The 123760-nt window shown below is 37.2% G+C and overlaps 1 protein-coding gene and 2 pseudogenes across 15 annotated transcripts; 2 read left to right on the top strand and 1 right to left on the bottom strand.

The window, feature by feature from the left end:
• Window positions 1–2601: 2601 nt before the first annotated feature.
• Window positions 2602–84962, bottom strand: ALG13 (ALG13 UDP-N-acetylglucosaminyltransferase subunit). Of its 15 annotated transcripts, none has more exons than XM_077988036.1 (27): window positions 84706–84962; window positions 83842–84004; window positions 81071–81209; window positions 58008–58374; window positions 57363–57446; window positions 54645–54695; window positions 53837–53883; window positions 53083–53155; window positions 45611–45692; window positions 45264–45426; window positions 43986–44061; window positions 42924–43032; window positions 41755–41819; window positions 40715–40815; window positions 39564–39691; window positions 37878–38124; window positions 37488–37601; window positions 37166–37322; window positions 36639–36759; window positions 34461–34493; window positions 34308–34363; window positions 29745–29816; window positions 28032–28197; window positions 19676–19909; window positions 10279–10319; window positions 5354–5528; window positions 2602–3517 (listed from the first exon to the last, which is right to left on the bottom strand). In XM_077988036.1, the coding sequence occupies exons 3-27, from the start codon at window positions 81139–81141 to the stop codon at window positions 3252–3254; spliced, it is 3099 nt and encodes a 1032-aa protein (XP_077844162.1). In that variant the 5' UTR covers window positions 81142–81209; window positions 83842–84004; window positions 84706–84962; the 3' UTR covers window positions 2602–3251. The 15 variants fall into 15 exon arrangements, with proteins under 15 accessions (XP_077844162.1, XP_077844165.1, XP_077844164.1 ...); XM_077988039.1 differs by having other exon boundaries at window positions 29745–29777; XM_077988038.1 differs by having other exon boundaries at window positions 83842–83900.
• Window positions 46171–47586, top strand: LOC706958 (protein DEK pseudogene; annotated as a pseudogene).
• Window positions 84963–95601: 10639 nt separating the features above from the next.
• Window positions 95602–95721, top strand: LOC114675288 (5S ribosomal RNA; annotated as a pseudogene).
• Window positions 95722–123760: the final 28039 nt, after the last annotated feature.

The following is a 123760-nucleotide window of genomic DNA, read 5'->3' as shown; positions in this document are numbered from 1 at the left end:
GCTGTTTTAAATTCGTAAGTCTTACATTTCAACAGTAAAACCAACTCAATGTTTTCATCTGCTCTTAATCAAGGCAGAAAGCCACAATCAGTTTTGAGAATATATACAGCATACAAATGAATTTAATTATTTTTCCTGGCTATGAGAAATTATCCAGCTATTTACCTTTAGCGTAACCAGATTCATGTCAAGAAGGGGCTGTAAGTAAAGGGTTCCAAACAAACCACAGTGCCTTTATATTTCCTTCCCTAAACAATTCTAAATGGATGAAATTTGGTTAAAAGCAGAGAAAAGACAGGATACCTTTTGCAACAAGAGCAACTTAAGAGGTAATCTGTAAAAAGGAGAAGTCTACCACTATGTTTATCCTATATGGTGATTAAGTGTTAGGGTTTTGTTTTGGTTTTCATCACAAAAACCACTTCCTTTTTACCTGGCAGCTGCCTCCAAGAAAGACTGCAGACTTCTGCAGCAGTACAGGTTACCCTCACCTCTACCCCAACAATAGGAAGGCCAGGACTCACTCCTTGATTATTTCTTAGAGAAGACTGATTGTAATACATAAACAAAGAGAACTTGTATGATTTAAGCAGGCCATAAACACTGACCTCAATTGATAGTTAGTTCACAATCTAGTACACACATTGCTTCCAGGTTACGTTAATACCAATCATGATTAAATTTCATTAATTGGTAATAGAGCACAAGGCAAGGCAGCATATACAAGTTTGAAATAAAAACAAATCTACTGGAAATCTAAGGCAGATGCGCTTGTCTCAAAATCCGCCAAATTCCAAACCGGTATTCTCAAGACTACAATCTTCTAAAACACCCCTTAGAAGCTAGTGAACCACTGACAGCTGAAGACAGAGGACAATCACTTTCTGTGATATGTATACTTCAGAAATGTTTGCACATTCAAAAAATGTTGGGAAGGGGCTATTCCATGTTATAAGCTTGAGTAAAATAAACCTTCATGCAAAACACAATTTGCAGGCTGCATAAATTGAGAACCCAGGAGGTTAGCAGAGAAGTTAAAACACTAATACACACAGTTGGTTGTTATAAAACATTAGTGCACTGCTATCCACCTTAAGTTGTCAGATGCTAACTTGTAGTGCAAGGCCTTCTTAAAATCAAGGATACAAAAACAAATCCGATCAGTACTATTATGAAGCAGAACCCTTTACCACACTGGCTTATTTAGAACTCATCAATATCAATCATCTTGAGAACAGTACATTGAAGATACATCTTCTTTGCAATGTTCCACTCCAGTACCTTCAACTGTTCAAGTACTTCAAGCCCTGATGTCTCAAATTGTTCTTTTTGGCCAGGGTGTAGCCACAGGGGGAAAGGAGAGACTGATTCACAAACATAAATAACCTTTTAAGAAAGTGATATAAATAGGTTTTGTGGCAACCAAAGAACACTTTTTAAATAGCTGTTTGTCAGGTGAGACAGAGCAAAGCATTCAGGATTATTTTCCCCTCAGAGAAGAACTGATCAATACAGGACATCTTGTGGTCTTCAGATAGATGAAAGGGAGAAGGCAAAAAAGGATGATGAAATGTATCTCACAGCAAGCCAAAGACAAGCCAGGCCTTCAGAGATACAAGATTAAGTCTAAAAACAAAAACGGTAAGATATGACAATGTCTGGACTCAGAAAACAATAACCCCGAATGAAGGCCTCAGTAGCAAGTTTTTCTCTGACCTTCTCCTGCCCTCCTGTCTCTCAGTCTCCTTCTTCCTCAAAGCTAGCCATAGAAACTAGAGTCCCTCTTCCCCAAGGTGGGTCATAGAAACCAGAACCCCTTTTTCCTGAAAGCCAGCCACAAAACCTAAAAATATTACTCGAACTTTTCTAAAACCTAAAAATATTACTACACCTTTCTGTGTAAAAACTGGCCATAAAACATTTATCTGATCTACCTGGTTTGACTGTCATCATAAGACCCCCTATTCCAGAGAGGATCCTGCCCCATACCCAGAAGGAAGGAATGTGTGCTCAGAGAGGCCAAGAACACGAATAAGCCTTGTTGGGTTTCCCCTACTCAAGTCCATTAGCAGATCATACCCTTTTTGTCCAATTATATTTCCACATGGCTGTCCATACTTCGTTGAACCTAAGCATAAAAATGGACAATTTCCCCTGTATTTTTGGGTCTTCATTCTGAAGGTTCCCGTGTACACATTAAAATTTGTATGCCCTTTCTCCTCTTTACCTGCCTTTCGTGAGCTTTCGGTGAACCTTTAGAGGGTGAAGGAGTTTTCCCTTGGCTCCGTATAACTATTGAAAGTATAGGACAATGAGAAGTCTAAAGTTCTATAAGAGGGTTATAGATGCTTTAAAAAACATGCACACACACAAAAGAAACATTTTCCAGAGAAAAGGCATAGATATGGTAGTATGTGCTGCAATGACTCTAGATTAAATAACATTTCAAGTGGCTCTGCAACTACTCCCCACCAGTTTATGCTAAAAATTTACATTCTTTGACAACCAAAATGCCAGAGCCAGAGAAAAAACATGTTGAAACAATCAAACGTCCGGTACTCTTTGCTGACATGAAAACGCAAAAAGAAAAAATCCCACTTGTTTTGGCAATTTTAAATGCTATTTTTTATTTACTGCTAACTGTGCAAAAGACACCAATTCAATACAGTGCAGTAAAACACTTACATACATCCAGTATTAAACAATAGCGTATGGGATAAATCTAAAGCAGAGAACCATGTGCCTTCAAAACTGATATCACAGAATGCAACTGGCTTCAGACAATTCTCAAGAAACCTGAAGAGCTCTTTAATTTAATATTAAGTGAGTTACCCAGAAGCAAAGGCTCTTGGTTTTACTTTCTAGAAAAAAGTTCAAGTTATTCCAATTCTGCATGGTTTAATATGATGTGTGATCTCTGAACCAATGAAATACTTTATATTCATTTTATCAATTGGTACCATCAGCTAATATAAAGCTGACAAATGGCTGACAGGAAAATAGCTGAATACAATGAAGTATGCTCAATATGGGGCTAGTTGTACATCCATCTCAATTTCCTTAGTCACAGCCCAAAATAATATCCCTTTATTTTAAAGTACTATTTTAAATCAAAAGGTAAAATAATTTTAAAGACAAATACAATAGTAAACACTAATCACCTAAATCATTTAACCACTAACATAAAAAACTTTCTAAAAACAAAAACAGCAAGAAAATGGCAGTGCAAGAATACTTCATACTGCTGGATCTTACATACCCTGAGGTACATAGTGAGAAGCTGGGGGAGATGGAGCAAGATAGCCAATTGGCCCAGGATTTATAGCACCATGAATTTGAGAAGAACCACCATATGCTGTACCAACTGGATGCCAGGGGGGAACACAGGAATAATCTGGCACAACTGGGAGGCAGGAGTCAAAACCTGGCAAAGGTGGCTGCCCATAGGGATCTGACATTACTGGATAATAGACTGCTCCATGAGGGACAGATGAAGGATCAGCATTCGGAAAAGTATCTGAAAGAAAGAATGTATACAGTCTACTTTACATAAAAAAATTCACCAAAACAAAACCCCATGCAACATAAGTGGATGTTCTTATGTGTGAAAATAAAATTTATTAACTATAAGAAAGATCACAGCAATTGCAGGAGGAGTACTTTAAATACAAATAATGACTAAATATGAAAATTTCCAAATTAAAAAACTGTGAAATACATGTGTCAAATCTATTCAACGTACAGACAGCTATCTTTCTGGGATGATTTAGGTATTAACAAGCTAAATACATAAATATTCTCTAGAGTCCTTCTAGTTAAATTCTTATAAGAGGTGGTCACAATTGAGTTATCCAATAGTTTTACAAGAGACATCATTCAAATAACCATTTAGCAATGAAAAACTCAGGTGTCTGGACAGTCTGGTCTATACCTGAAAGTATAATTCTGAAGAGCACCCTAAAAGTGTCATCTCTTGAATGTCATTAAGATCAAATTTTAATTTCATAGCACTTTTGCCACGAGTCAGTTCCAGTGGAAATAAATGCTGTTTTGATCTTGCTATAATGAGCATACACATTAGACAAAAAAAAAAAAAAAAAAAAAATTCATTACTTGGGCTTAGATTAACTCTGTGAAATTAAGACTGCCACTGCCTCATAGTTAATTACAATTAAAAATAGCTCTATAGAAGGTATATTGCACAAAATTAAAAAAAAAAAAAAGACTGACAATGTAATATGCTTTAAAAAAGGAAAGGAAGAGAGAAAGTAGTATTCCTAATATGCACCAGGTAATAGCATACTTATACATAAGGTCCCAATTAGTTCTGTAACAACCCTGGCAAGTCAGGTACGAACTCCTGAACTCAGGTGATCCACCTGCCGCAGCCTCCCAAAGTGCTGGGATTACAGGCGTGAACCACCAGTATTTTAATACCTAGCCTTTCAGGTAATTGTAGATATTCTTTGATGCTACACCCAAACTACATAAGTGGTAGTTCCTCAAAGGTAAAACTCCTCCTTCACTGAGTTATGCAGAGCTTCCAAATGTTGACACATTTCCTCATACAATTTAAGAAACTACATTCAGCTCTACTTATTACAGGAGTTTCAGTTGGTGGGAAGGTGTCAAGCTCGTGGTGGAAAATAAATGTTTTCCTAAATTCTAATTTTTATTTGAAAGCTAAAATTGTATCTTTGAAAACAAATATTACTAGTTATTTATCCTAAAGTGACAGGCTCACTTTGTTCATTTAAGAAAATGCTGACCAGATCAACTAAGTATGAATAATGATAATTTATCCCTCTTTCAAGTCAGCAAGTACAACTCATAACTTAATAGCACAAGTCTTTTTCCTTAAGTTAATCATTATACTTCATTTAGTATGCAGAAGTGTTTTATAAGTAGTTCCATTTTTGTCACAAAGAAAAATACAACTATTCAAGGATAAAAATTTAGTAAAAATGTCTTTGATTAAACAAAAAAAAAATAAGATTGGCATTTTTGTACCATGGGTGTATTGCAGTGAGATAAACACTGATTACTAGCAGAGTCTGGGGCCACTACCAATTTGTGCTTAGGTGCCAGCAGTTTTACCCATCACTGGTTTCTATACCCTCAATGAAAATACAAGCCAGTGAAAGGGGCAAATAAAATCTTAGTATTATTATGAACACTTCTGACCTCATGACTCCCTTGAAAGAGTCTTAGGGACCACAAGAGGTCCACATATCATGCTTTGAGAATCACTGGTGTAGTATATGGACCTCATGAAACATATGAAAGTTATTACTGAATTACACACAATAAAATCCAACTGTCTTTCTTGCTGGCAATCTCATTACATACTCACCATTTGCTGATGCTTCCGCCTGTGTGCCATCTTCTCTCCTCACCTCACTGTAAAATTGAGGAATGGTTGGATCTACCAGAGGTGGCTCAGTATAGACTGGATAATTCTCTACATGAAGCTGCTGCTGCATCTGTGGCACATAGACCATGGAGTGCCAGTAGTTGTGGTAATAGCACTTGAGCAAGAAAGGGCAGCAAAAAAACAAGAAACTTTACTTTTCTCTATTCTTAATGTAATACAGTTCCCCACAGACCAAAAAAAAAAAAAAAAAAAGTAAGAATTAGGACATGATTTTCAGGTGAGGTAGCAATGACTTTTTTGACCTAAAAACTTGACACTTTAGTCTGTTCTCTATAAGAACTTCAGGATCTTTTGCAGAATTTGTATCTCATATTTAAACCTAAAAATTCTTTCAGGGAATCGTCTAGAAGACCTGTATACAAAGGTGTCTTTTATAGTATTTTTAAAAGCAAAACACATCGCACATAGTATTTAACAACAGGGAACTGGATAAATTATATACCCGCAATGAAATACTATACAGGCAACGAAAATCATGCTGTAAACTATTTAAAGAAAAAATGCCTGTATTATTAAAAGATTAAAAAATTATACAGCATAATCCATAGTTTGTAAAATACAAAAGTTGTAAGAAAATATATGAAAGTATACAGTGATCATAGAGGTGATTTTAGTTTTCTTTATACCATAGTTTCAAAATGTACTACAATAGACACTATGATTTCTAATAAGAAAAATATTGAAATATCTACTCAGCATCTCCTGGTATTCCATGATGTAAAAGGCAGGAAAATATTTTTAAATGCCTCAGTGAAATAGATTACAAAGTTTCCACATGTGACTATAATAAACTAACATAACAGAAGGGGCAAGCGGTTTATCAATTCTTGAAACTGAATTTAGGAAAAATAGTCTCAAAGAACAAAAACCCACCCCATTACTCTTAATTTATAGATGTGTACTATTTGGGAAGACAGTTTTCTTGGCACTGACATGTCTAAAGCTTTAGGGAAATCAGTGTCAGGGAATATGAACTAATCTGAGCATTCATCCAGGACAGCATAGAGTTTATCATCATCTGAGAGATCTTAAGATGCATTATTCCTTTCAGTAAATATGCCATGTTGTTACATTTTAAGTCAAGTGTATTTCAGAGGGAAAGTGATCCCTGAAAGACTAAAATAAAAGAGCTCTCACCTCAAATCAGAGACACCTTTCACTGATGAAGACATTTGTCAGTACCCACCTGCCTCTACAACTCAGGGGAGTGGTGAAAAACCAGTGTTGAGCAAGCATCTTTGAACACATGAGTGCTTTAAAAATGCAGCTCTTTATTTTTATTTTTATATTTAATTTATTATAAGTTCTGGGATACATGTGCAGAACACGCAGGTTTGTTACATGGGTATACATGTGCCATGGTGGTTTGCTACACCCATCAATCCATTATCTACATTAGGTATTTGTCCTAATGCTCTCCCTCCCCTTGCCCCCAATCCCCCAACAGGCCCCGATGTGTGATGTTCACCTCCCTGTGCCCATAGGTTCTCATTGTTCAACTCTCACTTATGAGTGAGAACATGCGGTGTTTGGTTTTCTTTTTCTGTGTTAGTTTGTGGAGAATGGTTGCCAGCTTCATCCATGTCCCTGCAAAGGACACAAACTCAGTCTTTTTTTATGGCTGCATAGTATTCCACAGTGTATGTGTGCCACATTTTCTTTATGCAGTCTATCATTGATGGGCATGTGAGTTGGTTCAAGTCTTTGGTATTGTGAATAGTACTGCAATAAACATACGTGTGCATGGGTCTTTATAGAATGATTTATAATCCTTTGGGTATATACCCAGTAATGGGATGGTTGGATCAGATTGTATTTCTCATTCTAGATCCCTGAGGAATCGCCACACTGTCTTCCACAATGGTTGAACTAATTTACAATCCAGCCAACAGTGTAAAAGCGTTCCTATTTCTCCGCATCCTCTCCAGCATCTGTTGTTTCCTGACTTTTTAATGATTGCCATTCTAACTGGTATCTCATTATGGTTTTGATTTGCATTTCTCTAATGACCAGTGATGATGAGTTTTTCATGTTTGTTGGTCACATAAATGTCTTTTGAAAAGTGTCTGTTCATATTCTTTGCCCACTTTTTGATTATTTCTTGTAAATTTGTTTAAGTTCCTTGTAGATTCTGGATATTCGCCCTTTGTCAGATGGATGGCAAAAACTTTCTCCCATTCTGTAGGTTGCCTGTTCACACTGAGTTTCTTTTGCTGTGCAGAAGCTCTTTAGTTTAATTAGATCCCACTTGTCAATTTTAGTTTTGCTTTTGTTGCCATTGCTTTTGGTGTTCTAGTCATGAAGTTTTTGCCCATGCCTACGTCCTGAATGGTATTGCCTAGGTCGTCTTCTAGGGTTTTTATGGTTTTAGGTCGTATGTCTAAGTCTTTAATCCATCTTGAGTTAATTTTTGTATAAGGTGTAAGGAATGGGTCCAGTTTCAGTTTTCTGCATATAGTTAGCCAGTTTTCCCAACACCATTTATTAAATAGGGAATCCTTTCCCCATTGCTTGTTTTTGTCAGGTTTGCCAAAGGTCAGATGGTTGTAGATCTGTGGCATTATTTCTGAGGCCTCTCTTCTGTTCTGTTGGTCTATATACCTGTTTTGGTACCAGTACCATGCTGTTTTGGTTACTGTGGCCTTGTAAAATAGTTTGAAGTCAGATAGCATGATGCCTCCAGCTTTGTTCTTTTTTGCTTAGGATTGTCTTGGCTATACAGACTCGTTTTTGGTTTTGTATGAAATTTGAAGTTTTTTCTAATTGAAGAAAGTCAATGGTAGTTTAATGGGAATAGCACTGAATCTATAAATTACTTTTGGCAGTATAGTCATTTTCATGATACTGATTTTTCCTATCCATAAGCATGGAATGTTTTTCCCTTTGTTTGTGTCCTCTCTTATTTCGTTGAACAGTGATTTGTAGTTCTCCTTGAAGAGGTCCTTCACATTCCTTGTTAGTTGGATTCCTAGGTATTTTATTCTCTTTGTAGCAATTGTGAATGCGAATTCACTCATGATTTGGCTATTATTGGTATATAGAAATGCTTGTGATTTTTGCACACTGATTTTGTGTTGCACACAAGTTCAGACTTTGCTGAAGTTGCTTATCAGCTTAAGGAGTTTTTGGGATGAGACAATGGGGTTTTTAAAATATACAATCATGTCATCTGCAAACAAAGACAATGTGACTTCCTGTTTTCCTATTCATATACCCTTTCTTTCTTTCTCTTGCCTGACTGCCCTGGCCAGAACTTCCAATACTATGTTGAATAGGAATGGTGAGAGAGGACATCCTTGTCTTGTGCTGGTTTTTCAAAGGGAATGCTTCCAGCTTTTGCCCATTTAGTATGATATTGGCTGTGGGATTGTCCTAAATAGTTTTTATTATTTTGAGACACGTTCCATCAATACCTAATTTATAGTGAGTTTTTAGCATGAAGGGGTGTTGAATTTTATAGAAGGCCTTTTCTGCATCTATTGAGATAGTCATGTGGTTTTTGTCATCGGTTCTGTTTATGTGATGGATTACATTTATTGATTTGCTTATGTTGAACCACCCTTGCATCCACTTGATTGTGGTGGATAAGCTTTTTAATGTGCTGCTGGATTCAGTTTGCCAGTATTTTACTGAGGATTTTCACATTAATGTTCATCAGGGATATTGACCTGAAATTTTCTTTTTTTGTGTCTCTGCCAGGTTTTGGTATCAGGATGATGTTGGCTTCATAAAATGAGTTAGGAAGGAGTCCCTCTCTTTCTATTGATTGGAACAGTTTCAGAAAGCATGGTACCAGCTCCTCTCTGTACCTCTGGTAGAATTCGGCTGTGAATCCATCCGGTCCTGGACTTTTTTTGGTTGGTAGGCTATTAATTACTTCCTCAATTTCAGAACTTGTTTTTGGTCTACTCAGGGATTCGACTTCTTCCTGCTTTAGTCTTGGGAGCGTGTGTGTGTCCAGGAATTTATCTATTTCTTCTAGATTTTCTAGTTTATTTGCATAGAGGTGTTTATAGTATTCTCTGACAGTAGTTCGTGTTCTGTGGTATCATTTTTTATTATGTCTATTTGATCTTCTCTCTTTTCTTCTTTATTCACCTGGCTAATGGTGTATCTATTTTGTTAATTTTTTAAAAAAAACAAAAAACAAAAAAAAAAACAGCTCCTAGATTCAGATTTTTTGAAGGGTTTTTCGTGTCTCTCTCTCTTTCAGTTCTGCTCTGATCTTAGTTATTTCTTGTCTGTTGCTAGCTTTTGAATTTGTTTGCTTTTGCTTCTCTAGTTCTTTTAATTGTGATGTTAGGGTGTTGATTTTAGATACTTCCCGGTTTCTCATGTGGGTATTTAGTGCTATAAATTTCTCTCTAAACACTGCTTTAGCTGTGTCTCAGAGATTCTGGTACATTGTGTCTTTGTTCTCATTGGTTTCAAAGAACAAAACACAGTGCCTTAAGTATCTTTGAATCTGTCTAATTTTCACATAAAATGGAAAGATAGTCATAAAAATATTTTAGGATAATTCATTTATTTTGAGACAGACCACCACAGTGAAAAGTTAGTATGTAATGTTAAATATGATGGCTAATCTAATATATGCTGAGGTTGTGCTGCTTACAGCCCAGTACCCCTCTCTTCAGTTTAATGAGTATTTTGTAAGAGAAACTAAAGAACTGGGAGGCTAAAGCAGACAACTGAACTACATCATCTTGAGAGATCTCTCAGACAGAAATAAAATTTTTAGTCCCCTTAGTGCTTTTGGTTTTTGAAGTTCAAGGGTCTGATTATCAAAACAGTTTATACTTTGAAAATAGGGCTTATCAAAGAAATTTTAACATGGCACTTACCTGTAATCCTAGATTGAAATAGTACTGCAAAACTTTTGTATCTAAAATTAAAAACCAAAAAAAATAGTGACTTGACTGACATAAGCAATTAGAATTATCTTTTAAAAGCTCTTCTGGCTGGGCGTGGTTGCTCATGCTTGTAACCCCAGCACTTTGGGAGGCCTAGGTGGGCAGATTACTTGAGGTCAGGAGTTCAAGACCATCCTGGCCAACATGGTGAAACCCCGTCTCTACTAAAACTATAAAAATTAGCTGGACGTAGTGGCAGATGCCTGTAATTCCAGCTACTCAGGAGGCTGAGGCATAAGAATCACTTGAATCTGGGAGGTGGAGGTTGCATTGAGCTGAGATCATGCCACTGCACTCCAGCCTGGGTGACAGAGTGAGACTCTATCTCAAAAAAGAAAAAAAAAAGAGCTTTTCTGTTTCAGCATTATTAAGATATCAATGTAATCTTGCCACATTAATACCATTCTCAATTTTACCTTATAGTAAATGACTACTTACCTACCAATATAGGTAAAATTATTTTCTCATCTAAGGTTTAGTTACCAAATAAAATTTTTATTTCTAATCTTAATTTTAGGCAGATGTTAAAAGAGTGTCACTTGGGTAATATTTAGGAAGAATCCAATAAAGGCATTTTCTTGTTTGTTTCAAAATGGAATTTTTACTTTAATACACTTCTAGAACATAAGCAATTATTTTGGTCCTCAGTTACTAGCACTTACATACAATACAGACTAATACTCTACTGACAGAGATTAGTGATGCCTGCTGAGACAATTAGAACAATATGAAACAATTCATCCTGTTTTTATTTGCCATGACTGACATACCACCATCAGAACTCCAAAGAGAAGGGCAATGAGCAAGGTAATTTTTCTTGACATTATGAAACTGAACTATTTCATAAATGAACAAAAACTGCTTTTAGCATTCCAATTGCACCTCTAAATGTATTTTTATTGCTTGACCTGAGATCCACACATATTTTTATTTACAAAGTAATATAATCTGAGTTCCACTAACAGATGAACTTTCAGAAAACCCCTCTTTAAGTTGGAGACTCCCTACACATACAAATACATTTATTGCCATTTTTTAAAAAATCAGCTTGTTGGGCAAGGACTTCATGTCTAAAACACCAAAAGCAACAGCAACAAAAGCCAAAATTGACAAATGGGATCTAATTAAACTAAAGAGCTTCTGTACAGCAAAAGAAACTACCATCAGAGTGAACAGGCAACCTACAGAATGCGAGAAAATTTTTGCAACCTACTCATCTGACAAAGGGCTAATATCCAGAACCTATAAAGAACTCAATCAAATTTACAAGAAAGAAACAAACAACCCCATCAAAAAGTGGGCAAAGGATATGAACAGACACTTGTCAAAAGAAGACATTCATACAGCCAACAGACACATGAAAAAATGCTCATCATCACTGGCCATCAGAGAAATGCAAATCAAAACCACAATGAGATACCATCTCACACCAGTTAGAACGGCAATCACTAAAAAATCAGGAAACAACAGGTGCTGGAGAGGATATGGAGAAATAGGAACACTTTCACACTGTTGGTGGGACTGTAAACTAGTTCAACCATTGTGGAAAACAGTGTGGTGATTTCTCAAGGATCTAGAACTAGAAATACCATTTGACTCAACCATCTCATTACTGGGGATACACCCAAAGGATTATAAGTCATGCTGCTATAAAGACACATGCACACGTATGTTTATTGCAGCACTATTCACAATAGCAAAGACTTGGAATCAATCCAAATGTCCATCAGTGACAGACTGGATGAAGAAAATGTGGCACATATACACCATGGAATACTATGCAGCCATAAAAAAGGATGAGTTCGTGTCCTTTGTAGGGACATGGATGCAGCTGGAAACTATCATCCTCAGCAAACTATCGCAAGAACAGAAAACCAAACACCGCATGTTCTCACTCATAGGTGGGAACTGAACAATGAGATCACTTGGACACAGGAAGAGGAACATCACACACCGGGTCCTATTGTGGGGAGGGGGGAGGGTGAGCGATAGCATCAGGAGATATACCTAATGTAAATGATGAGTTAATGGGTGCAGCACACCAACATGGCACATGTATACATATGTAACAAACCTGCACGTTGTGCACATGTACCCTAGAACTTAAAGTATAATTAAAAAAAAAAAAAAAAAGGCAACCTATGGGAGAAAGACTATAGGTGTTTTTTTCTTTTTTTTTCTGAGATGGAGTCTTACTCTGTCGCCAGGCTGGAGTACAGCAGTGTGATCTCGGGTCACTGAAACCTCTGCCTCCTGGGTTCAAACGACTCTCCTGCCTCAGCCTCCCGAATAGATGGGACTACAGGCACACACCACCATGCTCAGCTAACTTTTGTATTTTCAGTAGAGACGGGTTTCACCATGTTAGTCAGGATGGTCTCAATCTCTTGACCTCGTGATCCACCCACCTTGGTCTCCCAAAGTGCTGGGATTACAGGCGTGAGCCACTGCACCCGGCTGTTTTAATTTAATACTTTTGTGCATTTTCAAACTTTTCTATAATGAGCTTTAAAAAGTATAAGCAAAAATGAAAAACAAAGTGAAACCACAAAAAAAAAAAATCAGCTTGTATTTTGACTATTATATAGGAGCATAGCAAAAAGCCCAGTGCTCTAGCTACAGAATATTTTTTAAAAATAGCAGGAAATAAATTCATGAGTGGCATGAGATTCTACTCCTTGATACATATATGTATCAAATAACTTGTATACACAAATGCACATAGCAATATTAATAGCCAAAAAAGTGAAAGCAACCCAAATGTTCCTCAACTAATAGATAAAATATGATACAGACATACTTTGGAGATATCATGGGTTTGGTTCCAGAAAATAGTAAAGTCAATATTGCAAGGAAGTGAGTCACACCAATTTTTTGGTTTCCCAGTGCATATAAAAGTTATGCTTATGGCTGGGTATGGTGGCTCAGGCCCGTAATCCCAGCACTTTGGGAGGCTGAGGTGGGTGGATCGTGAGGTTGGGAGATCGAGACCATTCTGGCCAACATGGTGAAACCCCATCTCTACTGAAAATACAAAAATTAGCCAGGTGTGGTGGCACGTGCCTGTAATCCCAGGTACTCGGGAGGCTGAGGCAGGAGAATCGCTTGAACCTGGGAGGTGGAGGTTTCCGAGAGCGGAGATCATGCCACTGCACTCCAGCCTGGCAACAGAGCAAGACTCCGTTGCAAAAAAAAGAAAAAAAAAAAAAGTTATGCTTATACACTATACTGTAGACTTTTAAGAGTGTAATAGTGTTAGGTCTAAGAAAACAATGTACATACCTTAATTTTAAAATTCGTTATTGCTGGCCGGGCACAGTGGCTCACAGCTGTAATCCCAGCACTCTGGGAGGCCAAGGCGGGCGAACCACTTGAGGTCAGGAGTTCAAGACCAGCCTGGCCAACATGGAGAAACTCCATTTCTACTAAAAATACAAAAAATTAGCCGGGCATGGTGGTGGCGCCTGTAACACCAGCTACTCGGGAGGCTGAGGCAGGAGAATCGCTTGAGCTCAGGAGGCAGAGGTTGTAGTGAGCCAAGATTGCACCACTGCACTCCAGCCTGGGCGACAGAGACTCCATCTCAAAAATAAATAAATAAATATACAATACAATACTGCTAAAAAAAAAAAAATGCTGACAGAAATGAAAGGAGAAAAGGGAGAACACGCTGTTGGAAAAATGATGCCAATAGATTTGCTTGACACAAGGTTCTCATAAATCTTCAATTTGTAAAAAAATAAAAATCACAGTATCTGTAAACCACAATAAAGCAAAGTGCAACAAAATGGAGTATGCCAATACATCCATACAATGGATTTTTTTTGGCCATAAAAAAGAATAAAGTACTGATACATGCGACAACATGAACCTTGAAAATAGTATGCTTAGAGAAAAAAGTTAGTTGCAAAAGCCCACATATTGTATGATTCCATTTACATGAAATGTCCAGAATAGGCAAATCCATGGCCAAACTAGAGGAGTGATTGTTAAGGCCAGGAAGAATGGGGAGCACCTACTAATGAATACATGATATACTCTCGGGGTTAATAGAACTTAGATGGGAGAGTGAATGGGGAAAGAATTTGAGTTGAATCACCATGCCAGCAAAGCCTTAGGAGAAGAAAACCTGCTACATAGAGTTCACACAGGAGTAGAAAGAGATAAGGTTGGAAGACAGACTAGATTGTGGAAAGTCATAAATGCCATACTTAGTCTGTTGAACTTTAATCTACAGAAACCAAAGAATCACTGAAGAGTTCTGAGCTAGGAACACACACAAAGTGGAATAGTACCAGAGCAGCGAGACCAATGGAGACGCTACTCTAACTGTTCAGGGACAAGGTTATAAAGGCATGACCCAGGAAAGAGGCAGTGGGTATTTTTTAAAGACACTCTGTGAAACACTGATTTTTAATAAATCAGCCAAGGTTAACATGCAAAAATCAATTTTATTTTTATGTACAGGACAAAATAGGAAAATAAAAGTTTTAAAATTCTACTTACTACAGCTCCAAAAACCCAAATACATAGGAACACATTTAACAGAAGATGTAGAAGACTGCTACACCAAAAACAAAAACAAACAAACAAACAAAAAAAAACAAAACAAAACAAAAAAACATTGAGAAACCAAACGCAACCTAAATAAATTAGCAGGTATACTATGTTACCATATTCATGAATTCAAAGAGACCATACTGGTGAGCACTAGCATTCTCCCCAAATTAAGCTATAGATTATAAACACAATTCCTAATTTCCAGAAGGTTTTTTTTTTTTTTTTGGTAAAATTTGATAGTGTAAGAGACATGCAAATGACCCTACCTTACTTCAAACCTTACTAAAAAGACAGTACAGTACTGATGTAAGGATTAAAAAATTGATCAACGCAACAGAAGAGGGCACGAAAATAGACGTGCACTTAAAACAGTCATTTGATTTTTGACTAAAACACCAAAGTGATCCAACGAGGAAAGGAAAATCTTTTGCAAAAATGGTACTGCTGGAATACTGGAGATCCATAAAGAAAAAAAAAAATCACCTCCACTATCCACAAAAATGAATTTGAAATGGATAGTGGACTTAAACATAAAACTAAATGCATTAAGCTTTTAAAGGAAAACACAGGAAACAATCATAATGACTTTGGAGAAAGGCAAATAAGGCAAAGGGTTTTTGTTGTTTTTTTGTTTTTTTTTAATTTAAGTCAGAGTTTCACTCTACTGCCCAGGCCGGAGTGCAGTTGCATGATCTCAGCTCAGTACAACCTCCACCTCCTGGGTTCAAATGATTCTCCTGCCTCAGCCTCCCAAGTAGCTAGCATTACAGGCACGCACCACCTCTCCCAGCTAACTTTTGTATTTTTAGTAGAGACAGGGTTTCACCATGTTGGCCAGGCTGGACTCGAACTCCTGACCTCAAGTGATCCACCTGCCTCGGCCTCCGAAAGTGTTAGGATTACAGGTGTGAGCCACCACGCCCGGCCAGTTTCTTAGATTACAAAAGCAATATATACCAAACAATGATCAATTAGATTTTAATGGGGAGAATTAAAATCCTCTACCCATCAAAAGGCACCATGAAGAAAATAGATAAGCCACAGAATAGGAGCAGATACTCATAAAACATACCTGACAAAAGACTAGCATAGAGAATATGTAGAGAACTTCCACAACTCAATAACAAGCACCCAATAAAAAACAGAGTAGTCAAAATATGTGCACACTTTACAAAAAATATGCAAATGGCCAATAAGCACATGAAAAAAGTACTCAAACAACTGGATATCCACATGCAAAAATATGAATCTACACATACTTGACATACAAAAAAGTAACTAAAAATGGATCGCAGACCTAAAAGTAAAATGCAAAACATAAAAATCCTAGACGATAACACAGGAGAAAATCTAGATGACCCTGAGTCTGGCAATTACTTTTTAGATATAACACCACAGGCATGATCCATAAAAGAAATAATTTATATATTGGAGTTCTTTAAAAGTAAACACACCTGCTTTGCAAAAGACACTTAAAAGCCACAGGCTTGGAAAAAATATTTGCAAAAGATATACCTGATATAATGGACTGTTACCCAAAATATACAAAGAATTCTTAGAACTCAGTAAGAAAACAACCTGAATTAAAAATGGGCCAAACACCTTAACAGATGTTTCACCAAAGATATATAGATGGCAAATAAGCACATGAAAAGATGTTCCACGTCGGATTTCATAAGGGAAATGCAAATTAAAACAATGAGATATCATTACACACCTATTAGAATGGCCAAAATCCAGAACACTGACAATACCAAATACTGGTATGAATGTGGAACTATAGGAACACTCAATTCGTTGCTGGTGGGAATGCAAAATGATATAGCCACTCTGGAAGACAGTTTGACAGTTTCTTACAAAATAATACATATTCTAATTCAATAGAGCAATTGTAATCCTTGGTGTTTACCCAAAGAAGTTAAAAATATATTTCCAAAGGGTGCGGTGGCTGATGCCTGTAGTCCCAGCACTTCGGGAGGCCCAGGTGGGTGGATCATGAGGTCAGGAGTTCAAGACCAGCCTGGCCAACATGGTGAAACCCCATCTCTACTAAAAATACAAAAATTAGCCAGGTGTGGTGGTGGGTGCCTATAATCCCAGCTGCTCAGGAGGCTGAGGCAGGAGAATCGCTTGAGTCCGGGAGGCGAAGGTTGCAGTGAGCCAAGACCGCACCATTGCATTCCAGCTTGGGTGATAGAGCAAGACTCCATCTCTCTATATATATTTCCACAAAAAGACTTGCATGCGAATGTTTAGGGCAACTGTAACCAAAAGTGGAAGCAACCAAGATGTTATTCAGTAGGTGAATGGATCTATAAACTGTGGTACATTCGGATAATGATTTGGTGAGAAAACAAATACATACTGCTAAGAGCCACTCTGAAAAGGCTATATATTGCATGACTGCAACTATATGCCATTCTGGAAAAGTCAAAACTACGGAGACAGTAAAAAATAAGAGATTGCCAGGAGTTGGGGGATGAATACTAACAGGCAGAGCACAGATTTCTGGGGTAGAGATGCTCCATTATAGCATCCATGTGATGCTATAATTAAGGATACATGTCATCATTCATTTGTCCAAACTCATGAAAGCGCAAGAGCAAGAATGAACACTAATATAAACTATGGCTCCTGGATGATAATGATGTGCCAAGGTAGGTTCATCATTGTATTAAATATACCACTCTGGTATGGTGGGGGACACTGATAATATGGGAGGCTATGGACATGTGGGGGCTGGTGGAAAAGAGCAAATCCCTATGCCTCCCTCTCAATTTGGCAAGGAACAGAAAACCGCTCTATAAAATAGATTTTTCGGATAAAGTTAAAGAGAGTGGCGACAATAAATGTTGGTGAGCAAGACAAACTACTGGAATTCTCATATACTGCTGGTGGAAGTGTAACACGGTACAACTTTGGAAAAAATGTTTGGCAGTTACTTATAAAAGTAAACACATATCTCTCTATGACCCAGCAATTCCACTGTTAGGTATCTGCACAAGGGAAATAAAAACGCATGTTTACAAAGACTTTTACAAGAATGTTCATAGTAGCTTTTTTCATAACAGCCCCAAACTGGAAATAGTCCAGCTATCTATCACCAACAGGAGAATGGACAAACTGTGGAACAGTCATACAATGAAATGCTACTTGGCAATGAAAACAAATGGACTACTGACACATGCAACAACAGACAAATCTCAAAATTATGCCAAGTTTAAGAAGCTTTCTATAAAGATTATATACTATATGATTATATTTCTATAAAATTCTAAAACAGGTAAAACTAATCTATGGTAGAAAAAAGTCCAAACAGTGGTTACCTCTAGGGGGAGCATGGAAAAAACTGGGAAGGAGCATGAGGGAAATTTGTGGGACAATGTTAATACTTTATACCTTGATAGGGATTTGGGTTACACAAGTGCATGCATGCATATGTTAAAACCAAGCTAATGTGCATTTAAGTTTTGTACATTACATGTAAACTGTACATCAAAAGGAAAAAACTATTTAATGATATCTATCCTGAAGTTTTTATGGGGAAGTGTACAAATGTCTACAATTTACTTCTAAATGTATCAAAAAGAAGATGGATTAATAGAGATGAATAGAGGGAAAGATGGACAGATATGTGATAAAGTATAAACGTTAATGATAGAATCTAAGTGATAGATATGACTTCATTTTAAAATTCAACTTGGATGAATATTTGAATATTGTCATAGTAAAATAATGGAAAAATACAAAATCAGCATTATGTGGTGACTAAGTACATCTCGGGCATATGTAGGTAAGGGAAGGGAGAGTAGTAAAGAAATCAGGGTTTAGATATTGGGCAAATTAGGTGGAAATGATACCACTATTAACAAAATAAAAAACCAAGGAGAAAAGCCAACGTTTTGTGTGGCCTGGGGAAAAGATAAATATGAGGAATTTCATTGTTGAAATGAAAACTAAAAAGCTAAGTGAAAATGTCTAGCAAGTATCTGGAGACAAGTAACTAAAACTTCTGATGCCAAGGCTAGCTAGATTTAGGAATAAACTACGTAGAAGTAACAGTGAAGTTTAAAGGTAGGGAAAAAACGGAAGGAAGTTAAAGAAAATCTTGGTGATTAGTGGTTGGAAAAAAAAATCAAAAATAGAGAAGCAGCTAGGAAAACCAAGAAAATGTTATAGCAAGAAGGTATAAGCTACAAACAATTCTCAACTATAATTCTCTTGAGAAATATGCCAAACTGAGGAGTAATAAAGAACCTCCAATGAAAAACTACTCCTTAGATGTTTAAGAAAACACAGCTGAAATTCAAGGCAGATAAGACTCCTAATCCCCACTCCCCCAAATCTTTAAAATTCAATTGAAATTCTAAATATAAAAGACTGCAATAATTCATGCACTTGTGGAAAGAATTTAAGAAATAAAGAAAAATTTGATACCAAGTCCTGTTTTGCAAGAAAAACAGTTAAGAAAAGCAGACATCCATTTGAGAATCTTCTTCAGGGTAGGCATGTAGCTACAAACAAAACAAAACAAAACAAAACAAAATAGCAGCACACGTCAACTCAACCATCCACTTGTTGGTTATGTAGAAGATATTCTCAGTTTTCTGCTTTTAATTGCTCCTTTCCTTAGTCACTTCCAGCATTGTGTTCTCAAGTCAATTTTCATTTGGTTCCCCATTCCCCAATAGGTCAACCAAAGACAGATATGCTCTAACAATATTTTTTAAGTCTCAGACCCCTCACCTAAATCTCAAAATCTACTTACCTTGAGGCAAATCACTGCCACTTGGATCACAGGAATAAGGTGGAGGTGGTAGTGGTGGTGGTGGTTGTAAGTTTGAAGCCTCTCCCACATCAAGAGGAGGAGGAGGAGGAGGAGGAGGAGGAGGAGGTGGTGGTGGTGGTGGTGGCGGTGGTGGTGGTGGTGGTGGTGGTGGTAGAGAGGCACCAGCATGAGGAATAGGAGCAGAATGGCATGGATAGGATGGTGAGGCAATCACTAACAAAGAAACAAAACATAAAGTAGCAATACACAACTATAACACCTTATGAACAGCAGGCTCATTTACTTTTCTTGTCTCCAGTATGGTCAAAGAACTCTTAATTCTCATGATTTGGCTTTAAAAAAAAAAACTTGGACAGTGAATTGTCTACATTCTCTTAGACATACCAATGGAGAGCTTGTTCATAACAAGTCATTTTGATTTAAGAAAAGTATTGGAAATTAAAAGGGAAAAAACTGGAAGAGGCAGAGCTTTGACTATCAGACTTTGAACATTTAGCTAACAGGTACATAAGTAAAACATAATTAAAGCAAAATTTTTACTTAGTTTAATACCCAATGCAAATTTAAGAATGTTTTCAGCAATCTGTCACTCTCAGTCAAATCACAAAATGCAGAAGCTAATAAGAGATGGACTAAGTGCACAGACTACAGATTTTAGCAATCCTTGAAAGTTTCTACTGGTAGCATCTCAGGAATATAGGGAATTTTAAATCATGAACGTTCCATTTCTAAGAAGGTACAGAATCTAAAAACAGGATAGATACAATATCTTATCCCTTTAGCTTTCTATACCTGTTACTATAGCTTAGAAATAATCAATATTTAAAAGTTTGTTTTTGACATAAGAAATTCAGATGTAATTATATTTAAATATTAATCCTCTGTGACGATAAAGGAAACAATGTGGTTACAACCTAGTAAAAACACATACCTGCATATATACATAACATGTAAATTTGTTAATTTTTTTTACAAAAGATGAATAATACAAACCCTTCAAGTTTAAACTGAATCATTTTAGCCAGCTGAAACCCAAGTACAAAATTTCATCATTTTGTTATCTGCATTATCATCTTAACCCTAAGAAACATAGAAAGTTTAGTCTTATCATTCTATAAATATTTAAAGTCAGAGTTTCAGCACACTGAGTTTAGCATAGGAACAATTCACACAACCTGAATTTGTTACTCTGATATTTTAGCAAGACATAATCCACATTGTTTCCATTTAGTGACCAGTACTAACAATATACTCATCTATATCTTTCGTACATTTACAGGCTAACAGTAATAGATCTGTGTCTTCAGGTGATCTAAAATTTGATAAACAACTGTTTAGGAGTGATGCAATTATCTCTTGATTGTGGTGGTGGTTACACAACTCTATGCATTTGTCAAAGCTCACAGAACTGGGCACCAAAAAAATGAATTATTCTGTATCTAAATTAAACAGTAAATTTTTAAAGCTTGCTCAACTAGCTGTTTTGGAGTTTTGTCATATATTTAGAAATCTCTACTTTTACAGTTTTGGGAGAGGAATTTAATTTTCAGAATATCCCCAAACGTTCTAGACATACATTTTTTTAAAATAAAATGGCTCCCCCAACAAAGCCCTGCTCTTACTCCTTTTAAACTAGCACTGAAAATGTATCATACCATTTAAAAAAAAAAAAAGCAAATGGAGAAAGGCAATTAGCTGAAGACAGTAGCATGTGATTATGATCACTAGATAAAAACCAACTACTAGACATAGAAGTGGCTAAATACATTCTCATGTGCCTGAAAGAATCAAGAGTAGACACAATTTGGAGGTTACTTTGTCTGAATTCACCTTCCTTATAAATGCACAGTATTACAATAAACCCTCTAAGTAAAAGCTTTTACAATTTCAAGTTTCTAAAGAGATGCATGAGCATCTCATCCTCAGACTTAAGAAGAGCTCCACAGGCTTAACAGATACACTTCAAGGAATGGCTCAAGAATTACAGAAACGTCTTCTAAAATATTAGTAGAAATCAATGTAATGCATTCAGAATGCTTATTTCCCCTGTCCATGTAACTGTAGTCTGCTTCAGGACACTTCAGAAGAGAACATAACTATAATAAGATACTGCTGCTTCTCTAGAAATCACAGAGCAGGGCCAAGGCCAAGGTGTGGTGAGATGCTCCAGTGCAAAATTTAAGGGACTACCAAAACTAATACAAAGAAAACTATTATGAATACAACATCAAAATTTTCAATAAAGACAGGATCTAACCCTGTACTTACATGACCCCAAGAGTATATGCCTTACTCAACTCACCTTAAACCTGATCCACAGATCCTGTCTTTATTTAAAATTGATACTTTGTTCTCAAATTTTTTTATAATCATCTTTATTTTTAAAAACGATGAATTAAAGTGTTATTATCTTGATTACTGTATTTTTTTTTTTTGGCATTCCATTAAATTTTGCATTCAGGGACAGTCACTGATCCCAGCCCTGGCAAAAGACTTGGGATCATTTACTGAAATCCAGAGTTTGAAGTTGACAGGATTTAATGCCTAAAAGGAGACTCATACTTAAAGGCAATCATCATATCTTGTTACCTTGCAGATTAGAAGTCACTTAAGGATGGAAGGGGCCTGCCAGAGAGACGTATGAAGAACAAAGTGGGAAAAATCAGTTGTTTCATCAATAGGATTGACAAGAATGACAAAGAGCAACTAAAAAGCAGCCAGATCTAGTAAAGATCTATAGTTGAGGTTCATTAAGTGACTGAGAGAACAAAAAGTAAATAAATGAAGGCAGTATGCATTTTTAGAAAAATCTGGCATTTAAATGGTAATCTTTCAATGATTCCACATAAATAAAACATTACAATGCTTGCTTCATCTGTCACTTGAATTTAAGCTCAGACAGCTGCTAAAAGCAGACAGCAAACACTTTCCCTTACAACTAGCATAAAGTAGTAAAAGTAGGGTCTACATTAACATTTCCAGTGAAAAATTTATATCATCATCAACATTTATTGTCTGTTTTTGTTCCAGGCACTGTGCTAGGCACTTTTGTGTTTTTTTGAGAAAAAGTCTCACTTTTGCCTAAGCTGGAGTGTAATGACATCATCTCAGCTCACTGCAACCTCCAACTCTCGAGTTCAAGTGATTCTCCTGCCTCAGCCTCCAGAGTAGCTGGGATTATAGGCATGTGCCACCATGCCTGGCTAATGTTTGTATTTTTAGTAGAGATGGGGTTTCCCCATGTTGGCCAGGCTGGTCTCGAACTTCTAACCTTAGGTGACCCACCCACCTCGGTCTTCCAAAGTGCTGGGATTACAGGCATGAGCCACCACGCCCTGCCCAATTTTTTTTTTTTTTTTTGAGACGGAGTCTCGCTCTGTCGCCCAGGCTGGAGTGCAGTGGCGCAATCTCCACTCACTGCAAGCTCCGCCCCCCGGGTTCACGCCATTCTCCTGCCTCAGCCTCCCATGTAGCTGGGGCTACAGGTGCCTGCCACTGCGCCCGGCTAATTTTTTGTATTTTTTAGTAGAGACAGGGTTTCACAGTGTTAGCCAGGATGGTCTCGATCTCCTGACCTTGTGATCTGCCCGTCTAGGCCTCCCAAAGTGCTAGGATTACAGGCGTGAGCCACCACGCCCGGCCCACTTTATCTTTTTATGAATAAAACAGATATAGCAAACAAATCAAATACGTTGCTTAATGAGTTATTTTAATGTGGATACTACCCACGTCTAGAAATACTTTTCCCTCCTACCATAACCAACCGTTGTTTTGACTTTAATAGTAATCACTTCCTTGGGGTCTTTTCAGAGTTTTGTCACTCAAATGTGCATCCTTGAACAGTTTTTTAGTTTTATCCATTAAAAAAATTGGATATTTCTTGACTGTATTAATCTATTGGTCCTTCCTCCATCCATTTCCTGACAAGTTCTGCTTTAAAGAACCTGGGCCCTTTGATCTGACAAGCTTCCCATAGTCTGGATTTTGCAGATTACATACTCATGCTGCAATCCAACATGTTATTCTGTATTTCCTGTCAATAGGCAGCTAGATCAAGGAAACTGAATCAGATTCAGGACTGATTCTTCTGGGACATCTATAGCTAAAGTTTGACTGACTTTGCAATCTTAGTAGCTACTGATGTTTAATGTTCATCCATTTAATAGGGACTGCAAAATTATTGTCACTTTTTAATTGATTAGTTAGAATACTATTACAAAAAGATACTTACCCTCATCTATTTGTTTATTCAGTGGTATAGTTCATATAAGGAAGGCAGAATAAATGCTTGATTATTTCATGTTCCAGTTTTCAAGAAAATTTATTGATTTCCTATCATCCTCTTAAAGTAAGCAATTTTTAAAATATCACTAAGAACTTTTATATTCAACATACTTGGTATATTCCAATCTATTGCAATGATCATTGAGGCTCAAATTGTTCCATCTTTGGCCAGTGGGAATCTCTCTTTGTGATGGTTTCTGAGTCCTTTTGACATGATGCCTATACTCTGATAATGTTCCTTGCTATCTGGTATGACAGGATGTTCCAGGATCATCTTGAACATTTCCTGCCCAGACCTGGAGTCAGCCATTTCTCCACAGAGCCCAGTTTATTTTAAAAGTAATAAATGTTATTTTAAGACCACAAACTAGGTGCTAGGAATACTTATTGTTTTCAGGCCTTTCAGTGGACAGAGCGAGGAAACATTTACATATATTAAAAGATAAAATATCTCAAGTTCATACTGATACTTCTAATTCAAATTCCAGACCATAAAAGCTTTTAATTAGCCTCTATAACATCTGCATTACCTTTTTTCCCACACTAAGAATCCTGGTTCATTAGGACACAGGGGATAAAATTTGAATATCCCATAATTACTCATTTGCTTTAGCCCACATTACACAGTCTCAGAATAGCTTTCTGAGTATTAAAGAATCTGATGTGACTGACAGCATGCAAAAAGGCTTTGCCCATAGTCTCTCAATTCTATCATCTAAAAAAATAACTACATCTATACCCTCCAAACATAAGGCTATTACATAGTACAGTCTCAACTTCTCAGCCCTCACATGTCTTACTTCTATGGGTAACTATGTATTTAATACTTATCATCACGTCTTATGTCTCTAATGTCTTTAATTGTTCTGCCCCTAATTGTTCTGCTACAGAATAACAGAACAATGTCTCTAATTGTTCTGGTAGCCTAAAACTCTGGTAACCTAAAACTCAAAGTTCATTCTCTAGTACACTGTTGTGCAATACAACTTTTTGTGATGGCAAAAATATTCTATATCTCTGTTGTCCAATATAGTAGCTACTAGCCACATGTGGCTTTTAGCGCTTGGTATGTGGCTGATCCAACTACAGATTTACTTAACTGTAATTAACTTAGTTTCCACACATGGCTAGTGATTACCCTGCTTGACAGCACAGCTCTCACAGATTCATCAGGAAGGGTTCATGGGAATAATATTCTTGGGTTCTCACATGTTGTCCTTTGTGCTTGAAATCAGTTTGAATGGATACAAAATTGTTGGTTCACATATTCCTTCCTTGGGTATCTTAAATGTTATTCCACTTTCTTCCAGCATAAAACAATGCTGTCAAAGTTTGATGATTATCATTGTATTTCTCTTATATGCCATAAACTCTTAGATACTCAGGACTTTTTAAGTCTGACAATTTTATTAGAATATTCTGCTGTCCATCACTCTGGGTCAATATTCTCAGGTATTCAGGGTGCTGTTTCAAGTACGTACTTTTAAAACTTTTTAAACTTATGCTTTGACTCTGTGTCCCCACTCAAATTTCATCTTGAATTGTAAACTGAGCTGTAATCCCCAGGTGTTAAGGGAGAGGCCTGGTGGGAGGTGACTGGATCATGGGAGCGGTTTCCCCTATGCTGTTCTTGTGATAGTGAGTAAATTCTCATGAGATCTGATAGTTTTGTAAATGGCAGTTTCTCCTGCTCTCTCTCTCTCTCTCCTGGCGCCTTGTGAAGAAGGTGTCTGCTTTCCCTTTGCTTTCCGCCATGATGACAAGTTTCCTGAGGCCTCCTCAGCCATGCAGAACTGTGAATCAATTAAACCTCTTTCCTTTATATGTTACCCAGTCTTAGGCATTTCTTTATAGCAGTGTGAAAACAACCTAATACAAAACTTCAGCAAAGTTTTCTAAATTATAGCTTTTAGTATTATTTTGTTCCTTTACTTTGGTTTTCTTTTTCAGGGACTTCTATCCGTGTTTGATCTTGTTTGCCTAACTTCAAATATGTCGCTTTTAAATCTTTATCTTCATTTTCTTTCAATTTTAGATTTCCCTCTTCTTACATATTTAAAAAAAAAAAAAAAAAAGGTTTACAGCCGGGTGTGGTGGCTCATGCCTATAATCCCAGCACTTTGGGAGGTTGAGGTGAGTGGATCACTTAAGCCTAGGAGTTCAAGACCAGCTTGGGCAACATGGCAAGACCCCGTCTCTACAAAAACACAGTAATTAGCCAAGTTTGGTGGAGTGTGCCTATAGTCCTAGGTACTAGGAGGCTGAGGCAGCAGGATTGCTTGAACCCTGAAGATCCAGGCTGCAGTGAGCCATGATCATGCCACTGCACTCTACCCTTGGTGACAGAGCAATACCCCGTCTCGAAAAAAAAAAAAATTAAAGCCTACAGCACTCATTTCTCTTAAAGCATTATCTGCTGTACATACAGTGTGGGTATCCCTAATTTGAAAATCTGAAATTCAAACTGCTCCAAATTCCAAAACTTTTTGAGTGCCTACATAGTACTCAAAGGAAATGCTCATTGGAGAATTTTGGAAATTCAGATTAGGGATGCTCAACAAGTATATTGCAAATATTTTCAAATCTAAAAGAATCCTAAGTCCAAAACACTTCTAGTCCCAAGCATTTTGAATAAAGAATACTCAACCTGAATTTGCTCAAGCTCATTATAGTTTAGTTTCCATTACTAAAACGACCTTCTCCCATTTATAATTCTTTCCTGAGTTCTATTACCTCGGGTAAGTTTTTCTAATTCTGATTTATGTTATTCCTTAATGTTTTGTATTATTAAAATCTGTAGCTCATTTTGAACTAGTTTGTCACAGTTTTAGTTTGTTTAGTTCTGTTTAGTGTTTCACTTCTAACATGTTTTCATTGTCTGTAGGGACATTCTGCTTTTTATTCCTTAAGATATATTCGTGTAGCATTTGACCTGAATCTTTTTCTTTTGTTCTTTTCCCTGACCTGCTCTTTTCTCTATCCTGATCGATTCAGATTCCATTCTTTAGCAGTTTCTTCCCAGTGAGGAATACTATCCTAAAAGGGAGCTCTGGCAGGTCAATTTTGAAGAGTTAGAGGTTAAATTGTTTTAAGCCCTTTAAGTCCTTCTACTATGTGCCACATGCACTCATCCAGTATTAGAGAAACCAAATCCCTTCCCAGTTTTGGCTGCTGCTTCCAAATTGTCGGCCCCACTTTCCAGTAACTTCTTATTCACTGGAATTCTCAGGTACATAAGACAACATCCTCAATGCTTCTATGTAAGAAGAGGTCTGCTCCCTCACAGACCCTGATAGCACGCAGGTCTTGTGACTGGTGGTTTGTCCCTACCTGCTTAAATCCTGGGGTTCATGGGGATACCTCGTCACCTAGTTTTTTGTAGGTGTCATGGGTTTTGACTTCACTATTTCCATTTTTATTCTGAGACTCAGAAAAGCTAATGCTGTTGTTGCCACCACCTTCCTAAAAGTCTGCTGATAACTTAAAATTTTATTAACTCACTGAAAATCCACAACCACTTCATAAATTGGTACTATCAGTACCCCCAAGTCACAGATAAAAAGCTTCAACAATTTGTACAAAATTGTACAATAAGTTGTAAAACCACAATTCTAACCCAGATCTTTTAAATTCCAGAGCCTGTATCTTTTATTATGATATTTACAGGACAATTATTCATTACAAAGGAATGTATTTTATAGAATTCCTGAAAAGTTTGCTATAAGGTGAGAAACATCATTATCTTAACTCTTATACGATAAAACTTAACTCAAGGTTTGAGAAACTAGTACAAGTCCCCTAATTCAGCAGGTAGCAAAATGAAAGGTATAAAATCTTACCTGCACGAAATTTGCAATAAACTTGAATCCCTGACTCTCAAATCTCATGGATTTGAGATTATGTTCAATGGCAGAACATAATTTATTAAGTAGGTTAAATAAATTTAATTCTGGAAATTAAAGTAATGGTATCTGATAACCAGAATAGCTGGATGTGCATGTTCATGAATAGGAAAAGAGGCTTCCAAAGTAAGCATCCGCTAATAACCTACCTGGCCTGCCGTGTGTAGGTGGAGATACAAATAGAGGCTGTATAGCATTCTGTGAGGAAACTGAAGTAGTACTAACAGCTTGATTAGCTGCTGCACCATTAGATAAGACTGGAGCTGGAACATTATTGGCACAGGAAGCTGCAACTGCTGCAATATTTCCCATCACCTGTAAATGTGGAAGAAAGTTCAAAACTCTAAGTTTGGTTTCTCAAACAGTAGATTATCTGAACCTAAACTTCAGAAAACAGTAATTAGACAACTAAAACACTGAAAATCAATCTTTATGTAAACCTTATATAGGAAGGTTATTTCTTTCAGAAGATCTTAGGTCACTTGAGAGCTTTGATTTTTTAATTCATTTATTCCTTAAAAGGTAATACACTAATATGATTTGAAAATCAAGTATTAAATCGTATACAACGGAAAGTTTTCCTCCAAGCCCTGTCCTCCGTCTGCCTAGTTGCCTGCTCCCCAGTTAACCTCTGGGCTTCCTGCATATTATTCCAAAGATTTGTAACATATATATATTTTTTGAGACAGTGTCTCACTCCCATCGCCCAGGCTGGAGTGCAGTGGCATGATTTAATTCACTGTAGCCTCAACTTTCCAGGCTCAAGTGATTCTCCCACCTCAGCCTCCCGAGTAGCTTAGGACTACAGTCACGCACCACCACACGCAGCTAATTTTTTATATTTTTAGTAGAGATGGTTTTGTCATGTTGCTAAGGCTGGCGTTTAACCCCTGGGCTCCAACAATCTGCCTGCCTTAGCATCCCAAAGTGCTGGGATTACAGGCATGAGCCACTGCATCTGGCCTACACTTTTTTCTTTTTTAAAGAGAAAAGGTGCCTTGCATTTTTTATAACATTGTAAGACTGTATTTTTTTTTCTGCTTAGGCCACAGCTCCTTAACAGAATAAACTATTTTTCCACAGCACCCAGTACAGGGCTGTGCACAGAAAGATATTCAATAAATGGTAACAGAAGCCTCTTGAACATACTGTCCTCACTGGGAGTCTCCATTTTCTTACCATCCAACCACAGTGTGGCTGCTACCCACACTGGTTCTCTGAAACTGTATTCAAAGTCACTAGTGGTTTCTATGGCAACAGATCTTAATAGACTTTTGTTAAGCCTTATGTTGCTTGACCTCTTGGCAGCAACTGACACCTGGCTGCTCCTTGAAACATTCTCTTCCTAGGGCTTCCATAATATTCCTCTCTCCTGCTTTTCCTCCCTCCTTGGATGTTCCTTCTCTGCCCATTTTCTAAAATTTGATAATTCATGGGCTCTGTTCCAGATACTCTTCTCAACCTCTTCCTTTGCCCAGGATGATCTTGTTTACTCCTATGGTTTCAGCTACCTTTTTATAATGCTGACTCTCGATTCTACAGGAAAGCTTTAAAATTAAGTTTCAGTTAATGAGACAGAATTGACAGGTAATTTAGATTAACTCACTCTTTATATAAAAGAGGTTCACAGTAAACTATGAGTAATCTAAAGCCAGCACATAGAACAGTGTCTGGAACACAGTAGATGCTCAATAATTTGTTGAATTAATTTACTAATCACTGTGTCAGACACCAGAAGGTACAATAATACCTAAAGGAACGAAAGCAGTTGCTTTGAAGTATGAGGAAGGTAAATGAAAAGAGAAAATTCATTTTTCTCTGTTCAGGCCATTGTAACTGCTTAATAACACTATGAAGATTACCTTCTGGGGGTAGTTGTACGAGGTAACTGTGTCCTGAGGAGACATAGAACATGATTTTCTGTCCTGAAGAGACTTTAATGAATACAAAAATATAGTTACATAAAAAAAAACCACATCAATAACTTTGTTTCAACTATATGAAAGTGTTCAGTACTGAAATAATTCAAATTTGGAAGTGACTCCTAAGACAAAGCTCTAAAAGTTGTCACTCTAAAACGTGATGTAGGTGACTAAATTTGTTACGTATCTACAGAAATCCTCAGCACATCTAACTCAAGTCCTGATGTAGATACTAAAATGTAACTGATGATTGAAATCTAAACACCTTTTCAGTGATCTTTACCTTAAAAGCTTCAAGTACCATAGGACCAACAATAGTTTTGCTTAAAAAAAAAAAAAAAAAAGGCATTCTATCTGAATATGTAGCTTGGTACAAGGGTAAACTGGTTATTCAGCTGCATTTTATCTAAGTGGGATTTAACAGATACTGTAAGATTCAAATATCATTCTCCTCTGGCTTAAGACCCTGTCTTTCTAAAAGTAAAAATGATTTTGAATGGCTTGGACACATGAATGATAGACTGTCATGGCAGCAAGAACTCTAGCAGCAGAGATTGGTTACATTAGTAAGAGCACAGACAGAACAGGGAAAGGAAATCACAGGAAACAATGAGAAGTACCTTACTGTGAAAAGGTGAGCCCCACTTAACACGGACAATTCCAAAGTCTGTGTTCAAGTATAGCCAAAGCCCCTGCCAAAAAGCAAACATTTGCCCTGGCTCAGAAGTTCCCAAGTGAATACCAAATGCTTCTACAGAAACATTTATTTGAGTGTTAGACATGGAAATAAGAAGTATAAATAAATGTTCATGAGTTCTTAGAAGGCTGTGCCTGGAAATCTTTATTCAAAGAGCCCTGCGTTGGACAAAAACAAAGATAAATAGATGGGACTTAATTAAGCAAAAAAGCTTCTGCACAGCAAAAAGAAATAACCAGCAGAGTAAACAGACAGACAACCCACAGAGTGGCAGAAAATCTTCGCAATCTAGCAATCTACACATTCGACAAAGGACTAATATCAAGAATCTACAAGAAACTCAAATCAGCAAGAAAAACACAATCCCATCAAAAAGTGAGCTAAGGACATAAATAGACAATTCTCAAAAGATACATAAATGGTCAACAAACATATGAAAAAGTGTTCAACATCACTAATTATCAGGAAAATGCAAATAAGAACCATTATGTGATACCGCCTCACTCCTGCAAGAATGGCCATAATAAAAAATATCAAAAAATAGATGTTGGCATGGATGTGGTGAAAAGGGAACGTTTTTATACTGTTGGTGGGCATGTAAACTAGCACAACCGTGTACACTATTTTCCACTATGGAAAACAGTGTAGAGATTCCTTAAAGAACTAAAAGCAGAACTACCATTTGATCCAGCAATCCCACTCCTGGGTATGTACCCAGAGGAAAATAAGTCATTACACAAAAAAGATACTAGTACATATATGTTTATAGCAGCACAATTTGCAATTGCAAGAATATGGAACCAGCCCAAATGTCCATCAACCAACAAGTGAATAACGAAAATGTGGTGTATATATACCACGGAATACTACTCAGCCATACAAAGAAACAAAATAATGGCATTTGAACCAACTAAATGGAATTAAAGACCATTATTCTAAGTGAAGTAACTCAGGAATGGAAAACCAAACACTATATGTTCTCACTCATAAATGGAAGGTAAGCTATGAGGACACAAAGGCATAAGAATGATACAATGGACTTTGGGGACTTGGGGGAAATGGTGGGAAGTGGGTGAGGGATAAAAGACTATACATTGGGTACAGTGGTACACTGCTCAAGTGATGGGTGCGCTGAAATCTCAGAATTCACCACTAAAGAATTTAGTCATTGTAACCAACCACCACCTGTTCTCCAAAAAACCTATTGAAATCAAAAATTAAAAACGAGGTTTTTTTTTAAATGTATGCTGATAATTCTGAAGACATTTATCCTTTATTTTAGCAACAACAGAAATTTGCTATGGATTTGGTGATGGGGGCAGGGGGCTTGGAACATATGAAGAAATTGAAAGCTACTGGAGTTGTTTAAATTCAGAACAAAAAGGAACATGTGACAAGTGAAATTGAAGGAACAGAAAAAAAAGTATTATCATCCCTCATGGTAAGATTCTTACTTGCCTTTTCACTTGGATGGCTACTTCAAAAGGCGATATCAAAAGCACACGATATGAGAATAGTAATGGTGGCAGGAAATGGGGAAAAAAACTTTCTCTGGAAGGAGCAAAGTAAAGGAAGGAGAAAAAACAGAAAGAGAATTATGTATCAGAGTTTTCTTCTCCTTCCTAAGGTATATTGTCTAAACAGTAAAAACAAAAAATTAGTACACGAAGCTGCCACAGTTAAAATTAGTCATAATTAGAGAATTTAAGGTAGTTATTCAAGTTCTTCATAAATATTCCAGTTCTCCTGAATAGACGGTAGGATTGCCCTTCCCAGCTCCATCCAAAGTCAAGAATGACCATGTTACTTGGTCAATAAAATATGAACAGAACCGTTAGGAGTCAGTGTTCAATTTCTGTATCTTTTGCCCTGCTGCGATGATCATGATGGCATGTGCCCATCAGCCTGGGTCCCTGAGTGACTATGAAGAACAGTCACAGTCTGGCAGCCTGCTGCCAACTCGCATTGAACTATATAACATTAGCATGAACAACTTTTCCTGAGTTAAGTCACTGAGACTTTGGGGGTTGTTACTGCAGCATAACCTAGCTTGACTAAAACAGAAATTGGTAACTAGAAGTAGGGTACAGCTATAACAAAATCCTAATTAAGAAGGAGATTATGAACATGCAGCTCTCAGGGTAAGCAATTTAGAAGACTGGATGTTAGTATTGTGCTTTGATTACTGTTGGCATGGTTTAAAGCAAGTTATTTTAAGACAGGTGTGTGTAGGACAGAATTAGTAGTTTGCAGGCAGGAATGAAAGGGAATAGATTCCTTGAATACAGGGACTCACAGGGTTGAAGGAATAACTGTTTCAACCCTAAACTATAAAATGTAGTATTGACGAATGGTTTCAATGACGACAAACAGTGAAAACTTGACCTCACAGCAAGAATCAACTCTTTGGTTAAAACCTGAGTGCATTAAGATGTCTCAAAGTTGAGTTCAACTAAGGATGTAACACCTAGTAAGTCCTTGCACTTCAACAAAATGGCTTGTAGAAAAATGTCCAAAAGGCATGGCTCTTCCATCAATGCCTGATGAACTCAAGCCACTTGCAATCAAATAGACAGAAATAAGGATAAAACCACAAAGAATTATAGCAAATCTTAGTAGTATATCTATAGAAAAAATTGTAGTATGGCTATTGGTACATGAAACCAAAAGAAATCAAACAGAAGCAGAATAAATTAATCTTACAGTCAAAGAAATCACGAGTCAGAACTAAAACCATTCAACTGAGATAAAACCACCCTTGCGCCTCCAATCTTCTATAAGTAGCAAGCTTAGAAAGTTGCTCTGTTGCCAAGGAAAGATTATTCTCCAATGCCTACTCCAAATATTGGCAGGAAGGATGGGCCTTGGGAGTAACCAAGAGCCCCAGAAAATAAACGAGAGATCCTCCAGGGAAGAGTCTCATGAGTACGTTGGGTGCCCTTACAACGTCTGCCCATGAAGTTCTCAGAATTGCTGCAGGCCAGTAACTGTTTTTTTATTCCCCATTTTCTCCCTTTCTGAATAGAAATTTCAGTCCCTGCTTCAGCACTGTAAACTGGGGAGGGAGGGGGGAAAAATAAAAAACCTCCATATTTTTGGTTTTAGGTCTCAAGATCACAAGAAGCTACATCTGGACCCAATATAACAAGTACTACACATAGCTCAGAAACTCTAGGCTTTGAGTTTGATTACACTGAATGGGACCTTTTAGGATGCCTCCTTTGACATAGAAACAAGTATTCTGCCTATGAGAGGGAAGGCAAGTTGAATGATACAGTTCTTAGTGCTGCTAAAATGTTTCTTTTTGCCTTCCAGGCACAAAGAAGTTAGACTCTTCAGTGGGACCTGCTCTGGCCAGCGAAATGGAAAAGAAGGTGACATGTATCACCTCTGGTGGAAGTTGTAAGAGCCAGTGCACCAGTTACCAAATTTTATTTCCTGCCTTGGTAATCGTGGATGAATTTCCATCAGCCTGAGTACCTGAGCAAGCCCTTCTATAGACCTCTACTAGACATGTAGCATAAAGGAGAAGCAAACTTTTGTTATATATGATCCATTATAATAAAAAAACATAAAACCTTCTAAAAGATCATTACTGCCTATGTTAGAATATCTCTAGAATATCTCTAAATATATTAGTTCCAGAAAACGAGTTAATTTCTGTCTCAATTTCTTCATCTTCAAAATGAGAATGATACTAAGCCTCACAGGGTTGTTCTGATTTAAATACATTTATATGTATAGCTCTTAACAGTGCCCCAGTACATAGTAGGCGCTATAACTCTTTGCTATTATTAAATACCTACCAAGTTTGCTGTAGATGCAGTTGTGCTATAAACACCTGAAGTTTCATAGTCTGGCTCTAGAGAATATAGCCAAAGTAAAAAATGAGCATTATTTTATAGCTTGAAATTCTATAAACAATGATGAATGCCAAATCACTTCTAGATCTTACTGACCTGCACGATAAAGATATTCTTCATGATATCCCCCTGGGGAAAAAAGACAAGACAGAAGAAATGTGTTTATATAGGCCTTTTTAGCTCAGCAGAGCCAAATGGCCAGCACTTGCTTTTTCCACCAGTTTTATGGTTATATGTTCAAAACTAAAATGCATACATCCTGGAAAGTGATATGAGCTTTCACACTAGTCAACAGATATTGAAGCCAGAGATTAGCTGTACGCTGTACAAATTTCTCCTCCGAAAATCCACTTAGCTCTTAGAGGTCAGGCAGAGGTGAAAACTCAGTTGTGTCCAATTTTTCCAGTGAGGCTACAGTGTGGTGATTAAGCACATAGGCTCTGAAGTGAGGACTGCCTAGATTTGAATTCTGATTAACTACACTACTTTAGGTAACTTACTTAATCTCTGTGCCTCAATTCTTCACTGTAAAATGGAGTAACAGTACCTAGCTCATAGGCCTTTTGAGGATGGTTAATGGAAGTAAAAGTAACTTAGCATAGTGCTTTACATATACTAAATACTCAATGGTGACTATAAAGTATGAGTATAATCTACTGTTTCCTTAGGTGGACATTAAGGGAATATGTTATGCCTCATCTGTTTTTCAATCTGTTTCATGTAAGTAATACATGTAAAATCAGTGTGTCCTCAAAGGATGGCTCAGTAGACTGAACTACTTTTAAGATTTCTGTACCATCGAAATGCAGAGAAAGTCAATATTCAACCAGATGGTTTTCCACCAAATATAATCTGGCAGTTCTAAACTAAATTTGATTATTAAACACACCACTTATCAAACACACATGCATGAAACTCCTCCAGATTTAAGGTGGGAGCAAAGATTTGGTTATTTCAAATATGCCACACCACCCATAGAGCTAAAAGACAAAAGGGTCATCTAAATAAGAGAGCAGACAGTAAATGTCCTTAAGCACACGCATGCACACATGTACAAAGTTTTCACAGATCATTCTTGTACTAGATTTTTTCACTCATTAAATTCCTAAAAATATCTATTTTTTTTCTATACTAGCAGAAAAAAAAAGTACCACAAGAAAATAAGAAACTTATTCATAAGTTAAGTCATTGGGAATGCCTGACACCTCCTTAAGCCATTCAATGCTCCAAAATTGTTTCAATAGGCATTTACAGTATCTTTTAAAAGGAACAAGGTAAAAACAAACACATTCCATGGTAGGAGTCAATATAAAAACTGTTAAGGGTATGTGTGTATATATGATTCCAATTATATAAAATGTCCAGCAGAGGCAAATCCATAGACAGAAAACAGACTGACGGTTGCCAAGAGCTGGGGGTTGGGGCAAATCGGGAATGGCTCCTAATGGGCACAGGATTTCACTACTGTGGTGATAAAAATGTCCTAATATTAATTGTGCTGATGGTATGCAACTCTAAATAAAAAACCCACTGAATTGTATTCTTTAAATAGCTTCATTGTATGATATGTAAATTATATCTCAATAAAACAGTTATAAAAAATTATATCTCTGCCATTTACCAAGGATATGACTGTGGCCATGTCATTTACCCTCTGAATCTCAATTTCCTCATATGTAAAATAGGGACAGCACATTCCTCAGAAGAACACATGAAGGACTATATTATGAATATAATGACTTAGTAGAGTGGATATCACACAGGGTTCAATAAAGAGTAATGTTTATAGATCAAATAGACTTATTTGGGCAAAGAAGTTACTTCATAGCAGTCTTAAAAAATAACAGCCAGTTACACGAAAAGCCTAACATATACAAATGATGAGGACAACTATATAGTTGTGTATTTGTATAGTTGTATATTGTAGTTGTATAGTTGTATATTGTATAGTATAGTAATAGTGCCTTACTAATAACGAACAGATGTTTTCCATACTGGTATCTGACACCAAGTCAAAAACTCACTAAAGACCTATGCAGAGAGCTGAAAACAAGTTATAACAATGTAGCAGCCTACTGAAATAGAAGTCTATTCTTCTGAGAAATACCAGGACATATTCAAAAACCCAGCAAGCATTAAGAACTTATATAAATCTTTCAAAACTAAGCTAGTGGAACAGAGAGAGACCCCAAAACCAAATTGGTCTACTTCACCGTCCTGATGTGCCAATGCCACAAGAATCTTTTAAAAAATATTTAACTGTAATTGACTCACCATTTTCACTCTGGCCATTGCCCTCCTCTAAATTCAAAGTCTGTTTGCCTGAGCTATGTCCCCGCCTTCCAACACAGTATCCTGAAGTAGCAGGAACCATTGTAGAGGGACCTCCATGATTCTGTATCAAAGAGACACATATACTGCAATTCTCACTATATAGTCAGGAAAAAAAAGCTACAGGGACGTTTTAAAAGGCAGTTTAAAAACTAGCCTAACAATGTGAACTTCTGTTGTAAGAGAATTCTGTAATTGTTTTCCATGCAGTTTAGAATACAAAAAATATGAAGTCACAATCAAGAAAACAGAAAATATTAACACATACTCTATAGGCAAGATTAAGTCTACCTCTATTCCCTTTTCTAGGAACAGCTGGGAGAAAATGTCTCTTTTCTCATTTTCAATTTTCAGAAAAGGCTTTGTTTGGTTATTTGTACAAAATCTAAAATGTATCCACATTGCCTTTACTTCAAAAAAATAAATGAAAAAAGTAAACAGCTTTTTGAGTAAAGCACTGATCCACTCACAGGTAAAGCTGGATAAGCAGTCTCATCCCCTTCTTCAACTTCATAAAAAGTAATAGTTTCTTCTAAGCCCCTGGGCATCTGTCCATTCCCTGGGGCAAATCCATACTGGGACTCCTTGTTCATACAACTCATCTGGCGGTGACTACGTCTAAATGAACTTAAGTGGTTCAAAGAATAAAAAAGTAAAAATGATGAAATATAACTTGTTCCTAACTTCTAAATAACAGTTCAAATATCTCAAAGTTGACACTTTTTAAAACACTAATGTTCAGCAATGAACTCAGACTTACCCATTTTCTCTGACTTTCAACACAATACTCACCGAGATCTGTAAGAGAAGTTATCATAGCTCTGGCAGCACCTTTTACCTGGGCCTGGGTAAAAATCAACTTTAGGGCCCGGCATGTTGTGCCTGTTTATAAACCGAGATGAATTCCTAAGAATAAAGAGAAAGAAAAATAAAACTCTCTATTCACCAATATCTAAGTAGTCAGTCTCTGTAGTTAAATAGAACTAATCTGTCTTTCTAAAAACATTCAACTAGAAAGAGCTCTGCTCTCTGCAATATTGGCATTAGGCCTATCTATTATTAATGAAATACAGTCTGTATGTCACACAGACCCTCATCTTGATGGCATTCTATCTTCTTGGATCTCTTCAACTGCTTCATATTTCCCTAGACCATGAAAATACAAATCTGTCAATGTCTTACCTGGGCATCCCATATCCCCGACCTTGTCTCGGAGATGGATGTTGAGGATGAAAATGTTCATTAGACATAACATTGCCAGCTGTCTGTGAGTAGTGCATTGGAGGATCATGCCCATAATGCATACTGTGTTGTAGCCTGGGTGGGAGGAGGGGTTCTCCCTTGCCATAAGCCATAGTCATGTAAACTTCTTTTCCTCGAATTTTCTTGAACATCTTCTTCTGTTGCTTTATGTCCATCTCTGATATAACTTTCAGGCAAACAAAGAAGTAGCAAATAAGCTCATAATCAAAGCAAAAGGCCCAGTGTACTGTCACCACCACACTGCCTTAAACTTTCCAATGCTTCCCCTAGGAACAAACCAAATAAACATAGGGAGGGAATTTTTGTGTTTTTGAAGGATATACTAAATCTTTTATTTGGAAGGACAAAACCAGCAGGTAATTTCTGTATCAACAGGTATATCTCGGCACTATCCCTAGTATGGGCAGGTTGGTATAGGTCATCAAAACACTGAGTCATCCATGGCCAGGCACGGTGGCTCACGCCTGTAATCCCAGCACTTTGGAAAGCTGAGGTGGGTGGATCACCTGAGGTCAGGAGTTCAAGGACAGCCTAGTCAACATGGTGAAACCCCGTCTCTACTGAAAATGCAAAAATTAGCCAGGCGTGGTAGTGTGTGCCTGTAATCGCAGCTACTCAGAAGTCTGAGGCAGGAGAATTGCTTGAGCCCGGAAGGTGGAGATTGCAATGAGCCAAGATTGCGCAACTGCACTCCAGCCTGGGCGACAGAGTGAGATTGTCTCAAGAAAAACAAAACAAACAAACAAAAAGCCCCCAAAACACTGAGTCATCCAATCACATACATTACCATTCTCTAATAAATTATGCCTGTTAATATCCCCGGCTGCTTCTATGAGGTGTTTTCCTAGTTCTCTAAGAAATATTTTTCCCCCTCAGGTTAAGATCCATGTCAGCTTAAGTTTTTAAAATTAATTTTTATAGGTGTAGAACAGTATGTATTTATGGGGTACATGCAGTATTTTGATACAAGCATACAATGTATAATGATTAAATCAAGGTAACTGGAATATCTATCACCTCAAACATTTACCATTTCTTTATGTTGGGAACATTCCAAATCCAGTCCTCTAGTTGTTTTGAAATATGCAATTTGTTAACTATAGTCACCCTATAATGCTACCAAATACTACATCTTGATCCTACTACCTAGTTTTGTACCCATTAACTAATCCCTCTTTATCCCCCACCCCCACTACCCTTCTGAGCCTCTGGTAACCATCATTCTACTCCTCATCTCCACAATATCATTTTTTTCTTTTTAGCCCTCAAATATGAGTGCTCAAGTTTATACAAAGTCCCTTAAGAACCATGGTTCTCAACCAGGGACAATTTTGCCTCTCCCTCCTCTAGGAAATATTTGGCAATGTCTGAAAACATTTTTGTTTCTAGTGGATAGAAGCCAGGGATGCTATGAAGCACCCTACAATGCACAGGACAGCCTCCCGACAATGAAGTAGTATCCATTCCATTATCAGTAGTGCTAAAGTTGAGAAACCCTACCCTACAACAAGACATATGACATATCTTTAAAAAATAGTACAATGTAGGTAAGTAAAAGCAGGTACATGAAGGGGAAAATAAAATAACAACCTTTAGCATACAAACCTATTTCTGGGACATATCCCCCAGGCATTTTCTGATAACCTCTTCCTTTCCGACTGGGCATAGCATTCCAGGCAGGAACAGGCATCACTTGGGTAACTGGTTTTAAGTTAGCCAGTGGAACAACATGCCTTAACAGTTAAAGGTATCACCATGAAGATACTGCAACACAGACTTAACTCTCATTCAATACACGTAGCCCACCCCTTATATTTCAAGTGTATTCTATTAAAACCTGGTTGACACCAGTTTCCTTGTTTGTTATTTAGAAAACCTAAGAGTAGTTTGTGCAATTTCACTGCTGTTTCTAGTACCGATCACATTTCAGAAGAAAGACTGGTAGACCATATTAATTCACAAATATTTGCTGCACCTCCTTGGAGGATTAAATCTCCCCACCCCATTAACATGAGGCTTGGGAATGTAAACCACTCTGCTTAATAAAGTATGAGACATTTTAAGATTCAGACAAGTGGTTTGTTCTCATTTTATTCCCCATAATCATGGATGCACGTGTTAAAACAGGATCTCTGTTGAACCAGATCCCATTTGCTGACTCACTACGGACATGCTAAATGAAGGAGAAAGGACCTTACTGTTTTAAGCTGCTGAAATGTTTTGGTTGTCAGGGCAGCATAGCCTCATTTAATGGTTCTCAAAGTGGACCAGCAGCATTACCATCACCTGGAAACTTGTTCAAAATTAAAATTCTTGGGCCCCACCTCAGACTTACTGAATCAGAAACTTTAATGACTGGGCTCACTAATCTTGTGTTTTCACAAGCCCTCCAGGTAATTCTGGTGCATGGTAAAGTTTGAGAAAGACTAGATTAGTTTATCTTCATACTGGCAGAGGCTCAGTAATCCAACTTTGCAATTACTGTGAACAGTTTTGTATTAGAATTCCGTTGTACTTAATATTTCTAATAACTAGGTTAGTGTCTAAGATTTGAAAACTTTTATACATATCTAATACCTATATTGAGATTTCATACTTCAGCACATGCTTTTATAATTCAAGGTAAGTCATCCTAGGCCAACACTAGATACAATTCTGGTTCTCTTACTAGCATCCTGGTAATTCTCAATTTAATATTACAAAATGGAACCAAGAACCAAAGATTTCAGTAATTCAACAAATTATCATATTCCTACTTTTCTGCCAATTCTTCAATGAAGACTGTTACTGAATTGTTCTCATTTCCAACTTCCTGGATATGAGCATTATAATATCTTCCATCTGATTCCAAGCAAACCTGAAAAGAGAATACATCTAGTCTCAAAACTAGTGACAGACACGGCTACCGCCAAACAAAATACCACTTTTCCCCAAATGGAGTTCAGTGTCTACTTTTTAAAGTAATTCACATCAACACTGCGAGTCTGGATCAAAGGAGGCAGCACATACTGAAAGAACCTTACATCTAATCACTAAATTTGTAATTAAAATTTAACACAGACATTAAATAAACTTTTTTTTTTTTGGCTGGGTGTGGTGGCTCATGCCTGTAATCCCAACATTGAGAGGCCAAGGTGGGAGGATTGCTTGAGGCCAGGAATGAGACCAGCCTGGGCAACACAGTAAGACCCTCTTTCTATAAAAGAAAATAAAAATAGGCCAGGTACGGTGGCTCATGCCTGTAATCCCAGCCCTTTGGGAGGCCAAGATGGGTGGATCACGAGGTCAGGAGAACAAGACCATCCTGGCTAACATGGTGGAACCCCATCTCTACTAAAAATACAAAAAATTTGTCAGGCATGATGGCAGGCGCCTGTAGTCCCAGCTACTTGGGAGGCTGAGGCGTGAATCCGGGAGGCGGAGCTTGCAGTGAGCCAAGATCATGCCACTGCATTCCAGAGCCTGGGAGACAGAGCAAGACTCCGTCTCAAAAAAAAAAAAAAAAAAAAAGAAAAGAAAAATTAAAAAACTTACCCAGGCATGGTGGTATGTGCCTGTAGTCCCAGCCACTAGAGAGGCTGAGAAAGGAGGATCACTTGAGCCCAGGAGTTCGAGGCTGCAGTGAGCCATGATCATACCATTACACTCCAGCCTAGGCAACAGAGCTAGACCCGATCTCTTTAAAAATAAAAATAAAAAAAGTTTCTAGTACTTTGTAAATAAGTCTTGCTCAACTCATATTATGACTACAAGCACATTCTTAAACAAACTACTGATTCTTGAAGAAGGAACTAACCTGACACTTGTCTCCCAAATAGTACTGTCTCCCAGCATACTCCATGTAATCAGATTTTTGAAGTTCTATTAAAAGAAAATGAAGATTCAAGCTCAACTAAACTGGTTCCTTTCCTATATCATTTAATTTCCTCATTTACTTTTACCATGTTACTGTAGTGCCGTTGACAATGCTACCACTATAAGTGAAAATAGGGGTAAAGTGCCAAAGGGCCATCCTATCATTCTGGATGACTTATTTCTGCAGTTAATTTAAAGAGATCTGCCAGAATAATTTTGTGCTTTAAAAAACAAATACGTGGAAATTGGGAGTTTCTAATCAGAGATAGTCAAACACTAATGAGGTACAATTTGAAAGCAACACTATTCAGCTTCTTCAAATCAACCTATATATTTTTTAACAACTTACTGTGTTTCCCAAGGTCTTAACCTCATTCTAGATTGTTAACTACAGCTAAGTTTACCAGGGTTCAAGCAGTTGAATGTGAAATACTAAAGGCTTATCTTGAAGGCAAAACTTTAAGGCCTAGGTTGATCACTTTAGTTATAAGGAGAGAAACAATGACCTGTTTTCAAAGGTTGGTAAACTTTTTCTGTAAAGAGCCAGATAATAAGTATTTTCAGTTTCTTGGGCCATACATTCTGAGAGTCTTGAGTAGACTCTCAGAACTACTCAAACTCTGCTGTAAAATGTTATGAATGCTGAAATTTGAATTATATAATTTTCATGTGTCACAACATATTATTCTTTTAACTTTTTCTGCCAGTTAAGAATGAAAGACCATTCTTAGCTCATAGACCACATAAAAACTGCTGGTGTGTCAGATTTGACCCACAGGCCTAACCTACTCATTTATCAAGGAAGGTGGTCTTAACACCTGGAATTTAAGATGAGCTTGTTTTCAGTCACTAAGTTTCTTAAAGCTATCTAAAAATTATCTCCACACAGTCTTTGCAAAGTTGAAGTCCCAGGCAAACATCAGACTCTAAAAAATCCCTCCCACATCTGAAGCTATGTTCCCTCCTGTGGATTTAAATCATATATAAAGATAAAAAGCATCAGGCTGTTTTTTATAACAGTATTTCTGATAAGAGGTGTTCACCATAATTTGCAAAATTATACTCCTGAAGTTGTCAGGATTCAAAAGTATTCTGTTGATATTTCATTACCTTTTCTGCTGTCCAACCAAACATCAAACTCTACATTACGATAGATTTCCGGATCCAGGGCTTTGAGCACCTTATAGGGGAAGGGCATCTTTGATGGATTTTCTGGAGACTAAAACAAAAATAATCATGCTAGAAACTCACAATCCTTAGTCTTCCTTCTATGAAGAAGGAAAAATTAAGTTGCTTCCTTCTTAAAAAAAGTTGTTCTTTATTAAAACAAGAAATAAATCGCACAATAAACTTTGCCATATATTTTAAAAATCAGGAGACTAAAGTAGCAAAATGCAAGTAATCTAAAAGGTTTTAGATGGCAGAAGGGAAATAATGTCTAAATGAGGCAATGACTCAGGACACATCCCATATAAACCAATGCAACACAAACAAGGATTAAAAATTCAGAGCTATTCAGGAAGTGTTATGATATAGACATGGAGGTGCAAGTATTTCTGTACTCTACAATACCTGGAAATATCTGAAGCTTACTTCATTTTGGTCAAATCCTGTTAAAATTTCCAAAGGAACTACCATTTTTCTTCTGCTTTCCTAGAATTTCACTATATTCAATACTATTCCAAAATTACAAGCACCTCAGGTACACACAGAGATTGCTATAATAGTATTTGACTTATTTAGCTAGCCTCAACTGAAGGCCTATTTGATTTTAGTCCTATATGGATGGTGAAATGTCTCCTGTTTCTCTAACTTTAAACCATGATTATCACCTAGTTTGAAGAAAATAAAGATAGGCATTGTATTCCTTAATGGAAAAAACCTTAGTGTCACAAGACTGATTACAAACTAAATATTGGGTTTGTAATATTTAACTTAAAAGCATATTGCTCCGGGAATTTCTGAAGTGTTGTTTGTTCTGAAAAATCTAAAATTCTGTAAAAATAAGAATTCAAAGAACATTAAGCATGCATTTTAAGTTTAAAGATAGGTAAGACTTTCACAAAGGAAAATGACCAACTCCTCCCTCAACCCATATAACTAGAATATACTATCTGACTTTAACTAGTTTGTCATGAGTATGAAAATTCTTTGCCTTAGAAAATATCAAACCTTTGTTTCTTCTGTTCCTTTATTGTAGCTCTCTGGTATATTTTCAGCATTGTAGCAGGCACCCCACTCTTCCATCCTATTTCAAAATATTTAGAGCAAAGAGCTTTTTATAAATGCAGAATTTACTTATCTTAAGCCTAACGACTACACCACCACCTAGTGGTAAATTAGCTCAGTTCTAAAACTAAGGCAAATGCTTTTTCATTCCAACATTTGCATTTACGCTTCCTTTTTATAAGTATGTGCTACAATATACTTAGCAGATTACCTCCTGTATTTTACAACTCCTGTGAGAACACACTCTTAGGGTGATCCCTATGATCCCTGCCTCATTCATTTTACTGGTCTCTCTCTCTCTCCTCTGCCGCCTATAAGGAAGCAAGCAGCCATGTTCACCACCACAATGTAGCAGAGGTGAGGTAATTACTTCCGGCCAACTGACAGCAAAAACTTGAAGCTCTCAGTCCTATAGTTCAAAGGAACTGAATGCTGCCAAGAACCATGAGTGGGGAAGTGGATCTTTCTCCAGTCAAAGCTCCAGCTAAGAACTCAGTCCTGACCAACAACCTCATTATAGTCTTATGAGACACTCAGCAGAAGATCCAGCTAAGCCATGCCCAGATTCCTAATCCACATAAATTGTGAGAAAAGTATGCTGTTTTAAGCTGCCAACTTTATAGTAACAGTGTTACACAGCAAAACATAACTAATACACCTTGCCTTCCGACTACTGTAGTTTCCGTAAGCCTAAAGTCCTTAAGACAAGTGATCAGTGACGAATGAAGCAACCTTTACCCTAATACATGGTTGCCACTCCTGGCAGTCCCAAATGAGCTTGGTGCTACTTTAGAATAAGTATTTTCTCAAAGTATGATCCACAGCCTACCTACATCAGAATGCTTAGGCACACTTGTTTAAAAAACAGATTCGTGGTCCCATCCTGACCTCAAATTTTGTGACAGTAGGCGCAGGAACCTACCTTTCTAACAAGCACTGTAATTCTTATACAACTAAAGTTTGAGAACCATGTAATTAGATAGTTCTGAACTTTCTTCTAGCAATACAAAACGAACCTGAACAAAACCCCCAAAGTCTGGGCATCTCACAATACATCTCTTTGGTAAAACTCTCCCCCCATTAAAAATATATATCCTAACATATGTGTATGTGTGAATATGTAACCTAACTCATAAGCTTGCCAGGCCCCTTCCACTTTCAAATGACTATGCACATAAGTATGAAACATAATTATTATAATATCCCCTTTCCCTTTATTACCTATTCTGATTTGAACTCTTGTAATCAGTATGGGCATCCTCGCTTCCAGTCACAGCATTATTTCTGTTCTTCTTAGAACCACTTCGAAACAATTTAATCGCAGTTTTCAACTCTTCTTCATCCACAACAAACACATCTTTATAGAGAATTTCATACAATACAGCTGAAGAAAAAATGGCCGAAATTCCAATTGTCAAAATAAGATTTATATTAACTACGTGAAAATAGTCATAAACCTGCGTGTGAATAGGTACCAACAAGGTTTTAAAGGCGCTATTCATGGTAGGTCCCTGAGTGAAAACAAGTCATCTGAAATCACACCCAAAATTTATAAAGCCTTCACATACCCTGACAAACAGCTGCACTTGACTGAAATTGTTTTGAGTACACAGAATCGTAGTGACCACTATTTGAATAGCAGAGTAGAATCTAAAGAAAAACACACAGAACAATTAAGTGAATGTTACACATCTTAAAACCATGAAATTAAGATGATAATTAACTTGAAATTGAGTCAGTAGTCAGTAACTGATAACTATTTGAATTTCTTTTTTTTAAAAGTGATTTTTAAAATCTAAATATAAGGAAACGCAACCTGTACCTCATAAAGATTTTCTTGGCAGTGACTTTTAAATGCCAAGATTAAAATTACTACTAAGGTTACACTGTGAGCCTTAATCACATTAATATGCCAAACAAGTCCTGATTTACAAATTTGCTTTAAAAAAAAAAAAAAAAAAGGAACATTTAGAAATTGAGTTATTGAACATAACAGAAAGCCTAACAGATGCCAAAAGACCCAGCTAACTTCTAAGAATGACTGGAAAAATTAGGTCAAATACCCAAATACTCCAAACTCAGACTAAGGGAGGAAAGGGATTTTATTCAATTATTTAAAAAGTTATCAATTTTGAAAATCTTGTTGATTCTGGGGAGCCGAGCGCATGGCACGAGCGTCACGCCAAACAGCCCGCTCGCCTTCTCCTCGGTGTCGGCCGCCGCCACCTCCCAGAACCTCCTCGTGCCCTCGTGTGCCAGGCCCACGGTGGCCGAGATCCACAGTTCACAGCATGTCCGCCTTGGCCCCTGCTGCGGAGGGAGAGGGAACCCCCACCCAGCCCGCATCCGAGAAAGAACTCGAAATGCCCGGTCCCAGAGAGGAGAGCGAGGAGGAAGAGGACGAGGACAACCAGGAGGAGGAGGAAAAAGAAAAGAGTCTCATCGTGGAAGGCAAGAGGGAAAGAAGAAAGTAGAGAGGTTGACAATGCAAGTCTCTTCCTTACAGAGAGAGCCATTTACAATTGCACAAGGAAAGGGGCAGAAACTTTGTGAAATTGAGAGGATACATTTTTTTCTATGTAAGAAGAAAACCGATGAAGTTAGAAATCTACACAAACTGCTTTACAACAGGCCAGGCACTGTGTCCTCATTAAAGAAGAATGTGGGTCAGTTCAGTGGCTTTCCGTTTGAAAAAGGAAGTGTCCAATATAAAAACAAGGAAGAAATGTTGAAAAAATTTAGAAATGCCATGCTAAAGAACATCTGTGAGGTTCTTGATTTGGAGAGATCAGGTGTAAATAGTGAACTAGTGAAGAGGATCTTGAATTTCTTAATGCATCCAAAGCGTTCTGGCAAACCATAGCCAAAATCTAAAAAAAACTTCTAGCAAAGGCAGTAAAAAGGAACGGAACAGTTCTGGAATGGCAAGGAAGGCTAAGCGAACCAAACGTCCTGAAATTCTGTCAGATGAATCTAATAGTGATGAAGATGAAAAGAAAAACAAGGAAGAGTCTTCAGATGATGAAGATAAAGAAAGTGAAGAGGAGCCACCAAAAAAGATAGCCAAGAGAAAAACCTAAACAGAAAGCTACTTCTAAAAGTAAAAAATCTGTGAAAAGTGCCAATGTTAAGAAAGCAGATAGCAGCACCACCAAGAAGAATCAAAACAGTTCCAAAAAAGAAAGCGAGTCTGAGGATAGTTCAGATGATGAACCTTTAATTAAAAAGTTGAAGAAACCCCCTACAGATGAAGAATTAAAGGAAACAATAAAGAAATTACCGGCCAGTGCTAACTTGGAAGAAGTCACAATGAAACAGATTTGCAAAAAGGTCTATGAAAATTATCCTATTTATGATTTAAGTGAAAGAAAATATTTCATAAAAACAACTGTGAAAGAGCTAATTTCTTGAGATAGAGGACAGAGAAGATGACTCGTTCCCATAGATTTGAAGATCTGACTTATACCATTATACCAGCAAAGAGAATGTATTTCCTTTTCTAAATCCTTGTTAAGCAACGTTAGAACTTACTGCTGACCTTTTTATCTTGAGTGTTATGTGAATTTGAGTTTGCTATTTTAAATTGCATTTCTATGCCATTTTTAGTTTAAAATCTTACATGGCATTAACTGTTCCTTGCTTTTATAGTTGTATTTTATACATTTTGGGTTTCTTTATATAAGGTCATAGATTCTTGAACTGTTCTGGTTTTTAGTGCACTTAATAGTAGCTTGCTTAGGGCACACTTTTAATGAAGTAGAACAAAAACTATTATGACTGGGATTTATACACACAGAGATTGCAGTATTTAGTATATGAAATATTTTGAATACACATCTCTGTCAGTGTGAAAATTCAGTGGCAGTGTGTCCATCATATTAAAAATATACAAGCTACAGTTGTCCAGATGACTGAATTGGAACTTTTCTCCTGCATGTGTATATATGTCAGATTGTCAGCATGACAAAAGTGACAGATGTTATTTTTGTATTTTTAAAAAACAATTTGTTGTATACAAAGTTTTTAAATTTCTTTTGTGCAGACCACTTTTTAAACTCACATAGGTAGGTATCTTTACAGGTGTAGACTATGGAATGTCAGTGTTCAGCCAGACAGTATGATGGAGCAGTGAAAGTCAATTCAGTGATGGAACATGAAGGAACAGACAGTTATCCTGCTTTGTCTCGAAAGTGTCATCAATTTGTAATTTTAGTATTAACTCTGTAAAAGTGTCTGTAAGTACGTTTTATATTAAGGACAGACCAAAAATCAACATATCAAAGCTTCAAAAACTCTGGGAAAGGGTGGGATTAAGTACAAGCACATTTGGCTTATAGTAAATGAACCGATTTTTATTAACTGCTTTTGTCCATATAAAATGCTGATATTTACCGGAAACCTAGCCACCTTCATGATTACGATTAAAGTACCAGATTATAATGCCAGAATATAATGTGCAAGCAATCGTGGATATCTCTGACAAAGTGTATCTCAAAAATAATATACTTTTACATTAAAGAAATTTGATGTTTCTCTGGAGTTGGGGCTCTGGCTTTTAAAGTTCGGCTAATCAGTGTTGATTCTAGATGATCAACATAATGGACCACTCCTGAATGAGACTAATTTTGTCTTTCAAATTTACTGTCTTAAATCAGTTTATTAAATCTAAATTTTAAAACATGCTGCTTATGACAGAATGACACATTTGATGTACCAATTAAGGGTTGAAAAATATCTTTGCATCATGGAACAGAAATATATATGTTGAATGTTAACAGGTATTTTCACAGGTTTGACTTGTTTGATAGTTACTCAGACACTAGGGAAAGGTAAATAGAAGTGAACAAAATAAACAACTAAATAAGACCTAATAATTCGTCTTCGATTTTAAATATTTAATTCATTCTTATAAACCTTGTCAATAAAATTAATCTAAATTTTAAAAAAAGTTATCCATTTAACTGAATAGCAATATATCAATACACTATATAGCACCAATACTGCTAGAGAGACTTCCTCAATGAATTAAGGCACATCTCAGGCGACAAAAATGACAGTTTAACGTCTGAGCTGATTCCTTGAATCCCTAGAGGTTTTTTTTTTCCCCAAAACAATTCAAAGGCCATGCTTGTTAAGCAAAATTTTGTCAGTCAAAATGTTGCATGTGATGAAATTTGTTTACATAACTGTTCCAAAACATTTCTGAATTTTTGTTAAAAAAATCTGTCTTTGCCAGGTGGGGTGGTGTGTGCCTCTAGTCTCAGCTACTACGGCAGGAGGTCACTTGAGCCCAGGGGTTTGAAGCTGTAGTGTGCTATGATCTCACCTGTGAATAGCCACTGCACTCCAGCCTAGGCAACATAGTGAGATCCCCATCTCTTAAAAAAAAATCTGTCTTATATAAGGGATATAATCCCTAGTGATTAAGGTTCTTCCATTTTGAAGGTATCAGCAACCTGAGTTACTCAAAATGATTCTGCAATCTATAGAAAGATGTTGCCACCAAGCCTCCTTGGCAGAAAAAAAAATTATCCTAAGCATTCTTTTTTTCTATCTTCCTACTCTTCCCTGGGCTAACTTCTCCCAATAATCCAGTTATTTGATCCCAGGTCTATTATTCTTCACTCATCTTTTTGGAAATCACAATTCTATTTCAGTAATAATCCATTTCAAAGTACTGAAGTCAAATGTCAAGCTAAAGTAACTCACAGTAAAGTTTAAGTTATAAGTTTCTCCTACCACAAGGGGTATCTGCATTTAAGAGTTTATTAACCCATAAGAACAGTGAGCAGATTGTGAGCAGAGAAACCCTTTGTACTTTGGGCTACAAGAACTGGGAACTCTAAAAAGTATTAATAACTAGAGGTAGCTGTTAAGGAATAAAGGAATTCAGTTAACCAGACTGATGAACAAGCAGTTCTTATAGAAAGAAGACAGACAACTATATAATTTCTCTATTAAAGTAGCAAGAATTTCCATTTTGACTGGAAGAGGCAAAACAAGGCATGATGGCTTTTATGTTTCTCATGGTATCCCAACATGAAATAATAATTCATACATACTTGTGGGTGATTTGTTTGGGAGTGGGCAGATGGGATGTAATTAATGGCAGTAAACTAGTGAAAAAATGGGGTAGACCTATATTACTAAGAAGGATATTTAAAAAGAACAAGTAACAATGTTAAATATGAGCCCATTTACATTTAAAAGACAAATACAAAGAAAATGATACAGAAAGATACTCACCAATACTTAATAGTTTGTTACTTTGAAGTACATGAGAACCAATACTTGTTACTTCGAAGTGCGTAAGATTGAAGAGGATGAGTGGGGACTTTCTTACTCTACGTTTCCAGACTTAATTTTATTTTGTTTTTAATATAAGTACGTACTTCTATTTAGATAGAGCAAATGAGCTGAGTGAAGATGGCTCGATTTCAGCTGAATACACTTAAGAAACTGAAGATAACTGTGTAGAATGCAGAATTAAGTCAACACAGAAGGTGAAAGATACCGAAGTGAATATTAGACATTTCTATGAAAGTTTGTTCTAAAATATTTTTAGAAGGTTCGTTAATAATGGTCACGCCTATAATAAAGTCATTTTTATTTATTTATTTTTGAGATGGAGTCTTGCTCTGTCGCCCAGGCTGGAGTGCAGTGGTGAAATCTCGGCTCACACAACCTCCGCCTCCTGGGCTCAAGCGATTCTTCTACCTTAGCCTCCCGAGTAGCTGGAATTACAGGCATGCACCACCACACCCAGCTAATTTGGGTATTTTTAGTAGATACGGGGTTTCACCATATTGGCCGGGCTGGTCTCAAACTCCTGACCTCAAGTGATCCACCTGCCTCGACCTCCCAAAGTGCTGGGATTACAGGCATGAGCCACCACACCCGGCCTCATTTTTAAAAACTCGGTCCTGATGCCAATCTTAGGAGGGTGAACTGAGATAAAGCAACAAAGTTTTAGGGAAAGTAAAGCATCACAGAATAAAAGCACCTGGCTTTTCAATATAAACACACACCCCCACTCTATAAATTCCCAAATCAGACATATATATGCACTATCCTGTACATGCAAATACCCAAGTGCTGGTAAGCATTAGCTCTGTATACATGTATGGATATTTGTAGGTTGTACACACTCAAAAGGTCTGACATTTTTGTATTCTCATGGTTCCCAATGGGTAATGTTCCCCCTAAATTAGCTAAATAATCTCTCTGTAAGATACACAAGACATTTAAAATGGAACTGTACAACTGCAGGAACTAAGTGGTGGGTACATGAATGTTTACTACATGAGTCTTCAAACTTCTCTCTGTATGAAAAATTTCAGAATACAATGTTGGGGAAAAACTGAACTGGAAGTTTAAAGATCCCTGGTAAAGATCCAAATTTCATCTCAAGCAATGCTATGTACAACTGCTTAGATACAAAAGCTAACACTCCTCTTCCTCAAACAATTCAGATTATGTCACACCTTTGCCTAAAAACTTTCCATTAGTGTTTCGGGTCAGGTGTGCTGGTGTCTGAAATTTACTTTAAAATACATCAAAAAAGAAAGATGGACAGATGAATGGATCGAGGAATAGATATGTTATAAGAATACTAAGATGTTAACAGCAGATTCTAGGTGGTGGGTAAGTATATGGATGCTCACTGTAAAATTCTGTTAACTTTTCTGTATGTTTGAACATCATAATAAAAAGTTGGGAAAAAGTTTCAAATGACTATTCTGTACAATGAAAAGACAAATTATTTGGCATGGCTTGCTCTACCTCTTACTATGTAACTGTAGCCTATCTTTCCAGCATCACCCTCCTCACATCCAACTACTTAAGTGCCAAAGGGTCTCTTGCTTCTATGCCTCTGTATATAGTGTTTCCTCTGAATACACTGCTCTTCATATTTGACGGACTCTTTTATATTCCACTTAAATGTCACTACCACCATGAAGCTTTCTAAACTCCCTCAAGCAGAAAGAAGGGGTTTTTCCTTTGTGCTTTTAGCACAGTTTTTATTATTATAAAACTTACCACTTTGCTGTAATTAACCCTTTGCAGTTCTGTCTTCATTGCCCCTTAAGCTCTTGGAGGGCAAGGATTTCACTGTATTCATTTTGGTGTCCCCAAAGCTCAGAAAAGAGATAATGTACCTCATTCGTACTTATCTTCTAAGTTATCTCCTACTCAGTCTTCTCTATTCCTAATGCTACTTCTCCTTAGTTGAGATATTCCCCCTCAATTACCATAACAGCATCCTAACAGTTCTCCTGGTCTCTAGTCTTGTCTTGCCATCATTAAAATTTTGTCTAAATTGTGTTCCATGTTGTGAAATAAGACATATAAAACTCAAACACTATGTAGTCTATATTTCACTAATAAAATAATCAGGATAAAGGTTTTTCTTTTATAAACTTTTTGGAGGAGAAACTGTATGCTGAAAAACAATTTATCTGCTGAGTATTCTCAACTAACAATCAAGTACTTTACCAGGCAGTAGTAGACACTATCACTTCCCTCAAGAAACTTTCAGATAATGAAAGAAATACATATGAAGACAAACACAATATAATAAATACTACAATTACTTGGGAGCTGCTAGGGGAGAACAAAGTGAGAAAATGACTCCAGGGGCATTGGGAAAGTTTCAAACACAAAGACACAAAGTATGAAAGGCAGAATACCTGGAAGCATGGCATAATAAGGATGGAAGAAAATAAAGCTGCTTTGGGACCTTTCAGGATGCTGAATGCCTAGCTTCAAAGTTTGAACCTTATCCTTTTTAGTCACTGAGAAGCCATTTAGTGTTTGGGGTGGCTTTTTTCCTATCACAGAGAAATGACAATCAGATCTGTTTAGAGGGCTAACAACACTGAGATTAACTGACTAGAGAGGAAAATGCTAGTAACAGAGAAACCCGTCATTCAGACTATGCTTTTCGTTAATTAGGTTAAAAAAATGATTTAATATCCAGGCAAGCCAGAAGCATCATTCAACTTCTTTTATATAAGTCAACATTCACTCATCTTCTTACCTTGTCTTCATAGCCATTATCTGTGACATAAGTTGGAGGTTTTCCAGGAAAGCGATAAAGAATGAAATCCCGACTACATGGGGAAAACAAAGGTTAAGTGGGAAGACATAATTTGGCATATGTAAGAGATGGTTATAGGAACAACTATTTCTGCTTTTAAATTGCCTACCTTATTCATATAAAGCAATATAAATATCCGGTTTAATGTTTGGCTTTAAAATAATCCAAAAGGGCTAAATGACGTTAATTCAAAGTAGATGGCTAATTGCCCCTAAAGTCCTATGGATTTTTTTTTTTTAATGTATCTTAATTTGGGAGGAGAAGGGGTAAAGACAATGAATTTTTAATTGTATGTATGGCTGTGAGTTGGGGGGTGGTGCTCTCCTTTATTTTTTGGCAAAAGGCTAGAAAATAGGCATTTCAGCTTTTGCAGACTATATGGTTTATTCAACTTTGCTTTGGTAGCATGAAAGCAGCACAGACAATGCATAAGTGAATGAGCATGACTGTGTTCCAACAAAGCTTTATAGACACTGAAATCTGAATTTTATATAATTTTTCCATCCCATGAAACATTCTTCTTTTGACTTTTCAACCATTTAAAATATTTTAACACTCTCTCTTAGCTTTCTTCATTCTAGATATCAACACATCAAATCTCAAATTTCCCCAATCCCGAAGAGACCGTTAATTGAGATCTTATACACACATGCATGCAAACACCCACTCTCAAAGAAAAGAGGATATAACTTACTTATAAATTAGAGAAAGAGCTCTTATTTCCAGCTGGCCAGCACTTTCCTAAACATAAATAGTGTATAGAGTTTTAAAAAAACATTCTGTAGCTAGGAGGTAGTTTTTTCAAGTTCAACAAATTTTTAGCTGCTTAGCACTATTTTAGATGAAGAATTTGTAGAACACACTATAACCTGTTTTAAGGCTTGGAATACTGTGATAGCTACTTATTAACATAAACTTATCCTGAAAAAAGGATCTAAAGCCCTACTTAGCCGTTAAGTAATAAGGACAGTTAATAAGAGAGATTTTAAAAACACAATAAAGATGGAACTAGTATAACAAAAAGGCAGTAGGGATTTAGTAAATGTGTTTTTTAAGTCCAGAACCATGGAATTAACTTTATCATATAAAAATTATTTCTAAATAAAGTATGAATTTATGAATTTTACTCCCACATAAAAGGAAGAAAACTACAAATCAGGGGAATTGTTTAATAACAAAATAATGACCTCTTGGTAAAATTCATTACCACCCTCCTCCTCCATTAAAGTGAAAAGGCTTAAGCTTCTCCTGTTTCCAAGTAGTATATACTCTTTTGCTAGTCTATGGTTGATGGGATTCTTAACACACAATTATCAATATTCGACACAAACCAATAGGTCAATTTTCAGCCTCTAAACTTATGCACGAACTATTGGATTCAACACAGTTGACTACTAAATAAAATAGTTGGGGTCTGGCTAAAATAATACAGCTGAATGAATAAATTTACATTACTATTCCAAATAACTCTGAAAAGATTAAACCCCCATATTTGATCTTACCTTGGGATCTCCCAACCGTTCCAGGTATTTCTCAAAAGATCCCTCCACATACTTCAAAAATAAAACAAACTCGACTTAACCAAATACACAGCATTACTGAAATCTGATTATATTCTACAATATTATCCTGCAATGGGTTTTTTGCTCAGCTCAACAATTATGGTAGTAAGTTTCTACTTTGCACAGCACCTCAAGAAGATTTGCACATACACAAAAGTCATGAGTGGAGAAAAACTGGAGTATAAAAATATCTTAGGAATTGGTCCTGGCATATCCACATACCAGTGCATTTCATCAAATGGTATGCTTTTGAGTTTCATTTGAAACGCCGATTTAAGTAATGACAATTTTCATAAATCAAGCAAGACCAGTATTTCTAAGGATTTCAAATTTCACAAGACATGCATTTACAAAATTAAACTGAGGAACTTTAAAGAGAATTTCATTCGTTTCTAAAAAGACCATGGGACAAGGGAACTTTTTAGGGGTGATGGAAACATTCTATATCTTGACTGTAGTGGCAGTTCCATGATTGCATATTATCGCCAAAACTAAAAATGGTAAACTTAAAATGATGAGTTTTATTGTATGTAAAATATGCCTCAATAAAAATGAAATTAAACTCAGGACTGTAATAGATTTATTTCTAGTTCCATGGATACATATCATTAGACTTTTAAAAAATCATTTAAATTTTCCTTTTAAAAAGTTTTGAGATATAAATGACACACAGGCCGGGTACGGTGGCTCACGCCCGTAATTCCAGCACTTTGGTAGGCCAAAGTGGGCAGATCATGAGGTCAGGAGATCAAGACCATCCTGGCTAATACGGTGAAACCCCATCTCTACTAAAAACACAAAAAAAATTAGCCGGGCATGGTGGCGGGCACCTGTAGTCCCAGCTACTTGGGAGGCTGAGGCAGGAGAATGGCATGAACCCAGGAGGCAGAGCTTACAGTGAGCCAAAATCATGCCACTGCACTCCAGCCTGGGCGACAGAGCAAGACTCCGTCTCAAATAAATAAGTAAATAAATAAATAAATAAATGACATACAATAAACTGCCCAACTTAAATAGTACAAATTTTGACTTATGTATACACCCATGAAATCATCATCACAATTGAGATAGTGAATATATCACTTCCATAAGTATCCTTGTGCCCCTCTATAACTCATATATAACCACTGATCTGCTTTCTGTCACTATAGATTGGCTTGTATTTTTTCTAGAGTTTTATATAAGGGAAATCAAACAGTATAAACTTTGCAGGGGATTTGGTTTCTATCACTCAGTATTGAATTGAAATTCATTTATGTAGTTTTAAAATTTTACACACATCTTTGTTATTCAAAATGTTGTCCACAAACCAATAGCAAACATTACTTCAGAGTTTGTTAAAAATGCAGAAATCTCCACTGAGCGCAGTGGCTCACACCTGTAGTCTCAGCACTTTGGGAGGCCAAGACGGGCAGATCACTTGAGCCCAGGAGTCTGAGACCAGTCTGGGCAACATGGCAAAAACCCCATCGCTACTAAAAACACAAAAAACTTAGCCCAGTGAGGTGGTGTGTGCCTGTAGTCCCAAGTTACTTTGGAGGCTGAGGTGGGAGGATTGCTTCAGCCTGGTAGAGGACGCAGCAAGCCGTGATCCTGCCACTGCACTCCAGCCTGGGCAACAGAGTAAGACCCTGTCTCAAGGTAAGAAAAAAAAGAAATCTCGGGCCACAACTCAGACCTACTGAATCAAAACCTGTATTTTAACAAGATCTCCAGGTGATTTGTATGCACAGAAACACTTGAGATGCACTGCTTTACACTGTGGTCTTGCATTTGAAGTAATGTCACGAATAATCCTTTCTCCAGGTGTAGAGAAGACTACAATCAACTTCAAGGTAACAAGCTTTTAAGTCAAGAAGTCTTCACATAGTTTTAAAATTCACTGAAACCAGTTGAGAAAATTAAGAGTAAAACTCGAACAGCAGGCAAATACCCACAATAAATAGAAGAAACAAATAGCACTGGAAGGGCCAGAAGTGTTTTAAAACACACACACACACACACACACACACACACACACAAGGAAGCCTCCAATTTCATTAACAAGAATTCAAATACATGAAGGTGTACAAATGTCTTCTGTAAGTTGTTTTACCTAAAGTTAATCATTAGTGGCAGAGCTCTAATTACACAATTTGTCACATGGAAAGACTAGATACTTAAGACTCATTTGTTCCCCTACAACTAAGTTTTACAAGATTCCTCAAATTGACTGGCTGAAGATTACTGTCCACAGGATTAAGCAAGAAAATAGAGGGGGTTCCCATTTGTACATATTTTAAAATATGCACTGCAAAACATTAACAGAGCCAAACCTTTCATGAATTATTATTAATTGTTCAATAAAACTGTATGGATAATATAAAACAGCAATCAAAATGTAACTTTTTAGGGTCTGGAGTTCTTGGTGTAGGACGAGGTAAGTAGTGGGAAAATTTAGATTATTCTTGATTTTTAATTAACCTTGATTTTTAAACAACCTAATTCTAGCAGAGGGTCCAGAAGCACGTTAGCTACTGGGAAGGGAACCAGTTGGGAATTAAATATTTGCTATTGAGGAGACTGCATGATATAGTTTAATTTTGGTAGGTGTTCACAATTACTTTCCCACCTGCTACATAGTCTACCAGCACTCCCCTGGGTATGTATTCTACTTACAGACTCAAAAGTTTGTTGATTTTCCCTCATATATGAGACACAAGCCTTCCTGATTTCCAAATGATGGACCTGGCTGCAAAACAACTAAAAAGAAGAGAAAGACCAGCCCACTGTCAGTAGTCATTTAAAACAGGCACTTCTAAATCAAGACTATGAACTGGACACTTAAGCCTTCCTTATTCAGAACATATGTAGAAAATTCGGAAATTAAATCATCTTACTCTAAGTTTTTCTTAATATCATCTTCAACGAAATTGGGGAAGGATGACTGTCATGCCCCATCCCCTTTTCTACTCCTTATGTGCACAGCCTATAATTTTTTTCTTAGGTATTAGAGGAAGCAGGGGATGCTTACAAAGGATCAAGATATATTTCAAAGTTGTCTTTAGCCTCATCTTACCCCTCCTACATTAAAAACTAGCATTTAAAAAACAGAAAAGATAGCAAAGGTACAGCAATATAGACTATTCAGCAAAGGCATGCGCCAAGCTAATAAGAGCAAGCAGCTTCTCTCTAGGACCTGATAGGCCTGATGTTTTCACTAGAAAGCAGGGGAATTTTTTTGTTTCTTTTGGCAAACTACAGGACCATCCCATGTCTCAAACTCTGAAAACTCAGTACAGGGAAGATATGTTTTCCTTTTACCTGCTCCGAAATAGCCCGAAAGAGGCAAGAGGCATCCTTGGCAGTCAGCTTTCGAAACAGCCCTAAGCTGCCTAAATATTCATCCATTGATGCCTCATTCAAAGACTTCTGGCTGCAGTAGTTTTTCCATCCTTTATGCATTTTGTACAGGGTCGGGGTGAGAGGGAGAGGAAAAAAAGTGTGGCAAGAGGGAAAAAGCAGGGTGCAGGTAGGATGGGTAGCAGTAACAAGGGCTTGCTTATGCAGGTATCCGGAAAGCAGCCCAAAGTCTAGGCCTGAGAAGGCAGTTGAAGTCAGCGCTGCAGAATCTTGGCACTTCCCAGGAGCAGAAGCAATGGACTTGGCTTGCCCAGGACAAGTCAGGACCCTGTGAAAAGAAGAGGAAGAGCCAATCCTCCTAGGAATAGGGAACTCAGACTGAGGAGGAGACGTGGGAGGGAGGGAGAAAGTGCTTAGAGTTACCTCCTTGGGAAAGAGTGGGATTAACCCAATCAGACCAAGGTTGAGAAAAGTATGCATAAGCAGCTGAGCTTTGGGACTAGAAGGAAACTGACTTTGCAGCTTAACTCAGGGCAACTGCTGCACGAGGCTGAAAAGGGACTACAATAAGGCTCAGGTGTGTAGGTTGCAGCCTGGTCAACATTACATTGCTTTAAGATCTCTAGCTGAATATTCAACTAGTCTCTCCCCGAAATTCCCTGCTCCTTTCATAGTTTCAGGGAAACATGGAGGGAGGGAATCTTGATGAACCTAGTTAACCTGTGAGTATTTGCATTAGTATCTTTTTAATACACACAAAAAAGGAGAAGGAACTTCCCTTAATCTATAGTGGCAGAGGGCACAGTTCAAGCTAAGTACCAAAGCTATTACCTGGATATTCCAGATATAGGGTTGAAGTAATCTTCTAATTCTAGATAATAATCTCTGCCAGGATCACAGAAACTAAATCTTATTGGCCATGCTAGGGAAACCTTATACAATTCTTGACTAAGGCCTCCAAAGTATTATATGTCACCAATAAAAAAGAAAAATGCAAAAAAAAAAAAAAAAGTGTGTTTCTTTAACAATGGAAATAAAAATTTAAATGGAAGCAGCATGAAAATATCCATAAACTTTCTAATAGACTACATTTGAAATGGTATGGTACAGTATGAGATGAGGTAGACAATGAGAGATGTGTTTCAATGTTTTACTAGCATACTTTTCCAGAAACATAACTCTGGATTCTGAGAAAAAACACAGAAAATAGTAAGTGCCAAAGGCAGGCCCAATTGCTTGTATTATTTGTTCCTATTATCTATCCTATCTAGCGTCTTTTATTTTTATTTAAACGCAAAAATCCAATTCCTTTCTTACATTTTTTAAGTATTAAAAAAATAAATAGGTCAAAAGTTGGCTTTAGAGAAGGCACAACATTAAGCTGCTTTCAAAATTGTTTTTTCTTTTTTTTCTTTTTCTTTTTTTTTTTTTTTTGTATCTGTGGATCCAGTAGTAATCATGACTGCTCCCTCTAGGAAAAGGAGCAATATTTTATAATTTAGGAATGAAATAATATTTGACATGGTAAAAAAGTATAAATCTTGACTTCCTTAGCATGCCAATTTGAAATTACCTTAATTTCTTTTTTTTTTTTTTTTTAATGGTCTCACTCTGTCACTCAGGCTGAAGTGCAAATGCAGTGAGTGGTGTGAATACAGCTGACTGCAGCCTCAACCTCCTGGGCTCAAACAATCCTCCTACCTCAGCCTCCCAAGTAGCTAAGACCACAGGTGCATACCACCACAACCAGCTAATTTTTGTATTTTCTGTAGAGTTGGGGTCTTGCCACATTGCCCAGCTGGTCTCAAACTCCTGGGTTAAAGCTATCCTCCCACCTCAGCTTCACAATGTGCTGGAATTACAGCCATTGAGCCACCATGTCCAGCCACTAATTTCTTTTGTAAAGAAACTGTCACACTGGAGAAGTGATGCCTTTTGCAAAAGTTCTGAAACACACTGATTGGGAAGACAGATTGCCATCTTTCGACAAGGTCACTAATTCACTGAGAAAAATTAATTAAGGGTTATAATTTGGCCAGGTGTGATGGCTCACACCTGTGATCCCAGCCCTTTGGGAGGGCGAGGAGGGCAGATCATGAGGTCAGGAGATTCGAGACTATCCTGGCTAACATGGTGAAACCCCATCTCTACTAAAAATACAAAAAATTAGTTGGGTGTGGTGGGCACCTATAGTCCCAGCTACTCCGGAGGCTGAGGCAGGAGAATGGTGTGAGCCGAGATCGCGCCACTGCACTCCAGCCTGGGCAACAGAGAGAGACTCCATCTCAAAAAAAAGGATAATTTAAAAGTTAATTTGTTTCCAGCATATTGTACTTGTAGAGAAAAACACAAATGCTTCACACATCTGCTTTTTAAACTAAAAATAAGTATGATATATAAAACAATGCAATCTAAATGCTTCATTTTGAGGAAGGGAATGGGAGAAGGGAAAATGGGAGAGGGAGGGAATCAGAAAATAGAAAACTGAAAAAAAGAAAAACATAAGTAGGGACAGGAAGACAAAAGGAGACAGAGCAAAAGAAAAAACACACAGGGAAGCACACAGAAGTAGATCCACACAAATATGGTCCATCGATTTTTGATAAAGGTGCAAAATCAGTTCAATAGCAAAAAGATAGCATTTTCATCAAGTGGTGCCAGAACAATTGACCATCCACATGCAAAAAAAGGATCCTCAACCTATATCTCACATCTTGTACTATAAGTAACTCAAAGTGGCATAAATGTAAAATAAAACTTCAAAATTTTGAAAAATAAAATATAGGAGAAAATCTTTAAGATCCTGAATTAGGTAGTGAGTTCTCAGATACATAACAGGGAAAAAAAAATTAACTCGATTTTATCAAAATTTAAAACTTTTGCTCTGCAAATGACATTGTTAGAATGAAAACACAAGCCAAAACGGGGAGAAAATATTTTTACATCACATATCTAACCAGAAAAACTTTGTACTAAAATATGTAAAGAACTCTGAAAAGTCAACAATAAAAAAAATCCAATTTCTTAAATAGACAAAAGATTTGAATACACATTTCACCAAAGATACAAGAATGGCTAATGAGCACATAAAAAGATATTTGAAATCATCGATCGTTAGGAAAACGGAAATTAGAATCACAGTAAGACATCATTACATACCCACCAGGATAGCTATAATAAATAATACAAACAATAGCATTAACAAGGATTGGAGAAACTGGTCCTAAGAAGATGGAAGCAAAAACTGTATGATTCCAAAAGGAATATGATTCCATTTATAAGAAATATGCCAAAAGGGTAAATCTAGAGACAGAAAGCAGATGAAGTAGTTGCCCGGGGATGGAGTGAAAATAGGCACTGACTACAAATAAGCACAAATAATCTTTCTGGAATAACAAAAATCTACTAAAACTATTTTGTGGTGATATGTGTACAATTCTGTATATTCACTAAAAATTAAATTGTACTCTTAAAACTGGTAAATTTAACGGCTTTCAGGTATGTCACATACCATATAATTCACTCACCTAAAGCATACAATTCGATGGTTTGTTGTATAGAGTTGTGCATCCATCACCATAATCAACTTTAGAGCATTGTCTTTATCCCAAAATGAAACTCTGCATCCTGTAGCTGTCAACCTCTAATCCCTCTATCCCCACCAACCCCAGACAACCACTAATCTACTTCCTGAATCTATAGATTTCCCTATTCTGAACATTTCAAATAAATGGGATCATAAAATATGTGGTCTTATGTGACTCGCTTCTTTTACTTAGCATAAGGTTTTCAAAGTCCACCCATGTTGTAGCATGGTGCATCACTACATAGTTCAATCCACTGTATAAAACAAAATTTGTTCATCCATTCATTAGCTGATAGAAATTTGGGTTGTTTCCACTTTTGGGCTATTATGAATAGTATTTCCATAAATATTCACATGCAAGTTTTTGTTTTGACTTATGTTTTCAATTATTTTAGGTATAATACCTATGAGTGGAGTTACTGGATCATATGGTAACTCTATTTAACCTAATGTTAGGAACTGTCAAACTTTTTCAGAGCAACTGCACCATTTTACATTCTTACCAATAGTGTATGAGGGTTCAATTTTTCTCTAGATCCTTATCAACACTTGTTATTTTCCATCTTTTGATTATAGTCAACCTGGTGGGTGTGAAGTAGTATCTCACTGTGGTTTTGATTTGCATTTCCCCAGTGGCTAATGATATTGAGCATCTTTTCATCTGCTTATTGACCATTTGTATATCTTTAATGAGATACCACTACATACATCTTAGAATAACTAAAATAATCTTTTTAACTGACAATACCAAGTGTTGAAAAGGATATAGAACAACTGGAACTCTCTCATATGTTGCTAGTGGGAATGTAAAATAGTACAACCACTGTGGAAAACAGTTTAGCAGTTTCTTATAAAATTGAACAGAGTTACCATATGATCAAGCAATCCCACTTCTAGGTATCTACATAAGAGAAATGGTAACACAAAAACCTCTATGTGAATGTTCATAGTAGCTTTATCCATAATCATGAACTCTCAAAACTGGAAACAATCTAAACATTTCTCAGCTGGTGAATGGACAAAAACTGTGGTACATTCAAACAAAAGAATACTTCCTAGGAATAGAAAATAATGAAATGATGATACATAAAAGAACATGTATCTCAAATGTAACATGTGAACCGAAAAAAGACAAGATTCAAAAGGCTACACACTGTATGCCTGCATTTATATGACATATTGAAAAAGGCCAAAGGATAGGAAGGGAAAACAGATTAGTTTTTGTCAGTAGTTGGGGTTGAAGAGCTGATTACAAAGAGAAAGGATAAATGGGGGCACTGGAATTGTTCTGCATCTCGACTGTGGCAGTGGTTACATGATTATGCCTTTGTCAAAATTATAGAACTATATAACAGGCTAATTTTACTGTATTTAAATTTAACAGTTAAGTAAAACAAAAAAGCAGAAGAAATAGAGTTGAGGAGCTCACAGAATAGTCAACAATATTGGAAAGAAAAAAACAAGAAAATTAGATTATCAATCTAGGAAAGCCAACATCTAACCAACAGGAAGCCCAAAATGAGATGAAGCAGAGGGAAAGAAATGATAATGATGATGATGATAATATAAAAAAATTCTAGCACTGTAGAACATGAGTATCCATATTGAAATTGAAAGGGCTCATGAAGTAGTCACAACAATGAAAGCAAAAAAGATCATCATCCCTGGACATAATAATAAAGTTTCTGAAGTCAGGGGAAAAAGAGAAGATCCTAAAGCTTTCAGAGAAGAAAAACAGTTTATACACAAAAGAACACAAATAAGAACACAATATACTTCTCAAAAAACTGGGATTCGGAAAACAATGAAGCTCCAGATTACAGAGGAAGTTATTTCCAACCTTTATTTCTATAGCAAACTATCAGATGAAAGAGTAAAACAAGGTGTTTTCAGAAAAAAAAAAAAAGATTTAAAAATGTTGCCACCCTTTCTCAGAAAGCTACTGAAGATATGTGAAACCAAAATAAAGAATTTTCTTTTAAAGTCTGGGGGTGTCAGGGAGCAATCTTGGAGACAGGAGATTCAACACAAGAGAAAAGCAAAGAGAAATTACAGGATAAGGATGAAGGGGAAATCACAGGAAGACAGACACTCAGTAGGACTAGAAAATAAGTATTTCCAAAAACAGGATGGAGAACTCCAGTGTGGATATCTCGAAAAAGATAATAAAGGTTTAGATAACTCGATGTGTTTGAATATAACGAGAGATGTACACTTCTGTTGGAAAGTTTGGAGATGTTACTATTAAAAACTGAGAAAATGAGAAAATAACAAAATGAGATAAAATGAAGTTTTACAGGAAAGGAAACAAATCATTGAACACTACATGGCTCAGATGTGAATAATACTGTAGTTAAGCAGTCATGGCAATATCAACATTGAAAATGAATCTCACAGAACTGATAAAACTAAATTAGGAGGATGGGAAGGAAAATGGGGAAGAGAAAAAAGAACAAGTCTGCTCTTTGGGACCTCATGACCCCTTTTTCAACAATGGACAGATAACCTAGACAGAAAATCAATAAGGAAACATCAGACTTGAATTATACTTTACACCAGATGGACCTAACAGACATATACAGAATATTCAATGCAACAGCAACAGAATACATATTCTTGCTATGCAGACATGGACCATTCTCCAGGAGAGATCATACTGTTAGGCTAAAAAACAAGTCTTAACAAATTTAAGAGAACTGAAATCATATCAAGTACCTTTTCAGATCACAATGGCATGAAACTAGAAATCAGTAACAGAAAGAATCTTGAAAAATACACAAATATGTGGGAATTAGACAAAATGCTTCTGAACAAGTCAATGTGTCACAGAATAAATCAAAAAGGAAATTTTAAAAAAACCCTTGAGACAAATGAAAATGGAAACAATAAACAAAAACTTACAGGATGCAGCAAAAACAGTTCTAAGAGGGAAATTTATAGTGGTAAATGCCTACACTAAAAAGGAAGAAAGATCTCAAATAATCTAATTATACTTCAAGGAACTAGAAAAAGAAGAACAGCCTAAAGTTAGCAGAAAGAAGGAAACAAAGATCAGAGCATAAATAAATGAAAGAGACTAGAAAAACAATAGAAAAATAATAAACGAAACTAGAAGTTAGTTTCTTGAAAAGATAAACAAAATTGACCTACCCTTAGCTAGACTAGGAGAAAAAGACTCAAATCAGAAATGAAATAGGAGACATTACAACTGATATCAAAGAAATACAAACGATCACAAGAAACTACTATAAACAATTATATGCCAACAAATTGGATAGTCTAGAAGAAATGGATGAGTTCCTAGACACATACAACCTGCCGAGATTAAATCATGAAGAAATAGAAAATCTGAACAGACCAATAATGAGGAAGGAGATTGAATCAGTAATAAAAGTCTCCCACCAAAGTCCAAGACCTGATGGCTTCACTGCTGAATTCTACCAAACATTTAAAGAACCAGTACCAATCCTTCTTAAGCTCTTTCAAAAAACTGAAAAAGGAGGAATATTTCTAAACTCATTTTACAAGACCAGCATTACCCTGATACCAAAGCCAGACAAGGACACCACAAAAATAGAAATTTACAGACCAATATCCCTGATGAACATAAACGCAAAAGTCCTCAACAAAACCCTAGCAAGCTAAATTCAACAACACACTAAAAGACTCATTCCCCATGATCAAGTGGGATTTATCCCTGGGCTGCAAGGAAGGTTCAATATATACAAATCAATAAATGTGATACACCACATTAACAGAATGAATAAAAATCATGATCGTTTAAATAGATGCAGAGAAAGCATCTGACAAGATTCAACACCCCTTCATAATGAAAAAACAAACAAAAAACTCTTGGCCGGGCACGGTGGTTCACACCTGTAATCCTAGCACTTTGGGAGGCCAAGGTGGGTGGATCACAAGGTCAGGAGTTTGAGACCAGCCTGGCCAATATGGTGAAATCGCATCTCTACTAAAAAAAAAAAAAAAAAAAATACAAAAATGAGCTGGGCATGGTGGCGGGCGCCTGTAATCCCAGCTACTCAGGAGGCTGAGGCAGGTTAATCGTTTGAACTTGAGAGGCGGAGAATGCAGTGAGCTGGTATCGTGCCATTGCACTCCAGCCTGGGTGACAGGACGAGACTCCGTCTCAAACAAACAAAAACCCTGTCAACAGATTAGGTATACAGGAAATGTATCTCAGTACAATAAACACCACATATGATAAACCCATAGCTATGACCATTTTCAAGGGTGAAAAATCGAAAGCTTTTCCTCTGAGACCAGCGACAAGACAAGGATGCCCCCTCTCACCACTTTTATTCAACAAATTGTAGCCAGAGCAATTAGGCAAGAGAAAGAAAACACATCCTACTAGAAAAGGAAGAACTGAAATTATCTTTATTTGCTGATAACATGCTCTTGTATATAGAAAAACCTAAAGACTACACAAAAAAAAAAATGGTTAGAACTGATAAAAAAAAAAAAAAAAGAGTAAAGTTGAAGGATACAAAATCAACATACAAAAAATCAGTAGTGTTTCTATGTTATCCAAAGAGAAAATTAAGACAACAATCCCATTTACAATAGCAACAAATACGTAGGTATAAATGTAACCAATGAGGTAAAAGACTGATATAACACTGAAAACTATAAAACACTCATGAAAAAAACTGAAAAAAAAAAAAAAACAAAAACCCACAAATAAATGGAACAATATCCCATGTTTATGGATTGGAAGAATATTGTGAAAATGTCCACACTACCAAAGTGATCCACAGATTCAATGCAATCTCTATCAAAATTCCAATGACATTTTTGCAGAAATAGAAGAAACAATCCTTAAATTTATATAGAACCACAGAAGATCCCAAATGGACAAAATAATCTTCAGTAAAAAGAACAAAGCTGGCAGCATCTCACTCCCTGGCTTCAAATCATATATAAAGTGAGTATAATCAAAACAGCATCATGCTGGTATAAAAACAGACACATCAAAAAAAGGAACAGGATAGAAAGCCCAGAAAGAAATCTACACATTTATGGTCAATTTTCAACAAACGTATTAAGAATAATGCACAATGGGGAAAGGACAGTCTTGTCAATAAATGGTATTAGCAAAACTGACTATCCACGTGCAGAAGAATGAAGTTGGATCCTTTACATCATATTAAAAAATCAACTCAAAATGGATTGAAAACTTAAATATAAAACCTGAACCTGCAAAACTACTAGAAGAAAACATAGGGGAAAAGCTCCACAGTTCTTCGGGCAATGATTCTTTGAATATGACCCTGTAAGCACAGGTAACAAAAGCAAAAATAGACAAATGGTATGGCACCAAACTAAAAAGCTGCTGCACAGCAAAGGAAACTATTAACAAAGTGATGAGACAACCCACAGAAATTGAGAAAATACCTGCAGACTATACATATAATAACGGGTTAACATCCAAAATATGTAAAGAAATCAAATAACTCAAAAAAAAAAAAAAAGAAACCTGTAAGGAAATCAAACAACTCAACAAGGCAAGAAAACAAGTAACCCAATTTAAAAATGGGCAAAGGAACTAAATGAACATTTCTCAAAAGACAATATAAAAATGGCAAACAAGTACATGAAAAAATGCTCAGCATCACTAATCATTAGAGAAACGCAAATCAAAACAATGAGATTATCACCTCACAACTGTTAGAATGGCTTTTATTTAAAATGATGAAAGATAAGTGTTGGCAAGGATGCAGAGAAAAGGAAACTGTTGTACATTGTTGGTGGGAATGTAAATTAGTACAGCCATTATAGAAAACAGTATGGAAGTTCCTCAAAACATTAAATAGAACTACCATATGATCTAGTAATTCTACTTCTGGATATATATCCCAAGGAAATAAAATCAGTATGTCAGGGGATACCTGCACTCCCATGTTCACTGCAGAATTATTCATGGTATCCAAGATAAGGAAACAACCTAAGTGTCCATCAGTGGATGAATGGATAAAGAAAATGTGGTACATATACAAAATGGAATGCTATTCAGTGTTTACAAAAAGGAAATTCTGTCATTTGTGACAACACAGATGAACCTAGAGGACATTATATGCTAAGTGAATAAGCCAGTCACAGAAAGACAAAGAGGGCAAGATTTACATACAGAATCTAAATAAGTTGAACTCATAGAAGTAGAGAGTTAGAATGATGATTACCAGAAGCTGCGGGGTGAGTGGGAAAAGAGAAAAGGGGAGTTGTTGATCAAAGGGTACAAACTTCAGATAGAAGACAAGTTCTGGGATCTTTTGTACAGCAGAGTTGCCACGGTCAATAATAATATATTGTGTACTTCAAAATAAGAATTTCAAATGTCTCACCATAAAAAATGATAGGTAAGTGAGGTGGATATGTTAATTAGCTTGACATAATCATTCCACATTGTACACAAATAGCATAACATTACATTGTACCCTATAAATGTATATACAATCGTGACTTGTAAATTAAAAACATTAATTTTTGAAAGTCTCCTCTTCCATATAGGAAGCCTAAACTGATATTCAAATTTAAAAATCAAAACAAAGCCAGTTTAAGCATATTATTTATAAAACATAAAGTAATATGGTCACCTGTAAGAAGCAAGTAAAAGAGATGGAAAGGAGTAAGACATACAACTGCTGTTCCTTGTTGTAAGCCTTGCAGAATTAACATTTTTAACTATTCACATGTATTACCTTAATTTTAAAAAGTAAATTTAAACATTTTATCATTAGTGAGCAAGAAACGATAGCATCATAAACTGGGAAAACAAGTAATTGGAATTTTACAGCTCCAAAGGACCTCTTATTTTACAGATGAAGAAACAGGTCTGAAATAGTTTTAAGACCTAAGTTTTCACATCCAATCAGCAACAGTACTGAAACTAAAACTATATAAAATCTCCTGATGTTTGCACAATTGCCATAAAGAGGAATTACATACCAAGGCAGAAAATACATGAACAAAGGCCCAGAAGTGGTAAAGCAGAGGTTCCATTCTGCAGATTAGTAGAATAGAATATTTTAAAGAGACCTGTGGGTCGATGCTAGACTTTGTCTCGCATATAATAAAAAGCCACTTCAAGGTGCTTAATACTGCCCTTTGAAATATCGCACTTGAAATCCCAATTGGCTTTCTCCACAGCAAACTACTTTAGTCCTGTAAACCTCCAGAACAGTGGTTCTCAAGTGGAGGGCTTGTTAAAAGACTGCCTCTTGCCCAAGGGATTCTGAGGCAGGTCTGAGATGAATCACAAGAATTTGCATTTCTAACAAGTTCCCAGGTGATGATGATGATGCTGGTCCAGGGAATACACTTTGAAAACCACTGCTCTAGAACAATGTATTCCTAAAAAGAGAATTTCAAGGCCAAAATTTCAGCAAACTTTGCATATTATAATCCTATCCTTGAGATTCACAGTGCCCATTAGCAACATTAAAGGTTCTAAGGAATGCTTACAGTAAATGCTTCACATTTTTGACCTAGCCTTTACCAAACACCTTTTTCCCTCCATAGATCACCTATCAATGTTTCAAAGTTTGAGAAACACTGCTCTAGAAATTTTTGTGACTTAAACCTAAGGTTGTTAGAATAATACATAAGATACCGTATATTCAGTGTTTAGCACATTCGTGCTTAAATATGGATTGCTGTTAGCTGCTACCTGACAAAACATTCACCAAATAATCATTCTTTGGTACAAGAAAAAAAAAAAAAAAAAGGTAAGAACCAGAGCAATTTCACTGAAATTCTACTGGAAATGAAAGTTCTAACATGTGTCCATATCCTGTTTCTCCATCCCTAATGAAATTATTCCCTTTGACATCTAAGTATAATGGAAAGAAAATGATTGTCTTAAAAAGGACGTTTTAAGCACTGTACCTCTGGGCACAAATTAAAATAAATTGAAAAAATATTAAAGTAACTTTAAATAACATAGTTTACCTGTCATGAAATTGATGGGCTTTAATTTTATGACTACTTTTTATACTGAAATTTAGCTAGAATATATAATTTGTCCTTTTAATTGCTATATTTATTTCACCACTGATCAAAAGAGGAAACTGTAGTGTGACATATAAATACTAATGATTTTAATTCTAAAATAACACTTCACATTTCAACCAATTAAATGAGCTATATGTCTGGAATTATTTTTTAAAGCATACATTACCTGTGACACACAAGGTATAGTTGTAAATGTATATGACAAAATGCTATGAGTTATTAGTTTCTGAGAGGCAATATGGTATCATGAAAAGAATATTATGAACTTGGCTGTACCACTTTACTCTAAGTCTCAGTTTCCTCATCTGTAAAATAAAGTAGATGGGCTATATAATCTCTAGCACTCTTCCAAATGTAGGGAATTACTCTGTGATTCAACAGTGGATAACAGACTTTAGGTGGTAAAATTTGTAATCAATATTAAAATATTGATAACACCTTCCTTTAAGTGGTCAAATTTGTGATAATATTAAAAATAGCTTTTGGGTTATTAGCCTATTATCTTGGCAAAAAGTGGGGATGACTGGCCCACATAAAAATGAATAAATCTGACATTACCACATAAACAGACCTAGATTTTTAAGATAACAAACCCATGTATTAACACATAACAACTTGTAACAGAACCTACTGAAAAGCCAGTATGTTAAAAATTAGCCGTAAATAACTTCAATTATTTTTAGTACCAAATAACATGAAGCCAATTAAGGGAAATAACTCTACAGAACCTCTTTTTAGGGTCTTTCATTACTGAAAACATAATGGTAATGTTTTTTAAAAGTGTATTTTAACAGAACCGTGGAACTACAGCCTATCAACTTTTCAGGGTGAACATTCAAGCAGAATTAGTAAAGATTTATGAAGGAAGGGAACACAATATTTCTAAAACAAAGCGTGGCCTGGCAGCCCTGTTCAACCTCCTCCTCAAGTTTTAGGAAGGAGAAAATAAAGGCAAGATAAAGAATGGATTTCCCAAAGAAGTGATCCTTGTTCGGAAATGCAAAATAAAATATTACCAAGAACCACTTGCTTTCATTTTCTTCTCTTCCCCATTTCCACCTGATAGCATGACAATACAGATTTTTTTTAAAAAGGAAAATACTACTTTGCTTTAAAATATATCGCACTGGCACAGAAATACTGAGGGGATTTTTTTGAGACGGAGCTTCGCTCTTGTTGCCCACGCTGGAGTGCAATGGCGCAATCTCGGCTCACTGCAACCTCTGCCTCCCAGGTTCAAGCAATTCTCCTGCCTCAGCCTCCTGAGTATCTGGGATTACAGGCATGTGCCACCACGCCTGGCTAATTTTGTATTTTTAGTAGAGACGGGTTTCTCCATGTTGGTCAAGCTGGTCTCGAGCTCCCGACCTCGGCTGATCTGCCCGCGCTGGCCTCCCAAAATGCTGGGATTGTACAAGCATAAGCCCCCACGCCTAGCAGAGGGTTGTTTTTTGACTTAAGATACCTGCAGTGTCTGATCACTCTAGAGACAGGATTAGGGGAAGGAGGGAAAAAATCCAGAACATTTGAAGCACTGGAAAGACCCATTCACTTAAACTTCTAAATAAACTTAAATTATCTAACTATAACCCCAATTAGAAACTGAGTATGAGTTTAAATATGAAATTCAATGAAAAATCTGCTTTCTGAATCATTTAGGACTGTATTTTGCAAATTCTAAAAATAAATCTTAGTCCCACTTCTCAAAATGAAAACTAACCAAGAGAAAATGTGTTATTTCAACAGCATTTTTAATTTTTAAAACATGCCACACAACTAGGTTTATGTCTTAGAAATCACCTGAGAAGTTAGTTTTATTAATTCACAAACAGGAAAACTGAGATCCAGAAAACTACTAATTTAGGCTAGGGACTTAGGAATGTTTTTCACTACTAAATTTGGGGAGTGTATTATCCACTCACTTCACACTGGCAGTGGAGAATTGACCAGTATGTAATGCTGCACAAAAGGAGAAATGATCAATCAAAAAGATGTACTATAGGCGTCTCACAGACATCACTCCAAAAGTGACTATCAGGGTCCTGCAAACAAGTACTTTAGAAGCACACTTAACCATGAGCAAATACAATATTATGTTGCCTTACTGGATTTCTTCACCAGTCTATTGTAGGATATTCTAAAATAATTACTACAAATAAAAAATTCCATGTAGTCCTTGTTATCTATTAGAAAAGGCACTACATAAGACATTATGGGTTACAGATACTGAGTTAATAGCATAAGAATATTAAGGTTAGTTTCAAAAATGTATTGGCTGGTATGCTTTAAACTTAACGAAAAAAGTATTGAATTTGTGTTACATTATAACTGGGAATTACTAAATTTAAATGTAATTAATCAAAAGGGTTTAATTACAAATGAGTCTAGGAGTTAACACCAAAATAATAATGAACAATGACCAAGAAATGAAGTTAACGAAGTTGCCTCAGCCTATGGATTCTTAACGTGGGGCCACAAGGTCCTGCAAACTTCCTGAAAGTCAATGCAAAATCATGTATATATAGAAGAAAAGCCATAGTTTTAAGAAAAGTCATAGTTTTAAATTAAAGAGTTCCATGGCTAAAAGAAGCTTAAGAACCACTGCCTCAGAGAACAGGACTGCAGCCATCAAATAAAATCATGTTCAAAGCTATGATACAAGTGTCAATCAAAATAAGTAATTTTGGCCATGATATGGTAAAAAAATTTATAAGACAATGAAGATCTAGAAATACCAACATAGATAGTATATAACGGTATTAAAAGCCTGTCAAAATATTTTTCAAGACTCAGTATCAACATTAAGACGCATGTATTCTGGCCGGGCAAGGTGCCTCATGCCTGTAATCCCAGCACTTTGGGAGGCTGAGGCGGGTGGATCGCTTGAGGTCAGGAGTTCAAGACCAGCCTGGCCAACATGGCAAAACCCCGTCTCTACTAAAAATACAAAAATTAGCCAGATGTGGTGGCAGGTACCTGTAATCCCAGCTACTCAGGAGGATGAAATGCTTGAACCTGGGAAGTGGAGGTTGCAGTGAGCTGAGATAACGCCACTGCACTCTGGCCTGGGCAACAGAGCGAGATTCCATTAAAAAAAAAAAAAAAAAAAAAAAGCAGCATGTATTCTACATTCCTGTTTGAACCTAGCCAGATTTGTCTACCTTTTGTTTAGCCGCCTACAAAAAAAAAAAAAAGAATTAAAAACTATACAATACATAGAGCATTAATGTAAGGAATTAGCCATTAGCCATTTAATAAGTAATTAAATATCATTTGATGACTGGGCGCAGTGGCTCACGCCTGTAATCCCAGCACTTTGGGAGGCTGAGGCGGGCACATCACTTGAGCCCAGGAGTTCAAGACCAGCCTGGGCAACATGGCAAAACCCTGTCTCTACAAAAAATAAGCCAGGTGTAGTGGCCCATGCCTGTGGTTCCAGCTACTCCAGAGGCTGAGGTGGGAGGGTCACTTGACCAGGGGAGGCAGAGGAGCTGCCACTGCACTCCAGCCTGGGTGACAGAGTGAGAGACCCTGTCTCAAAGAAAAAAAAAATCATTTGGTAATATCCTAAACCTCTATGTAAGCTTTTACTAGAAAACACTATAGTTACTGCTTTTTATATACCTGATTTTTTTTTTTTTTTTTTTTTTTGAGACGGAGTCTCGCTCTGTCACCCAGGCTGGAGTGCAGTGGCCGGATCTCAGCTCACTGCAAGCTCCGCCTCCCGGGTTCACGCCATTCTCCTGCCTCAGCCTCCCGAGTAGCTGGGACTACAGGCGCCTGCCACCTCGCCCGGCTAAGTTTTTGTATTTTTAGTAGAGATGGGGTTTCACTGTGTTACCCAGGATGGTCTCGATCTCCTGACCTCGTGATCCGCCCGTCTCGGCCTCCCAAAGTGCTGGGATTACAGGCTTGAGCCACCACGCCCGGCCTATATACCTGATTTTTAACATCATGTTTTGCCACAAATCCCCAACAGGTACCATTATTTGACAGACCCTTAAATACCATTGAGATATTGCATAGAATCAGCACTGTTATATTTGGTACGCTATTCTTATATGTGCTTGATCCTACAAACTTACCATACAATATGATGGTCACATCTTCTGAACAAGAGACTTACTAGATACTTTGCTGTCAAATCAAAGTCAGTATGAAATAAATGTGTGCAAGATGACAGTGTTTCCTAGAACAATACCTAATCCTAATCAAGGTAATCAAAAAAGAGTACTAAGTTACAAAAGTGACTTCATCATTTATGGAAAGCCTACTGTGTTCCAGACAAAGAACTCAAAAATGAGTAAGACATAGGTCCTCCAGAGCACGAATCATGTCTTGGATCCTGCCGATACAAAAGGTAGATTCTCATTATGCATTTATATTAAAAGACTCAATGATGAATACATGAGCTTTAGGTACTTAGGAAATAAAGCTGTGAGTACCTAGAAACCAATTAGATATAAGGGGTTGGAGACAGAGTTAAAGGCTAGAAGAATGACTAAATGATGATACCATTAATAAAGATAAGCACCTCAGAAGAATGAAAAGAAATATTATTTCAGTTTGGGGCACACATTGAGTTTGAGGTGCTTACAGAATTAACAGACAGACAGGACCAAAGGCAATTGGAAATACCATTTAGGAGTCCAAATCAGAGTTGGGAGATACAGATAAAGGAGTCAACAGTAGAAGCTGTGGGAATGATGAAAATTCCAAGAAAACAAATAAAGCAAGGACCAAAATGAAACTTTAAAATACAAATATTTAAGAAAAAAGAAAAAGATTTGTGAATAACTTTCAATCAGGTAAACCAATTGGAAGAGTTTCTCCACATGGATTCTACGAGTAGCCATCACTGTGGTTAAGTAACAGTGTAAAAATTCAAAAAGGTTATACGCCTATGGCTAGCATACAATCCAAATTTCTTAGGAAAATCCTCTGATTTCAAATATTCTCTCCTACTGTCCCCATAAAGGATGGAAGTATACTGGAATTCTGTGTTCAAATTACAATTTCCACAACATCTCTTGGACCCTAAAATGGAATACAACTTTTTTCACATTATGTCATTTGTAGAATGACATAGGATTATTTAAAGATTAAATGAGTATATATGCATAAAGTGCTCCAAACAGTACCTGATACACAGAAAGCACTAAGTGTTAACCAAAATTATTTTTCACTCCCCACTCCCCAATAAAAATATGGTATTACGGTCATGTGCGGTGGCTCACACCTGTAATCCCAGCACTTTTGGAGGCTGAGACGGGAGGATTAGCTGAGGTCAGGAGTTCGAGACCAGCCTGGCCAACATGGTGAAACTCAGTCTCTACTAAAATGACAAAAATTAGCCCAGCGTGGTGGCACATGCCTGTAATCCCAACTACTCAGGAGGCGAAGGCAGGACAATCACTTGAACCTGGGAGGTGGAGGTTGTTGTGAGCTGAGATCACGCCATTGCACTCCACCCTGGGTGACAGAGCGAGACTTGGTCTCTAAATAAATAAATAAATAAATAAATGGTATTACATGTACAGCAGAAAATTGATCACCACACGGCTATCATGACCCTTTCCAAATCTTTCCCAAAAATTAATTTCAAATAATCTGTCCATATGTGTTATTTCTCAGACTATATGCAGGGTTTTGGTCATCTCCACAAATTTTACATTATGAACAAATCAGAGGAATTACGTGCTTATACCATAATAAAAGGCCAGGAAGAATATTTATATTACTGCTAGTCATTACCTACTTTAGTCTTGGAAAACTCCTCAAACTAAATATTAAAGTGGCAAACAATCTTTTTGTATTGTCTTTTTTGTGCCTATATATGACTTGCCTTTAAAAGAATACAAAGTAAAGCCAGGCGCAGTGGCTCACGCCTGTAATCCCAGCACTTTGGGAGGCCGCAGCGGACGGATTGCCTGAGCTCAGGAGTTCGCAACCAGCCTGGGCAACACAGTGGAACCCCGTCTCTACTAAAAAAGTAGAGGTCTAAGGTGTCCAAAATCAGATACTTGACGGTACCTGCAGATAATGACTACTTTTAAATGTTCCAGAACCCTATGTCAAATTCATTGGTTATACTATCTTACCAACAAATCCTTCAGGCTTTCTTTCCTCCCAAATTATAAGCATCTAAAATCCTTAATTCCCAAGGTCATCCCATCACATCACATCTCTTTTCATCTACTCCAACCCATAAATGTTCTATTAACTGTCTACCTCTTAATCTATCCATGGTGCAAATTTCCCAATACTAAACTCTCTCTTTCATTTCCTTGTCTCTGAAAATTTCAGTATCTGTAACAGAAAACTGCTAAATAAATTGCATTCCTCTTACTCATTAATATCAAGAACCTGCAGCTCTATCATGTAATGAAACCAAACAAACTGAGCAAACATTTCAAACAGACTTTTGGTTACCATTCTTTAATAAGGACTAATAAGATGTAAATGTGGTGATTAATTTAGCAAGTTTCCTCCTGTAAAACTAGTGGTTTAAAATATTCTTTAGATTATCTCCCAACTCCAAAGTCTACAATTGTGTCTTAAAGTCTTAATATATTCAATCTACTATCAATCCTACCCAGAGCATTGTCCTAAATTCCAAAAACTCAGAAATCACAGATTTCTAAGTCCTAGGTAAGGTTGTCATACCATTGAGATATTGCATAGAATATCAATATTTTCCAGCCAAAGGAAAACCCAGTTAAGTGTGAAATTCCTACTAAATAACTTTCATAAACAAACAAACAAAACCTACCTTGCAAGGGATTCAAGTAACTAAAATGAATACTAGGCAAACCACTATAAAGAAACAAAAAGCTTACAACATATATTATATATGGTAGAAAGAGCAGGGGACTGGGAATCAAGGAGCTGCTCCTAGGGGCAGTTCTGCCAAAAGGTATTACTTTAAGCAAATGGCAAAATCTGAATATGATGGAATTGGACTAGATAATTTCAAGAATCCCTGCCAAATCAAAATGATTCTAAAGTCTCCTTTGACTTAAAAATCCAAATTGACACAAAATTCCACAAAAGCGTAGTCAGAGATGTTACTGCACACAATTGACAACAATGGCTTAAGCCTCTGCTAAATGAAATAATGGAATTTAGGTTATGCATTATTCTGGGAAAGTAGATAGCAAAGGATTTAGGGGCTGTATAGGCTTTTAGTTGTCTGATATTTGAGTAGACCTTGCCTTTCATTTGTTTCTCTTTAATTCTTCATCATAAACTATAAACTAAGTGACCAACATAAACTTTGAGTCACAATTTTCTCAAATGAGAAAAACATATTTATGAGGGCCCAGAAAACACTAAAGATTCTCTCCCTGGATTTGAATAGGACCTTTCCTAAAACATTAGTATAACACCGATATGCAATTATGATTATGGTGCTGTGAATTCTCAACCAGATTACTCACTTTTTAGATTTCTCAGCAAAATTTTAATCCAAGTTGGCTTCCTCCTGCTACCCAGAGTATTTCTTTGTCACCACCTTCTACCACTAGTAAGCATTTTTTAAATATTAGCCTAAATAAAACACAATCAGAAAAATAAACCTATAAAAACATAAAATGCATTCCAAATAAAATGTTTGGAACATTTAGCATTTTGGGATAATATGACTGGAATGGAAGGGAGGTCTTCATAGTGAATGTTCTATTTTGATAGATAAACTATATCTAAACACTGTACCAGAGAGCTATGGACACTTAAGGATAATCTATTGTAAAGGTCTTGAGACCACACACTCTCATCAAAGAACTTCATAATGTATCTTGCTCAAGTTAAGTCAATTTTAAAACCATATATTTAAGCCATTATATGCATCAGTTTATTGTTCATTCATAAAACTAATTTCATAAGCACATAAATTATAAATTTGTTACAGTTAATGTTTCATTACCACCGTGAGAGAGGATCCTTAAAAAAACAATAGTAAGTCCTATTGGTATAAATCCTTTTTGATTGTTCTTCTCAAACCAGTAAAGTTTTGACATTAGGCACGATTCTTTTAACACTTTGTATATATGTTTTAGAAAAAAAAAGTGAACATATCCACTCCACTGTGTTCTTTAGGAAAAAAGTAGCTTTTCCCAGTACAAGAGATCAACTAACTTGATAGTCTTTTCATTTCACAGAGCGTAATCCATCATTTTTTAAATTTGGTTCCTTAGATTATAAAGCTAAAGATGCTGACTCTTATGTAAATTTTTTTTTAAGTTGTTACTGTTTCATTTTTTATTCTAAGGAACATCAAACTACATTTATAATCTTTGTGAAAGTTTTCAAATCTCATTCATTTTCATGATTCCAATTCCACTTGAGATTCTAGGAGAAAATCTGTGAATGCTTACTACATACTGAAGATTAGAAAAAATCTAGAAAGTTTACTAAACTGCAATTAGGATTTGGACCCAATGCAAATGTGCACACCATAAAATTTCCTATACATTCTATAGATGTAGGAAGTTTATTAATTATATTATTTTGTAAATATATATATTATGTATTTAATTTGATTTAATCACATTCCATAGGTTGAATTTGGGGGTTGCTTTTAAAGTGTTGAGAGTTTAGTGTTTATTTTTGTAATCCAACAACTTTATCCAAAAATGCAGAAAATTTTTCTGGCTGGCCAGGAGGATAACATTTCAGTGTTGATAAGTCCATTGACTGTAACAGCCCAGGAAGCGTGCTAAAACAAAAGAAGAAAAATATTAGGCAACATGGGAGAAAATTCCATACTTTATCTGCTGCCCACTGATGACTGAATCTAACTTCCAAGAATATAGTGGTACTTCTAAGAACTGCACATGCGAATTTGTATATATTTTAATATTATAAGTATACATACTAAGATTATTAAAGCAATACAAAGAGTACTATAAAATGTCAATATAAATTCAGCAGATACCTTATCTCCTATGTCAACTATTTCAGAAATGATATTTAAAAATTGAAACCAAAAATAATAGCTGCTAGACAAGATAATAAGCTGGGGAAACTACTAGACCACGCATGAAGATTGTGAAATAATCTTTGCCAGTAATTTACTATCATGACTTCATATATAATTAAACAATATACCACACCACCATGTATGCTAGAAATAAGCTTTTAAACATAGAACTATTACTTCAGAAATTTATTTAAACCAATCGCTTAAATTAGAACATACATATCACCCCCCAGCCTAGGTTTGGGGAAAATAAATGATTTACTGAAAATGAAAATATAACCAATTACTGGCTGGACGCGGTGGCTCATGCCTGTAATCCCAGCACTTTGGGAGGCCGAGGCAGGCAGATCACCTAAGGTCAGGAGTTTGAGATCAGCCTGACCAACAGAGAAACCCCATCTCTACTAAAAATACAAAATTAGTCCGGGCATGGTGGCGCATGCCTGTAATCCTGGCTACTCAGGAGAATCGCTTGAAGGCGGGAGGTGGAGGTTGCGGCGAGCCGAGATTGCACCATTGCACTCCAGCCTGGGCAATAAGAACGAAATTCAAAAAAAAAAAGGAAAAGAAAAGAAAATATAACCAATTATTGACTTACTGCTTACTACTTTTATGTGACTTTCTTGAAATTAATATAGAAAAAAAGCCATTTAAAACTGTAAAAAAAATAAAAGAAAAAAATTGGAGACTTGTACAGTTTCCTTCCTTTTCAGCATGAGTAAAAAATCAGGATATGTTTATGAAATCAATGTTTTCCTTTTAATGTGCTAACATAAAATCAAAGCTGATTTAACATTTAGAATGAAAATAGTAATTAAAAGTATCTGGAAAAAATTGACTTGCATAAATCAGTTAGGAAATTAAGTTTATTCCTCTTTAATCTAGCTTCTCTCCTGACTCACTAAATAGTTCAAGACTGGCTTCTATATTACACAGCTACCCTGACATTCCCTCTTCTCCAACATTATAGTGATAATGACACCAACAATTTTACTCCTGAAATAATCAATGAATCTTCCTCCTCTCAATAAGAACAGGAGTCTTTGTCTGTTTTGTTCACTGATGTATACCAAGTGCCCAGAACAATGCCTGGCACATAGAAGGTACTCAATAAATATTTAATGAATGAATAAGTATTTACTGAGTGCCTAAGAGACAGAAGCAGTAAAACTAAAAGAAAAGCTTATGCTCTAGCCAGTTTCTTCTCAGGTTTTTTATTTTAAAATTAATTTCATTTTACTATAACATAAATAAACATATATATACACATATATAGTAATTCTATGAGGCATTTACTTCTTGAAACATCAAACTAGGATAGGTTTTAAAGTCAAACAATTGGGAATTACTGACCTGGCCCTTTGGCAAGCTTCTAGTGTCTCAAAGAAGAACTAATAGAAAACAAACAAGCAATTTTCTTCATCCTTCTATTACGATGATCAGTTCCTGTTGAATTCTAATATACTTGTAGAAAATAATACTCCTTACCATAATTTCTCTGCTTAAAATACTTCAATGGCTTCTCAATAAACATCAATAAAATCAGAACTCTTACATAAGCTACCCCCACCCAGCTTCATCTTCTATTATATTGCTATATTGCTCACTATGCTCTGGCAACACTAATCTTCCCTCTGTTCCTCAAGCACACCAAGCTCCAAGTTCATTCCTGACTTAGGCTTTTGCACTTGCTGTTCCTTCTGCCTCTAAATCTTCATATGATTGGCTCTTCCTTGTATTTCGAGTCTAAGATCAAAATGTTAGGTACTCTGCCAAGCCTTCTCTGACAATTCTAATCAGTCTTCACCCCAGTTACCCCATCACCCTGTCTTACTTTCTTCATAGTACATTTCACCATGTGAAATACCTTGATCATTTATTTGTGAACTTGTTTACTATCAATTTTCCACGACCAGAATGTAAGCACCATGAGAACAGGGACTTTATCTCATGTTTACTACTGTATCCACAGCACCTAAAACAGTGTCTTTTATATATTCGGTGTAACTGATTAAATGAAAGAGTAAACATAATTTACGGATTCTAGTGGATTTACTATAAGCAAAACTTTTAACTAAAATAAGCAAATGTCTTCCTTGAATAATGAAAATCTAAATAATGAACTCAAAATTTAGAACTCCAAAATTAGTGTCTCAGAGACATGCGCGTCTAAATACACACACACACTCTCTCTCAGATATTCACATATGCAAAGAAACAGCCACAGATACACATAGAAATACAACACAGAGATTGCAAAGTGGGAGACAAACAAATGGGAGTGTTTTAGAGCTGAGAAAATCAAAAAGTTTGGTAAGTGGGAGAAGGTAAGAGGCAGAAGAGACAGATGAGGGAGGTAGGTGGATAAGAGGAACAGCAAGGGACGAATTAAAGCAAAAGATCAAAAATAATCAGTCTCTAGTATACCTGCAGGTACAATAAAAGAGATGACCCTCTTTGTGTAGCTGCTTTGCCAGTTCCAGCTGATGATTGTTCATCAACTTTTCGTTTATGACCACTACGAGTGGCTTTCCTTTTTCCAGAGCCTCCAAACAGCTTCCTGCACCTACAAATATAAATTAAATTTGTTTAACACAATTTAAAATAAGTTAAGGTCCCCACGAAGTTTTATAGCTAGAACTCAAAAGTTAAAAAACTTAAGTTGACAGAACTACAAGCTAGGTCTTTCAATTATACATTCAAAATGACAAGAGTATAGTTATCAGTTGCTCCCTAATAAAAAGTGTTAGAAACTTTATTTGAAAAATACATTATTTTATCACTGATGATGACATTATGGCCTATGATTCAGTGCTATGCTACTTGCTCTCTAGTACCAATGACCCTCGACTTATGATGGGGTATAACCGCATCATAAGTTGAAAACAGGCTGGGTGCAGTGGCTGATGCCTACAATCCCAACGCTTTGGGAGGCCGAGGTGGGAGGATCGCTTGAGCCCAGGAGTTCAAGACCACTCTCAGCAACATAGAGAGACCCTGTCTCTGCTAAAAAAGAAAAAGAAAAAGAAAAATAATTAATAAGGCATGGTGGCTGTGGTCCCAGCTACTGGGGAGCCTGAGGCAGGAGGGCTGCTTGAGCCCAAGAGTTAGAGCTTGCAGTGAGCTATGATTGCACCACTGTACCCCATCCTGGGTGACAGAGAACCCACCTCAAAAAAAGGAAAAAAAAAAAAAAGCGGTTGAAAATATTCTAAGTAGAAAATGCATTTAATACACCTAACCCACCACACATGACAGCTTAGCCTAGCCTACCTTAAACGTGCTCAGAACACACTTATATTAGCCTGTGGTTGGGCAAAATCATCGAACACAAAACCTATTTTATGATAAAGTGTTGAATATCTCATGCCATTTATTGAATACTGCAAGTGTAAAACAGAATGGTTGTATGGGTACTCGCAGAGCAGTTTCTACTGAATGCATATGTGTATTGCTTTCACACCACCATAAAGTTGAAAAACTAAGTGAAACCATTGTACATTGGGCCATCTGGAGTATGCTTTGGGCATGGCCTTCAATGCAGATAAGATCGAGGTTTCACATACTGTATGTGAAACTATATTTCATTTCTATTCAACCCCAGGTAGAAAAGCAAGCCTACAATAGAGACAGGCAGGCATCAATAACGAAAAACCTTGACCACTTTGTATGGGTTTACATGTGAAGTGCTATCCCAGAAACAGTCAAGAATGATTTCCATAAATATGCAAATATAAAATATTAGGATCAATTAAATTCTGAAATGTAAAATCATCTAGCTATTTTAAATGAGAGCAAAGAGATTGATACGTGAATAGATAAATCCTTTTTGGGTATCTTACGCTAGGGTGGTTAGTTAAGAACATTAACTCCGGAGGGGCATAGTGGCTCATGCCTATAATCCTAGCATTTTGGGAGGCCAAGGCGGGTGGATCGCCCGAGCTCAGGAGTTTGAGACGAGCCTGGGCAACACGGTGAAACCCCGTCTCTAATAAATACAAAAAAAAAAAAAAAAAATTAGCCGGGCGTGGTAGTGTGTGCCTGTAATCCCAGCTACTCGTGAGGCTGAGACAGGAGAATCGCTTGAACCTGGGAGGCGGAGGTTGCAGTGAGGCGAGATAGCGCCATTGCACTCCAGCCTGGGCAACAGAGCGAAACTCTGTCTCCAAAAAAAAAAAAAAAGGAAAAGAAAAGAAAAGAAAAAAAGAACATAAACTCCAGCACCAGATTGTTATCTGTCCACCACTTCCTGGCTGGACAAATTACTTAACCACTCTTGTGTCTCAGTTTCCTCGTGTAAAATGGAGATACTAACAGTACTTAGTTCACAGGATTGTTTAAAAGAGTAAAGTTAATACACACAAAGCAGTCAGAGCAGTGCCAAAGGCTGTTACCTCCTAGGAGATACATTTTTTAATCACCAATCTTTTGGTAATGTCTATTTCTAAAGACTTTTCTCTCCTCAAACTAGACTTAAAAAATAATAAATAAAAATAAACCTTATTTAACAAGTCAAAACTGCATTGCTCCCCAAAAGCAGTTCTTCTGAATGCACTAGAAGTCTAATTAAGTAGCCCATCAGGGCGGTCCTCTGAAGAGGAAACAATTTACTCAGTATGTAGCTGTTACTATTTTTGACTGGATTCATTTCACTCACATTCAACAGAAGTGTAAACAATCTTACAATTCCACTTACTCCATGACCAATCCAACCAATCAGCAGGCAGAACACTCCTTTAGCTAAGCCCAAGTACTAATGTCAAGTTGACAATTTATTACACTTCACTGGGTGAATTATTTTGCCCCTCAGTGTTTAGGGTTTTTTATTGTAAAGATGGGCTACAGTGATTAATTTCCCATTCTTCTCTCACCCCAAAATACTAAGTTCTCTCCAATAAAGTTCTCAATTATCATATTCAAATAAGTTGTGTATTCAAAAAGGGCTACAGTGAGTTCAGCTAGCGATTTTATTTTACCTCGAAAAGGTTCAAGTGTCAGTTCCTTACTGGAGGGAGAGCATCAGGATAAAAAGCTAATGGATGCTGGGCTTAATACCTAGATGATGCACGGTACACGTTTACCTTTGTTAACAAACCCGCACATCCTGCATATGTGCCCCAGAATACCCCAGAACTTAAAAAAAAAAAAAAAAAATTAAAATTAAAAGACCCAACCCTGAGATTCTAAGGCACCTTTACCTGCGTGACTAATAACAAGATCTGCTTTCTGGATGTCTTCTCTCAAGGAATCCTTGTACCTGTAAACATCCAGAGTAAACGACTCAGTACTGAAGGGTTCAGGTACCACCGTTCCTCTACCAATTTGCAGGATAAGTCGGTTGTAACCGAGGCTCTCGATTTTCTGAAAGAGGAAATCAGAACACGAGGGCCTTTTAAACTATGTAAAACAGAGCAGGAACCACCATCACTACTCAAGTTTGACGTTAAGACCGGGGCACGGCCGCCAAAGAGCCTACCTGTGGCCAATTTCACTTAGTTTCAAAACTAACGTATTCTCCGGTCCGGGGCCCGACGAGGAACCTCCCGAGCACTCGTGAATCTAAGCGACCCAGCTCGCAGAGTCCCGCTAAAGCCACAGCAGGAAAAGACTTTGGAAAAGGAGTCGCACACTCGGGGGGAACCCAGGGACTACCCGTTCTGCCTCACTTGCTGAACTGCGAGAACCGGGAGCCCTGAGGGGACCACGCGCGCTGAGGGGAACCGCGCGGGCTCCGGTCAAGCGCTGAGGGGAAGGAGCCGGGCTCTGAGGCGAGCTCGGCTGACTTGAGACGCCGGCGCCGACGCGCGGTCCACAGGGGGGCTGAGGAGAAACTGCCTAGCCCGGTGGAAAACCCGGGCTCGGAGGGGCGGAGCCGTTGGAAGGAGGGGCGGAGGACGCGGAGGCGGAGAATACAGCGCGGGGGAAGCCCGGGAAAGGAGCCGAAGAAATGAGGGAAAGGAACGGCCTGGGTAATGGGAAGAGGAAACATGCGACCCCGAGTAGCCGGGTAGCCGAAGGGCCCCGCCGGGCGTAGGCAGGAGCCAGCTAAGAGACAGCGGCACCTGTGGTAGAGTTGCGGGGGTTTCTTTCCGAGCGTGACGGTCAGGCAAGGCTACCGCGGCTGGCTCAGTAAGGCCGGAGACGGCGGGTGGCGAGCCAAGCCGACGCCTGCTCGCCTCCCTCACTCACTTGCAGACTGTCGGGCGCCGACACACACGCAATGAGGTCGTCAAAGCTGGTGGTCCCTACGGTAACAAACACGCACTTCATGGCGCGGGTTCCTCAAGCCCTGATCGCAAGGGCCGGATGTGACGCAACTGAGGCCACGCACGTTGCAGCGGCTGCCTTCTGTGAGGGAGGCGGAAATCCGTAATGGCCGCCAGGGGGCGGAGGGGCCCCGGGCTGTGTCACCGGTTGGGTGGGGCAAAAGTCTATTGGTGGCCTAGGTGCCAGCCACTCTTCTAAGCCCCTTTATGTGTAGGAGCCAGCTCCTGAGACCCCTCACTATAAGGGAATGGGGAATTGCCAAATGTAATTAACTTTTTCAAAACTGGTGGGTAAAAAAACACCATACCCTAAGTATTGTGTTGGTGTCATTGCGTGGGTACCACAATCTTTTAATGACAGACAAGTTTGAGATTTTTTTGTTTGCTGCCAAGTTTTGTCAAGATACATTTAAGAGATGGTTTTACTTCGAGTTGGCTAAGGGAATATCAGAAATAAAAGTGCCTTGCCAGGCACAGTGGCTGTAATCCCAAGCTACTGGGAAGAATCGCTTGAGCCCAGGAGTTTAAGACTAGCCTGGGCAACATAGCAAAACCCTTGTCTCTTAAAAATATTATTTTTTAGGCCAGGTGGCAATGGTCAAGTATGTAATCCCAGCATTTTGGAAGGCCAAGGCAGGTATATTACTTGAGGTCAGGAGTTCCAGACCAGCCTGGGCAACATGGTGAAACCCTGTCTCTCCTAAAAATACAAAAAGCCAGGCATGGTGGCAGGTGCCTGTAATCCCAGCTACTCAGGAGGCTGAGGCAGGAGAATTGCTTGAGCCCAGGAGGCAGAGGTTGCAGTGAGTCCAAGATCCTGCCATTGCACTCCAGCCTGGGTGACACAGAATGAGACCCTGTCTCAAACAAACAAAAAAATGTAATTAGCCGGGGGTGGGAGCACCCACCTGTGGTCCTAGCTAGTCAGAAAACTGAGGCTGCAGTGAGCCATGATCACACCACTGCACTGCAGCCTGGACGACATTGAGACCCCGTCTCGAAAAAAATTTTAAAAAACTAAAAATAAAAGGCATCTTATAAGGTATGGGGTCTTGCTCTGTTGCCCAGGCTTGATTCTAACTCCTGGGCTCAAGCAGTCCTCCTATGGCAGGCCATGTCTCACTAACGAAGGCCTCCATAACAACTGTTTCAGTACTGAGTGGTGAAGTTAATATTAAAAGCTAAAAAAAGTCAGTGCCCTTATACAAAGGCTGGAATGTAGCTAAAGCCCACCAAGAGTTTTGCCTAGGCCTTTCCTGGACCTTAAAACATGACAAAATAACAAAGGAATTATTGACCCATTCAGGATTAAACAAGTTTTATTGTAGGTCTGAAGAAATTCCCCCAGGGCTCCACAAACAAGTTTGTTGGAAGTGGAAGGAACTCTCCAAACCTCTGTGATTTAGCAGGAGGCAAGATAAGGGTAATCACACCAGCACCTGGACTCATTTAGTTTTTTTTTTTTTTTTTTTGAGACGGAGTCTCGCTCTCTCACCCAGACTGGAGTACAGTGGCATGATCACGGCTCACTGCAAGCTCCACCTCCTGGGTTCACGCCATTCTCCTGCCTCAGCCTCTGGAGTAGCTGGGAATACAGGCGCCCACCACCACGCTCAGCTAATTTGTTGTATTTTTAGTAGAGATGGGGTTTCACTGTGTTAGCCAGGATGGTCTCGAACTCCTGACCTTGTGATCTGCCCACCTCGGCCTCCCAAAGTGCTGGGATTACAGGCATGAGCCACTGCACCTTGCTGGACCCATTTAGATTAAGTAAATTTACTGAGGTTCCAGAGGAAGGTCTTCAAGATTCAGACCTTATTTATAGATTTTAAAAAGTTAATCACTTATGTCTTTAGATGAATGCACACTTACATGTAGACATATAGCTTAGAAGGTATATAATCTCTGGAAATCATCGTGATTTTGAGTTGGTCTGGTGATAATTTCCAGGCCTTCTCCCTGTAAACAGTTACAGAAATAAAAAACTCTCTTCCTCCCCAGTTTGTTTGCATCTTGTCATTGAGTCACGAAAAATAGTAGGCCCACCCTCAGTTTGGTCTGAGATCACTCCCGTCTCCGCCTCCGCTTCCCAAGTAGCTGGGCCTACAGGTGCATCAAAAGTGGCTTTTAGAAAATCACTCTAACTGGCTGGGTGCAGTGACTCACACTTGTAATCACAGCACTTTGGGAGGCTGAAGCGGGTGGATCACAAGGTCAGGAGTTCGAGACCAGCCTGGCCAACATGGTGAAACCCTGTCTCTACTAAAAATACAAAAATTAGCCAGGCACGCTGGTGAGCGCCTGTAATCCCAGCTACTTGGGAGGCTGAGGCAGGAGAATTGCTTGTACTTGGGAGGTGGAGGTTGCAGTCAGCCAAGATTGTGCCACTGCACTCTAGCCTGGGCAACAGAGCAAGATTCCGTCTCAAAAAAAAAAAAAAAAATCACTGGAACTTGGGCTCTTTAGGAACTGTGGTTCTCAGAAAACCAGGGCCCTCCAGGGTCCCCTGGAAGCTGCAAGCAGTTAACCCCCATTAGCAAGCATGACTTGTAAAATAGAGGTGATAAAGCCTGAAGCCTTGATCTACAATCTATTGAATTATTCCACTGAACCATTTAAATGTAAAATTACACATTAGCACAATAAAGTACCACAGATAACTTACACTTAGGCAGGCATGTATAGGAGAGGTTATTTCTCAAAACTCCCCTTTTTTCTCCTACCATCATACCATTGTTAAGATAATTGCTTACTCTATCTCCTTCTAATGTTTTGTGTATTCCCTATTTAAAGTATCACCTTAGCTTATATTTGTGCTTTGCCCTGCCTGGATATATACAGAAGACAGGCTGTGAGAAGAAATTATTTCAAGGAGAAAAAGGATTGGAGGTAAATTGGGCCTAGAACATAGCCTGAGAAGACCCTTGGGCTTATTTCTACAGGGTGTTTCCTTTAAACTTAGGCAGTTGTCTTTTTGAAGAGTAACATGCACAATGGCAGGAAAACTTGCCAGCTGCCTTTCTGAAAGTGACATCCAACAGAGACTTCTGGTTGGGACTTGGAAACTACCCAATCAGGACTCAGCTGTTTTCAACTAATGGGGACTACTTTTGAGTTATTTATTTGCATACACAGACTTGATTAAGGGCTGGGAGGAGAACTTTCCCTATTTAAGCCAGACCCACTCTTTGTTCTTTGGAGCACACTTAGTTTACATTGGAGGCTATGTTTCCCCATCTGCAGATCTCCTGCTTTTAGGTTGAGGTCTCCGAGACTGTTTTCTCCAAGGAGCACATTCACCTGGCTCTATGGGCCCTACGGGGTACACTCACACTTTGTGGAGTACTTTTGCATTTTGCAATGTACTTGTGCTTGGTGGAGTATGCTCACATTGCAAGTTTTGTGGGGACACTCATGCTCTGTTGCACTCAAAGGGATGCCTTTGTCACAGTGCTGTGGGTAACCCATGATCTAAGGTAATGGTCTCCAACCAGCCACCTGATGATGCACCAATGAATTTTATATTTAAAACCTGTGGAGAACATTCTTGTGCCTATTTAAGGCTCTGGATAAAATTAACCCAGGGTGATTTAAAACTCTTTTGACTAAATTGGGGAACTTTCTGTATCCCTAATCAAATTTATTTATGCATGCAATTAGAACAGAGGAATCTAGGTCTCTCAAAGACAATACAAGGCTTTCTTTAATAGATACTACGAAAACTCCAAATGCAATCAGGAATTTCAGATTGCCTTCTTGAGAGAAACTAATTCTGAACTCAGTTAGTGCCTCCAAAAACTTGAAAATCCTCCTAACCCAGATTATATTCCCAAGAAGGACTCAAACCCTTTGTTCCTCTTCCTTTCACTCCCTCTGCACTACCTCTACTTTATTCTCCTCCGCCACTACCTTCTTCACTTTCTGAACTTCCTTTTTTCTCCTCACTGTCTATCCCAGGCACACTACCCATAACCCCTCAACTCCTCTTATTGCCCCATTTAAAATAAGTGAAAATGCAGAGGGAGGTTAGACCATATCTTACATTCCTTAGTCTAAATCTGAACTCTTGGCGATTGTCCTAAAACTGACTTCCTTGAATTTGAATGCCACTTTGGTTTCATCGTAAGTGCGTACTAGCACAGACTCACCAAAATCTATCAATTAATTCACATGCTAGGGGTCATTGTTGTAGCTCAAACATGTATATGCCTAACTAAATGGATAAAACCTCTAGAGGACTTCCATTTCAAAAGGGACATGGCCGTAACAAAAGCAAAGAAAATAACCTGTGATTTGTTGAAGGTCATTCCAGTGCTTTTCCTCTGGCAAATTAATTGGAAAGCCATTGAACGATTCACTCAAATAAGAGATGAGTCTGTCTTAGATTATTTTGACTGGTTCAAAAAAGCTTTCCAAGCTGGGCGCGGTGGCTCATGCCTGTAATCCCAGCACTTTGGGAGGCTGAGGCAGGATGACCACTTGAGGACAGGAGTTCGAGACCAGCCTGGCCAACATGGCGAAACCCTATCTCTACTAAAAATACAAAAATAAGCTGGGCATGGTGGTGCATATCTGTAGTCCCAGCTACTCAGGAGGCTGAGGCACGAGAATCACTTGAGCCCAGGAGGCAGAGGTAGCAGTGAGCTGAGATGGCACCACTGCATTCCAGCCTGGGCAACAGAGCAACACTCTGTCTGAAAAAATAAGAATAAAAATAAAAATCTTTCCAGCAAAATTCTGGTATCAAGGACTTAACAGAGGATACCATTAATCTTTTTGATTCCAGTTTTCTTTCAGAGCTTAAATGAACTCTTAATGCCTTAGTCAAACAATATAACCTCAATTGGACCTTTAAGAAATCCCACAAAATTGCCTCCTTGGCAAACTGTCTCTCTAAGACTTTGTAAAGAGACAAAGGAAGAATAAATAAGACACTTGATTATCAGGAAAAGGCCACTACGTTCATGGCCCTACATATTCAGCAATTTAAAAAACAATCACAGAACCAAAATGTTCTCAAGATTCTGGGAAACAGGATCTATTTCTTTCACAAGGGCTTTTATCACTACAAAAGAGGTTATGAAAAATACAAATGATGGCTTCAGAAGAACCCAGATAAAGCTAAGAAAAATGCAAGATTTTTCTTCATTACAAGATTGGGGTGCTTCAGGGAAATAAGGGCAATCTTATTCCTTCTGTGAACCAGCTAAAGAAGGTTGGTTTGCAAATAAATAACAAATTGGTCCAGGCATGGATAGATACTGGTGCCACACTCTCAGTGCTGAACTCCAACTCTTTTTCAGATGGCCTTCCCTAGAGTAGTCAAACCACCCAGATGATAGGGGTCCCCAGCCAGCCAATGATAGTCAAGCCAAATCCAATTCCTTATCAGATAGAACCCATCATTGGATACCATAGCTTTCTCCTTCTCCCCTCTCTTCCCGTACATTTATTAGGAAAGGATTTCCTTGAAAAGAGTCAAGCCAACATTTTTTACCCATAAGGGAAATGTGTTATTTTAGGAATAAACTCACCTGAGACCTCTACCTTAAAAAACAAAAACAAAAACAAAAAACAAGGGGGACTTGCTCTGTCACACAGGCTGGAGTGCAGTGGCACAACCATGGCTCACTGCATCCTTGACTTCTTAAGCTCAAGTGATTCTCCTACCTCATCCTCCTGAGTAGCTGGGATCACAGGTGGTCGCCACCACAGCCGGCTCATTTTTTACATATAGAGACGAGGTCTCACTATGTTGCCCAGGCTGGCCTTAAACTCCTAGGCTCAAGCAGTCCTCCCGCCTTGGCCTCCCAATGTGCTAGGATTACAGGCATGAACCACTGCGCCCAGTCTAAGACATCACTTATGTGTTTCCCTTGTGAGCCCATGTCTGTCCAGCCATTTCTGAATAACCTACCTTAAGGGAATTATCTGAGACCCTATGGGCAAAAACGAATACCAATATCTGTCTTTTTCACTCAGCACCACCAATTTTCATTCAGATAGATCCTAACAATTCTCTTCTAAATGCGAAAAATACCCCCTCAATTCTGAGGCATTAGCAGGCATGGAACCTATTATTGATTCTTTTATTTCTAAGGGACTCATTGTCCCCTGTACTAGCCCTTGCAATACCTCAATTTTACCCGTGCAGAAACATAATGGGAGAGGATGGAGGTTTGTTCAACAACTTAGAGCTGTAACCAATATTGTTATTCCTGACACCCCATTGTGCCTGATCCACCTACACTCTTACATAATGTGCCTTCTGACACCCAATATGTCTCTACTCTTGACCTCTGTGTTGCCTTTTTCAGCATCCCTGTTTACCTGAAAGTTTCTTTTCACCTTCATGTGGAGAGGCCAGCAATATACATGGACAGTGCTTCCTCAGGGATATACTGAGAGCCCTATCTATTTTTTCCAGATTCTTTGAGCAGACCTGAAAAAGGTAACCTTTTTATAAGGTTCAACCCTGTAACAATATATTGATGATATGCTTTTATGTTCGCCCTCTCAAAACACTTACCTTGCTGACACTCTTCATTTTGTTTCTGTCAACTGACCCTCAATAAATGTCATAAGGTCTCTAAAGAAAAATTACAATTTGGTCAAGATTCATCTAAATTTCTTGGATATGTATTAACTTCCTCAGGGCTAAGCCTTGATCCCTCTCACATTCAAGTCATCTTTTTCCTCACCTTACTTGCTACAAAAAGGCAGCTCAGAGAATTTTTAGGGCCTGTGGATTACTGCAGAATATGGAACCTAATTTCTCTCTAATGGTACAACCGTTATATTCCTTACTTAAAGCCTCTTTTCCCCATTTCCTTGTCTGGATTACTGATGGTGAACAAGCTTTCCAAGTTTAAAAAACTCAATTGTCCACTACCCCTACCTTATGACATCCAAATTATTATGATTTTCCCTTTTTGTGCATGAAGGAGAGGGTAACACATTAGGGGGTTTGCCTTAGCCCCTTGAGGGCAACTATCAACTGATTGGCTATTATAGTCAATAGCTGTACCCTGTGGCACAAGTATTGCCCCCCTATCTGAGAACCATTGCTATTACTTCTATGTTTGTAAAGGCCACTAAAAAATAGTCATACAGTCCCCTCTCACTATGTATGCCCGTCATTCCATTGAAAGCCTCTTCACTTTTCATCATACCCAACATCTTTCAGCCAGCCGATTGACCTCCTATGAGATACTATTTTCTTTTTCTCCCAATTTAGCCATTGCCCACTGCAATCTATTAAAACCCTTTTACCATATCCAGTGGAAGACATCCTGTGACTATGTCAGTTTTACAGATACCCTCCTTTTACAAACCAGCATATACCCAAAGGAAATGCCTCTACCCAACCTGGACTTTGTCTAGTACACTGACGGGTCTTCTCTCAAGAGCCCTGCTGGCTCTTACCTCACAAGATATGCCATAGTTTCCCTAGCAGAGACTATTGAATAGGTCCCCCTACCCACAGTCTGGTCAGCTTAACAAGCAGAATTGCATACCCTCACATGAGCCTGTTTGCTGGCTGGAGGCAAAACAACTAACTTTTTATACAGATGGTAGATTCGCCTTTGGGTTGCACATAATTTCGTATGCCCTGGAAACAATGAGGTTTTTTGACCTCCTCCAGACAACCTATTAAAAATAAAGATTTTTGTTTTGACATTTTTAAAAGCTATTCAGGCTCTATTATCTCTTGCCATTATCAAGATCCAAGGACCCTCCCCTGAAAACTCTGAAGACAGTAAGGGCAAGCATCTTGTTGATGCAGCTGCTGAAGCTACAGCCCTACAAGTAACTCCCTTTATAGTAACCAAGGAACTCATTTAACTGACCAAGTATTAGCAAAAATTTGGAACATTTAGCCCATTCTGCAGCATTTTCATTATGCATACCACTCCAATCTTTTGGGCTGGTTGAATAGATAAATGGGGTTATAAAAACCCAATTTGCGAAGAACCTACGTATTTTTAACCTGCCCTGGCATAAGGCCCTCCCATTGACATTGCTAGTTTTACAATCCACACCTACTAGGAAACACTCTCTCTCCCCTTTTGAGATCGTTGCTGGTCTGCTGATGTACCTGGCTGAAGAAATGTTTTCCCTGCTCAGTTACAGGGAGACTTCCTAACCTACTACCAAGGCCTTGTCAAAGCTTTAAAGACTAACCACCACCAGGTTGTGGAATCCTTTTACAGGCCCAAATCAGATGGCGACCTCTAGCATCGCAGCCTCCACCCTAGTGATCATGTACGTTGGTAGAGACATCAATTGAAAGACTACCTTCAGCCCTGTTGGAAGAAGAACTCTTTTCAGGTACTGTTAATCAATCTCTGTGCTGCCAAGTTACAGTGTATTGACTCTTGGATACATATATCTCACCTAAAAATGGCACCAACTCCTGGAGAATCTTGGACATCAATGCCAGTGTTTAATACCAAATTCAGATCACTAAAACCCCATCTCCAGGCCAAGAAGACAACATATAAGGTTGACAACTAACCCAGGATTCCAGACCAGGCCTGTATGAGTAATATGCTCAGCCCTTACATTTACTTTATTTTTGCCTTGATTGTCATAGCTTTGGGAATTCTGTGTATTTTAGACATTTTTTGACATGTTAAAATTTAAAATAGTTCCCAGACAGGGCAGTTCCAGATGAACATCTTGTTTGAGCCTCTGAGCTAAGGCAGTGCCTGTAACCAGTAATTGGAGCTGAGACACAGTGGCAGGAAAACTCCCACCAGCACCCTGAAAGGAGCATCCAACAGAGACTTCTGGTTCTGGTTTGAAAACTACCCGTTTGGTAGTCAGCAGTTTTCAACCAATTCGGGCTGAAAGAGTTTGCATTCTTCATTTGCACATATGGACCTGATTGAGGGCTGGGGTGGGAACTTTCCCGATAGCATGCTTTCAGTTTACAACAGAGGCTGTGATTGTTTTTTTAGAAAATAAAACTCTTCGGCCAGGTGCAGTGGCTCACTCCTGCAATCCCAGCACTTTGGGAGGTCAAGGCGGGTGGATCCCCTGAGGTCGGGAGTTTGAGACCAGCCTGACCAACATGAACAAACCCCGTTTCTACTAAAAATACAAAATTAGCCAGGCATGGTGGTGCATGCCTGTTATCCCAGCTACTCGGGAGGCTGAGGCAGGAGAATCGCTTGAACCTGGGAGGTGAAGGTTGCAGTGAGCCAAGATTGCACCATTGCACTCCAGGCTGGGCGACAAGAGTGAAACTCTGTCTCAAAAAAAAAAAAAAAAAGAAAACTCTTCTTTGTTTTTCCTTTGCAGACCTCATGGTCTTTTGTTAACAAAATTAATGATAATGGTGAAACTACAGTTTTATAACAATAAATATAGAAAGGTCATGGTTGAATAATGAAACAAGCATAATCATTTTCTGCCCAAATAGAGCATAAAATATGAATATTTAGTGAAATATAAAGACACAAATATTCAAAAGTATTACTTGTCCTAAAAAAAAAAAAAAATCCAGGACTTAAGATTTCTACACATGAATCAGAGACTATAATGCTTCATCTGCTATGAATTATACCACAAAGCACAATAAGCTACAGAGACCATTTCTTATATGTGGACTAAGAAAGAAATACATTTACTATTAAAATAAAACCCTAAAAATAGTTTACAAAACCACTTCTAGCTGATACATTAGAATAGAAGCAGAATAGAGCAATGTGTCCTAGATATCACACCACCCCGCTACTCTAGCTATATGACCTCAAAGAAATCATTTAACCTCTGTTGAGCCTTAGTTTTCTCACTTACAATGAAAATAACAGATTCAGATTAGGTCTTTTAACTATACACTCTATAACTCCAAGAGCAAATATTCTGCTGTTTGATGACAAAGCAGGAAAAAATAAAATTCTTAATACATAATATAAATCCATATTTAATGTTAATGTCACATCTTGTACTGATCATATTGATTCTTATATTTATCACTAACATTTGTATGGCACTTTACAGTGTTATTAAATGTCTTCATGTTCATCATCATATTTTAATTACACAACTTCCCTATGGAGTAACAGAATGGGAGAAGTTAAGCTGTTTGCTCAAGATCACATATCTGGGAAGCAACTTACTGAAGAAGTCCAGCTCTTGAGCTGTTTAAGCCTGGGCAGGTCTTTTCTTGCCTCCCTGAGGTAAATCAAAGCAACCAATGAACTTTAACTTTGTACACTCTGTTTCATTTGTTATTCTCCTTCCTGGGTTATTTTGGGGGTTATTATTTTATTTCTAATTTATACATGACCACTAGGTTATTCCCATTTGGTAGCAGCAATAGCTGGGAATCTGATATTATTGCATGTTTATTCAATCTCTGCATTAATGGGTTATATAGATTAATAGTAATGTATTATAAAGGACTATTTCCTGTTAGGCAAGAGACAACAGAATTCCCTTATGAGTTTTGTCTGTCTGCCAATTTTGTCTTCAAGTCAATTAAAAATTTATGCTGCCAGGAAGAAGAATAGTTTTTGATATCAGGATTGGCAAATATTTGTGTTTCTATGTTTAATCTTGATCTGTGCCTGAAGTTGTAGATCTGAAGTTATAAGTTCTCTGTGAATCTGTGTGGCTATAATTCAGAAAGATCTTTACATCTCATTGAATCTGTGAAACTTTTTCCTATAAGATATTAAATTAGTCTATGGCCATACCACCCTGAATGTGCTTGATCTCATCTGATCTCGTGAAGCTAAGCAGGGTGGGGCCTGGTTAGTACTTGGATGGGAGACTGCCTGGGAATATAAGCTGCTGATGGCTTTAAAAAAAATTTTTTATATATTAAAAATAAAAAAATAAATTAAAGGAGCACTGTTCTGAATAGAGAACATAAGTACATGTATGAATTAAATGTTAAGTTCCCAGAAAACAAACAAATTGACTTATAATACTTTAAATGTACTGGACTTTAACAAAACATTTCTTACAGAAACTAATTCAGAAACCAAGATTACATAATTAACATTATTTTGACAATTATGGTTTTTTCTGACTTATTAGTGTAAAGTGAAATACAAGCATAAATTGTATTTTACTTGGATTTCTTTTTCCTAAACTTGCATAGTTTTACTGATCAAATAAATTGACATTATTCCAAAAAATGTTTATGATTATAAAAGATGTAAAGTTGTATTCAAGAAAATGAAATCATTACTGTGATACATTTTATATCAACAGCTATTATGCTTTGAAGTAGGCCAGATTGAAGATTATTTCCAAGATCTTTAAGCGACTCAAAATCATGGACTGACATTAAATTGAGTTAATTAATGGGTAATCATTGGACAGAATTTTTTTTTTTTTTTTTAGATGGAGTCTCACTCTGTTGCCCAGGCTGGAGTGCAGTGGTGTGATCTCGGCTCACTGCAACCTCTGCCACCCGGGTTCAAGTGATTTTCCTGCCTCAGCCTCCTGAGTAGCTGGGATTACAGGCACACGCCACCACGCCTGGCTAATTTTTGTATTTTTAGTAGAGGCGGTGTTTCACCATGTTGGTCAGGCTGGTCTTGAACTCCTGACCTCGCGATCTACCTGCCTCAGCCTCCCAAAGTGCTGGGATTACAGGCGTAAGCCACTGTGCCCGGCCAGAAATATTTTATTTTCTAAGTAAAATAGAATATTAAACACTGGTTTAACCTAAACATAATTTTAAATTTAAATGTTTTTGTTTCTTATTTTTAAGTGCTGTTAAGTGGCTAGCTATATCTTGGAGTCATGTCATGAATGCATTTATTTTTGCCACTTTAGGAAGTTATAAAAAGAATTTGTGTGGCTATAGAAAGTTTTGTCATATGTATTCTTAACCTCTGCTACTCTATTAAAATGGTTGTATATGCCAGACACTTTATTTTCCTTCTGGCTCTTTTCTTTTTAAAACAGAAATTAGTTACTTTGATTAAAAGTTATAATTAATATGGGTGGTTTAAACTCTTTAAGTAATAACACTGACAGAGAATTACAACAGTATATGTGCTTTTGTTTTTCAAAGGAAAAAATTAGGTTTTTCCTTAAGTAGCTTGTTGGTTTCCAGACCTTTTTACACTTTTAAAATTTATTGAGAACCTCAAAGAGCTTTTGCTTATGTGATTTATAATGTGAGTTATAAATATTGATATTTACCGTATTAGAGAAAAAAGAAAATTTTAAAATATTGATTGATTCAGTGAAAAATAGCAATGATGAACACATTGCATGTTGACATAAATGATCTTTTTTTACAAAAAGTAACTATTTTTTAAAACAGAAAATTTTATGAGAAGAATATAATTGTTTCACATATTCGCATATCTCTTTCTTATCTTGGCTGGTAGAAGGCACCTGGATCCTTGTATCTGCTTCTACTAATTTTATTTTATTTTGTTTTATTTTATTTTATTTTTTGAGATGGAGTCTCACTCTGTTGCCCAGACTGGAGTACAGTAGCGTGATCTTGGCTCACTGCAATCTCTGCCTCCTAGGTTCAAGCAATTCTCCTGCCTCAGCCTCCCAAGTAGCTGGGATTACAGGCTTGCACCACCATGCCTGGCTAATTTTTATATTTTTAGTAGAGACGGGGTTTTGCCTTGTTGGCCAGGCTGGTGTCGAACTCCTGGCCTCAAGTGTTCCACCCACCCCGGCCTCCCAAAGTGCTGGGATTACAGGTGTGACCCACCGTGCCAGGCCTAACTTCTAGTTTTAATCCTTTACAATATCATATATTAAGTAACCTATGGAAAACAACACTGTATACTCATGAGAGAATGAGAGTCAAATAGGCAGATGACATTATTATGAAAATTGTTTTGACCTCGCAGATCCTCTAAAACAAATATGAAAGAGCAGAAAGAAAAACAAAACTTGGAAAGTGCATTTTATTTGCCTTGATTTATAATACTTGAGTCTGAAAATAAGCTATTAAATATAGTAAGATATTTACAATGGTCCCTCTGCTTAGATGGGTTTTGCTTCTTTTATTTAGAACTTAATACTTCTACCTGCAATGTAAAAAATTAATCCTTATCTTCTGTGTAATCTATGTAAATAGAAGAGATTCTGTGCCTTTCAAGAAAAATGTTCTATGATTACATTGTCTTTATTATGTCCTTATCTATGGGAAAAAATCCCATAGAACATATGGTTTTTACTTATGAAATAATGAACATTTTTACGATAGTGTTACCTTCTGTGTTTTTTTTCAAATGCTTTATTTTTACTTTGATTAAATAGGTAAAGAAGTCTTATTTCTCAGGCACTCATGATCTCACCTAATCAACTCCACAACTCTTAATTTTGCCCTCTCAAAATCAGTTCCTAAATTTGATCAAATAAAATAAACATTTCATATATATATATATAATTGTTTGTTTTTGAGATGGAGTCTTGCCCTGTCCCCCAGGCTGGAGTGCAGTGGCACGATCTCGGCTCACTGCAACCTCCACCTCCCGGATTCAAGCAATTCTCCTGCCTCAGACCTGAGTAGCTGGGATTACAGGCATGCACCACCACACCAGGCTAATTTTTGTATTTTTAGTAGAGACAGGGTTTCACCATGTTGGTCAGGCTGGTCTTGAACTCCTGACCTCGTGATCTGCCCACCTCGGCCTCCCAAAGTGCTGGGATTACAGGTGTGAGCCACCGCGCCCGACCCTTTAGGATATATTTTATACGTAAAACTAAAAGTTTTAACCTAAAACCACTGAAATTTCTCAGAGGGCCTTTGGAAAATCACAGAGATTCATTATTTGACCTTATGAAAAGAGATGTTGGAAATAGTTGTTAGATCAAAAAAGATACTCAGCCCTCTCTAAGTTGTTTTAATAAAATGTTATTAAAATAAGTATTTCAGAAATTGTGTGCTTTATGGGAAGTCCCTGGCACTTTTCAGTGCCCTCCCTGTTCATAATGTTATTTTACTTTCAGGTGTAACCCTGATCAAAACTGTTATGTGTTACTATTGTAAAAGTTGCATGGGAATAATTGTTATACAGAAGTGACATTCAATCTTCCCTAAGTTTGTTTTGATAAAATGTTATTAATATAAATATAAAACCCAGGTTTTCTATTTTTTCTAAAGAAATATATACATTTACCCAGATAAAATAAACATGTGGCTATTTCTGAGAATCTAAAGGAAATATGGAAAATAAAGTAGCATAAGTTATTATATGATAAAGGTGATTTCATACCCATTTTATATAACAGGATATATTTTATTTTAAAAATTTAGAAGGAATTTGGAATGAATGTATGACATATTCATTTATTTATAATCTTTACATTTCTTTGTTATTGCTCTTGCTATTAACCTCTGCTGCCTCATCAATATGGCTAACTATTCCTTCAAGATTCATCAGAGGTGTAATTTCCTCCAGGAAGCCTTTCTCCACCCCTTTTAAGATTGTGCCCATTTTGTGCCACCAGTAACACTCTTTGGCTACCTCTGTCATAATTCTTGATGTTTAAATCACCTGTATACTTTTCTCCTCTTTTGTACTGTAAAATCTTAAAAGGTGGAGACCAGATTTAAATCATCTCTAAATTCCCAGGATTTAGTGCTATTCCTGGAAACTAGATGATACTCAATAATGTTTATTGAACAAAAAATAAATTACTAGTTACCTAGTGGGATACCTAGGCCTGTTGGGATTACAAAGATAAATAAAACATAGTTCCTATTCTATCCCAACAATAGATGATTTGTCTTATTCATGGGTTGATTAATGGTTTGTGAAATTTCAAAAGATTAAAAAGAAAACTATGGAATCCATTATTTTTATTTTATGGACAAGAAGCAGAAGCTCAAATCAATAGATTTTTTGTTTTATTTTTTTCAAAATTATACTGGTAATAGCAGAGCTAAGGCTTGACTCCAACCCTTCTGATGCCTGCCCTGTGCTCCTCTACACTGTGCTGACCTTTCCTTTAATGAAGAGCCTTCAATAGTGGCATATGCATTAAAATATAAAGTAATGTAACTGGAAAGGATGACAAATCATAAATGTTTCTTCTTAATCTTTTAAACACAGCACATTGCAGAATCCTTGAAGTGACTTTAGATTCATTTCTTTAATTTTCCATCATTCATCAAAACTTTCTGTATATTTTTTTCTTTATTATTATAGTGAATGTCTTCGAGCAAAGCTGAAAAGTTTCGAGTTATAAAACCCACTTATAATCTCCACTTTGTGGATGTTTACGTTCTTAGGAAGTTGCCAAAACCTAACATATATATATACACATATATATCTCAAGGGGAGTTTATTAAATATTAACTTACACGATCACAAGGTCCCACAATAGGCTGTCTGCAAGCTGAGGAGCAAGGAGAGCCAGTCCAAGTCCCACAGCTGAAGAACTGGGAGTCTGATTTTTTAGGGCAGGAAGTGTCTAGCACGGGAGAAAGATGTAGGCTGGGAGGCTAGGCCAGTCTCTCCTTTTCACGTTTTTCTGCCTGCTTCATATTCACTGGCAGCAGATTAAATTGTGCCCACAAGATTAAGGGTGGGTCTGCCTTTCCCAGCCCACTGACTCAAATGTTCATCTCTTTTGGCCACACCCTCACAGACACACACAAGATTAACAATTTGTATCCCTCAATCCAATCAAGTTGACAGTATTAACCATCACAATACTATTATTATTGGCAACTGTCTTACTTTTAGGAACACCAAAATAATTATTTTCTGGCTATATTGGTCAAATCCAGAGTTAAAATAATACTATAATAGAGTCAATTTCTGGATAACCTCAAAATTGTTTAATTTATTAATGGATATTTTTACTGAAATTATCTTTAAAATGTTTATAGTAGGTAGCTTTGTTTCTCAAGATTCTAGCAAGTAAAACAAATTGCTCCATTCACCCAAGGGCGAGCAAGAGAACTGACAAAATCAAGATTCAAAAAGAATTAAATAATGGCAACTTTGTAAGAATAAATGTGTTGTGATTCTTTTGAAAGAAATAAACTCGTTTGGATACATGAAAAAAGATATGAAGGAAATTTTTTAAAATATGAAGTAGCGAAACAATCAGCTGAAATAAATCAGATCAGTCTTAGCTTAAAAAAAGCAACTGTGCAGTACAAAATTGGAGTTTTAATGAACTATAATAAATGAGAGTCGGCTGTATCACTACTTGTGTCACCAGAGGCAGAGAAAGAAACTAATTTTTGTTGAACACTCCTTATGTGCCAAGCATTGTGGTAAACACATTATATATTTGATCCAATTTTATCCAAATACAATTTAAAGATTTTTATAAAACCAATCTTTACATGAAATTGCTGCTTATAGAAAATTATACTACAAATGGCCGGGCGCGGTGGCTCACGCCTGTAATCCCAGCACTTTGGGAGGCCGAGGCGGGCGGATCACAAGGTCAGGAGATCGAGACCACGGTGAAACCCCGTCTCTACTAAAAATACAAAAAATTAGCCGGGCGCGGTGGCGGGCGCCTGTAGTCCCAGCTACTCAGGAGGCTGAGGCAGGAGAATGGCGTAAACCCAGGAGGCGGAGCTTGCAGTGAGCCGAGATCGCGCCACTGCACTCCAGCCTGGGCGACAGAGCGAGACTCCGTCTCAAAAAAAAAAAAAAAAAAAAAAAAATTATACTACAAATCATATTAAAGCTATAATATTACGGAAATAATTAAAATAAACTCGTGCTTTTTTATTGTTGTTGTTTTGTTTTGAGACAGGATCTCGCTCTGGGGTGAAATGGGATGACGATGGCTTAGTGCGGCCTCAACCCTCTGAGCTTAAGCAATCCTCCCATCTCAGCCTCCTGAGTAGCTGGAATCACAGGCACATGCCACCACACCTGGCTTTTTTTTTTATTTTTGAGACAGAGTCTCGCTCTGTCGCCCAGTCTGGAGTGCAGAGGCGCCATCTCGGCTCACTGCAAGCTCCGCCTCCCGGGTTCACGCCATTCTCCTGCCTCAGCCTCCGAGGAGCTGGGACTACAGGCGCCCGCCACCGCGCCCGGCTAATTTTTTTGTATTTTTAGTAGAGACGGGGTTTCACCGTGGTCTCGATCTCCTGACCTCGCGATCCACCCGCCTCGGCCTCCCAAAGTGCTGGGATTACAGGCGTGAGCCACCGCGCCTGGCCCACACCTGGCTATTTTTAAATTTTTTTGTAGAGATGTTGCCTAGGCTGTTCTAGCCTTGAGTAATCCTCCCACCTTGACCTCCCAAGGTGCTAGGATTACAGGTGTGAGCCACCAAACCCTGCCCTCTTGTGCCACAGTGACAAAGATTAAAAATCATGAAAGGATCTCTTTAAGTAAAATCCATTGAATATGGAGCAAGTCACTTTGGTCAAACATTTAACTGTATTATGGTGACTACTAGGCTAAATATATCTCAATACCAAGTATTTTGAAAAGGAGGAAAATATATTTATGTGAACTTGATTATATGAGTATATGCCTCCTGTATGGATCAGTGATGTTATTAATGAATCCCCTGATTTGTAAAATTATCGTAATCAACTATGCTACAAATGATAAAATGTTTGATTTAAGGACACTGAATATAGTCTGAGTATAGCCCCTTCAATCAATAAGTACTCAAAATCTAGACCTTGCTCTGAATCTGTTGTATAATAAAGGGCTAGTGCTTAAATGAGACAGGATGTATTATGACTTGGAAGTTTCTTAAGAAATTTTCAAAAAGATTCAGTCATACCCAGACCTCAGCATCACACGATATAACTTTGAGACAAACCTGCACATGTACCCCCTGATACGTAAATAAAAATTGAAAAAGGAAAAAAAAAAGTCTGAATTGTGTTAGTTTGTTTCAATCCTCCTTAATTTTTACTATCATACAGCAAAAATAAAAGAATATAACATACCATTGTTCATAAACGTCAGATGCACAGCTATATCACTTAAAACAAGTTCATTCAAGGATATTCATTAAGCACTTACTATGTGCAAGGCCTCTGCTATGCACAGATGCACTAGACGGTTTGCAATCTAGAAGAAACACACAAACATGAATGCAAACATGTTTTTATAAACTGTGGTAAAGAACAGAGCCATGCAAGAGAGCAGGCGATGTGTAACTGGGGTGGGGACCAACTTTAGATTTAATGGTCAGGGAAAGCTTCTTGGCAGAAGTGACATTTAAGCTGAGGCTTGAAAACTAAGGAGCCAACCAGGAGAAGACAGAGGGAATAACCTTCCAAACAAAGTGAATAGATTGTGAGCAGGCCATCAGAGAAGGGGCTTAGCTTGTTTGAACAAAGAAATGAAAAAGGACAGTATGTGTAGAGCACAATAAGCAAAGGAGCCAGCAGAGACCTCAACAAGCCCTACAGGTCATGGGAAAGAGTTTGGTTTGTATTCCTCAAGAATTGAGCAAGTGGAAAACGTGACAACATATTTAGATGGCTTTTACTTGTCTTAAAAATTATGATTTCCAGATTAGAACATGCACACAACACATCCCAGAGTAATTAAGCTAAGTCCAAGTGTATTGTTCATGGGAATAACTCCTTTAAAAAAACAGATTTTTAGAGATAGGATCTTACTCTGTTGCCCAGGCTAGAGCACAGCGGTCCCATGATAGCTCACTGCAACCTCAAACTGCTGGGCTCAACGAATACTCCTGCCTCAGCCTCCCAGAGTGCTGGGATTACAGGTGTGAGCCACTGCCCCTGGCCCTGTTCATGGGAATAATTCATTTGAAAACTAAAATGTTAATTTTATTAAATTAATGCTGTATGCACAGATTTTAAAAAATAGTATACTGAGAAAATCCCATCTCCATTTCTAATTCTCACTACTGAAGGGCAATAACTTTAAACAGTTTTCGCTATTCCCTATGGTGTTTACTACCACGTTTCCATATAACATGCTTGTATTGCTATATCTTGATTGTTTAGCTTTAATCTATTGATATTTTTATTATAATTGGTGACAATTAGGCTCTCTTACATAGCCGTAAACACATACCGTCTTTCCTCTCAGAATATTCATACCACAATTTTTGGTGAAATCAATATTTAGTGATTATATTATTATGACTTTGTAAACATTTTTCGGAGTTTAACTATGTATTAAGTATGTTATAACATTTCCTTCTCTATAAAATTTTGTCATGTTTTATTTAATTTTTATTTGCTCAAGATTTTCTCTATGAATCTATCACTCATTCTCAAACAGATCTTTCCAAAAGATCTGTACATCTTCCCTTTGTATGTTCAAATACATTAGGTTATCAATAACTTTCTTTTTTATGATTAGTAAAGATGTCTGTGCTAGATATTTTTGTCCTTCTCCAATGTGAACTGGTTTAGTCCTTATAAATAGCTGTCCTCTGGGATTTCCCCTCACCCTTATCCTGAAAATCTCTTTTGCCTATCTCTTATGTCAGATTCTATTTTCTGGACTCTGTCTTCCTTACTTTCGATTTAACTTCCTCATTTTGGTGGGCAAATATCTTCCAATGACTTCATGAGAAAAGATGGTCAATTTTTTAGATTTTACACATCTGAAAACACCTTGTTCTAATATTTCATCAGATTGTTAGTTCAACTGATATATAATTCTAGATTGGTGTATTTGTTTTCTAATGTTACTATAACAAATTACCACAAATTTTGTGGCTGAAAATGACACAAGTTTATTATCTTTCCATCAAAAATGTGAAATCGCTTTCAATGATCAAGGTGTTGGCAACACTGCTTTCTTCTGGAGGCTCTTCCGAAGAACATTTTTTTCTTGTTCTTTACAGTCTCTAGGGGCTGCCTGCATACTTTGGCCCATGGACCCTTCCTCTATCTTCAAAACAGATTACTCCAACCTCTGGTTCAGGTTTCACATCTTACTTTGGTCCTCCTGTTACAAGGGCCCTTGTGATTACTTCAGCCCCACCCAGATGATCCAGGATCATCTGCCCATCTCACGATCCTTAATTAATTGCCATCTGCAAAATACCTTTTACCATGTAAGGTAACATATTCATAGGTCCATAGATTAGGACATCTTTGGGTGGGGTTTGGGGGGAACATTATTCAGCCTACTACAGTTGGAAATTTTTTTCCCTCAGAACTTGTCTTCCAGAGTCTAGGGATACAGTTGAGAAGTTCGTACTTAATATTATTTGCAATCCTTTGTATATGACCTGTTTTTCCTCTCTGGAAGCTCTTAGAATCTTCTCTTTAATCCATCTTCTGAAATTTCACTGTCATGTACATTTGTGGAACTTTTCTATCTGTATTATCACCTGTATTAGTCCATTCTCGCATTGCTATGAAGAACTATCAGAGACTGGCTAATTTAGAAAGAAGAGAGACTAACTCATGGTTCCACAGGCTGTACAGGAAGCATGGCTAAGGAGGTCTAAGGAAACTTACAACCATTGCAGAAGGCAAAGAGGAAGGAGACATTTTTTGCATGGTTGGAGCAAGAGGAAGAGAGAGAACGTGGAGGTGCTACACACTTTTAAACAACCAGATCTCGTGATAACTCACTGGCTATCACAATAGCAAGGGGGAAGTCTGCCCCATAATCCAATTACCTCCCACCAGACCCCTTTTCCAACATTGGAGATTACAACTGGACATGAGATTTGGGCGGGGACACAAATCCAAATCATATCATCATCCTAGAGTGCTAGGAATTTTCTTTGCATTATTTATTTAATAATTTATTTTTTTTTTCTACTTTCCCTATCCTCACTTTCTAGAACTTCTGTTGTTGTAATTTGGCCCTGCAGTACCAAATCCTTGCATTTCCTCATATTTTCTCTATTATTTTTCATTTCTTTTTCTGTTCATTCTACTCTCTAGTAGATCTCCTCAACGTTAAATTTGTATTCTATTTATTTCTTAGATTTCTGCTATAATATTTTGACCTTCTAAGATCTCCTTCTCATTCTTTAACAGTTCCATTTTTTATAGCATGCTGATCTTTTGTCTCTAATGTATCTTCTTGTATCTTTCTGAAGAATATTATTAATTATATTTTAAGTCCTTTTTATTTTCATTCCTTCTGTTTTCTCTTTTCCCTTTTACTTTTGTTGTCATTGTTGTTGTTTTGGTCTCTTTCATTTTAGAAACTGTCATCAATGTCTAGTGATTTAGCCACCATAAATAAAAGTGAGGTGCTAAAATGATGACTGGAAATTGTGTTTAGATTTTTGAGCTTCACTAAAGAGTAACTGGACATAAATCCAGTCTTCTATAGGAAAAACTCAAACATCAGTATCTGTAAGGCTTTACTTTAGAGCTAGTCTGTTTCTCAAGAATCCTCCAATCTCCTGCTGAGCTGCCAATATCTTAGAAACCAAGTGGCAGGCCGGGTGCAGTGACTCATGCTTGTAATCCCAACACCTTGGGAGGCTGAGGCGGGAGGATGGCTTGAGCTCAGGAGTTCAAGACTAGCCTGGGCAACATAGCGATACCCCACTTATACTTAAAAAAAAAAAAATAGCCAGGCCAGGAGTGGTGGCTCATGCCTGTAATCCCGGCCCCTTGGGAGGCTGAGGTGGGTGGATCACCTGAGGTCAGGAGTTCAAGACCAAGCCTGGCCAACATGGCAAAACCTCATCTCTACTAAAAATACAAAAATTAGCCAGGCATGGTGGTGCACATCTGTAGTCACAGCTACTCTGGAGGCTGAGGGAGAAGAATCCCTTGAACCCAGGAGGCGGAGGCTGCAGTGAGCCGAGATCTCACCCCTGCACTCCAGCCTGGGCAACAGAGAGAGACTCCATCTCAATAATAATAATAATAATAATAATAATAATAATAACCAGACATGGTGGTGTGCACCTCTGGTCTCAGCTACTCAGGAGGCTGGGAAGATTGCTTGAGCCTGGGAGACTGAGGCTGCAGTGAGCAATGATCACGTCACTGCATTCCAGCCTCGGTGATGGAGGGAGACAGAAAAAAAAAGAAGAAAGAGAGAGAGAGAGAGAGAGAGAGAGAGAGAGAGAGAGAGAGAGAGAAAGAAAGAAGAAAGAAAGAAAGAAGAAAGAAAGAAAGAAGAAAGAAAGAAAGAAAGAAAGAAAGAAAGAAAGAAAGAAAGAGGAAAGAAAGGACAAGAAAGAAAAAGAAAGAAAGAAAGAAAGAAAAAGAGAAAGAAAGAAAGAAAGAAAAGAAAGAAAGAAAGAAAGAAAAAGAAGAAAGAAAGAAAGAAAAAGAGAAAAAGTAAGCAGCAGAAAGCAGAAAGGTGCTGGGGATGGGGGTGTGGAGTTAGGGTGGGGGTGTCTTTTAGTATATAGAGACTTAATCACCATTTTCATTATAGTTCATCATCTCAACCCTCAGCTGTGCCTGTTTATATGACTAGAGCTTCTTTTCTGGAGAGATGATTTAATTACTCCAGAAAATAAAACTTGAATCTTTTGTTGAAATGGACAAGGGACTCTTGAGATCTAATTTCTTCTTTTTTATTTTTTATCTTGCATTTATTTATTTATTTATTTATTTATTTATTTATTTATTTATTTTTGAGAAGGAGTCTTGCTCTTGTTGCCCTGGCTGGAGTGCAATGGAGTGATGTTGGCTCACTGCAACCTCTGCCTCACAGGTTCAAGCCATCTCCTGCCTCAGCCTCCCCAGTAGCTGGGGTTACAGGTGCCCACCACCACACCCAGCTAATTTTTGTACTTTTAGTAGAGACGGGATTTCACCATGTTGGCCAGGCTAGTCTCAAACTCCTGACCTCAGGTGATCCACCTGCCTTGGCCTCCCAAAGTGCTGGGATTACAGGCCTGAGACACCACACCTGGCCTGATCTAATTTTTTCTTGAGTTGGACTTTCAATCAATTTTCCTTTGCAAGCTTTCCATTTACCCTGTACCTCAGAGGTATACTGTACCTCAGAGGTATTGAGTACCTCTAAGAACTGAGCCCATCACCACCAGCCTCAGGGTTCAGCTTTCTCCAATTATGTTGGTTTAGCACTCATCTGATATATTGTGTTCCAGCCTCTGAATTTTTGATGAATTTACTTGTTTTCTGTTATCTTCTCTCCTGTTCTCTTTATCCTTCTGCATTTTTGGGCGGGGAGTGTGGTGGGGAGGGAGCCTCATTCTGTCGCCCAGGCTGGAGTGGAGTGGCGCAATCTTGGCTCACTGCAACCTCCACCTCCCGGGTTCAAGCAATCCTACCACCTCAGCCTCCCAAGTAGCTGGGATTACAAGCGTGAGCCATCATGTCTGGCTAAATTTTTGTATTTTTAGTAGAGATGAAGTTTCACCATTTTGGCCAGGCTGGCCTCGAACTCCTGACCTCAAGTGATCCTCCCTCCTCGGCCTCCCAAAGTGCTGGGATTACAGGCATGAGCTACTGCGCCTGGCCCCTTCTGCATTTTTTTAGAGATGAGGTCTTGCTTTGTTGTCCAGGCTGAAGTGCAGTGGCTAGTCACAGATGTAATCATAGCACACTACAGCCTCTTAACCGCTGGCCTTAAGTAATCCTCCCACCTCAGCCTCTGGAGTAGCTGGGACTACAGGTGTGCATCACCATGCCCAGTATCCTTCTGCGTTTATACTGCATTTGTCCTTTTGCACCTCACAAAATTTTTTACTGTTATTTTAGTGGAACCTCACAAAACAGCAGAGATAAATGCATGTGTTCAATCTGCCTTGTCTAACTGGAAGTTTATAGCACATTCTATATTGAGAAATAATATGGCCAAAAGCTGATAACACTAAGGGTGTGAAAATAAGAAGCCCACTTTGCAACACAAACATGAAAATCTGTTTCAGAGACAGATGAAATTTAAAAATTCTGTAAGCCATATATATGACTATTCACTGCTCTGTGAAAAAGCAAAAGCTCTGTTGCTATAGAAAACTGGATTACATGAATTTTCAAATACTTAAAATTATAGATAAGTCAATAAATCAACATAAGATATATGGGCTTGTCTAGTGATTTGTGGATACAGAATGTATTGAGTGTATTTTATGAAAATTGCCTTTAGACATTAATTAACCACATTTAGGAACCTTAAGAAGCATGCTATTTAGTGACTCATTGGAACAGCTCCAGAATGGAAGGATGGAGCAAGGCATTTAATGTTTTAGATTTATGAAATAGGTGAATTGCAGACACAGTTTTTAAACAAATTTTCAGACAGAACTTAAGTATTTTTAAAAAAGACTCTGCATGGTCTTCCTCTATCATAATCCTGACCACACCCCAGCCTGTATATAAATTTGAGTAAAAGGGTACAGTAAGAGCAAAGAAGTAGAGTTTCACACATTTATTGACACGTATTGAGTGTTTACTATGTACCAATAATTGTGCTAAACACTTTTCATAAATTATTTAATAGCAAATGGGTAGTGATTATTTGATAAATATATTTAAGCAGTAAAAAAGGAAGGATAAATGAGAAAGGAGGAGGAGAGAGGTTGCAAACACCACCAAATACTTATGGTGTTCTCATTTTCTTTCCATCCCCATGCCTTCCAATCTCAAGGAATGTTCTAGACTTATTTATATTCATAGCATAATTTTGAACGTTATCATGCTTTTTGATGTTCTTTTAGTGTGTTAATATTAAATAGTTCATCTTAGCTACTTGAATTTGAAGATTAATGATTTGAAACTTCAAGCAGGAGCTTTGATTTTGCATATGTAGTAAATGTTCAAATCACACATAGATTACTGTTTTCCAAAATATGCCATCAGATACTTTGTAAAGAAAGAGATAGAATAAAAGGAGAGAGAGAAGAAAGAGAAACCTGCCAAGGCATTACTACGATTTTAAAATCTGTTTTTGAAAGGAATGTGGCTGCTGTTTTCAAATGACCAAACCTTTACAAAAGTCTTAAATAATATCAGCGTGGGAAGACTTAATACATATCCAGTCAAACAAATTAACAAGAACGCAAAAGTCTGGAACATGTATAAAATTGGTCTAGGATTAATGGAAATAATCTAGAAAATGAGAATATAAATAATTATCCAAAAGACTAGTAAGATATACTTGAGCCTATAGATTATTTAAGAATCAGAATTTCCGTTATTCTTTTTTATTGTAAAAGAAGAGGCCAAGTGTGATGACTCATACCTGTAATCCCAGCACTTTGGCACTTTGGGAGGCCAAGGCGGGCGGATCACCTGAGGTCAGGAGTTCAAGACCAGCCTGGCCAACATGGCGAAACCCCGTCTCTACTATACAAAAAAATTAGCCAGGCATGGTGGTGCATGCCTGTAATTCCAGCTACTTGGAAGGCTGAGGCAGGAGAATCGCTTGGAAGAACCTGGAAGGCGGAGGTTGCAGTGAGCCGAGATCGCGCCACTGCACTCCACCCTGGGTGACCGTGAGAGTCTGTCTCAAAAAAAAGAAAAAAGAAGGTAGATTTCTTTCTTACTTACTTTTTATCTACTGAGTACCTGCTTTGTGCAAGGCATTGTGATAAGCATTATGGAGGAAAAAATATTAAAAAGTCTAAGATGCTATCTATTTTACCAAGAAGCTCATAATCAAGTGTTGAGGATAAGACATATACAAAATAACTGCCAAACTCTACACAGTATTACGTGAAAAATACCACATGAATGACACAAATATTTTCATTTTCCATTTTGCCAACTTGCAATATATATAGAATGAATTATATAGCTGACATTCCAAATATATGTGCTTCTTTGTACCCTAATCATACATGTCAATCTTCTATAACAGCTACAAAACACCCTTGAAAGCATTTTAGGTACAGCAAGTCTAGAAAAAGGGCTGCTAGCTATGTCATGCAAGGGAAAAAATTTCTGATTTCAAAGATGTACATGTGTATGTGTTTATCTCAATGGAATGCAAAACTTTTTAAAATGCCTGACATAGAAAAGTATTTATTTTGTTGTTCGAATAAGAAAACAACATTGTGAAGATTTCTATAAATGTATTCCTTATAACCGGAAATAGTAATGGAAACAATATTATACTTGGATGTCTGTATTCTAAATGGCTAACAGTTTTGTTACTTGGGGTTACAAATGAGAAGTGATGCCCTACGATGATCTAGTCCATCGAAGTGTCAAGTTTAAGTCTCCTGGTTCAGAATTAAAGGGAGCCATAGGGTGAGAAGCAATCTGTGTCCATAATTCCATCAACAGCAGTTTTCTTCAGGCTTTGATTCATAGCTCATCTGCTCTGTGCCAATTGCCCTGAGTTCAGCGATGCCTTGCCAGTTTCCATGGTGCTGATATGCATATCAAATCAGAACTTGTATTTTTGTGTTTGGCTCATATGGAATATGTAAGTTATTGAGTGTTAACTACATTCCATTCAGCCAATTGTGTTAGGTATATATCTCATTTAATTTCACAATAACCATATGAGGTCAGTATTATTTTTGTCACCACCTTACAAATGAAGAAAGTGAGGTTCAGAGAAACTAAGTAACTTGCTGTGATGGTTAATACTGAGTGTCCACTTGATTGGATTGTAAAAATGCAAAGTATTGATCCTGGGTGTGTCTGTGAGGGTGTTGCCAAAGGAGAGTAATATTTGAGTCAGTGGACTGGGGAAGGTAGACCCACCCTTTATCTGGTGGGCACAATCTAATCAGCTGCCAGTGAATATAAAGCAGGGAAAAAAAATGTGAAAAGGCAAGACCAACCTAGCCTCCCAGCATACATCTTTCTCCCATGCTGGATCCTTCCTGCCCTCAAATATCAGACTCCAAGCTCTTCAGACTGGTTCTCCTTGTTCCTCAAGCTTGCAGACAACCTACTGTGAGAACTTGTGATCCTCTAAGTTAATACTTAATAAACTCCCCCATATATATATATCCCCTATATATATATCCCCATATATATATTCCCATATATATCCCCATGTATATATTCCCATATATATATCCCCATGTATATATTCCCATATATATATTTTCCCATGTATATATTCCCATATATATTTTTTCCCATGTATATATTCCCATATATATTTTTCCCATATACATATTCCCATATATATATTTTCCCATATATATTCCCATATATATATTTCCCATATATATTCCCATATATATATTCCCATATATATATTCCCATATATATATTTCCATATATATATTCCCATATATATATATTCCCATATATCTATATTCCCCCATATATATATATTCCCATATATATATTCCCCCATATATATATTCCCATATATATATTCTCCCATATATATATTCCCATATATATATTCTCCCATATATATATTCCCATATATATATTCTCCCATATATATATTCCCATATATATATTCTCCCATATATATATTCCCATATATATATTCTCCCATATATATATTCCCATATATATATTCTCCCATATATATATTCCCATATATATATTCTCCCATATATATATTCCCATATATATATTCTCCCATATATATATTCCCATATATATATTCTCCCATATATATATTCCCATATATATATTCTCCCATATATATATTCCCATATATATATTCTCCCATATATATATTCCCATATATATATTCTCCCATATATATATTCCCATATATATATTCTCCCATATATATATTCCCATATATATATTCCCATATATATACTCCCATATATATACTCCCATATATATACTCCCATATATTCCCATATATATATTCCCATATATATATTCCCATGTATATATATATTCCCATATATATATTCCCATATATATATCCTATTAGTTCTGCCCCTCTAGGAAACCCTGGCTAATACACTTGCCCAAAGTTACGGAGCTGGTAAATGATGGAGTCAGGAGTCCAACCCAGTCTGTTTAACTCCTGTGGCCTGTACTGATAACTATTTGGCTCTGCTGTCTTTCCTGTGGAACATGCTAGTGGAGATGTCTAGGAGGTATGTAGGTATCAGGAGTTTAAGAGAAAGGGTTAGGCTAGAGATACAGATTTAGTAGTAATCAAGATGTGTTATATTCCTCAAATATAAGGAGACTTCAAAAGAAGACACTAGAAAGTTTCCCTTGTCAACTGGATTATAAAATCTTTTATGGATATCAATGAATGAATCAAATGCTTATTCTTGGCATTTGAAATTTTAATCTAGTAAAATAATTATTTAAAGCTACATTATATAAATACATGAATTTTGCTGTGTCGCTTTATCCCATTTCATGAAATAATTCATTTGAATTATGCACATGCATTTTGAACATCACTAGAGTCTAGTTTTGTTATATAACTGTTTTTCAGAGCTCATTGTCCTCATTTCTAGGTTACATGACATATTATATAAAACTATTATTATCATCTTGCTTTCAAGAAAATTTTATCCCAGGTGACAAATACCCATTCACATAATATCACATATGCAGTGGCGATGTCATACCCCTGGAATAGCTGCTACATTAGTATTAAATTGATACTTTTATGTATGTATGTATGTATATGCATTTGCTTGCTCATGTTTAATATTTATTTTTAGACTAGCTTTGATGTGGGTTATTTCATGCAAACATCATAGTGTCAATAAAAACCTTTGGAGTAGAAAAGTAGATAGGTCTCCAGTTTAAAAAAAAAAAAAAGGCAATGATTCACATGACAACTGTATTAAGCCAGAAAAACATATACTTTTCCAAAACAAATTTCTCACATTTAACTGAGATGTGCTAAAACTTACTATTTAGTAGGTGGAACTAACTTATGAAGGAGAACTAACTTATGAAGGAGGAAAAAAAAGAGCAGAGAAAAGATTTTAATTCAGATCTAACTCAAGCCCATGTTCTTTTTTTTTTTTTTTTTTTAACCTCTGCTGTAATTTGTGATTAATAGACAATATATAGTTGTGAGATGACTGATGACCATGGGACAGAGTTCAGGTAACTGGCCTATGTGTAAACACAGAATGAATGACCAATTTTCTGGCACACTGTTTTAATCAATTACCATGCCTTCTAAGGAAAAATGTCATATTACAATATATGGGGGGATCACTTTTAGAGAATTCCAATAGGGAAATGATGGAGAGAAGAGCAAAACTAGAAAATGTGGGTAGTGGTGTGTGAAACAACAGTTATTCTGCATTAGAGTAGATTAGAGTTTGAACCATTTACAGTTCTTGCATGTATCTGAACCCAAATTCTCATGGCAAAGCTATCAGGTAAAGACATACATGACATCAAAAGTCACTTTGTTATTTAAAACACAGCCATTGTGAGGTCATAGGCCTTACTTCGAGATATTTTAGTGTTAATGTAACAAAATTTAATTTATCAAGAACTTGCTAAATTAAAAAAATGTAGTCACATTTACCATTTAAATCTAAAGCTTTATTATATTCACTTTCCTACTATTCTCATACTACAGTTACAAAGAATAGCACCCATTCAGTGCAAATCAGAAAATGGACACAATAAATGTTAAAAGAAACTATATGTTTTCTAAAAATGGCAGCTTTTGCAACTATAAAAAAAGTTGCTTTGCTTATATCTATAAATGTTTTTAGGTTTTAGTTAGAGAAAATCCACCAGATGGCAACCTCATCTACATGTGAAACGTGATGTGCAATCCTCTGCAACCCATTACAGGTCCCTTGAGCCAGAGGTTCCCTGATTAGTTGCTGATTTATATAGTGATCCGTAAATGGATACTAGGTAGTCATTTGGGGGTGATTATTGGAAATTGGGGGATAGAAAAAATTAGGCCATAGTTAGCATCAAGGGTGAAATAGTTTTAGTATCATTCTTTTTTATTAATATTGAAACAAAAAGTATAGTATCTATGTCCATGTTGCCCTCTAATCATATTTTTGATTTGAAACTAAAAGGAATTATATTCACTTCTTCAGCGTACGAAGCTACAGACAGCATTATTTTTTCACGGATCACAAGTTATTCTAGTTGGTTCCCTTGTACTTAATGGAAGTCTGGTAGCTAGCTGGCTTATTGTTTCAAATGCAAACAATCTTCCTTATATCTAAACCTGACAGTATGCAGAAAGTACTGCTGGGAATATTTAATATGTCCCTTATTGTTTTCTGTTTATAAACAAACTGCCCTGAGGTACTAATTAGGTAGAAGAAACTGCACATTATTTAGCAAATACTGTTGGTGTTTTTCCATACAATGTCTGTGGTCAAGGTGAAAGTCATTGATGGGTTGGTTATATGAACTGCACATTTCTGAATGTGTGCATGATAATAACTGTTCCAGAAAAGGAAAAAAAATAGACTTGTTGAAATTTTTATTCCTGAATAGCTAGAGTTCTAATTGCATCCGACGTTTAATTAATAAATCCATTTCCAAAGTGGCATGTATCACCTGTATTAAACTACAGCTGTATAAGACATCCGTTTGATTTAAATATCTACAATACCTAACAGGTTGCCTGTTTTTTTGTTTTTGTTTTTGTTTTTTTGTTTTACTATAATGGACTTTTTTGTTATCTGTATGTTTTCTAAAATTCATATAGTAACTCAAGAACTATAGTTTTTTCTTTCTCCTGGGTATTTCTTTATTGAGGCATATTCTTAAAAATCATATAATTTACCATTTGAAGTATAGTATTCAATGATTTTTAGTAAATTTATGTCTCCTGGGTATTTTTAAAGTTGTATTGCTATGTCTAGATGCTGTTCCTCATTACATGACGAGTATTCTAAATTTTGGCAGCTCATCTATCCTTGGTTCCATATGTGCTTGCTTTTTGATATTGTTTACATAAATAAAGAGCAGAAAATATGACTCTTATGTGTCTAAAATTTTGTTAGTATCAATGTCTCAGTGACCCATCTTCTAGATTTGGGTGGACAGATTTGTATTGCATAACAGAGTTGGAATTTTGGGCTCATTTTCAGATAATACTAACAAATTGGCCGGACGCGGTGGCTCACGGCTATAATCTCAGCACTTTGGGAGGCCGAGGCAGGCGGATCACAAGCTCAGGAGTTCGAAACCAGTCTGACCAACATAGTGAAACCCCGTCTCTACTAAAAATACAAAAAATTAGCCAGGCATGGTAGCACGCGCCTGTAGTCTCAGCTACCCAGGAGGCTGAGGCAGGAGAATCACTTGAACTCGGGAGGCAGAGGTTGCAGTGAGCCGAGATGGTGCCACTGCACTCCAGCCTGGGCGACAGAGCGAGACTCCGTCTCAAACAAAACAAAACAAAACAAAAACAAAACAAACAAACAAAAAAACTAACAAATCTAACCTTCAAAACTACCCACACTATTGGAGCTAGTGATTATTATTTTAACACATGTGCAGTACTGACATTACATTAAAGCATTGCACAGCATATAAAATACTGTTTTTACGGTTAAAGCCTTTACAAAGTAATTGAGAAAATTGATCTAGGTATAAAGAGGTCTTAATATGTCCTTTTTTGAAAATGATATGTTTATATCCACTGCTATTATAGTACTGCAGTCTTTCTCTTCCTTCAGATCTATTAATATCTGTTTTATATGTTTAGGTATTCCCATGTTGGGTGCATACATATTTACAATCACTTTATTCTCTTGATGAATTGATCCCCTTATCATTATACAATGACCATCTTTGTCTTGCTTTACAGTTTTGACTTCAAGTCTATTTTATCTAAGTATAGCTACCTATCCCCACTCTGTATTTCCATTTGCGTGTAATATCTTTTTCCAACCCTTTGCTTGCAATCTACTTGTGTCCTTAATGGAGAAGTGAGTCTTTTGTAGGCAGCATGTATTTGAGTCTTGATTTTTATTCATTCATTGTTATTCATCCTTCAGTAGGTGGATCAAAAGACTTTAAGTCTGTGGGGGCATGTCTGTCTCAGCCTAGAATTCAAAGGGTGGAGGCCCATGGAGCCTCAGCACAGGACCGAGGCCGCGTGCCACCCCGAAGGCAAAGCTACCACAGACAGCCTCCACTAGGGCAGTGCCTAATGGAGCTGTGAGACTCTAACACTCTTGGGGATCAGTGGTGACCCTGTACCCACAGCTCTTCTGGGCATTACCCCAATAGGAACTCTCTGCAGTGGCCCTGCCCCCACATGGCTTACTACCTGTGCCCTCATAAGTTCATTTATGTCTGTGCAATTAATTCTTGTTTCATTTGTGTCCACTGCATTTTGGATGAAAGTCTTCCTTCTATTTCTATACTATAAAGGGTCCTGGAAACACTCACTCCATTCAGTCTGAAACTTGTGTAAGCAATATACTAGTCCGTTCTCACATCACTATAAATATAGAATGAGACCACCACTTCTGCTGTCTTTCCCAGCTTTTCCCCATCTCCCCTTTTCCCTAGTTTATAAGACAGGAGAAGGGAGAGAAAGCAAAAAGTTGGAAAGAAACAGAAGTAAGATAAATAGCTAGACGACCTTGGCACCACCACCTGGCGCTGGTGGTTAAAATAATAATGATAATATTAACCCCTGACCAAAACTACTAGTGTTATCTGTAAATTCCAGACATTGTATGAGAAAGCACTGTAAAACTTTTTGTTCTGTTAGCTGATGCATGTAGCCCTTCGTCACGTTTTCCACGCATGCTTGATTTATCATGACCCGTTTACATGGATCCCTTAAAGTTGTAAGCCTTTAAAAAGGCCACGTATTTCTTCTTCAGGGAGCTCGGTTCTTAAGACGCAAGTCTGCCCACGCTCCCGGCCGAATAAAAAACCTCTTCCTTCTTTAATCCAGTGTCTGAGGAGTTTTGTCTGCGGCTCGTCCTGCTACATAAAAACGACCTAACATTGGGTAATTTACAAGAAAAGAAGTTTAATTGACTTATAATTCCACAGGCTTTACAGGAAGCATGACTGGACAGGCCTCAGGAAACTTAACAATCATGGCAGAAGGTGAAGGGGAAGCAGGCACATCTTACATGGCTGGAGAAGGAGGAAGAGAGTGAAGAGGGAGATGCTACACACCTTTAAACAACCAGATCTTGTGAGAACTCACTATCATGAGACCAGAAAGGGGGAAATCCGCCCCCATGATCCAATCATCTCCCACCAGGCCCCTCCTCCAACATGAGATCTGAGCAAGTGTGTATTCTTAAAGTATTACTAGTTCAGAGGGCTGAGTGCGGTGGCTCATGCCTGTAATGCCAGCACTTTGGGAGGCCGAGGCAGGTGGATCACGAGGTCAGGAGATCAAGACTATCCTGGCTAACACGGTGAAACCCCGTCTCTACTAAAAGTGCAAAAAATTAGCCGGACATTGTGGCGGGTGCCTGTAGTCCCAACTACTTGGGAGACTGAGGCAGGAAAATCACTTGAACCCAGGAGGCGGAGGTTGCAGTGAGCCAAGATCACGCCACTGCACTCCAGCCTGGGAGACAGAGAGAGACTCCATCTCAAAAAAAAAAAAAAAAATGTTTAGAGTACCTGATATAATCCTATCCACAAGTCACTGGGATTGTACTTTTGTTGTAGACACAAATTCCAACCAAAACCTTATAGTAGAGACTTTACGCATGCATCAGGAATCAGAAATCTGTCTAATAATGAGGCTGAGAGGGTATTGTATGGTTAGTTTATTACAGTCACAAATATTAGATTGGCAGACAGTAAAATTCTCCACTGGCACACAGAACAGAACTATTTCATAAGGGTTTGATCAATGTTTTCCCCTGAGTTTAAAAACATACTTCCCAGTGAGGACATTGACAAATCTCCAGTGTTTTCTCATACAGTGCATAATTTCTGAAATATTTACATTAATACCATGTTATCTATTCAAATTTAACCTAGTACGGCTAACCATTGGTTCAGAATTGAGAATTTACAATGGTGTTGAGTTTACGCAATATGAAGACAGTATCCTCAAAATTGTATTTTAGTTTTTAAAAATTGGAATCCTTTCTTGGGAAGACAAAATCAAAACAACTAGCCAAAGTCGATTGTCGATTAAGATGAATCAGGAGTACCTTAAAAACAATGTTTGGTTATCTATTTAATAAAAATGACAATAAAATATTTTAAAGTAATTATAGAGGAAGGTAACATGGTTATAAGAAAACTTAGTTCTTTCATCTATGTTCTTTGTTTCCCTCTTTGGGTGTATATATATATTATATATATAATATGTATCTATGTATATTTAAATCAAGGATATGATAGAGACAAAACAATGCAGATTAAGTTATTCTTGTGATATATGAAATCTCTGCTATCAGGCATATTATACAGAAGGTAAATATATCCTCTTATTACCCCCTGAGGAGAGCTTGAAGATCAATTTCTCATTTAAAATCTTTTTTGTTTTGAAATAATTGTAGATTCACAGGAGGCTGCAAAGAAATGTACAGAAAAGTTCTATTTACTCTTCCCCCAGCCTCCCAAAGTGTTGACAACTTATTCAACCACAGAACAGTATCAAAACCAAGAAATTGATATTGGTACAATTTACAGAGTTTATTCAGATTTTAAATGTTATACATGCATTTATTTGTGTGTGTGTGTGTGTGTGTAGTTTTATGCAATTTTATCACATGTGTAGCCTTGTGTAACCACCACTGCAATCAACATATTCAACTGTACCATCACCACAATACTCCTTCAGGTTATTTTTTCTCCTTTCCACCCCTATTTCCTGGCAACCACAAATCTCTCCTCCATCTCTACAATTATGCTATTTAATGAGTATTACACAAATAAAATCATGTGGTATGTGAGTTTTTAAGATTGGCTTTCTTTTCATTCAGCATAATGCCCTTGAGATCCGTCCAAGTTGTTACATGTATCAATAATTCATTCTTTCTTTAATTGCTGAGTATTTTTTAACCATCCATCTACTGAAGAGCATTTGAATAGTTTCCAGTTTTTGACTCTTATGAATAAAGCTGCTAGGAACATTCATGTACAAGTTCCTGCATGAAAGTAACTTTTCAATTCTCTGGGATAAATGCCAAGAGTTCAATTGTTGGATCATATGGTATGTCCAGTTTTAGATTTGAAAGAACTTGCCAATTTTTCAGAGTGGCTGTACCATTTTACATTCCCACTAGCAATGTATGAATAATCCAGTTTCACCACATCCTCACCAGCATTTGGTGTTATCACTATCTTTCATTCTGTTCATTACCCATTCTGACAGGTGTGTTGTGATATCTCATTGTACTTTTAAATTCCATTTATTTAATGGCTAATGATATTAAACATCTTTTCATATGTTTATTTGCCATCTGTATATCATCACTGATTAAATATCTATGCATATTGTTTGTCAATTTCTTAATTGAATTGCTTGTTTTGATATTGAGTTTTGAGAGTTATTTACAGATACAAAGCCTTTATTGGATATAGAATTTGTCCTTTCATTCTTCTAACAGAATCTTTTGTAGGCAAATTTTTAAAATTTTGTTGAGGTCCAATTTATCAATTTTTCATTTGATCAATCCTGTTATTTTGTGTCAATTCTAAGAAATTTGCTTAGTCTTACTTAGGTCTCAAAGATTTTTTCCTATATATATTTTTAGAAGTTTTGTAGTTTTACATTTTATGCTTATGTTCATTATCCATTTTGAGTTAATTTTAACATAAAGTATGAAGATTAGGTCAAGGTTCATTTTTTTTTTTTTTTTTTTTTTTTTTGCTAATGGATATCCAATTTGTTCAGCCCCATTAATTGAATTGCTTTTGCTTCTTTGTCAGAAATTAATTGGACATATTTGTGGGGATATATTAAACTGGTGCAAAAGTTATTGCAGTTTTTGCTACACTTTTAATGGCAAAAGCCACAATTATTTTTGCACCAATCTAAAATTTCTGGGTTTTATATTCTATTCCATTGATCTATTTGCATGTCCCTTGGTAATTTATCATTTTAATACAGAGAGAGCCAAATTCTAGTTTTGCAGTAATATTGGCAGTAAAATTTCACAAGCTCTGTTTTTGCTTATGAACAAATCCTTTAAAATTGAGTCAAATTTTGGCAATTTTTTACACATTTTATTACTTCTTTTCAGAGTCAGTACTATAAACTATGGCAAACGAAAATGTTCTTTCTGAAAATCTATAACTTTCTGTAACTTAAAGCTTTGTGTTTTCCCATCTTCTTTTAAATTATAGATCAGATGCTTTAAAGAAAAAAAAAGCATTAACTTTTTATCTTGATAAAAAAGCACATAACCTTGTATACCCAGGTTTATTTCTCTGTTACTGTTTTTCCTAGAATAGTTTCAACCACTCATGCTAATAATAAGTTTTAACCAGAGTAACTAAATTCCACTCACAGAAAACACTGGGAGGTAAATAATTGAGAAATGCCACACACTAGAATTTAAGCCAACTAGCAAAGCTTATGAATGCACAATTTTTTACAGACTCAAATTTCTTTTTACATCTTAATGTGTCAAAAAGCAAATGTCTGTTAACATGACCAAAGACATAGTCACCCTATAGCATATAAAAAATACGAAGTAAATGTATGACAGTTTTAAATTATGCTCAATAATCATTATTTTTAGTATTCTACTTCATCTAGAAATTATCTAGCAATCAAAAATTATTCATTAATTGGTTTAATTTGATTGAAATCTAAGTGTTTAATTTACCTAAGAATATTGCAAATCATGTTCAAGCTACAAAACATAGAGTAGAAGTAAAACACTTGTCAGAAGATGACATTTAATAAAATACGAATCTACATTTTCATAATCTTACAGATTATGTAGGAGTGTTGGCTTGTTTGATTGGTAAACCAAAAGATGTTTAAGAAGTTCACATTAAATAGTCTCTTCATGAAAGAAAACAATCTTATAAAAATAAAATGTAAATTTTATTATACTTAATAAAAATTTGAGAAAAAGACCTAGAGATTTCCTCTTTCTTTCTTCAAACTGTTTTTTTCTTTTCTTTGAGACAGAGTCTTGCTCTATAGCCCAGGCTGGAGTGCAGTGGTGCAATCTTGGCTCACTGCAACATCTGCCTCCTGGGTTCAAGCGATTCTTCTGTCTCAGCCTCCCAAGTGGCTGAGATTACAGGTGCGCACCACCACACTCGGCTAATTTTTGTGTTTAGCAGAGACGGAGTTTCACCATGTTGACCAGGCTGGTCTCGAACTCCTGGCATCAAGTGATCCACCCACCTTGGTCTCCGAAAGTGGTGGGATTACAGGCATGAGCCACTGTGCCCAACCTTAAATCTAAATTATCAAACCAATCTAAACTGTCCAAAGATTCATCTTAAGTAAACATTAATTCTTAAAATGTTTCTGAGCTAGACATTTCTGTAAGAATTTTGTAAATATATAGCACATTTAAAGTATTAGAAGTTCATTTAAACATTTTCTGTTATTTATAGCACTGTTAGATTCATATATTATTATCTATAAATTAATCACAACTGACCTCCTCAGAGATACATTATGATCAGATTTAGTATTGCCCTTCATGGGTAGGAAATTATTTTATACTTTACATGAGAGAGAAAGAACCTTCTAATTTACAGAAAAACATAAGATATATGGAGAGTTTATTGCTTCAGTTCTACAGCTTCTACCACAGGTCGAGTGTAAACGTATAAATACAAAACTCTGTTAGTCTAAATATGAAAGAATTGTTCTCCTTCACAATAGGCACAAAATTCTTAATTGATTTGATTTTGCAAATAGACAAGCAAAAAGCCTAAACGAACCAGTTTCTCTGCTTCTCACCCAACAGAGAACAGTACTTCACCATCTGCCCAGTAGAGATCACCAAATGGCCAAACAGTAAAAACAAATTCCCAATTGTTGCTGCCACCAAATGAAAATAACTTTTTGTCATGTGCAACATAAAAATCAATAGCAAGAAGAAAATTAAAGCTACAGAAATAGAATCAGCAATGTTAAAGTTCTCTTGCTGCCTGGGATTCTTCTGGCAGCCAAGAAAAATATGCTTGGGCTTAAATAGACTTGAGGTGCATTTCTCCAGGATCACAGTTTACTTGTCTCCATCAGGTGAGTCAATTTGAACATCTCCATGCACCCTCCAAAACTGTCGATATATAATTTCAAACCATGTAAAATCATAACACTCAGGCAAATATAAAGTGAACAAGTATCAAAGATTTTATTTGACTCATTAATAAATGAGAGAACCATTAAAATGTCATGATTGGGTCAAACACCATTTTAAAACATAGAATATTGATAGGATGGTAAACTTCCTGGATTAGATACAAGGTGAGTAATGTCTCATGGAGCCATAAAACTTTGAGGTTATCTCTCTACTGGACAGAAATTATCTGCATCTAGACCAGACAAAAATCTACATGTTAATATGCAACTTCTCTAAATCTGGAACCTTAAACAACTAGTAACAGTGAGTTGAATGACTTACTAACCTGGGTCCCCTAGTCCAAGGGTCAGCAATTTACAGCCTGTGGGCCAATCTGGCCATGCTTACTTGTTTGTATATCGTGTATGGGTGCTTTCATGCCACAAGGGCAAAGTTGAGTACTTGTGAAAGAGACCATATGGCCCACAAAGCCAAAAATATTTATTATCTTGACCATTACAGAAAAAGTTTTCTCACCATTGCCCTAGGCAATTCTTGAGTTGCCTGCACCTTCTTATGAGATTGAAACCATGTGCCCCTTAACTCTTTTTGCATTACTTCTAAGTTTCAGATAATTTTTCTAATACTGCTTTGATTCCGCCTTGGTAGAAATGCTCTCCCACTTTTGGGTTCATGCATTTGTTTATATCCCTCTTATAACATTGTATTATGGTATTATGATCTTTACTAGATTTCAGCTTATTGAGAAGATTTCATTTATCTTTATATCTGCTATAGCACTCAGCACAGGGCCTTGAAAATAGTAAATATTCAACAAATCTTTGCTGAAATTAATGGAATCAAAACAAAAATGTGAATGTGAAGGCTCAGGGAAGCCTGGAGGTTAGCATTGTTTAGGGAGGAT

This window comes from Macaca mulatta, chromosome X (assembly GCF_049350105.2).
Source record: "Macaca mulatta isolate MMU2019108-1 chromosome X, T2T-MMU8v2.0, whole genome shotgun sequence".
NCBI classification, from domain to species: Eukaryota; Metazoa; Chordata; class Mammalia; order Primates; family Cercopithecidae; genus Macaca; species Macaca mulatta.
Note: the sequence above shows the minus strand (reverse complement) of the source record. Positions and strands in the feature narration are given on the sequence as shown.

Bases quoted from the DNA above. Each gene is read 5' to 3' on its own strand.
- ALG13 (XM_015128029.2), bottom strand. From the start codon at position 84,913: ATGAAGTGCGTGTTTGTTACCGTAGGGACCACCAGCTTTGACGACCTC. The intron at 5,529-10,278 runs GTAAGTGCCATG...TTCTTGCTCAAG, and splicing joins ATTTCAATCTAGGATTACAG to TGCTATTACCACAACTACTG. The intron at 3,518-5,353 runs GTGAGTATGTAA...TCTTTCTTTCAG, and splicing joins GGCGGAAGCATCAGCAAATG to ATACTTTTCCGAATGCTGAT.